Here is a 142,027-nt window from a genome sequence, read left to right as displayed (position 1 = left end):
ATTAGTTGTTTGGGATTGTCTTGAAACATTGTATTGCTAGGAATAACTAAGTCATTCAAAGATCTCCATCATAAAATATTGCTGTTATTGTGTATAATGTTTTGGTTCTGCTGACTTCCCTCAGCATCAGTTCAAGTAAGTCTTTCTAGTTTTTTTCTGAAATCATTCTGCTCAGCATTTCTTATAGGATGATAGTATTCCATTGCAATCATATTCCTCAATTGATGGTCATCCTTTTGATTTTCAATTCTTAGCCATGACAAAATGAGCTGCTATAACTATTTTTGTACAAGTAAATCCTTTTCCTATTAAAAAAATATCTTTGGGATACAGATTCAGCTGCAAAAGGGGTACAATTGCTACGTATGCAGTATTACTGATTCCCTCTTTGTGGTCTGTCTCTTACAGTGGTTGGCCCATATCTCCCCTGCCTGGGGGAATCTTGGGCTATGTATCTATCATTATTTCAAATTCAACTTTTCCCATCTCAAATTCAACTAATCTTCCACAATACAAACCCTGATTCTTTTCCTGGCTTTTCTAGTTCCATTCATGGTATTATCATTCTTCTAATCACAAAGGATCAAAACCTCAGTTGCATCCTTGACATCTCTTTCTTTTCCCCACATTTGTTTCTAAATCAATGATTTCTTCAAATTCTTTTGTATCTATTGCATTATGGGTATTCCATAGCAAAATAATTTTCTACAATTGGACATGAGTAACTTGATATCTCTATCCACTCCCACTTATGTTCTATATTACCCCTTTAATCTTCATACAATACTATTTCAAAATACCTCTATCTGAATAATTTCTCCTATTATTACATATCCTTTCTATGGAAGGATTTCATATCCTTGGAAATTTATTGTTATATATTTTGAATCCTCCCTGATATTCTGCTGGACATATGAAAATGTTTTGTTTTGTTTTCCTTTTCTTTCCTTTTTCTATTCTTTTTTTAAAAAAATAAACAAAATTTATTTATTTATTTAAAAATACTACTACTCTTCAAAACTTTCAAAAACTGCTATTGTTCAGTGATATCCAACATGTTGTGACTCCATTTAGAATTTTCTTGGCAAAGGTACTGGAGTTGCTTGCCATTTCCTTCTCCAGTTCATTTTACAGGGGAGGACATTGAAACAAACAGTGTTAAGTGACTTGCCCAGGTATATAAGTGTTTGAGGCTAGATTTGAACTCAGGCCTGCACTGTATACACTATGCTACCTAGCTTTGACTATTATCTATAGATTAAAAATGCTACCTCCTCAGCCCTCCACAAAGCTACTTTATCTCCATTCCTACTTACTTGATTCCTCAACTCAGGATGTATTGGTCTCTTCACTGTCCAATGACTCTTGGACTCTTGGAAGGTTAGAGCTAAAAGGGACCTTAGGGATCACTTAGCCATTCCCAAGAAACTTAGGCCCAGAGAGGTAAATGCTCAAGGTCATGTAGCCAATCAGGGATTAAACAGGGACCAAAGGCCAAGTGCCTGACTGAAGATAGAGCACATGTGCTGCAATATTACATTGCTGACTGTTTTCTCCATGAGCCAGTTGCCAAACATCCAGTCACGCCCAGACCTAGATTCTGGCCTTACCTTTAGCCCTTGAGTGGTAGTTTGAGCAAATCCCTCAAATAGTATTCACTCTTCTTCAAACACAGCAACTTTATGATTGGGATCAGCAAGAATCATCTCCAAGTGTATTTGAGTTTCAATGGGGACATCGTAACACGAGGCACAACTCGTAGGACAAAACTACCAGAGAAAACCTAGCAAGGTATGATAGTGGGAGCAGGCTGAAGCACTCTGGCACATTCCCATGAGAAATTTATCACTCACATTGACTTTTCCCCATTTTGAAAAGTTCTGATCCTGTTTTTGAGATAATGTTCACTATAGCTCTTTTCTGCCTAAGTCTCAAGATTAAGGAATAAAAATGGAGGGATCTTGGATATGTCTCTTTACATATTTGTAATATTTTCCGTGGGTTCTAGTTACCTTCTTCTAGCAATGATTTCTCTGTCATTGTATCCTGGAGAACCTCTTGACATGGATCTAAAGTCTTTCTGCTCTCTTGGGAAAGACCAGGCTTGGCTACCTCCCCTTTCTCTTCCTGAGATGATCCTGCTTTCTTCTGCTTTAGAGGCTATGTTCAGGTCTGGGTCTCCTCCGTGGCCTGAGGGAGAAGTTGTATAATCAGTATTTCACTTATTTGGAGATGGCTTCTCTTGTGCATCTGGATTCCTTCTTTTTCCTGTCTTACAGGTAACTCATTCTGATATTGTCCTTTGAATAAGAAGTGGCCCAATGCTGGCCCTAGAACTCAACCCAAGCCTACTCTGACATTAATAGCAGATCTGGAAATATCCTCCCCATAGATCTCTGAGCCTCCTTTACTCTGGCTAAGAGGTGCCCACCATGGCTCCCCAGGAAGGCTGAGGATACCTTAGAAGTGTTGTGAGATGTGTACCATAGCTTCCTAAGCAAGCTGAGGAACTACACTCAGAAAGGCTAAGGGATCCCCCCATCTTATCTCTTGAAGAAAGCTGAGGGGGTCTGCCAGGAGGGGCTCTCCTGGCAGTCTGAGGGGCACCCACTATAGCTCTTTTGGAGGACTGAGAAGGGCTTCTCAGCCCATGTCGACTGTAGTAGACTTCTGTATTAATATGCTCAATCAAAAATATACAATAAAAGGCTGAAGGAGTATAGGAGAATTTAGTCTGGAAAAAAGAACAATCTTCATGGACAGAATCACTCTCTTCAAATTTAGGAAACATTGGCCAATATAGAAGGAAAATGTACTTTCTTTAGTTGGCCCTATATAAAAGAGCTGGAGAGGTTTGGAGTAATGACACTGCTGGGTCAAAGGGTACGCACAGTTTTATTTCCAGATTGTTCTCCAGAATGGTTGGATCATTTCACAACAACACCAACAATGAATTAGCATCTCAGTTTTCCCACCCCTCCAACATTTATCATTATCTTTTCCTGTCATTGTAGTCAATCTGAGAAGTGTAAGGTGGTACCTCAAAGTTGTTTTAATTTGCATTTCTCTAATCACTAGTGATCATTTTTTCATATGACTATAGATGGTGAGAAACTGTTTTTACAGCAAGTATCTTGGATAAAGACCTCATTTCTCAAATATATAGAGAACTGAGTCAAATTTATAAGAATATAATTTATTCCCCAATTGATAAACGGTTAAAGGTTATGAAAAAAATCAAAGCCATCTATAGGCAAACAAACTTTGCCCTGGCAATGTCACTACTAGGTTTGTATCCTAAAGAGGTTGTTTAAAAAAAAAAAGGATCCACATGTGCAAAAATATTAATAAGCAGCGCTTTTCATGGTAGCAAAGAATTGGAAAATGAGTAGATGCCCATCAATTGGGAAATTGCTGAACAAGTTGTAGTATATGAAGGTAATGGAATATTATTGTTCAATTAAAAATGATGAATAAGTTGATTTTAGAAAGACCTGGAAAGATTTACATAAACTGATGCTAAGCAAAACAAGCAGAACCAGAAATAACAATGTATTGTATGTATGTATACAATGTAATGTATACAGCATTACAGCAAGAATGTTTGATGATCAACTATGAAAGATTTGGTTCTTCTCAGTGGTTCAGTGATCCAAGACAATCCCAATAGACTTTGGACAGGAAATGCCATCTGCATCCAGAAAAAAGAACTGACAGAATGTAAATCAACACATGCTATGTTCACTTTTTTCTGTTTTTTCTTTTATCTCCCACGGGTTTTGTTTTGTTTTTTTTTTTTTGCTCCGATTTTTCTCTCCCAACATGATTCATAAAGCAATATGTTTTTTAAAAGTATATTAAAAATTAAAACAAAAAAAAGGAAATTGAGAGGATGCTCATCAATTGGGGAAGGGCTGAACAAGCTGTGGTACGTGAAATACTATAGTACAACGAGAAATGAACAGGCAGGTTTCAGAAAAACTGGAAAGATTTGGATGAATTGATGCAAAGTAAGCAGAACCAGGAAAACATTGTATATAGTATCAGCAACATTGTATGATGATTAGCTATGAATAACTCCTAAATTTTTCTCTTCCTTTTATCTAGAAGTAGAATCTGCATTAATTATTGGACTTGAAAATTCTCCTTCAAATTTCTTCCATTTCTCCCCAATTTAGACCATATTCTCCTCCCTAAAGTCAATTTCTCACCTACTTTACTCATGCACATTTACAATATCCCCTCCTGACTTAAGTCTTCTCTCCCACAGAAACTTGACTTAGAAAGTTTATTAGATTTGGACTCAGAAAATCTTGGATTTGAAAACTGCTCATACCTCCTATTAGTCTATGCTGTTGGATAAGTCACTTTACCTCTCAAAATCTGTATTTCCTCATCTGTCAAATTGCCAATAACGTTCAGTTCTATTCTACTATAACAACCCAAGGGTTATTGAGAAACTTACTTGAGGTGCTAAATCACTGTCAACTATATTATTATTACTTCAAAGATCCATGGTTTCAGCTCTTTGGAAACTCTCTCCACTGAAACCAAATGAAACTACTCCATGTTTGAGGAAACAATTTATTTCTTTGCTTTGACCAAACTCATTCACTGGTTTGGTCCAGTCCCCATCCAACTGGGTGAGGAGAGGAGAGAAGGGGATTAGGCAAAGCAAAGGAAGGGAAAGAGGTGGGTAGGGAAGGGAAGAAAAGGGAAGGAGCAGGGTAGGGAAAGCAAGGGAAGAGAAGGAGAAAGATAGGGAAGGGAAGAGAAGTGAAGATAGAATAGATAGTATGGCAAGCAATTATTTAGTTATTGTAAAAAAAAAAATCTTATTTGATCCTTACAAAAACCCTGACGGGTAGGTGCTATTACTACCACTTTAGAATTGAAGAAACTAAGAAAGACAGTAGACATTCATTTATTAAGTCTCAGAGATCATGTTTTACCCCCGTCTTCCTAAGAGCCCAGCCTTCTCTTCTCTATTGTGCCATCTAGCTGCCTTTAAAAAGGCTAAGTAGCTCTTATCAGATAAGAGAGCACAACTCTACTAAAGATTCGTTGATGGAGCTGTCATATGAGCAGGTCGATCTGGAAGAAAGATTACTCCTGCAGAGACTGTGAGACTTTACGAGGCGCTCAAGATCGTCAAGTGAGTGAATCTCCCTCTATCCTTTCCGTGTGACAACTAGCATCCTGAGGTGTGGGCAGACAGTTCTGCCTATCACTGTGCCAGACACAAGTACAGGTTTCCATTCAATTGTGTACATGACCATTTTGACGGCATCTGCTGTATTTTTTCAAGGAGCAGTTCAGTAATGACAGAAGGCCTGGCAGAATTTCCCACAAGCAAGTTTGGAGCCTGGGAAGAATAAATTTGGACTTCTCTCAAATCAGTTAATTGTAGAGCTGGGTTAGGATTGTCAAGGAGCTAAATACAGTCTTCTTCTCCCCTTCAGTAACTCAGAATATAAGGATTCAGTTCATTTTTTTTAAAAAGTGATTTTAATTAATTTTAAGGATCAAAAATGTTTATTGAAATATTAAAGTAATCAAAGTTAGCAAATTACATAAAATATCATAAACCACAGTAATACTGGGGGAGGACCCTTCATTTCCAATTGCCTTTTACTTGGACCCTGGTTAGGGATTAGCATAGATCAGAATCAGTGGAGAAAACAGGAAGCGGAAGGGAGATGAGAGGGGGGGAAAAAAGAGATGGAACTGAGCATAACAAATGCAACATTGTGTGGAGAATGGAAGGCTTGATAGAATAACCCCCAAAGTAGCAAAAAACTGAACATAAGGCATGAAGCCCAAGCAGGTTAAAACAGAGGGCCCAAATCTCCATTCCCCTCTAATTCCCTTACTTTCCAAGTCAGTAGACCAAGTGAACTGGATCTTCAATACATTTGTAAAATATAATGAAGTAGGGATAGGTAAGCTCTTTTCGGAACACAGTAAAAAGGGTAGGCATGTTCATATCATCCACACAAGCATCATATTCATAGCCATCTTCCTTACAGGGTGCAGAATTAAATAAATAATTACCAAGGGTTTTTTCTCCAATTAGCACTTTGGCCAACACTGTCATATATCCAGAATTAACAGTTTTTTGGGAACTTAAAACGCTAGCATTCAGGGAGAAATAGAGTCCACGGCCTAAGATGCCTTCCGTACCCCTTGTTTTAGGGCACAGGCCATACTTTGCCAGCTCCTCCAAGCTAATGGGAGTTTGACAAAAAAGATGGTATTCTAGAGGACTAGGAATTTGGAGTCTTTTTAGCCTCCTCTTCTCTCTGTGGGGGATAAAGGAATGGAAGATTTTGTTTAAATGTATTCTTTTCATTTCAGCTCAATTCTCTACAAACTATTTCCACCATGACTTTTTCTCAGCCTATCATTTACTCTCCTTGGCAATATATCCCACTACAACAAGTACAGTTATCTCTTCTATATTGTGATTTTCCTCATACCAGTTTTGATACATCAGCAGTTGACATAAGAAATTAAATGGGAATTTTTGGGGAGTTTTGCAGAATGTTGTCTATTCAAAGGCCACCAGATGACACAGAAAAAATTTAGAAATTCAAAAATGCAAAAAATATATGTATAGTATCGTGTAATATATCCTATGACCAAATACTTCACCCAAATTTTACAATAAGATCTGTAAACACCCAACAAAAGAAAAAAATTCAGATTTCTTCTCTAGTATGAAAGGAGGGCCAAAAAACGTTATGTGGACTTTCCAGACTGAAGTATCTAAATCTAACCCTAAATGCTCTATTCCCCTAACCCCCATGATGTGGAAGGAATAACTTCATTTATATGTGTCTTTATATTCATATTATATGTATACACACACACACACACACACACACACACACCTGTATCTGTATGTGTATATTCATGCATACATATATATGAATACACACAGATATACATACACACACACACACACACACACAACTTCCAACATCACTTGTGTCTTTCCCAAAAGCTAACAATACCTATTCATTCCTTCAGTGCATACCATCTAACTATGGGAAAGCACCCAAAATAGCAATCCAACCTCTACATAAAAGGAGTCCTTATTCCCTATACCTTCATCCATCATGGCCTGGTACTTGCTCTGCCCCATTCATTACCTTCCACTTTGAACACACCTTTGGTATAGCATCCAGAAGTAAGGGTTGTAGAGTCGGTAGATTCTTAACACCACAGCCTGCTCAGGGGGTATGGAGTCATGGAAGAGCTGACAACAGTATTGATATGCAGGCTCTGAAGGTGCCATTTCCACCACTGTGAAAAAATCTCTCCTTGACATTTTCACTTGATTTTTGTATGGATGCTCCCCTATATAGATGTCTGTTGCTTCTTCTCCCCACAATGACAGGGTTTTTGATATTTCAGAATGCCATATCCTGGGAAGCAAAAGAAATAGCTAAGAAAGACGGGAAATGTTCAATGACATGGGAGAGGGAGACACAGAGTCCTATATGATTGTGAAAAGACCACAGGAAAGAAAGGCATTACATGAGTCATTCTTCTGCCTTTCACTGAAGATGGGAGACTCTTTACCCTTCTCCCAGCAATATATGTCTAAATGCAAAAACAAATGCATGACGAATAAGAATAAACATTAGAACTTTTCTAGTTTTTTCAGGTTTGAAAGGTCTATACCTCACTCATTTGAACATTATTGCAACTGTGAAAAGTAACTGCCATTATTGTGATCCCCCTTTCATAAGTTAGAAAAATGAAGTGAGGGTCAGGGATTTGGGGGAGCTGAAATGTTTTTAGTCATATAGTTAGTGAGTTTTAGGGGCAGGATACATAACCAGGTCTGTCTAGTTCCAAGTCTCACTACAATACTCTAATATTTCCCTTCCTATCTGACAGACACATAAGCATATATACATATGTGAAAGTAGAAACCCTTCAAAAAAAAAAACAAAAACAAAAACAAAATCCAAAACAAACACCAGGAACTGTGTGGTTTTTTTTTCTTAGACACTTATTTGATTTCTAGTTTTGCTTTTAACTTACCCATATGATCTTCATATTCATTTCACAGCACCTCAGTTTCCTTATCTATGAAACTGGGAGACTGGGAATAGGACTAGGAGCTTTCCAAGCACATTTTCTGTTCTAAAATATTTGATCCTGGAGTAGCTGAGATTGAAATCTATAGGATACTACTTTGAGCTAGGATTTGAATTCTAGCCTGTCATCAGCTTCAGTTCACTATGCACTACAATACCTAGCTGCCTACTCATAGATATTCATTTGGCCAAGAGGGAATTGAGTTAAAGTAATTGGGTAATTGGGGAAAGGAGTGGTAGATATGTGGACAAATAATGTTAATATATCCAGAGGGAGAGAAAGTAAGCCTAGATCCTCTGAGAACTGCAGCAGGTAAGAAGATTAGTAGAAATCTAGGAGGATTTTAAAATAAAATCAGAGCAAGAGCTTACAAGAAAATATAGAGTAGGGAAAGGGGTTGGAAGAAAGGGAGGGAGAAAAGCTTGGAACACAGGATGAATGTTGAAAACTACCTTTTCATGTATTTTGAAAATTAAAAAAACTATCATAAAAAAAGAAAAAGAAAATAGACTGAGAAAGTATGTTCAATATTAGAGTAGAAGATATTGGAAGGACAGAATCAATGGTCAGTGATTAGAAAATCTTCCTAGGGTCCCCACCACCACCACTACCTAACACATCGCTAAGATTATAAGGCAGATCATGTCACTCTCCTCAAAAAGACTTGAGTCTCTTTTGCCCTAAGGAAAGATATAAACTCTACAATCTAGCTTTTAACCTATTGCCCACTGGCAGCATAACTCCCCACCTCCTTTCCTAGTAAGGACTTTATAAGTTTGTCTCCTTTCTCCTTTCCAGAGTTATTTCTATTTTTCCATTTTATACATTCTACATTGGTACCAAATTGATCCACCAGCTGTTTCAGAAGTCAATATGCCAGTGTCTGTACCTCATGCCTAAGTTATACATCCTCCTGATCTTCACTTCTTAGAATGATTATGATGGTGATGTTAATGATATTTGCAAACTTTACTGTGATATATAACTAAGTTCTTTATATAAATTAATTTTTGATCATTTGCTCTCTATAACAGTCCTGTCAAGTAGGTGTGATCATAATCCCCATTTCACATATGAAGAAACAGACAGACTGAGGTTCAGTGATTTGCTTACAGACATACAATGAGTAAGTATCTGAGATAGAGTTTGACCTTGGATTTTCCTGACTCCCAATTTCAGCTCTATCCACTGATCTACCCAGCTGCCCCAAGCTAGACTTTCTAGGTTTTTAAAACCCAATTCAGATTCTATCTTGTTCCAGAAGTCTTATTTGATCCCTAATCCAAATGTTAATACTCTCTCCCTTCTTAAATAATCTAATTGTACAAAAGTAAAATTTACTTCATGAAGAAAGCCAATAATCTTCAGATAAATGCATTCTTTTGTGTGCTCATGTCTACATGTGTGTATATGTAACATGTTTTAGATATGGAAACCATACACTAATATTACACTATGTATCATATGCATATACATATGTGTTGTATACATATGATATGTACTGAACAGACACCAAAATGAACGATGGGTTGGGATCAGAACTGAGTAGGATTTAACTTGGATAGTCTTAGGAATATTACAAATTTTAAAAAAGATTTCCAAGCTTTTCCAAGAAATGAAAGCCTATTTCCACTGGATGGTTGACAAATATTTAACACTACTTTCTCTGTCAATAATCTCTGAAGTGATTTCTGAATTGATAATGATGGCAACGAAGAAACATTTATGGTGTGAGTAGCTCAATTATGAAGAAGTAGAGTGAAAGGTATCAATTCAAAAAAATTGACAAGTGACAAAGATGGCCTAGTTATATATCTAGAACTAGGCAGGGATAGTCAAAGGAAAGCCTATTCTCTTCACAGTTAGCCTCCGTATATCAAGAGACAAGGAAAGGGATGTTCCTCTAGAGGTGAGCTTGTATAAAGATGTGAACAAAAGTCAAAATATATTTAGAGCTGGAAGAAATCGTGTAAGTTGAGTCCAATTCCCTTAATTTGTTGTTATTTGGTCCTTTCATGTCCAATTCTTTACAACTTCATTTGGGGTTTTCTTGGCAAAGACATTAGAATAGTTTGTCCTTTCCTCTCCGGCCCATTTTGTAGATGAGGAAACTGAAGTAGGCAGAAATTAAGTGATTTGCCCAGGGTTACTCAGCCAATTAGTAAATATTTGAAGCCAGGTTTTAACTAGAAAGACGAGTATTCCTGATTCCAGGCCCTGCACTGAATCTACTGCACCACCTAGATGACCCTCCTCTCAGTTTACAGAAAGGGAATAGAGGCCCAGAGAGTGCCAGGAGATGTCTAATAGCACAGCTTATGATTATTTGCCTACATCTTACATAAATCCCCTCTTCCAATACTGTCCTTTATCCTAGTAAAATATAAAGGAGAGCAAGGATTGTTTGCTTTTTGTCTCTGAACTTCAGTGCCCAGTGTATCAATGTTTATGGAACTGAATAGAAAAGCCGCACAAAGTCTTTTCCCCCCTCTCAATGAGCAGGGCCCTAGAGGCTGGAGACTAGTTATTCTGGAGGCTAAAAACCAAGTGGAACTGAAAGGACAATTTACATTTCTTTAAAATTGGACAGTCAACTCACATATATACATATATGTATACGTATGTGTGTGTGTATATATAGCTAGATGTGTGTGTGTGTGTGTGTGTATGTGTGTGTAGTAATGCCAGAGAAACTGAGGCAGGACAGATTGGTTTTTAATCTTAATTGTGGAGAATTTTACATATAACATGGGTATGGAGATGTGCGTACATGTAGGTACATGTATATATATAAATATATGAATAATATATAGGCAATTAGATTTTGTGGTCTCTAAGGTCCCTTCAACCTCTCATCAGTAAGTCTTAGCTAAAGTAGAACAATCCCAATACCATTCCAAAATAAAATGTCCAAATCCAGGACTCCTTACCTAAGCTTATTCACATTTTGGTAAAGAGGAACGTATTTAGGCCGACTAGTTTTTATTAGATACATTTCCTCTAGCTGGGTTTTTGTTCCATCTGGGTTCTGCAGATTGCTAGATTGATTCCCACTTTCCTGAAAAAGAAATGGAGAAATATTGGGTTAACACTGAACTTTCAAGGAACACCTTCTAAGTTGGCACCCAAAAAAGCCCCAAAGTCCAATCTGAGTAGTCCTGTTCTCTAACTCCCCAATTTCCCCTTTAGAAAACATTCTGACTTCTCTCTGCCCGACATGAATAAGAACTGTGAAAAAGAAGTCACTGCATGTCAGTGCTGGATCCCACCTTTCCTGATTCCTGCCTGCTTGTTTTCTTAGTTCCATTCCCTCTTTGTGAATTCCTCATTACTTGCTTTACATGTTCTCCCTCCATCATATACCTCAGTTTCTCCCTGTGTTAGTACTATCTCCATCCATTCAATGCCATCCAGTATTAGAATTGTAACTTAGAGTTAATCCTCACCTTTTATAAAGAAAGAAACAGAGGCTTCAAAAAAATTAAAGGAACTAGATCAGGTCACACACAGTAATCAGACAGAGCTGGGTCTTACAGTCCTTAGACTCAATTTAGTACTCTGAATTCTGCATTCTCTCTTCTGCCCTAGCAACCCAGAAATTTTATCCATACCTTCAGTGGAATCCCATGGTCAATAGGACAAAAGCCAAATTCTTTAGTCTGACATTTAAAGCTCTCTGTGGTCTGGTCCTTTGCAATTTTGCTTAAAGAGGTTCTTGTAGGAAAACAACCATAGATGATTTTCTGTCCATATTTCCGAGTCTGAGTTAACTTCTTCATCTAATCTCCATCTCCCATTAAAAATCTATCCTTCCTTTGGGATCTAGTTCCTTCATTATCTCTTTCACTGCCCATCCTAACCAACAGTGACTTGTCCTATCTCCAAGTTCGTGTAGCACCTAATTTAGAGACCCTTAGTCACATATTGCATTGATATTTTTTGTCTTGTTTAAGGGGCAGCTAAATGGGCTAACAGGTAGAATGCTAGGGATGGAGTTAGAAAGTCTTCCTGAGTTCAAATCTGGCCTCAGACACTGGTGCAGAACTCTGGGCAAATCATTTAACCATATTTGTTTCAGTTTCCTCATCTGTAATGAGAAAGAAATGGCAAACCCTTCCAGTATCATTGCCAAGAAAACCCCCAAAAGGGTCATGACTGTTCAGGGTCAGACTGGACAACTATCACAAAACTTCTAAACAATGACTGAACTTGAATGATGGAAAAGGATGAGATTTCCGAAGGGTAGGGTGGTGAAAGAAGGTTCCATTTTGGGGAACTATTTACATGTAGATTTCATTTTCTTTCCCAGGCATTTTGATAAAACTTGAGGACCTAGGACCCATGCTCTTCTGCATCTTGTATAGCTGTTAACAGCGCTAGTTATGCCATAATGCTTCAGTGGTTGATCCTCCTGTTTCACTTTTTAGTTTGCTCAATTTTTCCTCCCCTTTTTTCTTAAAAAATTTTTGGGGGACAACTAGATGGCACAGTGCATAGAGCACCGTCCCTGAAGTTGGGAGGACCCAAGTTCAAATCTAGCCTCAGACACTTAATACTTCCTAGCTATATGACCCTGGGCAAGTCACTTGACCCCAATTACCTCAGCAAAAACAAATAAATAAATAAAAAAAAATTAAGATATGGTTCGGGAGGGAGGGGAAAATCAGAACAGAAGTGAGTGCAAGGGATAATGCTGTAAAAAATTACCCTGGCATGGGTTCTGTCAATAAAAAGTTATTAAAAAAAAAAAGATATGGCTCACTGGGCTTTGAGTAGAGAGTTAGATGTCTTTAGAAATGAGGATAGAGATAAAAATAGATATTTTAAAAAATTAATTTTAAGAGTCTTAGGTTCAGGGGTAGCGAGCTGGTGCAGTAATTGGAACACCAACCCTGGAGCCTGCTTCAGGTTCAAACATTCTAATAATGATGAAACATTAATAGAAGACATACAGTAGAAGTGCTAAATATCCATTAACTGAATTTCTTATTTTGATATTCTGCCTAGTCTACGAGTTTAGCCTAACCTCTCCTTTAATGCTTTGCATATGAATATTTCAGCGATATTCTCTCAGACCCAGGAGAAAACATTTCACCAATTATGCCTGGATAAGTCACCCGATATTTCTAGTGATTTAAGGCAAGTCTACCCTTTTTATTTACTCAGTACATCAAATCCATAATGCAAACAAAGAAATACTTAATTATCCTATGCAGCAGTATAATTTTACTGAGAATTCCTATTTTTCCCAGGATGCATTCCTCTGCCCCAATTCAGAATTTTGATTTCCTTTACCTGGTCGTAGGGAACCCACTTGTAGCCATTATGCCAATAAACTTCAGAGGATGGGGTAAATGGGCTGTCACTTTTACAGCAGATCCTCCGAGCATAATCAAAGCCGGAAGGAGAGGATGACTGGAATATCTTTGAATTCATGTCCAAATAGAGGGTTTTACCAACATACCTGGGAAAGAAAATGAATTCTACATGTAAACAGTTCTCCAAAATGGAACCTTCTCTCACCACCCTACCCCTTGGAAATCATCCCTTCCCATCATTCAACCTCAATCATTATTTATAATCTTTGTGATCATTATTCAGTTGTTATCTGGCTCTCTGTGACCCCATTTGGGGATTTTCTTGATAAAGATCTTGGAGTGGTTTGCCATTTCCTTCTCTAGTTTATTTTACAGATGAGGAAACTGAGACAAAAGATTAAATGACTTGCCCAGGGTCGCACAACTAGGAAGTATCTGAACTAAGATTTTAATTCAGGGAGAGAAGTCTTCCCAATTCCAGGCTCCACTGTGCCACCTGGATACCCTGTTTAGAATCTACAAAATAAGAAATGGAAGAGTATGGTATTCTAAGAAATAAATATGGATTAGACAATTCTTGGGGAGACTTTGGATAGGCTCTCCTTATTGCTGGTATAGGATTCTCTGACAACATGAAAAAAGATCTTGTTAAACATGTATCAAATAAGAAGGAATACTGTCTACTAAATTTCAGGAAGCATGTTTTCTAAGTCCCAACCCTATCATCAATTGGCTTTGTGTCTGAGCAAATTCTTTTGGCTTTTCTTCAATTCTTCAGTTATCTTATCTATGAAATAAAAGGTTTTTTTTTTTTGGTTTTTTTTTTTTTTTTTTTTTTACTAGATCTTACTGTGGTAGTCATTCTACTCTAAATCTTGAGTCTTTTGATTCTTATTCTTATTCCTAAGTGTTTTTATTTGGAGCTTTCAGGAGATGAGTAGTAGATTCTTTCTATTTTGATTTTAATTTCTGGTTCTAAGAGTTTGGGATAGTTATCTTTTTAAAATTTCTTTTTTTGGGGGGAGGGTCATGATTTTCAGGCAAAACAATAATCCTTAATTTTTTTCTCATTATATTTTCCACATCAAAAAAAATTTTTTTTAAAGTAGGAGATAGGGGGCAGCTAGCTAGGGCAGTGGACAGAACACCAGCCCTGCAGGCAGGAGGACCGGAGTTCAAATACAGCCTCAGACACTTAACACTTCCTAGCTATGTGACCTTGGGCAAGTCACTTAACCCCAATTGCCTCAGCAAAAAAAAAAAAAAAAAAAAAGACGGGGGGGGGGGGAGATAAAATAAAATTTAAAAACATAGAAGACAATTAACAATTCTTATTGCTTCATACAGCCATTGTCTTATTTGGTCCACTCTAATTTTCAAGGAATTTGATGCTTGAACAAAGTTTTATTCCAAGTTTTTAGCTTCCTTTCCAATTCTTTCTTCCACAGCTCTCATTTCTTTTCCATTTTTTCCCCACTAGCACTTTTCACTTATTAAAAGATTTTCTTAAGTCTTTCTTTAAGTCTTATTTATTTGCATCAAAGCTGTGTTTTTCTTTGAGGTCTTGTTTGTAGATGTTTTGAAATAATTTTCTTTTTCTAGGTTTGTTTCTTGAGCATCTTTGTTATTGTAATAGCTTTTAGTGGTAGAATCCTATTTTAACCTATTTTCTTTGTTAGTGCCAGTTTCTGTACATTGCTGGTGGGAAGATTTGGGCTGGTCCTAACTGCTGCTTTCTGAGGTAGTGTATTATTCCAGGATCTCAGAGACAGAGTAGGCTAGGGAATCTGCAAGCTTTCAAGTGTGCCAAAAGTGGTCTATAATAAAGCAAAGTACGAGCGCTGCTCCTATGGTTTGAACCTAAAGCAAATTGCTACTTAACACAGCCACTATTGGCTAGTTAATTTCAAAATGATAAAATCACAGATTTCCTTTTGTTTTGGGATTTTTATCCTATTATTCCTTTTCAGGCTTAAGACTGGGCTAGAAGCTAGAATTGAGACCCCCATCTGTTTCTGGGATCCAATCCACACCATGGCTAGTTACTTCTGGACTTTCTCCTTGCTTGGTACATAGCCCAGGGACCGAGGACCCAGATTTGGTTGTCTTAGTCTACTATGGTTCTGTGACCCAGAACTGAATAATAGGCAACATGCCAGCTGGCACCTGTTCTTGACCCCTGAACTCAGTGCCCTCGTTTGGGTCTGGGTCCCTCTTTTGCCCTGTTTCATAGTGTTTCTTTGGTTTCTGCAATGCTTTAGGTAACCATGAGCTTCTGGGCACTCTGTGCCTAATGTCTGCAGACCTTTCAGTCTAGTTCCTTCTGCCACCTGGCTGGAAAAGTTACTCCTTGTCACTTTTTTTGTGGACTTTACCATCAGAATTTGATGTGATACATTTTTTAGATTTGTTTGGAGTTGGGGAAAAGGGGGACAAAGAATTCGCTATATTACTTCCTGTTACTGCACCATTTTAGCTCCACCTCCAAGAGCAATGTAAATAAAAACAACTCTTAATAAGTTCTTTTTTTTTGGTGGGGGGAGGGGGACAATCAGGTTTATGTGACTTGCTTGGGGTCACATAGCTAAGTTTGAGGCCACATTTGAATTTAGGTCCTCCTGATTCCAGGGCCAGTGCTCTATCCCATCTATTACCTAGCGGCTCCAAATTCTTTTAATTCATTAATTGATGAATTAAAATGCAAACAATCAATTCTACCTCCTCAAAAATGGTCAAATAGAGGATTTGGGTCTTTTTTTTTTTTTAATATTTGAACACTAATACATTTTTTAACGGAATTGTGAATCGATCCCAACATTTAGAATTACTTGAACAAAGTCGCTAGGTTTTATATAGCAAGAGAGGCTGTATTAATATAGTAAAAGATTATTCCCTGGGACCATATTAGATTGATACCACAAATGCAGAGATGCTTTAACTTTAGGAAGATGTATAATAGTAATGACAATTTTAAACTCAGGATTAGAGCAACAGAAGCATAAAAAGCTTTGGATAAAATACAACATTTATTTAAAATATACTATGAAGCATAGAATAAATAGATCCTATCTACAATACAAGAAACTTACTAAAATATCTATCTAAAATAAAGAGATAGCATTTGTAATATAGAAACACAAGATCAAGAGGACAAAGCAAGATTATCCATTGTCACCCCAATTACTTAACATAGATCTAGAAATGTTAGCTCCAACAGTAAGTCATAAAAATGCCTGTACAAAGAGATAAAATTATTTCTATTTTCAAACACATGGTTTATTTAGAGAATACTTCAAGAATTTTGAAGAAAATTATTTGAAATGATTTCAGTAAAATAGTAGGATAGAAAATGAACTCAAATATAATCAACTTTTCTATACATTATTAACAGAAGGAAGAGACAGAAAAAGTATTTCTGAATTACTACCAAATATATTGAATATCTTGTAGTTAATCAAGATATGCTCAGGGTCAATACAAATACAACATGTTTTTTATGGAACTAGACAGGCTGAAATAATTAGGAAGATAATAACTGTTTGTGATTGAGTCATGACAACATAAGACAAAATTATATTATCTAAGCGAATTTACAGAATTAGTGTCATGCAATGAACTTTCCAAGGGTTTGTTTTGTAGAACTAGACAAAATAAGAACAAAATTCAACTAGACAAATAAAAGTTCAAACCTCTCAAGGGAAATGAATAAAAAAAGAAAAGGGAAAAAACTATCAGATCTCAAATTATACAAGGTAATAATCACCAAAATTATATGGCTTTAGTTAAAAAGTAGAAGAGCTGATCAAGAGAACATACCAGATAAACGAGACTCAGCTACAACCAAAATAATCTAGTATTTGACAAACCCAAAGACCCCAAGTACTGGGGTAAAGACTCTCTATTTGACTAAAAACTAATAGAAAAACCTCTAAAGGCAACCTGGTAGAAACCAAATTTTGGCCAATATTTCACATCACATATTACAATAACTCCCTAAAGAATATATTGCCTTAATATAGAAAGTTACATCATAAAGCAAAACAAAAAAGGAAAAACAGTAATAAAGGAAAAGGAGAAAAGGTTTTTTTTTTTTCCTCCCACAGTTATGGTTAAGGGAAGAATTAGTAAGGGACATTAATGATCATAGAAAATTAAAAGAATGATTTTGATTACACAAAATGAAACAGTTTTTGTGTTAAGAAAAATCAAAGGAAGGGGATTCTGGGAACATGGCAGAATAAGTCATAGAATTTCAAGCTCTCCAGATTCCCCCCACCCCAAACAAAACAAAATTGTACCTCAGAGCAAATGTACAGGAGCAGTATGCCTGTTCTTCAAGGAAGGACAATTTCAGTGTATTTTTCAGAGGTTCAGTACTTCAATAAACCATTTTTCCTTTTTTAGGGAACTCTCAAGTACAAATTACAAAAATTTGTATGCCTCCAGATCCAAAAGTTTTTTTCCCCCTTAATTCTCATTTTTTTGATAGTAGGTCATTCTCCTTTCCCCTCATTTGCCCTCTCATCTTTTGGATTTCAGGATAATGTGGTTTCTTTCTTGCTATAGTCAACCACTACGTACTCTTCCTCCTCTTCCCCAAGTTCCCTTGAAGAGCTTCCTCTTCTTCTCCCTCCTAAGATTTAGTCCTGAGCTCATTCTTCTTAACGATCCAAGTTGAGGGATCACAATTATTCCCATGGCTTTGGTTGTAGTGAGACCTACACCTTTCCTTCAGTGGTCTCTCCTAAATGCCAGGCCCAATTGCTTGTGAGATATCTTTACTTGCATGCCCAGCATTACTTCAAACTGTTCTTTGTATGTCTTAGATTCAACTAATCTCCTTCTCTCTCCTTATTCTCCTCTCATAAACCACCATCCCAAAACAAATCCTGCTTCTTCTCTCTATTTCCCTATTTCTGTTCATCATTCTTCTAATCACATGGGCTCAAAACATCATTGGTATCTTTGACATCTCCCTCTCCCCCTCCCCTTTTTGTTATTTGATCTCCTGAAACTTATTTATGGCTATTACCATTCTAGACTGTTGAGGATCTTCTTACATTTGGACCATGGGAATAGCTTGGTCACCCTCTCCCCCCATCTATCTTCTACACTATCCATTTAATCTTGATAAAACACCACCATTATTATTCCACTATTCTTTGGCTCCCTATAACCTAGAAAATAAAATATTATCTCCTTATTTTACCATGCCCAGTTCTTTACTTTAGGTCAGACTGGTTTAGATACTATCAATGGGGAAACACACACACACACACACACACACCACAACAACCCCTTAATTTTAGCTCCATGCCTTTGCTGTGCTCCCTACCCAAGGTTCTCTTCTTTTTTAAATTCCTAGCTAGCCTTTAACTTGACCCAACCCTAAGTCATCCCCCTCTTCCAATCCAACATGGTCTCTCTTTTCCCTGAACTAATAGATTATTAGAGCTAAAAGGTTTATTTCACAACTATGACTAGATCAAAGAAGAATTAACAAAGGACAGAAATGATCACAGAAGATTAAAAGAATGATTTTGATTACATAAAATGGAACCACTTTTGCATTAACAAAATCAATGTAGCTAGAATTAAATGAAAAACAATACTCTGTGCAGAAGAAAGGAATATCTTCAAAAACAATGTAAAAATAAAAGGAGACCATAGTCCAGGTGCCTGACTCTGAAGATAAAGCTTACATGCCACAATATTTCATTGCTGACTCCTCCATAAATTGTTAGTCAAACATCTAAACTATTCCCTGGCCAAGATTCTCACTCTGTCTTCCGTTTCACAATCATTCACCTTATTAGAGAAAGGATCCTTTAAACCATACTTACACAATTTTTGCAGCTGTATAATTGGGATTAGCATAAATCATCTCCAAGTGCATTTGGGTTCCAAGGGGAACACTATACCAACAGTTACTATACTTATGATGAAATTGCCAATGGAAAGGTAACAAGATGTGATAGCCGAGGCAGGATGAGTCATTCTGGCATGTCCCCATTAGGAATTTTTCACACACATATAGCTCTTCCCCTGCCTTAAGAAGTCCTGGTTCTGTTACTGAAAAAATGGTCACTAAAGATCCTTTTCTCATGGGAAATCTGATTTGACAATACAATAGATTCTTAGTCACTGCACTTTGAGGTACCTTTTTCCGGAACCTGCGCTCTTCTTTTCTAAAAAAAACCCCAATGCGCTCTCTGGAACATGTTAAAATATTACACTCTGCCTCAACTAGTCCTTGAGAGGGCCCCGAGGTTGCTGGCCTTATCATAATGGGATCCTGGGAAGCCTTCCAGTCTATTGGATTTACCCAGGTGGATCCCTGGGAAGTCTCATAGTCTGTTGGACTTGTCCAGGTGGACCCCTGGGGAGCCTCACAGTCTGTTGGACTTGTCCAGGTGGACCCCTGGGGAGACTCGCAGGCTGTTGGACTTGTCCAGGTGGACCCGTGGGGAGCCTCGCAGTCTGTTGGACTTGTCCAGGTGGACCCATGGGGAGACTCCCAGGCTGTTGGGTTTGCCCAGGTGGGCTCTTGGGAGGCTTTCCAGGCTGTTGGATTTACCCAGGTGGGCTCTTGGGAGGCTTTCCAGGCTGTTGGATTTACCCAGGTGGGCTCTCGGGAGTCTTCCCAGGCTGTTGGACTTGTCCAGGTGGACCCATGGGGAGTCTCCCAGGCTGTTGGGTTTGCCCAGGTGGGCTCTTGGGAGGCTTTCCAGGCTGTTGGATTTACCCAGGTGGGCTCTCGGGAGTCTTCCCAGGCTATTGGACTTGTCCAGGTGGACCCCTGGGGAGACTCGCAGGCTGTTGGACTTGTCCAGGTGGACCCATGGGGAGTCTCCCAGGCTGTTGGGTTTGCCCAGGTGGGCTCTTGGGAGGCTTTCCAGGCTGTTGGATTTACCCAGGTGGGCTCTCGGGAGTCTTCCCAGGCTATTGGACTTGCCCAAGTGAGCTCCTGGGAAGCCCCCCTAGAGGCAGTAGGTTTTGGGGAAGGCCTTGAGGTTACATGAGTGCTTCTTGTCACAGATCTCCAAACTCCCCGAGTCTGTGGGGTTACTTCTATTTTCTGAACTTTAGAAGATGAGCTAGAACTGTCTGTCTTGTGTATTACTCTAAATTTTACTCTCTTTCCCACATCTGGCTGTTCTAGCCCCTCCACAGATTCACAAGCTGCCTGAGATGGTCTATCCACAGGCAGCAAGCTTGACTGAGTGGTAACAGCCACGACTGTTGAAGATGATCCAGTTGGCCCTGACATGGTTATCAAAGGTTCTTGGATGTTCCCAGGATCACAAGAAATGTCTTCCAATGTCTTATTTTCCAGTAATCTAGTTGGGGGCACCTGTCGTTCTGAAAACAATAGTTCTTGTGACCCTGTAACATCTTCTTCACTGACCCCTGAGTGTTCAGTCACGGCTTCTGTTGAGCTCATAGGTGATGTATCTTCTTCCAGCTTTGATTTCTGGCTCTCAAATCGCCTAGCCATTCCAAGGGGACAAGGAGAATCAATCAAATACACAACTTCTTCACAGTCTCTGATAATTAATAGCAAGACAATGAGAAGAGTAATAAAAAATCTCAGAAGTTGAGTCTTCTCTCACATCTCATCTACGCAATCTGCTGTCAAAAACTCCCCCGTTCTTAAGCCCAATCACTGATGACTAAAGCTTCTCACCTGGGTCCTCAATAGCTAAATCATTTAACTCTTTCCATACACCACACACACACACATACACACACACACATACACATACACATATACACACATGCAGGCACATTGAAGCACATTGAGGGATAAATCTTCTGCTTAAAAGCACAATAGCTTAAATTTCCTCCTAAAGTCCCTGATGCTCATCCAGGATAGAGAAAAATCTACTTGAATGGGTGATGGTGTTGTAGACACAAACGTGTTACAGATGAAAAAACCAAACAACCAATCATTGACAACACAATGAGTGAGATTAGGGAAGGGTAGGAATGTGCCCTTCTCCTGATAGCTGAGATGGAGTTACAACAAAGGGTCATTTAAGCTTCAAGGACCTATTTTAGATCCTTCCATATCTCTGATACCCTCAAAACCCCAAAGTGACTTAACAATTTCTGGCAATTAGGGTGGTAAGTCTGTTTTAATAAGTCTATTGGCCTCTTGGCCACTTTAAGGTTTGACAGGATAATTGTTTCTTGAGATTTTAACTGACCAAACAAAAAACTGGGGACACTTGGGGTTGGATCATCAACCAGTTCTTTGGAGGTTGGAGGTAACTTTCTGTGAGAGTATTGGCAATTCAAACTTGAAAATCTTTCTGAGAGGAAAACTGAAGACAGTGACCAGGCAAAAACCATACTGACAAGAACCAAACTTGGTCCAATTGAAGTTGTGCAACAGGTGTGATAATCTCTTCTTAGAGGATGTAATTAGATCTTTTGAACTAGATACATGCTACCTGCAGCAACTGCCTGGAAACTTGCCACTGACCTAAGGAAGACTAAATCCAACCAAGATCAGCTACTCTCTCCTGAGAGGTAAAGAGGAATGGAGGCCTGGGGTACCAGAAACTGAGTCAAGGAATATGTGCAAGGAAAGATTAAAGGAGCTCAGAGGTTAAAGATCTAAAAAGCAGAATAATTGGGGTGGGATTCAGGAAAGGCTTAGGATTGGTTGCTTCAAAAATGGGAAGCATTGGCATAAGAAGTGGACTTGTTCTATTGGTTCTAGAGAGGAGAGCTGCTGAAATTACAGGGTTCTGCAGAATTTTTTCAGAGGGATATCATTTGTTGTCTTCTCAACATGAAGAGGAGATTTTCTGTATGAAAAGAAACATTCCTGATTGGTAGAACTGACCCAAAATCAAATGGGTCTTGGGGAGACGGTAGATTCCCCTTATCAAAAGTATTTGGAGCTGGATGACACTTCATCAGAAAAGTTATAAGGAGAATCATGTCTTAGGTAGGTGTTGGTTAGATTAAATAATCCCTAGGGAAGGCTCTTCCTACTCTGAGATGCTGAATCTTTTTTTTTTTGGGGGGGGAGGAAGTTTATTTGTTTCTGGACAGATCATTTTGGACTAAATTCTCTTAAATTAAGCTGAAATTAACCTACCTATAACCTCCACCCATTGGTTCTCATTCTATCCTGTAATGCTTTGGCTCTCACCTGACCTCACCTCCAAAAGAAATTTGGAAAGTATTCTTGGGGCCTGTGAATTCTTGGACAAGCTGAAAGACTTTGGTACCTGAAAAGCAGTGGATTAGAAAGAGCTTTGTATTTACATTCAGAAGACTTATCCCCAACACTTCAATATATGCGTGATTTTGGTAAGCCATTTTTCCTGCTCTGTGTCCTCATGGGTGAAATGAAGGGGGGAAGGGCTCTTGTTCCACATGGCTTCTAGAGTCTCTTTCAATTCTTCATTTACAGCCCTCTGTGGTGATTTCAGCTCTTGGTCTGGGGAGGACTGAGACTTTATGTTTCTGTCTTTACTTTCTAACTTGATAAATCCCTTTTTAATATCTCAATCATTTCTGGATTTGTTTCTTGCTTGTAGTCTTGATCTTTCCTTTGTAATACAAGAAAGAAAAATAATTCAATAAAACCAGCCGTATCTGAATTTGGGGCAACATTCTTCACTCAGCATCTCTCCACTCTAAGGAAAATAATGAGATATATTTGCTCATCTCATCTTGGTCAAGAGTGATCATAGGAGTTAAACAGTATTAAAAGCTTCATTCTAGTGTTCTTTTCCTTTATGTTATTGTACTTATTGTCCAACTTAGTTTTCTCACCCTGCTTGTTTCACATTATACTAATTCAAACAAATCTTCCTGAGTTTGTCTGAATTCCTCATATTCATTGTTTTTTATGGTGTAAGAATATCCCATTGCAATCATACATCAGGATTATTTCTGCCACTGCAAGGTTGAGACTTTGGAAGGAAAATGAGATGTGGAGAGTAAAGGCCTTAGCTACTAGATGGTGTCACAGAATAGGACTTGGTTCTTTGAACCATGTGTTTAGGCTCCAAAAACATCTGACATGCTACACAATGTCCTGCATGCATATTCCTTCCCTTTTTGACTCAAAAGCACCTGAAAGAATTGATGTCTTCAAACCAATCTTGGCTTAAAGATACAATTAAGAAACTTTGAAACTGAAAATTCCAGGGGAGGGAAAAGATACCAGAAGTTGCAGCCCATTGTCATTATTTTTCAGATGTCAGAATCTCTTCTATCACAAAATAAGAAATGAGAATAGGACTTGAGTGGAAAAATTCATGAACCCCAGGCAATGAGGATTTGTAAAACAGGGAGCGATAAAAAGATCATCAGTTTAGAACTGGTAAGAATTTAAGGGATACTTGACTTCCTCATTTTACAGCTGAAAAAATTTAGGCCCAGAGAGATCAAGTGATTTATATAAGGTTACATAGTTAGAAAAAAGCAGAATCAGGATGGAAGCTCAAGTCTGGTGCCTACAGGTTTAGTATTTGGCACCAACACAAATTGGCACCTTGGTGTCAGAAAGACCCAAGTTCAAGTAATCACATGTGTTTATGGTTAAACCAATTAATTTCTCAGTTCTCTTTCACCCACTCACCCCCAACAACACTGTAAGATTATCATATACAGGTTGCTAATCTGTTCCACACCATTTCCTCAAAACTATTGTCCCTTCTTCTCTCATAGCCAAACTTCTAGCTATTTACACTCCTTGCCTCCACTTTCTCAAAGCCTTGCAATCTAGCATCTGACCTCACCACATAATAGGAATTTTCTTCAAACACATTTCCCCCCTTCTCTGCAGAGATAAAAGACTCTGGCTATGGAATATTTCATAAAATATCAGACCCATTTGATGTATTTCTTGGTTTGCTGACCTTTTCTTTTTACTTCCTTTCCTTTTCATCCTTCCTTCCCTCCTTTCTTTCTTTCTTCCTTCCTTGCTTTGTTCTGTCCTTCCCTCTTCCTCTCTTTCTCTTTCTCTTAGTTATAAAAAATGACTTGTTAGGAACAGAAAGGGGAAATATATTAAAATGAAAGTGTACAAAATAGAAATTATCAATAAAATTTTCTTTTAAAAGCAAGAAACTCATATTACCAAAGCTCTCTGAATTCCTAAATCCAAGGACTTTCTAAGTACTTTTCCTTTTTTTTAACCTCTTGAAGTATTTGACACTATTGGCTAACCAATTCTCTTGAACCCACTGTCATTTTTGGGTTATACTGACTCTTCTATCTTCTGAAATTCTCCCTATCTGTTCACCTATTTCTTATTAGTCTCCTTTCTGGCTCAAAAAACCTCATCTATACTTTCTGTGGATGCTCTTCAGGCCTCCATCCTGAGCTGTCACATCTCTTTATATTCTTGGAAATCTCCTCTGCTACATTGTTTCAGCTATCACCTCTGTAAAGATGACTTCTTTATCTCCATATCTAGCCTTTGGAACTCTAATATCACATCACCAATAGCCTACTGGACATCTCCATCTACATGTCTCAGAAGACCTCAAAATCCAATATGTCCAAATGTAATTCATTCTCTTCCTGCCTATGTATTCCTTTGACTTTCCTATTTCTATCTAGCGTACCATGATCTGTCTAATCAGTCATTAAACATTTACTAAGCACGCTCTTTATGACTAGAAACCTTGCTAAATGTTGGCAAACATTCTATGAGTCATCCTCAGTTCTTCATTTTCCTTCATCCTCATCCTTAATAAATTGTCAACACCAATCAATTTTATACCTACAACACCTTCCATATCTGTCCCCTTTTCTCCATTTATACCTTTAAATTTATTTTTTGAAATAGGTTTTGTTGATATATTTTGTTTTTACATCAGTGGAGTTTTATCTGGTATAAGTCCCTACTTCACTTCCCAGAGAGTTATCCCACATAACAAATATTTTTAAAGAGAAATAAAGAAAAAGATGAAGAATGGGGGGGAGGTATTAAAACTGATTACTACAAGTACAAAAACTAAAAATATGTATACTACTTCACACCTGTGGGGCTTCTATCTTTGCAAAGAATGAGATGGGGAAATCTTCTCATAACTCTTCTTTGGGATCATACTTGTTCTTTGTAATTTTACAACATTTATTTTTGATTGTTTTTAGTCATTTTTTAAGTCTTAGCTAAAGTTTTACATTCTACAAGAAATCTTTCTTGGTCTTAATGTTAGTACTATCTGAGAGAATGTTCAATTTATCCAATATGTATCTTGTTCAACATCGGTATTTCCATGTTAGCTCCCCTAATTAGATGGAGAGACCTTTGAGGGTCGGGTCTGGTTTTTATTTTCCTTGCATCCTCAGCCCCTAGAAAGCACCCAGTACATATTAGGTACTTAAGAGATGCTTGATGACTTGACTTCATTGGAGGTTGTTTCTTCCATTTACATTACAATAGTCATTGATCAAATTGTTTTCTTGGCTCTACTTCATTCTGAATCAGTTCATGCAAATCTTTCTATGATTTTCTGTACTCCTCATATTCATCATGTATTTTTTTCACAGTACAGAAATATTCAATTACATGGTTGAGCCATTCTCTAATCCATAGACATTTACATTTCTCCTAGTTCTTTGCTACAACAAAAAATGTTGCTATAGATATTTTAGTTTGTATGAGCATTTTCTTTCATCGATAACTTTCTGAAGGCATATACCCAATAATGGAATTTCTAGGTCAAAGAATATATACGTAAAATTATTTGCATAATTCCCCATTCACACTTAAGTCCCAGTTGTGTAAGACCACAGTAGCCAAAGAGTTGATCAGTTACTAGAAGGACAGTCTTGTGTTGCTGTGTAATTGTAGAAAGATGTGACACTGGACTGGCTGAGAAACCTCTGATCCCATGATTCTGGATATAGTGGGAGAAAGAGAGATTACAGGATCAGGGAGAGGTGATAGATGAAAAGTAAGGTGAAAACTTTGGATGGTGAAAGAAAAAGGTCACAGGAGTCTTGGGAAATTGGCCTCCCAAAGATTTCCTTTAATCCCCCAGCACCCAACTATCCCAGAGATTGCTTAGAGAAACCATGTCCATTGATTGAACTGAGATCTGATCTTGATTCTGAGTCAAAGTAATTATTTACTCTTGTGTATTCTATCATTTACCCTAATCTATATCCTGTTTGTATGAAAAATATATTTGCTCATTATTAGTGATTTTCTTTCCCATTACTAGTACTTTGTGGGAAGGAGCTATGTTTATCCTCCTGTTGGGCTTGCAGCTTTCTGGCCCAATGAGACAGAAAATTTTATTCTGAACCCAAAAAAAGAAACTTCTGAAGAAATACTGGTCAATAAAGGATATTTTGGCCAGGGGAGTTAAAGGAATGGTGAGTAGCAATTAATTTACATTCCCTTTTCAACAATAGCAATGTCAATTTGATTACTGCTTCCAAAGTTAGAGGACAAGGAGTATATATGTTTCAGCATAGCATGAGGATAATTGGAAGCCAGCAATGGTAGATCTGGGTGGTTACTATGATGAATGCGCATGAATCAGAAGCCTAGAAGTTTATGCCTACAGTATGTCTAATTTCCTCATGAAATCTTCATCCAATTTAGACTTAAAATGTGATTTTTCTCCTGTAGACACTCTACAATTTATTCATATCTTTAAACCATGGCATCCAAAGCAAAACACAGTATATTAGATGAGTTTTGACAAAGGTAGAATCAGTGGGACTATCCACATCCTTATTCCTCAGAAGCTATTCCTCTCTTAATGCTTCTGCATGAGGTTTCTGGAAGGCCACATTAGATTGCTGGCTCATATTGAGCTTGTGTTAAAACTCTGAGATCTTCTTCAGAACAATGGGTATATGATTTAGACATAAATGGTGATAGCATAAGTAATTAAGGGAGCATGGGGGGGGGGGGGGAGAATTACCTGTCACATTTATGGATAAAGGAAGAGTTTGTGACTAAACAAAAATTAGAAAGTATTGTGGAAAGTAAAATGTGTACTCTCGATTACACTAAATTTAAGTTATTTCACAAACAAAATCAATGCAGCCAAAATGGGAAGGAAAATAAGAAATTAGAGGAAGATGTTATTTCAAGTTTATCTTTAAAAAGGTCTCACCTCTCAAATATATAGGAAACTGAGCGAATTTTTTTTTTAAAAAGTCATTCTCCAATTGATAAATGGTCAGAAGATATGAAAGGCAGTTTTCAGAAGAAATCAAAGCTATATGAAAAAGAATAAGCTGATTTGAAAAACTTTGCTAATAAAGTAATTCTGAGGTTATAATTCATACCTATTAGCCTGGCAAAGATGACAAAAGAGGAAAATCCAAATGCAGAATAGATTATGGTAAAACAGGGATACAAATGCAGTGTTGTAATGAAGTTGTGAATTGGTCCAACCATTGTAGAAAGAAAGGTGTTTCTATGCCCATAAAGTCATCATTCTATGCATAATTTTTGTTTCAACTTTTAACTCAACTATATTACTACTACACTCAACTATATTACTAACTGAGACCCCAGAGAAAGAGGGATAGGCTTTATATATACAAAAATTTTCATAGCAATTCTTTTCATGATAGCCCAAACGTGGCAACTTCAGGAGCTATCTTCCTATTAAGGAATGACCACACAAGTCAAGGCATGTTAACTGTGCTATAAGAAATTATTAAATGAACATTTTCAAAGGAAACTAAATGATAGAGAATGAAGTTCAAAAAAAAAAAAAAGAAAAGAAAAACTGACTTTGAAAAACTTTGGAAATCATGAGCCAAAAGAATGGTGAAGAAACTAGTGTCCAGACAGAGAGATGAATAAAGTTAAAATGCAGAAAGAGATATGTATGCATCTTTGGACAGTTAATGGAGGAAATCGTTTTGCTGAATTGAGTAGCTATGCATTGAAAGACTCTTTTTTTTTTTCAGGGTTTTTTTTTTTTTATAATTTTGGCGTGTGTGTGTGTGTGTGTGTGTGTGCATGCATGTGTGTGCATGATAGGAAGAGAAAGAGAGGCAGACTGACAGTGGGGAGAGAGAGAGACAAATGAAAAGAGAGAAAAGAAAGGAAAAGAGAAAAGAGAGAAAGGAAGAAGAAAAAGAGGAAAAGGAGAGAGAAAAGGGAGAAAGAGGAAATAGGATGAAGAAAAAGAGAGGGAGAGACAGAGAGAGAAGGTAAGGAAAAGGAAAAGAGGGAGGACAAGGGAAAGGAGGGGGAGAGACAGAGACATAGACAGAAAAACAGGGAAAGACAGAGAGGCAGAGACAGAGACAGAGACAAAGGCAGGAAGAGGGAGAGAGACAGAGACAGAGTATTCCCTTCTCTTTTTTCTTGTGTCCTTTCTTACCCTATGAAAAGAAGTAGGGAGATGAGGAGGGGGTGGGGAAGAGAATTATGTGGTTGGGTGATCATCACCTAAAGTAACCAAATAGCAATTTCTAAGAGTATCCTCCCAAATATCAGTTTCCTGCTAGCTACATTTTAACTTGTTATTGTTTTCTTATATTTAAGTGGAAATCTGGTTCCTGCTTTTCTCCTGGTCAATAGTTTAACAGGGAAAAATAAAATTTATGTTCAATTGTTTCCATAGCAACCATCTCTGATCCATCTGTTTTCCTTTACAGACTACCTTTTTTTTTTTTTTAAAGAGACCCTAGCTCTGTCTAGCTACCACTGTTTTTAAAATATTGTATTATACATTATGGACTAATTAAGAATTTTTTTCAACATTAATTTTGACTATATATGATTTTATACAAAATATATCAATTTTTTAAAACTGTCACAAAAGCTAAGGCTTTTGATGAGCAAAGGCTTATGAAAAATCTTAAAGAATACCAAATGAGCTTTTAAAAAGCAATGTTTGAAGAGGGCAGGAGGAAGGGAGAAAGAGGAGGGAGTGAAAGAGACTGAGGCAGAGAAAAAAAAAGAAACACTTTTGTTAAATAAAAAACTAGAAATAAAGTAGTCAACAATTGAAATATTGTTGAATAAATTATGCTATATAAATGGTGTAATTTTGTTACTCTGTAAAGAAGTTTGTGGGGTAGGGACTTAAGGAAAATGGATAAAGTTTATTTAAAAGCTTTCTAGGGAGTCAATAGATGAAGAATTAAAATATTGCTGACCAACAACAGGACCTAGATGATATTACATTATATAATTTATAGTGTAAACAATCACTATGATACTGAGACTTCCTCTATTATTGTTCAGAATTCTTAGAGACATAAAAGGGGGATAATTGCGGTTTCTCCTTGTTGGGGATTGGCAAGGTATATATAACAGTGGATCAAGGGAAATAGATTTCAGGATGCTGGCAAAAGGTGTTGTTGCTGCTGTTGTTGATTGTTCATTTTCCAAGAGGAACAATGACATCATAGAGTGATATCTTGATTTGCTCGTGAACTGGATTTAAATGAGGCAGAATTAGCTTCAGGCTCTCAGTAGCAGGACAAAAATCAAGAGGACTGGTGATATTCTAGGATGCACTGTCGAAATAATTGACCATGATCTTTAAGGTCTTTAACAGTTTTAAAATTCAAGTTCTACGAATCCAACCATTCTGAATTATGCCCCAAAAGTTACCAAATTGTGCATATCCTTTGATCCACCAGTGTTACTGCTGGGTTTATATCCCAAGATCTTAAAGAAGGGAAAGGGACCTGTATGTGCCAAAATGTTTATGGCAGCCCTTTTTGTAGTGGCCAGAAATTGGAAACTGAGTGGATACTCATCAATTGGAGAATGATTGGGTCAATTGTGGTATATGAATGTTATGAAATATTATTGTTCTGTAAGAAATGACCAGCAGGATGAATAGAGAGAGGCTTGGAGAAATTTACATGAACTGATGCTAAGTGAAATGAGCAGAACCAGGAGATTATTATACACTTCAAAAACAATACTGTATGAGGATGTATTCTGATGGAAGTGGATATCTTCAACAAAGAGAAGAGCTAATTCAGTTCCAATTGATCAATGGTGGACAGAATCAACTACACCCAGAGAAGGAACACTGGGAAATGAATGTGAACTACTTGCATTTTTGTTTTTCTTCCCAGATTACTTTTATCTTCTGAATCCAATTCTTCTTGTGCAACAAGAGAACTGTTAAGTTCTGCATGCATATATTGTATTTAGGATATACTATAACATATTTAACATGTATAAGACTGCCTGCCATCTAGGGGAGGGGATGGAGGGAGAGAAGGGAAAAGTCGGAACAGAAGTGAGTACAAGGGATAATGTTGTAAAAAATTACCCATGCATATGTTCTGTCAATAAAAAGTTATTTTAAAAAAACCTCAAAAATAAAAAAAATTAAAATTAGAAAAAAATTCAGGTTCTATATTAACCTTAATTTGAGTTTAAGGACAGGGCCAAGACACCTTTCCCACAATTTGAGGACAGATTCCTAGGGCACAGTATATTGCTGCTTTTCCTCTCCAAAGAAAACATAAGCACAACATAACTTCAATGAAGAAATGTAAGCTAGTGACATCCCCATCAAAATGTTCTTGAATTTCTAGGTGAGGTCTCTCCCAAATACTAGAATCATATCTCCAGTGATCTGTAAGACCTCTTCACCTGAAACAAAACTTATGTCTACCCCTCTCCACCTCAATCCCTCTCTCTAACTTCATTCTTTCTGTTATAAGTAGAGTTATTCCTTCTATATCTCAAAGATTGTATGCCTTCCTCCTAATCCCCCCTCCCTCACAGCAACCTGGAAAAATCTGAGTAAAATTTGCTGGCCCTTCCTTCTTACCAAAGAAGTATGATTTTTCTTTTTCATGTATGGGGTGTTTACAGCACTTTATTGTACAATTTAGGTTAAATATTTTATCATAGACTATATTATACTATATTATATACTTATATATACATATGTTTTACATATGTATATATATTTTATGGATTTGTAAATTTCTAAACTTTTTCTGTGGTCTGCTGGCCTTTGCATGTCATCTGCTGTTTCTGCAAAACTTCCCCAAAATTCCCATTTAAATTTTATGCCAACTGATGATTTTTCAAAATTGGAATGGGGAAAGTTGAGATGTGAAAAGGATAATTGTATCTCTGTTTTCCTAGTTGCTCATACTTGAAACCTTCATGGCATCTTTAATTACTTTCTCTCCAGGTCCTCTACTGACAGTTACAAAATTCTAACAATTATTTTTTTCAGCATTCTAGCGGTATCCTCCCTGAGGCATTTCTCTATTCTACAATAATCAAATGGTCTGAGTTACTGTTCTACACTCTCTTTGCTTCTTCTGTGCTATTCCACACCATACCACATAAAGCAATACATGAAGACTAAATTTTAGAAGAAATTTTTTTCACAGTCTCTTCTCTCTTCATTGATTCTCTGTTAACTTCAGAAAGAAGTTGTAACTACCAGACTTTTCTCCTACTATTTCACTAAGTGAATCTTCTGTTTGAGCCAAGAGGAATACCTCTATATTCCATTTTCTTTGTTTGTTTGGGGATTTTTTGCTGAGGCAATTGGGGTTAGGTGACTTGCCCAGGGTCACATAACTAGGAAGTATTAAGTATCTGAGGTCAGATTTGAACTCAGGTCCTTCTGACTTCAGAGCTGGTACTCTATCCACTGCACCACCTAGCTGCCCCATTCCAGCTTCTTAAAACTGTGGTTTTTGACCTCAAATGAGATCTCGTAACTGAATATGAGGATGGCAAAATTGTGATTTATTATCAGTGAATGTTTGATTTGTATATCTATTTTACATACTGGGTGATGGATTCCTGAGTAACTGGGTGTGATTGACAGAGGAAAAAAAGGAGTCTTACTGGAACTGCTCCCTAGAGCAGGCAGGGAAAGGAAGGGCACTGATAGGGATCAATTTAGCCTCATAGTCCCATCCTCTGTAGAGGTCATGTGCAGGCCCACCTTGCTATGTACAGTCAGATATCCAAGTTATGTCGATTTCTATTATAAAGCTGTCCATGGCTCAGACCATCTTTGCTGAACCCCTTTGGGGTTATGTCTACCACATAACTCTACCTTATAGTCTTTCCCTCCCTCCCTTCTCCATGCAATGTGATGTCTCTCCTCTCATCCCCCACCATCCCGCCTCTATTCTTTCTCTTTCTTATAAATAACTAACTCTTTTAGGATGCTACAATTCTTTATAAATTTAGCCTGACAGCTAAGGGCATACTCTAATTTCATGGGATGTTCCCTTTCTTCTGGTTAATTGTGAGTTCTACTAGGGAATTTGTCTTTTCCATCACTAATTGTTGAAACCCCTTTCCTTGCTAACTATCTGCTCTTCCAACTTTATTTCATATTTACCATATTCATTTCATATTCACATTCTATAATCTTTCTCCTAAATAAACCTACCTTTTGCCAAAGAGAATGGCCAATGTAAATCCGTCAGTAACCAAACTCCAACATTTGGCATCTATGATCTCATTGTTTGGAATCAGCAATTGTCTCATAAATCACATTATTGAGGTCATGTAAAAATATCTCAGGCAAAAAGAAAAAGTTTAAGAAGCCTTGCTCTACAAGATTTGTACATGTTTTTATTCATCTCATTATCCCCACTTGTCAGTCCTGTCCCCGCCTTTGGCCAATTCCTGCCAAGTATCCTCTCCCACCCACAATAATTTACATATTATCTAAATTCACAGTACAGTTTTTTAAAAATCAGGAAATGTTAGAGCTGAAAGGTTAAGAGATCATTTCGCAATTCACTTACAATCTCTCTGGGTCTCAGTTTCCCTAAGGAAGTGATGCAAGTGCCCCATCTTCCACCCTGTACTGTTCAACTTTTTTTTTTTTTTTTTTTTGGACACAGATTGCTTTATCATAATGGCTTATGATATGAGTTGGAAAGAATATTCAGACAAAACTAGGAAACAGATCCTGAAAGACTGGAATGAGTAAAATCAAATAAGTTCATATTTAACATCATTAACTGTAAAACCCTGGGGCTTAAAAATTTTTAATTGATGTCTTTTTTTCACATTACTATGATTTCCCCCGGTATTTTTTCTTTTCCCCCTTTCAGAGAGTCACCCCATATAAGAATATCATAAAAACAAAACAAATAAATAACCAGCCTAAGTGATCAACATGTGGAAAAGACTCAAAATATATGCAACATTCACCATTTGTGGACCTCCCACCTCTGCAAAGGGTGAACTGGAGGAAGGTAGAGGAAAGTTCAAGCCACGTTTTAAATTTAGGTTTCCTTAATTTGTTTGAAATCTACAGCAGACATACAAAATAACTGGAGGATTATGGGAAGACCATCAGAGTCCCCCTCCAATAAAAGGTCCAAGGAACACTTGCCAGGAATCCACTTAAGCGAAGAAGTAGGAAGTGTTAAAACTTTTCAAGTTAACAACCTTCCTCTTCCCCGCCCGCGTTGACTTGAAAGGAAATTGCCTCATGGAAATCACGTGCCTTCACTTCTTCCAATTGAAATTTAGCGGTTGTCGCTTCCCCTGATCCCCATGGAAACAATCACCGCCTCTTTCCAATCGTCCCGCCTCCTTGGTGGTCTATTTCGGCTGTGCTATTGACTTATCAAGATGACAATCAAGAACCCGCGCTTGTTTTGGGAAGACCTGGTTGAAAGCCCTCCCTTCTCTAGGGAAGCTTTGCCTTTTGATTCGTCAGAAGAGCCGGGGACTGGAACCAATCAGCGACTTCGTCGGCTCCGTGGCTCCACGTCGGCACCAACTGCGGGGCAAGATGGAGGCGTTGATCCTGGTAGGAGTTGGGGAGGCACCCGGGACGTTGGGATCCCTTGGGAGGCCTACAGTCCAAGCCAGTTCTAGTCACTGGGGGGATCCAGAGCAGACGGTGGGAAGGGATAGTCAGGAACCATCTCTAGGGGACTGGCTTCGCCGCCTATGCAGCACAGAGTGTGCGGCCTAGTGCCCTGGCCAAAGCCTCGGACTCGAATAGAAGTCCCATCCGGGGAGGGAGCTCACTTGTATTAGGGCCTGGGAGTCGTGATGTTGGAAGGTGAAGCCGGAGGAGCTCTGGTCTACAGGGGACCAGGAATAATCCCCCACTTCGCCCCGCCCACTCCTTCACTCCCTAATAGCAGTTTTGAGCCCTGGGGAGTTGGAAGAGGTGGTCCCTCCATGTGACTAGGGGGAGAAAAGTGTTGTCATTCCCGGATTCCCCTTGCTTTTTATACCCGAGCGAACGGGATCTGGGTCTTTTTTCATTTCAAAGTCTTTTACCATATGGAATTTCTGCATCTTTCCTGCTGAGGCCCCTGTGGCCCTGATTTCAGACCTCTGTTCCCATCTTTTATATGCTCCTTTCTTCTCTCCATCCCATAATGACCTTTATGCTTGTCCTTTTTTTTATATGAAGGACTTGACTCTCTTATAAGAAATTACTTTTCTGCCAAAAGTGCAGATAGTACAGGTGGTCTAGAACTCCAGAGCTTTGTAGGGGCTTTTTCTGCATTCTTCATACTAGTGCTATAGTTTCTAGACAGTTAATAAAGTCAACAGCCTTCTTCTCCTCAAAGATGGACATATGTTGGGAATTTTCCTTTTAGAGTTGAGCCCCCAACCCACATCCCAGAGAAGCATTAATCTTCCGACTCCCAGCAAAGAGCAAAACGAATCTGCCTGATCGTCTTTAGTATCAGAATACCCCATTTCCACTCTTTTCTAACCAAGGTGGTTAGTCCAGAGGATACCTGTTTCTTTTCACGAAGTGGCCATGAAACTTAAAAGTTTGGAGTTGGAAGAGTCCAAGTAGAAAATTTAAAAATGGAACTAGTGTATGTACATATACTAGTTCCATTTTTAAATATATATTTATATATATATATATACACACAAACACACACACACACACACACACACACACACATATATATATATATATATATATATATATACATATATATATATATATATATATATATACATACAAAGCAACAACATTAACTTAAGTGGTGAATGGGATAACTTCTTTTATGGGATCCTTTAAAAATTACATGCTTGTTTTCCTTCCTTTCTAAAAGGTGTCTTTCTTGAAGAACAGGTATATGAATATAGCCCTTTCAGGAGAATATATGGAGTGGTTGAATAAGGTTGAGATTGTTTTTTGGACTCTTGATTTTCCTCAGTGCCTCTCATTTTGTAGTTGTTTTTCTGATACAGCCTTTCTCTTGATTTGTACTTCAGCTATTCTAGTATCATAGTAGCAGTGGGCATCCCTGGACTTCACTCTGGGAATCAGTCATTTTGTTTTTCAGATATATACCTATGTGATAGAAGGTAAAAGGGAAAACTGAGTTTAGCTAGGGAATGCACAAAAAGTAAAATTGTGAATTAGGCTTTTACAGTACACATCCCTTTGCTAGACCCAGATTCTCTCTTTTATTTAAATGTGCTTTCATTTAATTCCCCTGTTGTCCAAATCTTCCTTTCAAAACATTGGTTCTTTTAAAAGTCATTATTAGTATGTAGGTGCTTCTAGACATTGTATATTTGTTGTTCATTTGGTCATTAGTTCTTCAGTTTTACCAAATTTCCCTTTCCTTGGATTACAGATTAACACAGTATTCTGCGTTTGCATTAAGTTTTAATTTGTGAACTCTCTTTGGATTGTTTCCTCTCCTTTGGTCTAATAGCCAAGGTTTTCCTTTCCTGTTAGGCAGTCTTCTCCTTTTTGCCTTTAGTGCTGCCATATACCCAATATAAATTCATTTTTGCTTTTTTTCAATTTCAAAATCCCTTAGATTCTTTTGATTATTCAGTTTAATTCTTAAAATATTTACCAGTAAGAATGAGATACTATTTTTTTCTCACTTTCTCTAATGAGCAGCACCACATGGTCTTGAACTCTCTCCATAATAATTCTGCAGTGCTGAACTAAATAACTGTCTAACCTGGATAGTGTCTGACAGTGTACCCCTACTGGGAAGGGCAGATTGTTTTCCAAACTCCCTCTGTATCTTCTTTCACATTATTTCCTGGTTTAATTGTTGAGAGCCCCAACTCAACATCTAGAGAAACCTTTGGTGCTTAACTAAGTATATCCTTAGATCTGTATATCTTTTAGCAGTTTTTAATGTTGCTGCTCAGTTGTTTCACTCATGAACAACTCTTTGGGACCCTATTTGAGGATTTCTTGAGAAAGTCTTTTGTCTCCAGGCCCAGTGCTCTATCCACTGCACTACCTCACTGCCTCTCCACTATTTTTATAGTGTTTGCTCATTTGGAAGGACTCTGGACCTAGAGTCGGCACAGGATCATGGGGCAAGGTTCTGCCCTGATTGTGGTGATTTCTGAATTCTAATATGCTCCTATGGATTCTATCTATGTTGTCTTTCCTTGTTATAAAGTCAGTTTTTTGAGAGCAAGGACTGTCTTGTATTCCCAGTACCTAGTGCAGTGTTCTGCACATAGTGAGCACTTAGTTAATGCTTTTTCATTTGTTTGTTGTAGAAATCAAAGCTTTGTAAAATTCTTAGATGTCCCACTTCCTCATTCTCTGTAGATATATGTCTAACCTACATTAGATCATCTTAGGAAGGAAAATCCTCCTCCATTTCAAGTTCTTAATAGTCCTATTGGCTATCAGTCTTATGATTAATCTCTCAGCTATTAATGTAATCTTTTCCTTTTCCTTCTGATTGAAAGGAAGAAAGACCTAGTTACTTGCTATCAGAACCTTAAAGATGGTAGTTCAATTTTCTGCTCGTCTCCCTCACCCTTTGCTTCTAAGCAGTGAATCATCTTTCTTGTAGATCTACCCAGAATCATTGGTTTAGATTGGAAGTTATTTTAGAGAACATCTAGTCCAGGCCTTTAAACTTGCAAACAAATTGAGGTTCAGAGAGCCTTGTTCTGATTTACACAGGTAGTAAGTAGCAGAGGTAAGGTTTCAACTAAGGTCTCTGATTGCAAATCCAGCACTTTCTATTGCACCATGCCATCTTTTGTATTCTTGTATTTAATCCTCACTCTTCTCTTTTAGTGTTGGTTGTCTAGATTTCCAGAGCTATTTACTGTTTCTCATCCTATAATAGCGCTATAGTTTCCAAACAGTTAACAAAACCAAGATTCCAGACTTTGTTCAGAAAATTAGGTTATTTAAGGATAGTGAAGATGTGTTTATGTGGGGAGAAGGGAAACTGAAAACAACCCAGTGAACCTAAGGGTTGATGTTAGTCTGTGCCCCTTAGTTCTTGAATCATCTTAATGGGTTTTTTTGTCTGATTCCTTTGGTACTAACAGTAGAGGCATTTGGCCTAGAATGCCCCTTTCCCTGATCTAGCAAAGGTATCAATTACATTAAGCCCCCAAAGCATTCCCATCTAGTTCCTGGCAGTCCCCTGTACCCCTTTCCCAGCTGTGTCCTTGCTGCTGCCTGGCCTTTCCATTTAGTTAGAAGTAATCTCCTCGCTCTCACACCGTGGAGATATATTTCTTGGCTGGGGCGAGAACGGTGCCAGCACTGCCCCCGGTGAGGTCCCTGGCAGCCATAAAAATTTTTATTGTGATTATGCTGGTGTCAGGGTGTCCATCTGGGTTATTGCACACCTAGTTTAATTGATTGAAGTTTAATTTATTGACACTTCAAATTAAATGATCAGAATAAACTGTGCTGTTACTCTGGCCGGCTTGTTTTAATGGTTGATTGCTGGAAGCAGACCTCAGCTTGAACTAAAGCCCCTGAAGAGCAATTGATGCAGCTTCTAACTCTCTTCATGCCTTGCCCTCCGAGAAGACCTCGTTATAGATTTCCGACGTATTTATATATTTTGTTCCCCTCTCCCTCACTGTGGTGGGAAGGAGCCAGTCCCTGGCAAGGTGTAAATTACCTCAAAGGTCCAGGGAAGTAGTCACATGGTCGAGAGAGAGAGAGAGAGACCTCTAGATTAGGGGAAAAACAGACAAGCCTAAGTGGCTTGGTCTACTGATTAGCTAGTAGAGGCAATTATCTGGTTAATTAAGATAGTTAGCTTTGCCTGAGTTATCCAGGGTTAGTGGGAAAGGTATTGGAGGGACAGCTAGTTAAGAGAGAACAAGGAAAGCAGAGAGTGAAAAGGTAATTAAGAAAACCTCAAATTTGGGCTTGAAATTATCCCATGTTAACTACTGCTTTTCATTTTACTCCTCTTTATGTAGATATGATCATTAAAAGTTTTGGTTTTTAACAAGGAAAATACAAGGAGTATTGATGAGTGGTTTAGAAAGATAATGAATGAATCCCTCCTATTTACTCATGTTGGTTTCCTGTCTCAAGTAGGAATGACAGAGGACTTGGCAGAAATTGAAACGTTGTCCCATGGGATAGTTGATGGATTTGGCTCATGGATGCATGTCAGCCATCATATCCGTGGGCACATAGAGCCCTCCAAATCATCTTGTTTTTTCTTACCTGCTTCTCTACTCTAGTATCTCTTATTTCCTTACACTGTTGGATAGACTTTCCTTTAGAAAACCTCTCTAAATCACCAGGTTATGCAGTCTTTTTAGTCACTCCTGTTGCATTTGAAACTAACTTGTCCTACCTCTTCTCACCTTTTTCTATCATCCAATTTTATGATTTTATGCAAATTTATATAGTTGAGATGTTGCAAATGGCCTCACTATATACAGAGTCCATAGCAAACAAGTTTTCAGAGAATGGCTCTCTGTCTCTGTTCTTTCTCTTGCCTTCTGAAGTCAGCGTAGAGCCCTTGTGCCAGTGGGAAGGAGAAGCACGGAGCTCCGAGCTCTGGTATTCTGGTTTGGATCTGGGCTTGGCTTTTACTCCCTCTGCTGGTTGATGCTCCATGTAGGCTTCATTCCTCCTGTTCTTTCTTTCAGCAAACATTGTAGACAAGTCACATTGTAGCCCTTTAAAGTTTACATATATTTTCCTAACAACAATCCTGGCACATGACATTGTAATGCACGTAGTGTTATCCTCTGAGTCACAGAGATGCGACTTACCTTATTTAGGTCTCACAACTAGTCACTTGGGAGCCACAGCTCAGGTTTTCTGAGTACTAGTCATCATGGTGACTCTTCCACCACCTCTGCAATGGTGAATAAAATATATTCTTTATTCCAAAAAAATTTATAATGTGATGGGACCATTGCCTTAGAGCGAGGAGGCACTTCTTGTATTCTAACCCCTCGTTTTATAAACCAGGGCTTCTTAAAGTTTTTTCACTCACAATCTCTTTTCACTTGAGGAATTTTTACACAACCTCAGGTATATGTATATACATGTATAAATCAAATATTTACTGATAATAATCATTATTTTGCGATCTTTACCCCCTATACATATTTAGTTACATGACTCTATATAGGATCATACATGACTACAGTTTTAAGAAACTTTGTTAAAGATGAGAATACTGAGTGACTAACCCTGAATCATATACACAGTAAGTAGCAGCACTGGGATTTAAGTCTTGTTAGCACCTCCTGGCAAATAATACTCATTCAACAAATTTTTGAATAAATGAGCACTGTTTTCATCAGGCTTCTTCCTCCTGACTTTATCTACAGTTCTGATTGCTCTTTGGTCTTCTTTTCAGAATCATGTTGCTCCTCCTGGGCACTCGAATGCTCTCTCTCCCTCTCTTTTTCCCTCTCCCTCTCTGTCTCTATCTCTCTCCCTCATCCCCCTCTGTTAGCGATCTAATCAGCTGGGTTATCATCAGTTATCATCTTTATGTAGATGACATCTAGGTCTGTATAGACACAGCTGCAGTCCTGTATCTCCAGTGAGATATTCCACAAGCATCTCAAACTTAATAGTCCTTCCAACCATTCAGATTTGTAGCCCCCACTGTAACTCTCTTTTCCCCTAAATGGCTTCCCTATTGCTGAGGCTTGTCTTTCCTGCTTCCACATATATCTTGCATGTGGCCCCTTCTCTGCATTCATGCACTCACTACTATAATTCAGATGCTTATCATTTCTTCTCTGGTCTATTGCAATAGCCTTCCAATTGGCCTCTTTGCCTCCACTAAGTTCCCTCCACACAGTGCCAAAATGGAATTTAAAAACACAAATCTAACATTCTTTCTCTCATTCTTTCTCTCTCTCTCTCTCCTGTCTCTCACAAACACACACACCCCGCAAAGATGCTATAGTGGCTCCCTATGGCTCTAAGCCTAGAATACAGTATAGCTCCAGCCTACCTGTCCAAATTACTGCACATTACTCTTCCTAATGCTTTTTTAAAAAATATTTTATTTTTCTAAATATATGCAAAGATAATTTTCAACATTCACCTCAGTAAAATCTTTTGTTCCAAATTTTTCTTCCTCTTCCTTCCCTCCTCAAGACAGTAAGCAATTGGATATAGATTACACATGTGCAATTCTTCTAAACATATTTCCATGTTCATTATGCACAAGAAAAATCAGATCAAAAGTGAAAAAAACATGAAAAACTAAGCAAATAACAACAAAAAATGAAAATACTATCCTTTGATCCACATTCATTCTCCATAATCTTCTCTGTAAATGTGGATGGCAGTTTCCATCCCAAGTCAGTTGGAATTTCCTTAAATCACTTAATTATTCAAAAGAGCCAAATCCATCACAGTTGATCATCACATAATCTTGTTGTTCTGCTCACTTCACTTAGCATCAGTTCTTGTAAGTCTCTTCAGGCCTCTCTGAAGTCACCTTGCTGGTTGGTTGTTTCTTCTAGAACAATAATGTTCCATAACATTCATATACCATAACTTAATCAGCCATTCTCCAATTGATGGGCATCCACTCAGTTTCCAGTTCCTTGCCACTACAAAAAGGGCTGCTACAAGATTTTTGCACATATGGTTCCTTTTCTCTTTGGGATCTAGCCTGGATTAGAGTATGTCTCCCTTATACTTTTGATTATTCACCTACCTGGATTGCTTGCTTGTGAGCAAGAACATAGTTATGTGGGTTTAAATTGTGAATAGGAACAGAGTGAAGCAGGAACAGGAACACACACACATAAAATTACATCTCCCATCTCCCTGCCACTGTATAGGCTGACACAACCCTCCCTTCCTTCTCAACACTTGTCTCTTAGACTCCTTGGCTTCCTGCCAGGTGACACTTTTTTTCAGGAATTTTATCTTTGCCCTTCCCCTGAAAATTACTTTGTATGTATTTTGTATTTACATGTTGTCTTCCACTCCCACTCCAAGAAATTCAGTTTAAGTTCTTAAGGGCAAGGACATTGTTATCCTTATCACTTCACTAACTAGCACAAAGCCTGGCACATGGGTGCTTAACAAATGCTGTATGGTAAAAAGACTCTCTAGTCAGGATCCAACCTGGGTTCAACTCCTACCTTCCCCACTTACTCCCTATATGATCTCAAACAAATGAGATCATATAGAGGTTTTTTTTTACCTCTTTGGTCTTCAGTTTCCTCAGCTTTATGATGGAGGGATTGGACTAGCTAATCGGAGTTCTTTTCCAGTTATAACTCTATCATCTGTGACTTGAATTCAGTTGGGTGAGTGACTGTCAGCTTCCCATCTGGGAAGGTGTTTTCTCATCACAGTTCATTTTCCTCAGGCTTTTCCTTACTTTTCTATTCTTGCCAGTTTGTGGTCTGATGTGAGGAGGTAACATTTGAAGATGTATGAGGACTGCCACTTCTGGGATCCCTGGGTCTGGGCAAGGTCCTTTTGTGTGTGAAATCTGCCCCTGCCTGAGTTTGGGGGAGCTGTGTAGTGGGGAGAAGAAAGCTTTTGTCCTATGACATACAGAACTAGGAGTAGAGTGCAGGACTCCCGCCTCTCTCCCGCTTTGATAGGCTTCCTTTGCAGGAAAAAGGGAAGGGGGGGGGGGGAGGAACCTGCCTTCCTCTGCCCTCCCTCCAGGCCTCAGGTTTTCTCCACTGCTGTTTGGGCGGCATCCCCACATTTCTCAGTCATTGCTTTCTCTCCTGGATTGTAGCCCCGGTTCATTATCTCTGGGCCGTGGCCTCTCGGCTGTCACATGGAGGTCCTTACTCAGCAGTGTTTTCTGAGTACTTACAGCATGAAATGGACTTAAATCAGCCTCCATCATGCCGCCGACCAGCACTAACTTTAGGCCAGCCCCCTCAGCTCTCTGTCTCACCTCCTCTGCCAAATAACGAGGGCCAGCAACATGATTTAAGTACCTCTCCAGACTTCCCTCATTGTCCGACTTCAGGCTTCTCTAGTTATCTCTCAGGGTTTCTGTGGGCTCTTGTGTCTCGGACCTGTCTCCTCTTCTGCTTATTGAGGCTAAAGGGCTGAGAAGTGTGGCTGCAGGTGGGCAGTGCTGCCCACAGGGGGCAGCATTGGGAAAGCCTGACCTCCTGGCCTTCCTGTAGCGCAGAGGCCGCCGAGGAAGGGCTGGTGTTTTCCGCCAGCCCTTCAGGTGAGAGCCAAGCCTTATTTGCTCACTCTTTCAGCCCTGCTGCAGATAGCATTCCAGTTGCTTCCATGAGAGGGACATGCTTGTCTGAAAAGCTCTCTGATTCCTGGGCTCCCCCTCAACTCCCTTCCACCCACCATTTTCCAGACATCATTAGCATTTGAGGTGAAGTTCTGTTATACACTCAGACTGTGGCTCTCTGAAAGTCAGTGCATCACAGAACTTTGTCTCGAAAGCTTTCAAGCGGCTGTCTGTTGGGGGAAGTGGAGTGGAAGGACAGACTTCTGAATCCTGCAAACATCTCCCCAGGCCAGCAGTGCTATCTCAGCAGCCATCCCTTAGCCTCTGTTCAAAGGTCAAGCCTTGGCCATTGTACAGGAAGTACAGTCCTTCCTGATAGCAGTTATTTATAAACCTGCCTTTTTTGCAAAAATTTTATATGAAATGACATTATCAGTAATGACTTCCGGAGGCTTAGCATGATCTGTTTTATGGCAGAAGAGCTGTGGGTCCTACTACTGTTCAAGAAGTAAGGGCCTTTGGTGGAGGCAGAGAGAGGTAGGCTCTGCCCTGAAAGCTCACCAGGAAAGAATCAGGGCAAGAGCTCTTAGGGGAAAACAAAGTCAAGAATTAAAGTGGGGATTCAGTCATTGGAAGACATTTTCCTGGAATTACCTGAAGAATTCAGTTTCTTGCCTTGTTTCACCCTCTGTTTTAGTTTGAGTAAGCGCACTTCTTCATAGTGCCTTGTCTATCGGCAAAGTTTTGGAGAAGAGTTACATTTTTTTCCTCTGCTCTCTTTACCCTTCTCCTATTGTTCATAGTAGAGCACAAAGTATATGTATGATTTCAAATGTTACATTGCTGAAATTTTCCAGTAAGTTTAAGGAAACAGCCAGGAACAGAAACTTGTCACTGTCAGCTGAGCCAGGTGAGCAGCTGGACTGGAAGACCCAGAAGCTGTAATGATTGTGTTTGGCTTTGCCAGGCCCAGCTGGCCCACAGTACTTCTCCTTTCCTTTTAGCCCAGTCTCTTAATTTGCCACAGAGAAATAGCCTCTTTTAAGAGAAGATCCATTTAGAGGCTTTTTTCCCCTTAGTTGAAAACCAAGGGATAGGATTCAAGGGTGATAAAGAGTGGGTCAAAGTGCCGTAAGGTTTTCGGAACCCCCCACTCACAGATTTCCCTTGTTTCCTATATCTAATACCACAGGAATTAGTGATTGAAAAGTAGCTATTGGGGGGTTTCTGCGGAGATAGAGAGCAATTGCCTGTTCCATGTGATTAAAATTGGGATTGGTGTATCTGTCTAAATTTAGAGATGTAGGTGTAAAAAGATTCCTTAGATTCCTCAGAACTCTTTTAGTGTGAATTCTTAAAGACTGGTGCTCCGTACTCTCTCTCAGGTCAGGCATGCTACAGAAGTGACTCAAAGGCCCTTAGAGAGTTCTGTTTTGTCAGTTTACCTTCTCAAAGACATCAGGCTTTTGGCTGTATCTTTCCCCCTCCCTTCCATTAAGTTATTGTTAGCCTTTGACAAGAGCCAGGCTTATTGGGATGATGGGCCTGGCCCCTTCTAGTATTGGATGAAGATTTTCTAGGTAAGGCAATTAACTTTTTTTTTTTAACTTAAAGTTTTATTGAATCCTTTTATTTTTTTTTACCTCATAGTCATTAACAGTTTCTTTATAAACACTGAAGCACCAATGTGAAAAAGTGCTGATTAGAAAGTGAAATAACAGGAATCTGGTAGTCCCTTCCATGGGTGTATGTACTCTCTGCCCTATGCCTGATGAGCCTATTTCCTGAAACCTTCAAGGGAGCAAGTTTCAGGCCTTTATAACTGGGGAGTTGTAAGGTGGGGAAGGAGTTATGTTTGCAGTAAAGGAGTAGTGGTTCCTTGGATGCCTTCATCATGGCTGGTTGGCCTTCACAAAGAAACTTGTACACTCAGAGCTTGGCAGCTTAGAGGGAGAAGAAATTCTCTTCTTACTGGCTCTGTCTTCCTCAGAGAGGTCTTTTCTTGATTTCATAATCCCACAAGTGCAGACCAGTCTTTGTGTTTGCCTTTTGGGTAGTGTGATCACGGTCCCAGTTAAAGATAGGAATGATAGGGGAGCCAAGAAACTGCCCCAGGAATCCCAAGTAGCATTATGGTGCTTTGGGGAGGTGGGGAGAGAGGGAGGAAGCACAGCAGCATGTCTGTGAGAGGAGGGGCAAATGGGGGAGAATGTGGCAGCACTACAGTTGGGGGATTGCTTGAGCCCAGAGCACAAGAACACATGTTTCCCTCAGCTCGGAATGGAAGTGGCTTTGTTAAAGATTTCTTTCCTCCTCCGCATTGCTGCCGCACTATAGGTCTGCATTGCTGCTGAAGCCAGAACATAACTGTGTATGCTCAACCTCATCCCTGAATTGCTCCTCTGCAGCCCTTATTAATCCCACAGCAAAGAACACTCTGATTGACCTTTTGCAATTGTATGTGGGCAGTAGGTTAGAGTGGTAGGACCCTAAGAAAAGGGATTCAGCGTGTGTGTTGACTAGAATAGCCTCTCTGACCTGCCTTGATCATTGCTCAGTGGGGACTAGGGACCTGCCTTGGACTTTTCCCTGAGGAAATGTGATCTTCTAGTGCTTATTGAGAACTTTCTTATAAAATGATCTTCCATAATTTTCAACTCTGTATATATATATCCTTCAGTCATGCTCATTCTTTTATAACCCTGACTCCTTGCCTCTATGATCTGGAGTGTTTTAATGTGGATGAATCTGGGATAGGAGACTTGCAAAGACACTAAAATCTTCCATCAACACACCAGTAGGGGAGAGGGAAGGGATGAGGCTGTCAGCACTGGCAAGAACCCCTCCAACTAAAAGCAATCCCTATCTCTTCAGGAACCTTCTCTGTACACAGTCAAAGCCATCCTGATCCTGGACAATGATGGAGAGCGGCTCTTTGCCAAGGTGAGAACACAAGCAGATATAGATATGTGGAGAGTACTGCCCCTGCCATCTCCTTCCACTCCCTCAGGCACCAGAGCTTTTGAGCATTTTCCTTTCCTTGCCTTGTAGCCCTCCAGATATATCCTTGCAGGTGTTCTTATTCCACTTCATTTTCTCTGCCCTTTAGTCCCCTCCTTTAAACCTGTTTATTTCTCCTTGAGGAGAGAATGCATACTGCTGCATCTTTGTTGTCTTGTTTTGGTTTTTTCCCCAAATAGAGTAAAGTGTCATAATCTGAACAAAAAAATCATCTAAGGGGAAACTCAGTGTGCTCAGAACCTCAGAGTCCTTGTCCCTGCTTTCCACCCTTTTTCTCTAAGCCCAAGATTCCATCCTTGTACCCTTTAACCATCCCAGCATAGTGTTTTCGAGCTGGTGAATGGAAAGGGAAAGGATGCTGTTTCCCCTTCCTTTCTTCCACCCCCAGCCTTTTTCTCCCCCTTCTGGAGAAATTCCTTCTGTCCCTGGTGTATTAACTCTGGGTGAGCACAGCATAAATCAATCAGCAGGTAGAGATTAGTTTAGAATTCACCAGCTGTTCCATCCTGTAATTGGATGTAACTATGCAGGACACCTTTTGAAACAGTTATCCAGTTACTAAATGCCAGATCTGTCATAGGTCTTCAGCTGACTGCGACGGATTGGCCCCTAAAGAGCAGAACGATTTAGCAGTGCGGGTCCCTGCCCTCTTGTCAGGGAGAGCCTGAAGTGGACTCAGTAATGTGTCAAATTGGCTCCTGATTCAATTGCTTTTAGAAGTCAAGATGTGGAGAAATGGGGGGAAAAAAGAGAACGTTTGCTTCTCATTCAGAAGGTTATCGAAGCCTTTCCCTAAGCTTTAGCTCCCTGCAGTGATGAGAGGGGAACTCAGATCTGAGAGGGAGATGCATCACTATCTCCCAGAGTCTTTTGTGCCATTGGTGACAAAGGCACAATGTTTATTGAGCTCCCTGGAAATTAGAAGGGGCCAGGCTGACATTTCTGCAGGCTCTGCGGCAGCTCCCAGGAAAAACTTGACTGGAATGGTCCCAGGAGCATTAGGGTGTGGGAAGGAGCCAAGGCTTTTCAACTGCCTCACGAAGCTATTGCTTCTTGTGGGACCTCTGGGCTGGAGCCTTTGGGGGAGGGCCCTTCTCCCTTTGTCTTTCAGCAAAAGTACACACAATCACTGCTTTTTCTTTTCCTCTCCTTTTTTGGTTATGTGTCTGTTTCTGTTTCCAATGTCCTCTCTTTCCTGTGCTGTGCTCCTCCTAAGCTGAGGGTGGGAGAGTGGAGGCATGAGACAGAGGAGAGGAGTATCAGGTGTTAAACTGGAGAAGTACGGGACCCCCAAAGCAAAGAAGGCAGTCCTCAGGTAGTCTTCTCTAGGCATCCTCCCCCATTTTATCTGATCGCCCCTTCCTCTTCACTCCCACCAGTACTATGACGACACCTATCCCAGTGTCAAGGAGCAGAAGGCTTTTGAGAAGAACATTTTCAACAAGACCCATCGGACTGACAGTAGGTCATTTCCCTTCTTCCCCTGGGCAGCCAAGGTGGGAAGCAGGGGCAGAGAGGCTGGGCTGCCGTATCAGGAGAAGAGGAAGCTGCTCTCAGCCTCCTGGGTTTTTCTTTCTACTCTCCCTCTTCTGGGCCCTCCTCTTCTCCCCCTCCCCCCCCCCCCCATTCCTCCCCAATAATAAACTCTTCAGAAATGGAATGGGGAGGTGAGTGTACCTCACTCGGGAATACTGTACTGGAAGGTTGGCTGTTAGCTACCTGTCTGCTCCCTGGATTTATGAGCCTCACTTGACAAATTTAACTGCAGCTCTGCTTATTGTACCGCATCCATTAGGGCAGGTAAATGGAAGTCTGTAAAGGTGACCGCTCTGCATTTTCACCTCCAAAGGATTGACTGGTTTCCCACCTCATCCACAAGGAAGGAAATATGGGGCGGCAGTGGGAGGATCTGACCAAACTCTCCTCGGCTCCATCCTCCCCACCCCCAATCCTGTTTCCAAAGAGGAGAAAGAATTTGATTTTAGGAGGTCCCCCCCCCTTCCCCCCAGCCGCCTTGGAGACAACTATACACCAAGGCCTTTAAGTTGTTTGGGTCCCTGCCTGGGGCTCCTCTCAGCTCTTCCTTTCATTCATTGTGTTGGGTCTTTGAGTCATCCTTCTGTCTGTTCTCCAGGTGAGATTGCCCTCTTGGAAGGACTGACTGTAGTGTACAAAGGCAGTATTGACCTCTACTTCTACGTGATTGGCAGCTCCTATGAAAATGAGGTAAGGTTCCTCAGTCCCTGGATTGTTAACGCTGAGTCTAACCTGTTGGACCAGCCCAACCCAAGAGACAATCTGTAGTACTTTTGATATCTTGTCTATGTCTAACAGGGCCAATGAAGTCAGTATTCACAGCCAGTCTCACAATTCCTTCAATACTTTGAAATATCATTGATTTCCTAGTGGCAGGTGCTCACCAGTTGAGATGGAAACCCTTACTAGGAAAGACAAGTAGTTCCAGGGAGCTGAGCCAGGCCAGATTTGGAGCCTAGAGACTTAGAAGCTGTCCTTGCTGTGGAATCCTGAGTAGGTCCCTTAACCTCTCTGAATATCAGTTTCCTCATCTGTAAAACAGGCATATTGGCCTTCTCTATCCCATGAGATCGTTGTAAGAAAAACAAATTTGTAAACCTTTAAAGTGTCATAGAAGTGTGAGCTCTTAAATTATAACTGTTGTGTGTTCTTCATTAATTGCCACAGCCAACCTTTTGATAATGAGCCTCTCCAAAGTTAATTAGACAGATTTCATCATTCTGGCCCCAAAATCAAATTTTGTCTGGTAAGATACCTCCTGCCCCAAACTTCCCCCAGGTTGTGCTCTACTATAATAATCTTTGGAAGTTACTTCCTCATCAGAATGAGACATTGGAATGGTCTTTATTAATAACTATGACTATGTTAGCTTTAAGGTTTATAAAGTACTTTTCATTTTCTTATTTGATCCATTGGAAGTATAAGAATACAAGCAGTATTTTTTCCATTTTACAGATGAGGAAACTGAGCTCAAAGATCACAAAGCTAATAAATGGTAGTCAGGATGTGACTCATAAATAAATGGACCCATCAGAAAGCTCTTCTCAAAACAGTCTGTCACTGCCAAGTGAGAGTCATAGCCCATATTTTAACCATTTACTTCTGTGTACAACACACAACTTGTGAGTAGCCATCAGTATGCCTTATCAGATAAGGAAAGGGAAAGTGATGAATGAGTCTGTTTTGAAATTGCCAACCTTGGATCATTTTTGTTGAAATCTGGGTCAGTTTGTCCATTCCTTGGCTCATGCTGGTGTTGAACTCTTCCCATGTTGTTGCAGCATGATATTTCACTTTATATATCTTCTCATGTGTGGAGAAGACAGGAATAAATAATTCATTGTTCCTCACAAGCTAAGGTCAGACCTTTCATCCAATTACCCCTTTTGAGTGCCTCTTTCCCTCACTTCTTCCCTCCTCCTTTACCTCCCCCCCCACCCCCCAAGACAAGGCAAAGGCATGACTGAAAGGTTCTGACTAGATGTTCTAGGTAAGAATAGCTAAGGCCACAGAATCTTTTTCCTTTAATCCTTTTACCTAATCCCTATGCTTTGGGGTGTCTATATAGACCATTTCTTTCTTGGATCAGCATTAGAGGATTTAGTTCTCAGAAAGAGCCGATGGTTTCTGGATCCCTCACCAAACTTCTGCCTTACTCTGTTTGCTCTCACAGCTGATGCTAATGGCTGTTCTGAATTGCCTCTTCGACTCTTTGAGCCAGATGCTGAGGTAAGCCAGGCCATCTCTGGAAGGGTTGGGAGGAAGCATGTGATTGCCCTTTAGGACTCAGTGGGCTCTCCTGGGAATTGTTTCAGCCAAATCCCCAAGGGATGAAGCAGCTCTACCCCATTGATTCAGATTGCAAGAGTGTCCTCTCTTATGAAGAAGTCTTCCATCTAAAGACAAAAACATCAGTTAGCCGAATCTGTGTCATGTTCTGTATATCCCAATTAGAGAGCTCCTAGTAATAATCTGAAGAATAATGACTTACATTTCTGTAATGCTTTATAAAGTATTGTACACACATTCTCATTCCCTCACACTCTTAATGAGGTAATATAAGTAGAATCTTTATTTTACAAACAAGGAAAATAAGGTTCAAATTGTGGGATTTGTTCATTATCTCGGATCTCAGCTCTCTGAATCTACATTTTCTGTTGGATCAATTCAGTTTTCTTTATAGTACCTACTGCCTCATCTTCTCTGGCTGTCGGTCCCTCCCCTGTGAATATCTGCGGAAAAGAAAGATTGTCACAGAAAAGTCGCCAATGGACAAGGGTCTGATGCTTTTGAGCCTTGACCCTAATTTGGCTGTATTATTTCTGTCTTCTGACAACGTCTTCCTGAACTTTCAGTGAAATTAGGGATGCCCTTTGCCCTGTTCTTGTTTAGCTGAATTCATGTGGAGGACATGGATCTAAATAGGAGTATAAGAAGCTTTTTAAAGGAAGATCAGATTTAAGGTAATAATTTGAGGTAGTAAAGGAGAAACTCCAAAACTTATAAGGAGAGAATGGTAATGGCCTGATTAGAACCCAGGACTCTTTGTTCCCCGTTACCAATCTCCCTTCTTAGTAGAGAGCATCCATTTCTTTTCAGTCCCAATTATCAAGTAGTTTCACCTGTAGATGGGTAGAAGTAGACATTGACATTTTCCCCTAAAATTGCAAGGTCCTCAGTTCCTCTTTTTTTTTTTTTTTTTTTTTTTTTTTTTTTTTTTTTTTTTTTGGCTGAGGCAATTGGGGTTAAGTGACTTGCCCAGGGTCACACAGCTAGGGAGTATCAAGTATCTGAAGCCATATTTGAACTTAGGTCTTCCTGACTTCAAAGTTAGTACTCTATCCACTGCATCTCCTAGTTCCATATTTGTCCATTAGACAAAGCAAGGGAATATGTGACTCCCTTTGTTCAGGAAGATGGTGATTCAGCTTCTAGGTGAAAGAGTAGATGAGGAAAGGCCAAAAACAGAATTCATTGGATTGATGTTACTAACCAAATCACTCACTGCCAAATTCAGATCAATGGGGGACCTCCCTCTGGTCTTGGACCTGAAGACTTGGAAATCCTCATTTCTTATTTTGTGCAAACCTAGCCAGGATGCTAAGAGGTTTGAGTTTTAAGATCCTGCTTTTTTAAATGAGGTCTTTGGGGAGCTAGATCAGGGAAGTAGTGTAAATAGATGGTTATTTTATTCCCCATTCAAGTTGGATCTTCTTTTATATACTCTCTATGCCCATTTAAGGTTTAAGGTCACCACTGCAAGCTCACTCTGAATCCACAGTGTGACCTGCCAACTAGAAGGTTCAATATGGTGGAGACATGGACTCATAATTTCAGACCCCTATTACACAATTCAATTTGTCAGTATCCTCAGAATATGGCCCTCTGAACCAAACATAATGTTCCAGACGTGACCTGACTAGGGAAAACGAATAACCTGTAATCGCCTTGTTCTGGATTTGATGTTGATGAAAATATCATCAGAACAATCTGAGATTATGAGTCCCTGAGTCCTCTCTTAGGAAGATGAGTTGATACCTTGGAAGTGTTCAGCATAGAAAAGCAAAGGATTAGGGGCACTATTGTAGCCTTCTGCAGATAGAAACAAAGGGTTCTCTTTGTAGTTGTAGAGGACAGAAGTAAGAGTAGTGAATAGAAGTTGTAGAGAGGCAGATTTGAGGGTAGCACAAGGAACTCAAATAACTGGAGCTGAGATTAGCCTCAGGCTCTAGGAATGTTTGAGCAGATACCAAATGACCATCTTCCCAAAATGTCCTAGAAGAGATCTTGAGTGATGTCAGTATTCCTGGGGCAGGGAGGCTGAATTGCCCAAGAGTCAGTCTTGTCTTCAGAAATACAGACTGGATGAATCCTGAAACAACACAGAAAGGCCAAGGAAAGAAGGGAAAGAAGCGGGCGCTGTAGAGAGGTGTAAGTGGGCATCCGGCCGCCAGCCAGCCTCAAGGAGGAGAGTTCAAATCCCACTCTAGACTTATGGTAACTTTGGACCTTATGGGAATAATGGCAGGACCTGCTTCATAGAGCTGTTGTGAAGAGCCAGTGAGATCCTTGAGCACCTCACCAGTCTTGGAGGGCTATAGAAATGCTGGCTGTTATTAGCTAAGGCATTTTACTTTGGCCTTAGTTTCCTTATCTGTAAAGTAACTTTTAACTTATTAGGATAAGAACCACTACTTAATTCTTAAATGGATAAAGGATATGAGCAAGCAGTTCTTAAGAAATTCAAATTATTCCTCTCGCCACCTGAAAAAAAATGCCCCAAATCACTAATAAGTAGAGAAATGCAAATGAGGCAACTCTCCTCAGAGATTGGCAAAGTTGACAAAAAGGGAAAATAACAAATGTTGGAGGGGCTTCAATAAAATAGGTACATTAATGTACAGTTGGTAGAGCCATGAATTGGTGAAGCCATTCTAGAAAGCTATTTGGAACTTTTCCCCGAGTGAGGGGAATTGATTGTCAAAGTCCTTCTCAGCTCTAAATCCTATGGTCCTGGAGTCTGAGGAAAGGCAGGGAGAACCAGGCACTAGCTTGCTCAGCTGTGAGGATGTGCATTCTGGGGCGAAGGGGGTTTCTCTGCTCATCTTGAAAAGATTGAGCAATGCGCCAGCGTCGTTGGGGGCCTCCTTACAGTTAGTATCCCCAGCTTCTTCCTTTCTACAATCTGGCTTCCTTCTGTTCTTTTGGACCCAGGAAGAATGTTGAGAAGCGAGCGCTGCTGGAGAACATGGAAGGCCTCTTCCTGGCTGTAGATGAAATTGTAGATGGAGGGTGAGTCTTCTGGGCTGGAGAGGAGGGGATTGTACTCAATCTGAAATTGGAGATTCCAAATTCTCTTCTGACATAAAGCATCGTATCAGGGTCGATGTCTCTTTGAGTCGGACTTGTCCTGGTCATGTAGGTAGAAGTTTCCTGTTTATCTCCACAGGGTGATACTAGAGAGTGACCCCCAGCAAGTGGTACACAGAGTAGCATTACGGGTAAGTGCCTTCCTGCCCAGCAGGCTAGACTCATTGCACATCTGAACACTTTCTGATTTACCCTTTGAGGGTCTAGACTTAAAAAAAAAAACTCCCTACATTTCACTTCCCCATTTCTTCTTAGAAGGGAATAGGAAGGAGTTTCTGAAAGAATATTTAAAAGGGTGAGCAAAACTATTCAGAACCTTGGAGCTAAACAGAGCTTGACCAGGTAATCTCAGTCCTCAGAGATGGGACTGATGCCAACCATCTCAGATAGATGGGAACGTTCCCTTTGTTTTCAGATCATCTGAGTTAGAAACTCAGAATCACCTCCTGAATTATCTTTTCCAGTCTTTCTACAAGAAGTCTTTCTCTGCATTTTTCATTTTGCTAGAAATCCTAAACAGGGGATGTTTATGGTATAAAGGGAGTGCTTGTACTTCGCATTGGGGGCAGATGCAAGAGCATCACAATAGCAAGTTATAGTGAAGGAATGGAGGGATTAGGGAAACAAATTTGACTCCCTGTTCTAGGAATGTCCCAGCTCTGACCTCCACAAAGCAGAAGCTGTCAGTGCTGGGTAATGGGAAATGTCTTCTCCCTTAACTGCCACAGGCTCCATTTGCATAGTTTAATCTTCTTCTCTAACATATGTCTGCATGTGGAAAGAGGGAGGGTCTTCCCACACCCCACCCTCCCACTCTTCCCTTCTTGGGCTGCTGTTGCAGCAGTTTATTCAAATTAACATGCTGTCATTATCCATTAGGCCTTGCAGTATCTATTAAACTACCACACACACATACACATACACTCTTCCAGCCCTCCCCTCATCCCTCCCTTCCCATCCCTTGTGAGATTGATATTCATGGAAAAATTTTCTCTAACTGGGGTGTCAGCACCCCCTCATAGGCTGAGAGAAATGGAGATCAGAGTATCCAGGTAGGCTGGGTCTTTTATAAGGTCATCCTGCCCCTAAAGCAAGGAGAAGTTAAAGTTCCTTTAATCAGATCTAGCCCTATGAGAAGTATGCCCTGTTTTATGCCCCTTTATCTGGGATGGGAGTAGGAGGGGATAGAGTCAAAGTTATTTATCTTCCAACTAGACTTCAATTTAAGGATATTCTTTCCTCCCATCCTCTTCCTCTCACCAAAACCTGTGAGGCTCCCTTTCTCTTGGAGGTTTTGTTGTAGTTTTGTACTCTGACCACCTTTCTCTATTATAGGGTGAAGATGTCCCTCTTACAGAGCAGACTGTGTCTCAGGTATGTTCCTGGTTTTCCTTCATCTATCTAGGAGTAGGCACTCTTTATCTCCCATTCACCAGTCCAGAGTAAAGATGGGAGTTGAAGAATCTCTTCCCTAGAGTAAAACTCCTCTCAGCTCCGAGACCTGAGAGATATGTTTTCTGCTGGGATCGTCCAGTCTCCTTCCTCTACAATCTGCACCCCAGTTTTCTTTGACTGATGGCTCTCAACCTTTCCCTGTCTCCTTCAAGCCCTCCCTGCCTGCAGCTTCACTCTGTGATTTACTCCCCAGCAGAGGCTTGCTTTAAGCAGATGGTCTTTGTGCATTCATTCTCTCTCTCTCTCTCTCTCTCTCTCTCTCTCTCTCTCTCCCTCTCCCTCCCTCCCTCCCTCCCTCCTTTCTCTCCTCTCTCTCCTCTCTCTTATTATTCAAATGAGGGCAAAGCTGGGAATGCACATTCCAGAATGTGCAGGTTTGACAGATCCATCCTTCCTGGGTTTCAGCTATCACTTGTCTTACCTGATACAAGGAAGGGACTTTGTTCTCTGCCTGCTGGGAATTCTTTAACAGGAATTGTACTTTAAAGCCCATTTTTCTTGGCTTTTTCTGTGTTCCCTGCTTATGTGTTCTTTTCCCTCAAGTTTTTTTCATTGAAGGGGTTCAGAAAATTAACAGGCGATCTCCAACTGCCCTGCATCTCAGAGCTTTCCCTAACCCCCATAGTATTTTTAATATCCCTTTATTTAAGGGAATTAGACTTTGGAGGGAAGTAAAAAGACTAAGAAACCCAACCCCAAGAAAAATGGGAAGGCCCCCATTTCACCAACCAAGTTTTCACTGTGAGATGCTCCTATGTCTGCAGGTGCTGCAGTCGGCAAAGGAACAGATCAAGTGGTCACTGCTTCGATGAAGACTCCATTATTCTCCTGCTATCCTCGTCGCTCCCCGAGTCATTTGTTTCCTCTGACGCCCCCACCTCCCATCCCCAACTCCTCCTGCTCTGCACTGATGATCTCAGGGCCATTTCAGGAGAATGATGAGGGCATTCTCTTTTCACAACTTTTCTTGCCTTTTGTCCTGTTTTTCTCTTCTTCCCAAAATTATCCTGAAGACCAAAAACTGGGATAGAACAAAAAGAGGGGTTATATCCTTTCCAGCTTTCTCATCTCTCCCATCATTCAAGCAGTAAGGTTCCTGGAAGTGGCCCAGGCCCTAACAGAACTGGGAACAGACCTGGGCCAGAACAGTACACCAGGATCAAAACTTGAGGAAGAATGTGCCGTTTTCCTCTTCTGGTCTCACCCTGCATGTATCCTGGCCTTCAGCCCAATGGAGGAGGAAGAGGAATAATTCTATCCAGAGGTCCCTAGATTTTATCAGTCTCTCAAGTATTTCCTCTTATTACTGCTTACTACCCCCAACTGTAGAAAAAGGAGGAAAGAAGCTAGGGAGGGAGAGGCAAACAACTGCTGACTCTCTAATTGGAATTAGATAGGGGTTGGGAAAGGAGGGTGGCATCGGAAGTGGACATCGCTTTTCCTCGGTTATTCACTATAATTCTCCCCAAACCCAATCCCAGGCCTGATTTATAGGGCCAAACTATTCTGTCGCCTGGGAAAGAGTACATCTTGGGGGTCTCTGTCGCCTAGTTGGTCCCCCATAAATCTCCACTCTTTCCACAAATGGGATTTTGTACACCATGTTTCCCAGTTCTGGGACAGAGCCAGTCTCCTGGATGAGAAAGCTCAGCTTCCAGTCTCTGGAAGAAGAGTTTTCTACTTAGAATTTGGTTGAGGGTTAGATTTATGCCCTATTCTCTGAGTTCCTTCGGTCCCCAATCACAGCCCTGTACATTTAAGATGAATGTTTCAGCCTTGTGTCTATAGACCCTGATCTTAACCTTTTCTCCATCTTGCTGGCCTTTTCTCACTCCTGCTGGGAAGCAGGATATAGGATTCTTTTGGGCATGGGGGTGGGGATAGGGACAGTAAGAAAATTTTAGAATTACCCTTGTGAGACTCGGGTTGGGATAAGGTGAAGATTTATCTTCAAGGACACCAGAGGGGGCTAGTTTGAAGCTTTATTCTATTGTGAAACCTCTGTCAAATACAGTCACCTTTGGTTAAATCAATGAGCCTTGAGGTGCCCTGGGAAGGTAAAAGACCAGCCACTACCCTTTGATGTGACCCTTCTCCTTGACTCCATATACCATTCCTTTAAGAAACAGTCCTCTGTTCCCTTTCGTGCTATTGTCCTGAGTCTGAACCATTTACTTCACAGCTGCCCACTCCTATCTCCCAACCCCAGTTTGTCATATTCCGAGCAGAAAAGACCTGGAAGGAAGAGATGGGGACAAGAACAGGCTTGTGGGAAATGGAGGGCAGCTGCCCATGGACCCTACTCTTCACTAGCCATTGGGAATAAAGCAACTTTCCCCCCACCTCAATTGCCTTTGGTGTATTTTTGTGGGGAAGTGCCCCTCTTAGTAACTACTGTGCTCATTCTTCCAGCTCTCACTCTTTTGACATTTCTTCCACCTCAGGAACTCCCCTTACCCCTTTCTCTAAACATAATTTACAAGGTTTTTTCCTCGGCATCCCTCTATCCCTTCACCTAGAAATGAGCACTAGGGACGTATTCCTCTCTGGAGTGCAAAGAACTGAAACCTCCCTTCCTCCCACCTTCCCGTCTTTACTCTGCCTGGCCCCCTACCCGGCCCTCCTCCCTCCACCCCCAGCTGCCTCCTTCCTGTGCCATCAGTAACCAGGAGACACGCACCTGCATGGGGGCTGCTGGAGCAGACAGGCTCCCCTTCCTGCACCTCCTCCCTTTCCCTCAGCCCACTGCCCCCCCTAAAACGGTGCTGAGCGGGTTATTTATCGGAGCCAGCACTGCTCCAGAGGTCAGGACGGCGGTGTAAATAACCTCTTCTCACAAGCTCCCCTGTGCCTCCTGAGCCCTGCTTCCCCCTCCTCAGCAGCCCCCTCCCCCCACCTTTATTTCGCACAAATGAATGTGGCTTGGGCTGGCGCAGAGCCTGGCTCTGCATGTTAATGGGGCGGTGAGCTCACAAGATAGATTTAGCTGGAGGTTTTATGGTTGCCTCGGTGACAGAGTAAGCTTTGTTTCTCTTCCCACTCCTATTCTCCCTCTAGTGTTTTTTTGGGGACCATCCCCCCTGCTATAGTACTAATTCAGTTGTAGAGTTGGATCTTCCCCATTCAGGAACTCTGAGATGACACAGAGTATGCAAAGCTGGCTGAATTTGGGGGTTTGGGGATCTTTGTGAAAGCGTGTGTAGGGAGCAGCAGTAGGGGATCTTGGGCAAGGTCTGTCTCGGGTGCCCCTGATTATCTGGGCTTACTACTTATCGGGCAGTTGACTCTGCCCCTTCTGGAACCCCGTAGTTAGGCCAGGGGGCAAGCTGAAGAACCTTGGACCAATTCCCATTACCCTCCCTACCTTCCTGCATCTAAAATGTGGGGCTCGAGATGGGATAGCCACGGCTCCACAGGGCTGATGGTTAGCTACCAGTGCCCTCTCCTGTCTGAGCTTAGGAAATGCAACTCTTCCCTCCACCCCCATTCCTGGATTTGCCCTATTTGTTAAGAGCACCCCACACACCCCAAACCCTGCTCGTATGGCTGTAGAAGACCGGGTCTGCAAACCCAGACATCTGATCAGAGCCTCCCGCAGTTTCCTAACCTAGTCAAATCTGTCTGCCTTTCCTGCCTCCCCTCTCTCGCCAGGATTGGAATCCCAGTATTGTGGCACCTATGTCAAATTCTAGCTGGCAGTATTATCCAAATGCTTGTGTCCATAGTGGATCGAGGAAGGAGACTGGAGGACAGAATGTCTGGGTTTCCAGATCACTAAATGATTTTCATCTTGAATTTTTCTTTGATTCTGTTTCTGTCATTTTTCTTCCTCCATCTCACTGCATCTCTGTCTCTTGTGTATGTCTTCTCACCCCTCCTCAATTCAGCTTTATAAACTTAAGCCTCCATCAACCCTGAGGGGACTCTGGCAGGTCCTCTTCCCCACCCCCAGCTTTTTTGGCTGGGAAATCAACTGCAGATTTAATTGTGCCAAACACCTGCCTGCCAGATGTGGCAATTCCCCCATTCATCTCCCCCCTTCCCCCAGTTCTACCCTTTCCCCATCCTACTGAGCACAGACAGGGTGATCCCCCCCACAGGGTGATTTAGTGCTCCCTAAACCCCTTAGATCTCTCTCCTCAAGTTTCCCTGCAGCTCTTATCCTGTCTCCACAGTGTCCCTTAGCCCTAAGTTCCCCTGCCCCGAGTGCTGCTTGCGCCTCTTCCCTTTTATCATCGTCCCCCAAAAGCTCCCCCAAACCCCTGTTCTTCTTCCTAGTGAAGTTCTTCCTTTGCCTGCAGTCCACCCCAGTGATGTGTCATCAACAGAGCTTGTGGGCCACTGGGGGCCATAGCAGCCAAGGCTGATGTCATTGGGGTAGGGAGGGAGGATAGGGCAAGGGGGGAAGTCTGGGAGGGGACAGGCAGCTTTAGTTTCTGTCTGCAGAGGAGACAAGGGTGTCTGGAGTTTAGCCAGACCCAGCCAGAACCTGCCTCTCTTCAGACCTGGCATCTGGCTCCTAGCAGAGTCTGGGTTTGTGTGTCTCTATTTGTGTTTGTCGACTCAGTCTGGCTCAGAGGATCTCTCTCAGCCGCTATCTCCAGGGAACCAGGTCCTCCCTCCTCCTGCCCCACTGGACCCTGCCTCTGTTTCATCTCTCATTTCACTCCTCTTTCTTACCCTCTCTAAGCTTGCTCCTTTTAACATTAGCTTTCAGTCTCCTTCCTCCCTCCTTTCCTACTTTAGTGTCTTCCACTAGAACAGGCATTCCATGGACCCAGAAAGATGGGAGAAAAAATTTTTAATTTTCCTTTTCAATAATTGCTAAATGAAATTTAGCATTTCCTTTAATTGTTTAAAAATACGATTCTGAAAAGGTATTCATTACTTTCACCAGCACACAAAGAAAGGTTAAGAATCTCCCAATCGAGATTCTTCTGGCCTGAACCCTTACATGATTCAAACATGAAAGTTCTCCTATGGTACCTTATTCTCGGAGTCTCCCTGAGGCTGTAGGCTTGGTTCTGGAGTAGGGAAAAGGGGAAGGGAAGTCTGAAAAGGGATAAGGGAGAAAAAGTCTAGTGGGTTGGTTTGAGTAAGGAAGAGACAGACTACCAGATGGAGAAACAGGAAGAAAGGGGGGAGAGGGGAGAGAAAAAATACAAAAGAAATTGAGAAAGAAACAGATTGAGAAGACTGAAACACCAAAGAAAAGGGAAGTCTGAGAAAGGAGACAGAAAAGATACTATTAAAGAGGGACTTGAAGGCCCAGTGGGAAAGCCGGCTCCTGGGGCAGGCTAGTTCTGATGGCCCATAAATCCTGTGTATTTGGGGGGAAGGGGCAGCACATTCCCACAGTATCCCCATTATCTGGTGACCTTCCTTAGCTTTCTTGCCTCAAGTCCAGCCCTCTCCCCCATCTCCCTGGCATTCCTCATGCCGTGGGGGCCATTCCCATGTTTTCCCATCTCTTCCCAGAAATTTTGGGCTGCTCCTTTGGAATGTTGGCAGGCCAAATGCTGCAGCCTGAATCAATGAAGGAGAGAGGCCCCATTTCCCCTGGGAGGGGGTGCACTTCCTTTTCCCCCTCTCCTCCCTAGCCCCTCAGTGCCTGCCCACCAGCTGTTCCTGACCATCTCTCCCTCTTGATCCCCCTTCCTTCTTTTGCTTCTATTTCTCTTACACACACTGACCCCTCCCCCTCCGCACACACACTCACTCCCAACCTCTGACCCCCAGCCTACCGAGGCCGCTGGGAGAGAAAGACAAAGGCAGGATTTATTGTTGGGGGTGGGGAAGTGGACTGCAGGAAAGGTTTGGGGGCAGTGACCCTGACTGGGGCTGGGGAAACTGGTCGAGATACTGGGAGACTCGATGCCTCCTCCTCCCTTCCTGCCTCCTCCCTCCCTTCCTCGCTCCTGAAGTCTGGGGGAGCAGGATGGGGAGAAATGACTCAGTGTGTACAAGAAACCAAGCTAGAAAGCCAAAGGTGACAGTGATTTCAGACTGGAGTGGCAGAAATGGGGGAGAGGGGGAAGTAACAGCATCCCACGGCCTCCAGCTTTCCAAAGTACGGCACCGGTGCAAAGCAAGGAGACGTTCTTCTCTTAGTCTCCACCTCGGGCTGGCCAAAAGAAATGGGGCTAATACAGCAGTGGGGAGAAGGAAGTTGGGGGCGAGGATCCAAGAGCACGCCATAAACAGTGGGGAGCAGGAGTGAATAAAATAGTGACAACTCCCCCAGAGAGCCTAAAAGCTCAGAGACAGTCCTGCCTGGAAACGGACAAAGGGACAGACTTGGCCCTGTGGGACAAACCTTAGTCACCTCGAAGCAGCCCGCAAACACCCCTTTTGATGAGGATTTCCAGTCCCCCCCCAGATCCTAGGCTAGTGGGAAGGAGCCGCTGGAATGTCTGTAGCCTTTACAGTAAATAGACCGTTGGCTTGAATATTCTCTTGTCAGCAGGCTGGGTGGGGGGCGTGGGGGTGGGAGTGGAGTGGGACAGGAGGAGGGAGATGGGCTGGTCTGGGAGTTTCCAAGAAACTGGACTATATATCTCTCTCTGGACGGCTCACGCCTTTTCCCGAGCTGGCTCCCAAATCAAACCAGCCTCTAGAGTCCCTCCCACACCCTCCAGAACTCGAAAATGGAAATGTTTCTCTCTCACACGCACATACATATACACCTTCTCTCCCCCACCTTTTGTGACTGAGCAGATCTGAGACTCCCTGCCCCCTCCATACACTGCCAGCTTCCTGAAGACTCCTCCCCCTTTCCTTGGCCCTTGACCTTGGGGGCCAGGCTCTTTCCCCCAGGTTATAGCCGAGCTATGGAGAGTCTCGGGGTGGAGGTAGGAGGGGAAGGCTGCAGCCAAAATGGCCTAAGAAAGGCAGGGGTAACTGAATTCCCCAGATCTTTATGTTCCTTTTCTCCGAGGAAGAAGTTCTCGTCACCCCGCACCCCGCTTTCTTTCATCTTGCAGCAGATCCCCAGTTGGCTGGTTCTCCCTGCAGTCTACCCTCCCGCCTTTCTGCTGTAAACGCTCCCTCGGCTAGGAGCTTGGGAAGTTCAGTGGAAGTAGGGTTGAGTATGGAGTGGGGTGTGTAATTGTGGAAAGGGCTGGGAAAAGACAAAGGAAGTTGAGGGGAAGAAGGGAGGAGGATAGGAAAGGAGAAGGAGAGAGGGCCACGTGTCTGGTCCCCTCCCCAATCTAAGCAGCAGATTTACAGCCTGGTTTGCAGTGGGCTGGGGGTGAGCATAAGGAAGACAAATCTGCAGTTCTGCCCTTAGAGTGTCTGGGTACTTATCTCTAGCTCCCCCATTAGCATCAATCCCCATCTTGCTGCCCATCTATCTTCTGACATCAGCTCCTTCCCTTCCCTGTAGCCCAGGCTCTCTGACCCTAAGTGGCTCTTAAAGGGCCAGCCCAGATCCCAACTCTTGTCTTCTCTTCCCCTTGTAAACCAGTTTTCTTGTGTGTACTGACCTGCCTCAGGGAATGAGGAGGGTAGGAATAGGGGTGAGGGGTGAGTATGAGTGTTTTCTGGAACAGAGCCTCTCTTTGTAGGACCTGTTTGAACAGACTCCTTTTGTACCTTTTTTTTTTTTTTTTAAACAGATCCTTCCACCTCCCATCACCACCGTTTGCTCTGTATTATCCCAATCCCAGAACAAATCCTAGCTGGGTTAGATTGAGAGAATCAGAGATACCTGGACACAGAAACAGGTTGGGGTTGAATGTATTTTGAGCTAGGACTGGGGAATCATAACTTGGCTTCCTGGTATATTGGGACCAAGTAGGAGATAATGGGGTGTTATCTGGGGTTGGGGAAGGAACTGAAATTTGTAGATGCAAGCCCTTGGCCCTCACATTTTTTTCTCAGGGACCAGACCACAGGAGAGTTAAAGGATAGAGTTTCAAATCTTCCTCTCCTATGGAAAGGAGTGACAGTAGAAAAGACTGTGTTTCTAGGCAGCCTCTTCTCAACTCATCGGCAACCATAGCTCAGAGAGTAGAAGGGAATTGGACAGCTTGGGGTCTCTGAGTCATCAGCCCCCAGACGTGCTGAGGGACCATGAAAGTCTCTGGTTCTACCTTCAAGTTTGCCTGTTCCAAGAGCTCCCGTATCCCTCTGGGTAATTTCTTGGAAAGAAGGGCCCTTGTGCCCTCTTCTTCTAGACTTCCACAATCCCCACAATGAGCCACAGTTTTCACTTCTCTGGCCAGGGAAAGGGAGAGAAGAGGAAGAAGGATCGCGCAGCAGGAGCCCTTATTTGTTTTCCTGTAACGCCGACCACCCCCACCCCCATCCCTCAACACATAGTTATCATCTTCTAGATCTCATTCTCTTTGAAAAAGCAGCCTACCTCAAATACATCCACTTTCTCTCTCTTCTAAACCATCTTGGATCTAGCTTCCTACTTTATCATTCAACTGAAACTGTTGTTTCCAAAATTACCAATGGTCTCTTAATCGTCATCTTTCTGGGCTTCTCTTCCTGGATGGTCCCTCTCGTCTGGATTTGCATGACCCTCCCTTCTGATTCTTCTCCTGTGTCTGCTCCTTCTCTGTCTCCTTTTGTTGGAACATGTCATTCTCAATATGTGCCCCAAGAGTCTGAGGCCCAGAAAGGTTGCTTGTGATAAAGCCAAAATGGTTATTCCTGATATGTGTGAGTATATCCCAAGGTTGTATTCTAGGCCCTTTTTTATTCTCTCTTAACACCTGGTGACATCATCATTATTATCTTCTTTATGCTGACAACTCCCAAATATGTATTTCAGCCCTAATTCCTCTTCACAGTTCTAGTTCTAGTTCCACATTTCCCACTGGATATTTCAAAATGGGTCTCTTGGAGACATCTCCAATTTACCACATTTAAACTGTTTCCCCCCCTCTAAAACCTATTTTCTAAGTTTCCCTTTACTGTTCAAGGATTCAACAGCCTTCTGGTCTCCTACATTCCTACCCTTGAATCGATATTTCCAACAATAGAATTCCCAAATTTTCATTTCAAATTCTACAACATCCCTCCAATCTAGACTTTCTTTTCACCCAGGTGCCACAGATCAGGCCCTCATCATCTCTCACTTGGACTATTTATTACAATAAGGAGGCTTATTTTCCCCTTTGGTCTCCCAATCTCAAATTTTAATCTGACACAGCTGCCAAAGTGATTTTCCTAAAGTGCAGTTCTAACCACATCACCCTGCTCCCCAGCGATCTCCAGTGGCTCCTATTACCTTTAAGATCAGATAGAAAACCCCTATTTGGTCTTTAAAGATGAAGTCCCCTCTCCCACCTCTCTGCCTTTATACTAGCCTGCCCTCACAATTAAGATGATTCCCTCCTCACTTCCATCTCTTGGAAGGCCTTTAAAACTCAAGCATTTCCCAAACTCTCCAGCTATCAAAGACCTCCTTTCTCATTTGGTAACCATTCTGTAAGCTCTCATAGAAGTATGTATTATTTGCCCTATTTCCTGCCAACTCCTTGAGGGTGGACATTGTTCTTTGTAGTCCTAAATTAGGACTGAGGTGAAACAGAAATGCTTGTGATTGCTAGAACACAAATATTCCCAAATCCTGAAGACTCAACATGAAGCCATACTTAACTGAGAAAGGGACCAGAACAGAGGAGTACAATCCCAGAGTCTTTGGAAAGACGGGAAAGAGAGATGGTTTGGAGGTAGGGGAATTCTCCTTTAGGACTTTAACCTTTAGGATGTTACCTCTTCTCAGCAAACTGCCTCCTTCTTTTCTTTCAATTCCATGTGTCTCTTCCTTTTCTGGCTCCCCAGTTTCTTCCTTCTATCTCTGTATTATATATCTCTGACTCTTGTTTCTCAGGGGAGGAATAGCAGATCCAAAAAAGAAAGTGCCAGTCTCCCAGTCTATTTCTAGGGTATGGAGAGGGGTACTTCTTCCTCCCTCTAAATCCCTTTTCTCTCCCTCATCAGTCCCCTGCAATCTCCTCTTCCCCCAAGCTAGCTCCCTTTGGTCTCCTCATTTTTCTTCCTCAGTTCCCTCGTGCCCTCTCTTTTAATCTTCCCATTTTAGAGTCTCTCCCTTTTGTCTCTCCATTTTTCTTCCTCGATTCCCTAGTATCCCTTCTTTAATCTCCCCATTTTAGAATCCCTCCCTTTGGTCTCCCCATTTTTCTTCCTCTGTTCCTCATCTCCCCTCTTTAATTTCCCATTTTAGAATCTCTAGCTTTCCTTTTCAGTTCCCTCATCTCTTTCCTGCAGGTTTCCTTTACTATTCCTATTTCTTCCTTCTAGCTCCCATCTCCCCAGTTCCCCATCTCTCTCCCCCGCCCCCCAATCTTGTTTCCTAAATCCTTCCATCTTTCTCCCTGAGAGAAAGGAGGAGGGAGCTGAGGAGGGGGGGAGAGGAAAAAGGAGCGAGATGAGAGAAAGGAGGGGGAGGGGAAGAAAGGAGGAGCATCCTCTCTCCGGCCCCCCTTCTTTCACCTCCACCTCCCACCCCCCAGCCATAGGACCATAAATCAGAGCCTGGGAAGCTTGGCCAATGGCAGAACAACTCGTAAATCGGCCTGTCAGGCTCAGCCAATGGGGCACGGCGCTAAATCAGGCTCTGTCAGAGCTTAGCCAATGGCGACCCCTGAAATGACCATAAATCTGCCATCGAGAGACAGAGAAAGAGAGAGAGAGAGAAAGCAGCAAGAGAGAGGGGAAGAGGGTAGAAGGGAGGGGAAGAGAGAAGAGAAAGAGGGAGGGGGAGGAAAGGAGGGAGGGGGAGAGATGCAGAGACAGACTAAGAAACATACATACACAGAGAAAAGTGATCCTTGCCCGAGAAGGAGTCTGATGAAAAGACGCAGAACTCCAGCCCAAATAAGAAACAGACAAAGAGGCATTAACGTGCACCTCACCCAAAACCCTACTCCGTGCTCTCACCCAGAAACACCAGCACGCAGAGCCGCACGGAGCTAAGTGAATGCATGCATTTGTCCCTGCATATGCTTACACTTAGGCGTGCACACACACATTCACGGCCATCCATATTTTCCCTCTAGTCACATAGACTCCGGCCATCGGAGGCTCCGAAGGGCTCAGCCGCTTCCTAGACGCCCTCCTTTGGCCTTTCCACGAGACCTTTCAGCCCTTACCCAAGAAGAGGTGGAGGGGCACTTCTATCCCCTTTAATTTACCTTCTTACCCCATCTTGGGATCAGATTCTCCCTGCCAAGTGAGATTTTTTTTTTTTTTTTTTTTTGTCTAACCAAAGCCAATTGCTGTAATGGAAGATCATGTTCTCTAGTTTCAACCGAATAGCCCTTTGGAGACTATATAATTACCCCGTCCACCTTTTTTTCTTCCCTTTTCCCCTTCCTTTTCTCGCACCTTTTCCAAGAGTGGAGATTCTTCTGTGTTTACATGATTGAGCACTTTATTTTGAGAAGGGAGAACCTAAGAAGATAAAGCTTTAGATTGGGAGGTGAGATCCTTGACTTTCCTGGATATGATCCTGTCCATGTGTTTGGGAGGAGGGAGAGGGGGTGAAGAGAAGAAAGGAAGGACTGTGTCTGTCTCCATTCTCTCTGAGCTGGCTTGTCTCTCTGTGAGTTCAAATCTTCCTAAGCCCAGGGAGCCTTGGGGATGTTTAAAGGAAGAGGTATTTCTCTGGGTCTGTTTAACCTTGCTTTGATTATAGGAATCACCCTTGTTCCTCAGCTTCTTTAAATCTCAGAATGGGGAACTTCCCCCACACCCTTCCCAGTATTTGGGAGATAGGGAAAGAATTAAGTGAGGTGGTGGAACTTCTGAGCAGATGCCCACCCCCACCCTAACCCCCGCAGGCGGGAAAACGTGAAACCAGCATCACCTAGTGGCCATGTGTTCCGCAGACACACTACTTTCCCACTTCCCTCTACCCAGAATGGGAGGCCCTAGCCCCTCTGTAGCCCCTAAGGTTCCTTCCCTATTATCCCAGTTGTTCCTCTTTCACAAGGCCGAACAGTGACTGCAGCTGATGGGGGTGGGGCGAGTAGGGATGTGAAGGCCAGAGCAAGGGCTATAAGCTTGGCGCTCATTCTGCCTTCCAACCCTGATATTTCTGCCCCCGATATCGCTACCTAATCATTTCTTGCTCAGTTTCCTAGCCAAAGACATAACTTAGGCTTTCTACACCCAAGAGATATATTACTCTAGAGTCTCTCTGAATAGGTTGTGATTGTAGCCAGTGGCACCGGAGCAGGAGACTGATATTTCCAGGACATGTTCATTTATCCAGAGAAGCTGGGGGACCTTAGGAGAAATGGAGTTAGAACTGTAAGGTAAAACATTCTGGAAATTTGAACAAAAAAACTTGCAAGCGGATGCAAATCAGTATGCAAATTAGCTTTAATTAGCCTTAAAATTTTCCAGCTATGAATCCTGGTTGTCTTTCCCTAGCCTTCCTAAGATTATAGTATTTTAAAACAAAAAGATCTTAGAGATTGTTTAGGCCATTTTATAAATGAAAGAAAGGTAGAGTGATGTCTCAGGCTCAAGTCTAAAAGTCAGACTTTCCAAATTTCAGTCCAGCTTGAGCCCCAGACCTGGTTCCTCTTTGTCAGGAGCCCAATGGAAGAGACAAATCCCAAGCCTGTTATTAATAGTAATGCTGCACAAGGGGAAGCAAGAAAGAAGGACACAGAAGGGGTCCAATATTGCCATGAAGACATCCACATGTCTAGCTGGTGCTCATGGCCATGATAGCCACTTTGTTGTTAATGAAGGTGGAATCATTTCCTGCCGGTGCATAAAGTGTTACCGGAGTCTTCGGAAACTCTGGGGTCCCCGCCTCAGGATGGACCCATATGCCTCTCGGAACTGCCGGTTCATGGCTGCATAAAGCACTGGGTTAATGCAGCCATTGAGCCAGGTAAGATTGGCTGCAAGCATGTGCAGGACTCGTGGAGCCTGAACCCGGGCATCAAATATATTAAGAAGCAGAAAAGGGATATAACTGAGGGAAAAGAAGAGGAACACCACAAAACACATCCGTGTCACCTTCCCAAATTCTGACGAGCCATCTTGGGCCTTCCGAGTCACCTTAGCCCGGGGCATGGGGGCAGTCACCCCTTGGCTGCCCTTTTCTACCTTAGACACTTTGTTTTCCTGGCTTCCCATCTTAGATGAGTCACTCTCCAGAGTCTGGGTGGTGGCAGTACTGCCTGGCTCAGACGATGTCCCCTCACTGGCCACCCCTGATGCCAGACCACTGTCCAGCTCTTCAAAGTGTCCAGGCAGGGATTCTCCAGTCCCAGCCACGTGTCCGGCTCGGATGCTGGCCTGGCGAAGCTTGTACTGGTCCAGGGCCTGGGCTGCCCGCCTCACTTGCCGGTGAATGAGGCAATAGAAGATGCCAACAGAACTGAGCCCGAGCACAAAGTAGATGCCCATCAGGATGGTGGTATAAGGACGGCCCCGGATTCGGTCAAAGCTACACGTGCAGACAACAGGCACCAGGATGTAGATGGGCCAGAGTGGGGCAAAGCTCGCCACACCTATGACCCATGTACCTACCAATGCCAGCGCCACCCCTTTGGATGTGAAGATCCGGGGGAAGAGGGTCGGGTGGGCTATAAGAAGGTATCTGCCAAAGGCAATGAGGCAGAGGGTAAGGATGGACACGGAGTTAGTGGCAAAGAGGAGGAGACCAAAGACCCGGCAAAAAGTTGCCCCCGTACGCCAACGAAGATAGAGGTAGGAGTCCACAGAGAACGGCTGCAGAAGAGCACAGTAGATGAGGTCGGCCAGGGTGAGGTTGGCGATGAGAAGGTTGAAATGGGTGCGGAGCTTGGGCTGGGCACCCAGGATCATCAGGGTAAGCAGGTTGCCAGCAGTGCCCGTTGCTGCCACCACCACACCCCAGCTTACGGCAACATAGCGATAGTCCACTACTGATGGGTGGTAGCAAGAAAAGTTGGAATCCTCAGAAGTGTTCCACATAATTGAGAAGCCAGAGGGTCAGCCTGGGTAGCTACAGAATAGAGAAGAGATCAGGAGCTGTGGGGGCACAAGCTCTCATCCTGGGTATATCCCCTTTTTGCTGCTCAGGGACATTAGTCATCATTTTTTTTCCAAATTTCACAACTCAAAAATTCCTTCACACGTCTTCCTAGTCCTTTTGATCTTTTTTTTTTCACCTTCCTAAATTCTCCCAAGATCCTTAACCCTCTCACCTTTATTCTCAAAGACTTCCCAATTTTTTTTTGCGCTTCCAATGTTTTTTCCCTACTTCCTTCCCTCAATACTGCATCCAATGAAATGGGAGTCAGGAAACCTTCTGCTCTCCCTGAATCAGAACCTCCAGTGCCTCAACAAGCCCAGGTGTGTCCCCCTTTGGGGAATAAAATCTGGGGAAAAAAGGGACATATAGATCTTACCTGACTGGCTCCCATACCCCAGTATACTTTCCCTTTTTACCCCTATATAGATAATTGTAAATCTGACTTACCTGGGTTATAGGCAGTTATAGGTGGTTAAAGACAGTGAATGAGGTCTAGTCTCCAGAATATGACTGATTTTATACTCAGAAAAGCATCTAGAAACTCCAAAGTTGCCAAATTCTCTGGTCATATCCTCCTTCCTCTTTCCCCCATTTCTGGCCTCTTTCCTCTGTTCCGGTAGGGCTGATGAAGTACTGGCTGGCCTTTCTGTTGAAATCTCCCTACCTGCTTTTCTCCAGACCCCTCCAATTTTTGTTTGTTCCCTTCTTAGCATCCAGATTGCCCATTGCCTCAGTCTCTACTTTGGCCCCCTACCTCAACCTCATGTAGCAGGACTCCTAAGTTCAATCACATCTTAAAGTGGCAGGGGTGATATAGTCCAACCTATATCTGTGTGGGAGGCCCCTCTACAGCTCCTCTCCCAGCACACAGTCATCTGGCCTTTGCTTGAAGATCACCAGAAAATCAAGCTCACTGAGTCTCTTTCCAACATGAGATGACCCTATTTCATCTCACTTTATATATGAAGAAACAGAGGTTCAGAGTAGTGAATTATTTGAGATCACATAAGTAATAGGTGGCAGAGGGGCAGCTAGGTGATGCAGTACATAGAGCATCAGCCTTGCAGTCAGGAGGATCTGAGTTCAAATCTGACCTCAGACACTTAACACTTCCTAGCTGTGTGACCCTGGGCAAGTCACTTAACCCCAAATTGCCTCAGCAAAAAAAAAAAAAAAAAAAAAGAGAAAAAAATAATAGGTGGCAGAGTCAAGAGTTAAGCCTTAGATGATGGCAGCTGTATAGCATAGTGTATATAATGCCAGCTCGGAAGTAAGGAAGACTCATCTTCCTGAAATCTGACCTTAGACATTTACTAGTTGTATGACCCCAGACAAATCCTTTAACTTTGTTTCCTTCATCTGTAAAATGAATAGGAGAAGAAAATAGCAAATCACTCCAATATCTTTGCCAAGAAAACCCCAAATAGGTCATAAACAGACAATTAAAAAAATGACTAAACTGATGCCTCCAAATCCAGGTCTTTGTCTATTATTCTGAAATATTATCATAGGTTCCTCTTCTAAGGAAGCTTTGACTTACACTTTTCTGAGATCAGGAGACATTTGTGATATTTTTCCTGATCATCCTTCCTCCTGTCCTTCTACTAAATGAGACCAAGAAAAATGATAAATTAAAGCAAGATTCAAGGGATTTGGGATCTCTTTCCACAATCAACAAGCATTCATTATATATTAGTGTAAGCTCTAAGCCAAGTATACAGAATTGCCTCTACTCCCACTGACCACACTTCAACCTCACTTGGAAGAGTCCAACCATCTTTCCTCAGGATATTTCCAAACTTTTGCCCTCTATCCCACTGGCATTTCTTCAGCCCTGCCTCTCTTCATCGCCACCTCAAAGCTCTACAGCTCTGGTCCTTGATTCTTCCCCCAGCTACTTCCTATCTTTCTCCAGGATCTTAGTTCTTCTTGTGGAGTTGATCTAGATCATAATTGGACTCTATTTCCAGGCACAAAGTCTATTCTACTCTCTTCTCTCACGAGCACAGGGAAGGTGCCCTTTTGCTTTCTCTTTCCCCCATTTGTTCCTTTTTATCTATCTGGCCTTATTCCCATTTCCCCAAGACTAAGGCATGAGTAAACAAACATTTGTACGGTTCTGAGCTAAGGCTTTCTGTTTCTGCTCATCAGTATTTTGAAGATTAGTGATGATCAATGAATAGAGCACCAACTCTGAAGTCAGGAGGGCCTGAGTTCAAATCTGACCTCAGACACTTAACACTTCCTAGCTATGTGACCCTGGGCATGTCACTTAACCCCAATTGCCTCAGCAAAAAGAAAAAAGAAAAAAGAAAAGAAAAGAAAAGAATAGGTGATCAAAACAGGAGCTCTTAATCTATAGTTGAAATATCCAAAGCCAGGCCAAGAAGCTTATCAAAAGGGTCAGGGAATGTTTGGTAACTCACTATTATTGAAATCAATGTTTTCATTTTACTTATGTGCATATGCATAGTAAATTCTGGAATGTATTCTTTCATATTGAAGAGAGAACATGGGGAGATTACTGAAAGCCAAGAAGCAGACAAAAATATTTGGGATTCCTTCGCAGTGGTTCCCGAAGGGTGGTATTTGGACCCTTTAAGGGAGTCCTAGAGGTTAAAACTATTTCCGTAATGATACTAAAGCTCTTACAATATTTATCTCTTTTCCAACTACATATCTGTGTGCTTGTCTTCACATATTTCAATCCAAACAACACATTGCAACAGATTGAATGCAGGAGCAAATATGAGTAGCTAATCCAACTATTTTCTATTAAGCCAGTTATTAAAGAAATTTGAAAAATGTAAAAACAATGACTCTCCTCCCACTAATCTTTAGAAGTTATTCTTCATATAAATGTTATATCAACATATAACAGGGTTTATTACTGTTAATTTTTAATGACAAATCTTTTTGATGATCAGTTTTAATTTCCAGTATTAAAAATATCTATACATTTACCGGGGTCTTCGTTGATTTTTGAGAGAATAAAAGGGATGCTGAGGCCAAAAGGTTTGAGAATTCCTGGTCTAGACAAAGAGAAGGGACCTGTTTAATAAGAGGGCGGTGAGAAGATAGGTCTAAAATCCAGGGTGTTCTCTCACACAAAATCTCAATGCTTGTAAGTGTATCAATGTTTACATGAACAATGTAATGTCTCAAAGTGTGGTCATTGTATCAGATAGAGACGGAGGTAGGTGCCTTTGCATCCGTGTGTAACCGTGTTTCCCACAACAGGTCCAATCACCCCCTATTCACTGTCGGAAGTTGTGAACATCTCCGGAGGGATGCTGCAGCTAGAATGGGGACGTAACGGTTTTGCTTCAGCTCCAAAACCTCGGGAGCTGGAGCTCGTCTCTATTTGTGTGTCTCTGACGCCGCCTTGTGGAACCGCTGTGTCTCTTAACGCAGCCCGGGGAAATTGCTTTTCCTGGATAGCTGAGCTTAAGTACTTGAAATTGTTGGGGGGTGTGGGGAGTAGGGAGAGAGGGGGAGGTGCTTCTCACTCAACTGCTCAGCTGGAGCCATCAACCACCCCCGCCCCTCCCGCCTTCTGGCTCCCAGAAGCTCTCCACCCCCCACTTCCCTGGACTCAGTAGCCCTCTAAGAATGGTACCTCCGGTACTTGGGGGTAAGAGAAGGAAATTTAGAGACTGAGGTTTGGGGAGCGAAGGGCAAAACGAATCTGGACTTTATTGTTGGGAGGCGGAAGATGCTACATCATCAAGCAGAAACAGGTGATGGTGGTGGTGCAGAAGGGGGGCCGCCTCCCCAGGACTGCAGGAATTCGACAACACCGAGGACAGAGAAACACAGAGGCCCCGCCCCCGCCCAAGTTGTGCAGTTGAGGGGGCTGGTGGGGAGGGGAGTGAGGTAACTGGGCTAGGGGTCAGGGAGCAGGGTTACAGGTCTGGGTGCGAGTCCTTCGGCAGGGAGCAGGGGGAAGGGGCTTCTATTGCTTTTTTGCTCGCTCACAGTTTTGCGGAAGGCAGGGCCGGGGTGGATTCGGATTGGACGGACACCCCCTGCCCCCCTCAGTACCCCCATGGACCATGGGTGCTGGTGAGAAGACAGTGGAAACCCGGGCTGGAGGAGAGAGTACAGGCTAGGAACTGGGTGTTTGTGTAAGGGGGGAGGGTGGGGGTGTAACCCCCCCATAAATACTGCCCCCAGTACGGGTTGGAACAGTGTTGGGGTAGGGTGAAGGATGGGCCAGGTGGACACAGTGAGGCTGCAGGCCAAAATGCCAAAGTGCTTATGAAGGACCCCGGATCCCTCCTGCCCCCCTCCATGGGGATGTTCACGGAAGCGCTTCAGTTTGGGGGTATGGGATCCGGAGTCCCAGAGTCCGATTATTGCCAAGAAAATCCGTTCCTGACCCTCACCCCGGACCCGGACCCTGGACATGGCTTGTGAACCCCGTTTTTGTGCTAGGTTTGGGGGTAGGGTCTGGATGGACATGGCTTTTGGGAGAGGGGTAATCTCCAAAAGGGCTAGGGATGAGATGCCCCCCCTTTATGAGGGAGAGGGAGGGGCAGGGGTGGGGTTCCCTGAGATCTGGGGTGCCCCCCCTTCTGAAGCCCCCCTCCCCCGCTTCCCCCTTCCCATTCCTGGAACCCCGTACCTTGGGGTGGTCTGGGGGAGGAAAAGAGAGACTCCTTCCCAGGAAAAGCCAGGAGGGGGGCAGGCTTGGGGGGGCCCAGAGCCTGGGTCCCAATAGGAATGGGGGGAGGCTGGGGGTTCAGGGTTGGGGTCAGTAGGGAGAGAAGAGGATGGGTCCGTGCGCAGTTCGGATGGGCCCGGGGGCTGGGTGGAGCAAGGGGTGAGTGAGGGGGGGGCCCTGGAGGAGCGGGGCAGCAGGGGCTGGGCGCAGGGACAGCGGAGAGCCAGCCGCTGCCGCCATCACTGCAGCCACCGCCAGAGGGCTGGGGAGAAGACCACCGGCCAAGGACTTAGGCAGCTCCTTTGAGAAAGTCAGTGTGCCCTGCATGAAAGAGAGGCAAAGGTTACCCAGAGCCTTGGCACCCTCCCCCCAATCTCCTATCTGTCCCCAGAATTCCCTGTCCTTTCCTTCCTCAGGCTTCTGAATGCCTCTCTGCTCCTCCCCTCAGGGACCTCTAACCCCCACCCCTCCCATCATTCCACATCCTCTGGTTCTGGATGGACACCCAAACTCACCGCCAATTCCCCAACACCCCGTGGCTTCTTGTGGCGGCTCAGCAGGGGGTTAGGTTTGCCAGCCATGCCGTCCCGGTGCCTCCGGCTGGAGATGTGCTAAAGGAAAGATGAAGTGGGTGTTATAGGGCGTGGGTCAGAAATTCAAGAAGAAATAGGGGTGTGTTGGGAATGGAGGAGGAGGCTTTGGCTCACAATGCTGGGATGTGGAGACAATGGGGGCACCCACTCATTACTGTCTAAGGAGAAAAGGTGCTGGCCCTGAGGATGGAACCCGAGGCCAGCCAAACTCTCCTTTGGTAGAGCTTTCGAGATGCAGTCCTTCTTAAGGAGCCCCAGAAAGTAGACACCAGACATGAGGAAGTCTAACTTACCTGTTTTAACTGGATCTCAGAATTGACCTTAACATTGCAGATTTCACAGTGGAAGGTCCGGTCCTGGGAAGGGGCCTCAGGTTCCCCAGGAGTGGGGGGCCCCAGCCTGGGGTACGCTTTGATGGGGCCCAGCCCACTGCGTGCCTCCAGGATTGTCTTGTGCTTGGTACCTGAATTTGAGGTTGAGGATTGAAGAGTGGAGAAAGGATAATGGAGATTACCTGGAGGCCCCCTGATTTCCTCCTATACCCTTAAAGTTCCAAGGAGAACCGGGCATACAGGTTCCTAATCAACACCTCTGCCCCTCCCTCCAGGCTCCAACTCCTTAAATCCCTCAATTTTGAGGCTTGCACTGGGTGGGTGGGGGCACATCTTGGGTGCTTAATAAATTGTTTATTCACTAACTGATCTACTAGAGGAAATTCTGACAGCCAGAGAGATTGTTGAGGGTTAAGCATGAGACCATGAGACATTTCAGGATCATAAGAGAAGTGAGGAGAGGATAATACAGGAAAGCCGTGGATAAGGCTGGACAGATGTGATAACCAAGGTCCTAAGCTCGGAGGAGGGTCCTGGACCAGGGTCAGCCAAGGTCAGGTCAAAGGGTTCATAGGGATTCATTACCTTTGTTATGTGCCTCAAGCTGGGACAGGGAGTTCACAGCCACCTTGCACAGAGCACAATATAATAGCCTTTTGGCCTTTTCTTCCTCCTCCTTGCTGCCCCCTGGAAGTGCGGCTGGGGCTGGAGTCCTCCCGTCGCCCTTGGTTCCAGCCCGTCCAGTTTCTGGGACATTGGATGGGGAGGGGACACCAGGCTGCTTCTCAGGTGATCTGGGGGCCAGGCTCAGCCCGTTTTCCACCACAACTGGAAGGATGGGAAAAGAACACAGGGGTCACAAATGATTTGCCTCTGAACAAAAAGCCTCTGACACCAGGGAAAAGTTGAGTTTACCCAGAATTTCTTCAGGCAAAAGAAGCCAGCCCTCCCACCTCCAGGCTGAAGCTCCCAGCTCTCCGGGGGAAGCACCTAGCCTGCATTTCAAAGTTTCTGGCCTCCTAATTGGTAATGGCCAAGTGGTTCCCCTCTCCCCTCCACTGTTCTCCCCTGCAGGGAATGAGCACATCCCTCCCTGCTTAGCAGAATCCTGGCAGGCTGCCTGGCCAGGCTGGAGAAGCACGGCTGATCCGGGACCCGCCCGGCCTGGCCTCACTCAGCTCCAGGCCTGGTTGATCCCTAGGGCCCTGCCCCACCCCCACAAAGGACAGCTAGGAGGAGGGAAGGGGAGAAGGAGGAGGAGGGGAAGGGGGGAAGGGAAGGGAGATGCACTGAGAAGCACTGAGAAAAGGATCAAGGAGATAGAGATGGGATCAGGGATAGTTAGAGACAGAGACATGATAGACAAAGATAGAGAGAGTGAAGGAACAGGGACCATGGCTGAGCTGCTCTATAATTCATGGCTCCATTAAAGATGCACAGGGTCTAGTCCTGGGTCTGGGCTCCAGCCTCTCAACTCTCAACAGGGGAAACTCCAGCTCCTGCAGATGATCCAGTTTCCGGGTCAGAGGGAGGCCGGGAGTAGGGGTGAGGGCGGCTGAGTGAAGAAGGGAACCAATACTTTAAAGAGCCATCCATGGCAAGAGTCTGTCCATCCATCCTATTGTTTCTTCCCTTCTCTCTGTGTTGTTGTCTCATCTAATAACAATAATTATAGCTGACATTCAGATCAAACTTTACAGTTTTCAAAGCTTATTTCCATGACCTCGTTTGATCTTCCCCCACAGTACTGAGAGAAATACAAAAAAGGCACCGATCTCCCTCTCTATGTCCTCCCATCACACCTTTTTTTTTAAACAGATGGGAGAACTGAGACTGAGAGAGGTAAGGTGAAGTTCAAGGTCATGAGGTTTTAGTGCTGGCCTTCTGTCTGTCCCCCTCCTTTGCTGTCTCTTTGTCTCTAAGCTGCAAGTCTGAATCCCTTCTGCACCCCCAGATTGGGGATGTCGAGTCAAGGAGGGGGAGGAGGTATAGGGATCAGATCATGACTGATATTTGTTGCTGTGATGGCGGGATAATGATGGTGAGGATGCCCAGTCCATGAGCCTCCTTCCCTTGACCTATTCTTCTCTCTCTGATTCCTGGCTCTGAATTGGATTTGGAATGGCAGCTGGTGGGAAGAACTGAGAGAGACCTTCGAGATCGTAGGATCATACAGTTAAAGTCAGAAGGGACCTCTAGTCCAACCTCTTTGTTTTAACAGATGAGGAAGTGAGGTTCACAGACAATGACTTGTCCAAGATCACACAGCTAGTTAAGAGAAGAGCCAGATCCAGAATCCATCTCTCTTGACTTCCAATCTAGTTTCCTTCCCTCCCCCCACTGCTCCTGGAGAGAAGAGTGGGGTACAGAGAAAAGATGGCTCAGAATTCCTGTACTTCCCCTCTCCTGTGAAGGGGCCTCTCTTCTTGGGGAGGGGAGCCAGGTCAAGACATTGCCAATTCTTCCTCCTTTTCCTCTGAGTCATTGGGCTGGGCTTCAGGGAAGACAGAAGGGACTCTGTGCTAGGAAAAGCTAGAATGGGGTGTGGTGGGGCTAGGGGGTGACAGGATGGAAAGTCTAGATCACTGGGGTCTCGGCTTGGCTTATGGACTTACCTAGGTGGGGAGAGCTAGGAATGGAGAGAGAGTGAAACAGAAATGTAGAGAGGATAAATCACTCATTATATATGTGCAATGGTGTGCAAATTACTCAGGACAAGCAATGATTTTGATTTTTCATTCTGTGACAGAACTGATCTCTCTTGTGTTCTTTTACTGGTTCTAGACTGTCTCAAGATACCTAATCCTGACCATGTGAAACCAAACTGGGCTGGTTCCCCTTTAGTTAATTCTGAAAGCTGAATGCTAGATTTCATATTATATATACATGTTTTGTTGCTATCTTTTGTTGTATTTTTAAATCTATGGTTTTTAAGAGTGGCTATCACTCCAAAGAAACATGCAAAAGTGTCACTCTTAATGAGCACACTTCAGTGACTGTTAGAGATATTATAGCAAGCTGTTGGTGTGGGGAAGCCAAGCATTCCAAGGTTTATTCAAGCCCAGAATGAAACAAGATCAGTTGCACTGAAGCACAAAGGGAGGTGAGATCAACAATAAAAAAACAGCACCAAGAAATGGAAAAACCATTGCAGTGAAACAGCCTAATTATTTCTCAAAAAACAAGCAAAGACCTTCAGAGAGACCTGGTAGCTGGATGGGCTGTTATTGATTTCTTCTATAGTGCACTGAAGGCTTCTTGAACTTGGAAAAAAAATGAGAAGACAAGTTAAAAAAAAAAAAAAACACCCACTAACCGTTACTATGAAGAAAAAAATGTTCGTCATGGGCAAGAGAATACAAAGATTAGGATACTGACAATTGGGGAAAAATTTGATTTTTACTGATGAAAATTACTTTTTCATTCATGGATGAATTCACTGAATTCAATTCAAGTGAGCCTGCATGACTAGGCTTCTTCATCAGACTGTAAAATATCCACCAAAAATGTTTTGGCTTGTTATTTTTGTTTGTTTATTTTTAATTTCTAGAGATCCTGAAAGTCTTGTCCCCATTGGGGGAATGACTAACTCTCTGTTAAATATACCAATGTACCTGAGAAGTAGAATTGTTCTAGAATTATGTAAATTTTAAATGTAGATGAATACCTTTGCACAACTTTGTATTATGACACATCCTGAAAGGATAAGAAATTAATCCTAAAGATGGAGATAATGTGCCTCTGTGGCCTAGGAAATCACCTGAAATAGAAATTCCACTGAAAACCCATGGCCTATAATTAAGGTTCAATCTAGGGATATGGATTGTTTCTCTTACGGTAAACTTATTATTCAATATGATTAAAGTGTAATTTTGCAATAAAGAATTAAAGAATATGTGTCAAAATCTTATACACTCATTGCAGAATCATGTAAAATTAGTGATTATGACAAAAGAAGGTTATAATGTATATTAAAAGATTTTTAAAGATGTAAACAGTTGTAAAGTTAAATGTATAAACCAATAAATTTTATTATTCTAATTCATCCCACTTTGCACACCATTGTACATACAAACATATATATAATATACATATATATATATACATACATTTCCTATCTCAAAATGTGTATTATTTGAAGAGAAAGAAAAAGAAGGGAAGAAAGAGGGAGCGAGAGAGGAGAGAAATAGAAAGAAGGGAAAAAGAGAAAAGGAAGGGGAGGGAGAGAAAAAAGTAGGAAATAAAGTCAGAAAGTGGGAAAAAGAAAGATAGAAGGGGCAGAAAACATAGATAAGGGAGCAAAGAGAAAAGGGGAAGAAAAGAAAAGGAGAAAGAAAGAGAAGCAAGAGAGGGAGAGAAAAAACAGACAAGGGGGGAGAGGGTGTGACAGAAAGAGAGAAGGGATGGGGGAAGGTGGGGAATACAAAAGAATGCAAAGAAACAAAGGCAAAAAGAACCAAGCATGTTTTCTTGTAGCTCTCCAATTAGGAGAAAACCATTACATCCCAAGGAAACCCTTTATACTACTAGACAGCTCTATTAGGAAATTCCTTCACTATTACACATAAATTTGCCTCTTTGTAACTTCCAACTATGGCTCCTAGTTCTGTCTTCTAGGGCCAAACAGAACAAGCTTAATCCCTCTCCCTCTTGACATCCTTTCAAGTATTTGAAGACAGTGTTCTCTGGGTTAAATATCACTAGTTCCTTCAAGTGATCCTCAAATGGCTTAAACACAAGGCTCTTCATCATCCTTGTCTTTCTCTGGATGGTCTTGAGCTTATCAGCTTCCATCCTAACCTCCGTTACCACTTGAGCTATGGTCTGATGAGAACAGGGCACTATCACCTCCCCTTTTCCTGGAAGAGACACCTCTCTGAACATAAGGGTTTAGCTTTTTGCCTGCCAAATTACACTGTCTTATATTGAGCTTGGAGTCCACTGAAATACCCAATTTTTTTCCAGATCTAATACATCTCTTCCTTCTTGTACTTGAGATATAGAAGCTAGTAGGAGACAGAAAGATGCAGAGAAACATATCTGTAGAGAAGTGGTATGTATATAAGTGTATTATGTGTATTTGTACGTAATATATATGCATATGTATATCATGGGATTGACAAACACACCTGGTCGGAGGGCCCCTCCATCCTCGCTGGGAGGGCTGTTGCCTGATGGTGCTGACTCTCCAGGCTCCTTGACGACGGGCTCTTTGCCCCGGGTCTTGGCGGCCTCGATGCCTTTGACACGGCGAGCATGCCGATTGCCCTTGTAGTGCGCCTCTGCCTGGCTCTGAAGAAGAGGGGAGTCAGAAAAGGGGCTGACAACCCGTGCTTTCCCTCGGAGCCTCGGTCTCCTCCTCCCCCTGCATCCCTCTCTGCACACACACTCTCCCCCAGAGGTCTCACTGCTGGGGGACTGCGTGGGGCAGAAGAGAGAATCACGGGAAACATTTCAATCACTTGTATTTATAAATAATAACAAATTATTCCAATTATTTCATTGATGGAAAAGAAGCAGAAATATTTCCTGTTCCCAGAGATTCATGTTCTTGGGTTCTAGAACAGGAGTTCTTAACCTTTTTGGTGTGTCCAAGGCTCCTCTGGCAGGCTAGTGAAGTCTTTGGACCCTTTTTTGGAATCACATTTTTAAATGCACAAAGTAAAATACATGGAATTACAAAGAAATCAATTATATTAACTATATATATATACATACTTATGCATATACACATACACATGTGTGCAATCACATGTGTGTGCACATATATACATACACACACTCACACATATATATCCATATATCTATCTACACACACCTCATTGAGGGATCCCTAGTTAAGAAGTCAGTAATACCTTAGTCCCACCTTCTCCTACTCCATCTCCATACCCTGCTCTGTTTTAGACTACTATCCCTCCCGAGCCTTAGGAGAAGGGGGAAGGGGCTACATGCCTCCTCCAGAGCAGAATGCTAATCCATTCTTGGGAAGGGCCTGCATATCCCCCTGGCTGCTACTCTCCCCAACTCCCCAATATCCTCACCTCTCCTGCCTAGCCCTTTTCCAGTGTCCCTGTTTCAGTGTAAGGTTCAAGGATTGGGTTTGGGATATATATATGCCTGGGCCTTGTCCTGACTGTCCTAGGTTTTGTTTCCCCAGAGGTCTCCATGGCAGAGACCCCGGAGGACCCTGGCCACAGGCCCTCTGGATCAGCTTTCTAGCTCCAGCAGAAAAGACAGGGACAGAAGCAGAGACAGCTGTCAAAACAGAACCCACAGTAGGAGGTGGGAGGGTGAGGATGAGGTGGAGAAGGCAATGGGGGGAAAGGGGAGCTGTTTCCCTACCACTTAGATCTCTACAAACCACTGGTGACCAGGGCAAGATGTTCAGGGGAGTTGGATACCTGGGTCCCACACCTGGCTCCAAGTGAGTCAACTCTCATACCTGAACTTTCTCTACTATTCCCTCTGTCTCCCTCCCCTCCCCCAATACAGTAATATTCTGCTGGGTGAACAAGATCCCAGGAGCCACAAGGTCCCTGGGATAGAGGGAGGAATGTAAGGGGTGGGGAGGAGAGGGCAGGCTCAGCAGGCTTGGTCTACAGGGGCAGTAAGAAGTCAGAGCCAAGCAGCATGAAGAAGGAAGAAGAGAAGAAGAAAGACAGAACTAAACATTCTTTCCTAATTTCCACTGTTCAGATGTTCAGCAGAGTGAATTTTGCTGCTTTCCCTCATTAAGATGCCACAAAAATTCTTTTTCCTGTCGCACACAGAAGAAACTTAGAAAGGAGATTGTCAGGAAAGATCATTCACTGGGTTGTGTCTGAGACCCTGAGGCAAGTGGCATATATGTATATTGTGTGTGTTTATGTGTCTATATATTTATGTTAGTAAGTTTGAGAGGGGGTGGGGAGAGGGAATAGATGGAGGAGAGAAAAGGAATTAATATCAGGAAAAGTCCATCATAAGTCACAGATTCTCTATGTTATTAGAAAAGAAGACCCAGACACTTCCTGAAGGGTCATTCTAACCATCCCCCTGCCTTTAAACTGTATGATTCTTCCTTTTTTCAAACCTGATCTCTCCTATTCTGGAAATTCCCCAGGTCAAGAAAGGTCTCTCAGCTTTCCTCGAAGATTTCCTCTGTAGTTAGAGGGAACTGAGGGGTGATCTTTGGAAAACCCAGCTTGCCTGAAGGGGGCCCAAGAGGAAGTTTGCCTCCCAGCTCTCCAGGACCAAGAAATAGTACAAGTTAATTGGCCTAGCCATTTGTGTATCAAGCAATCCCAGTTCTCTCTCTTTAGTGTCCTCCCAGTCCCCTCCAGGGTCCCCCCAGCTCCCGCTTCTCTCATCCCAAGATTCCCCCAATGTTCTTCCAGACCCCTCCTTGCTCCTGTCAACGTCCCCTCAGCTCTTGCCTATCTTTCTCCCTTTAACTGGTTTGGGCCCCTCACCTGGGAATTAAATCGGATCTGACAGACGTTACAGGAAATGATTGGCCGCTTGGTCTTGAGTAGAGGTCCCCCAAAGGTGTGGGACAGCACAGCCTTCTGCACGGGATCCATCTGAGGACAGAGTCAGGGGATGAGTCATGAACCCTAGCATAGTGCGCAGTCTCCAAAGGCCAAAAAGGGCTCTCCTCCTTCGGCATCTACATACTACAATTTCCACATTTGCCTTCTCAGCCCCCCAACTACATCTGACCTGGATTTCAGTGTCCTCTCCTATTTTCAGCCCTATATTCACAACCCCAACATACCCAACCTTGTCATTGCAATCCCTTCTTTCATCCTTTATGCCCTCAGACATGGTGAGTAAACTTCTCGCTGAACCCAAGTTAGGAGAGTCCTGCTGTGGACAAGGATTGTGGGTCTTGGCTACATGTAATGGAGTGGCAAAGTAAGTTCCTAATGAGCTTGTCTGGGACTTGCTAGTTTCTACAATATGCTTGGTGACTAGAGTAACTCCTAAAATGTGGCTGTGGCTGGAATTCAGCAAAAGGACTGGGGTGAGCGGGGACAGCCAGGAGCCCAGCTCCTCCTCAAAGCTCCCTCTGGCTAGAAGAAGAAAGTTAGGGATCTCGGAAGCCATCTCCCTGAGCAGCACAACCCCCGGGGCCAGGACTGTAGTGCTGGTCAGGATCTGAAAAGCATCTCTCCCTAGTCTGGGAGAGATGGGCCAGCAGATGTCTCTTCAGCAGCCTGCCAAGAGGCCACATGGGGAGGGGAGGAGATGGGAGTTCCTGTGAAGACTTCTGCCACAGGGGGCCAGGAGAGGCCAGAGGATGGAGCCAGGGGACCCCTGGCCCTAGACAATAGCTTTTCCTCCCTGCCCCCGTTTCTAGCCCCTCTATTCTTAGGGGGCCTGGGAGTGGCAGGTCTGGAATGCAGCTGGAGATGGAGAGGAATGGGTGGTGACAGGGACCACCCATAGGAATGGGGCCAAGCTGGGGTTGAAGCATAATCATCCAGATGGAGGGGTCAAATGAGGGCGGGTAGTTGGGGGTTCCAAGATCCTCAGCTCCACGGCTGAACTCCCCTTGCTCTGATTTTACTCTCACCAGAGAGACTCTGGCTTTGAAAAGTGAAACTGGGAGATGATCAGAGAAGCTCCCACCCACCCATCTTTAGTAATTGTGCCAGAAGAGGAGGGAAGAAATTTATGGCTAGGGCAGGGGCTTTGAGATCTCTAGAGAGAAAGATCACTGACAGTGACCACTGCCTTTCCCCAAGGTTTGATAATATTGCTAATAATCTTGCCTTCATTCAAAAAAAGTTTGATTGACAGGTGTCAATATCTACCTTCCCTACCCCCCTGAAAGACCAAGCCCACATCCATGGAAAAGCCAACCACTAGAAGGGGGTGTGTGTGAGGATGTATTAAGCATGCTGTGATGAGTCTTTGTGTATGGGTGGGACGTGAATGAGTATCATGTGCTCTTTATACGTCAGCTGCTTATCTACATCTATCTCTGTGTGTACAGGACTGTAGACAAGGGTGAACGGCTGTGTTGTATAATCGACATATGTGTTTATCTGCGTATGTGTATAATGTGTATTTGGCATTCATATAAGTGAATGTGTGTGTGTGTGTGTGTGATTATGTGTGTGTATGTGAGAGAGAAAAGAGGCAGAAGGAAAGAAAGAGAGAGAGAGAGAGAGAGAGAGAGAGAGAGAGAGAGAGAGAGAGAGAGAGAGAGAGAACAGAACTGACACAGACTTCCTTGCTAGACCTAGGCCTCCAGAACCGAAACCCTGGACCCTAAACGCTTCCCTTCTCCTGTTGGGGGGTATCCTGGCCCCGTGGCCCCAAGTCCTCTGCTTCGAGATTCAGCTCAGCCTGAAACTCAATATGGGCCAAGAAACCCAAGTCGGATGAGCTGGGGTAGAGAGAATGGTGTGTGTGCGTGTGTGTGTGTGCGTGTGTGTGTGTGTGTGTGTGTGGCAAAAGGGGAGACAGAGAGGGAGTAAAGGAGACAGGATGAGCCCCCCAGTTCCTACCTTCTTCCCTAGATGCTAAGGCCCCACCATACAGACAATGATTTTGACAGTGTCCTTCCCAATTACCCTCCCCCGACCTTTCTTGACCCATAACTGGCCTCCTCTATTTCTCTTTCTCCCCTTCAGAGTGACAGAACCTTCTTTCCAGAAGCTCTCTTATCCTACATCCAGGTTCTGGGAAAGGTCTAGTTTAACTCTGTAAATACCAGATTGGGGTTGGGGATGGGGGGAGGGAAGGTTGAGTGATACTCAAATCATACAACTCCCTTCTGGGTATTTTCCTTGGAATAAATGTCAGCCTGGGTGTTAGAATGCCTGGGCCCAATTCTATCCATAGAGAAGGAATGGTTCAGGCCAAGGTCAGGGGGACTTAAGTGATCTAGCTCCTAGTTCTAAATATTCCAAAACCCATCCCCACACCTGGGCCCCTTCCTGAAATACAGGCTCCTTCTCCATGGGGGCTCCCAAAATATATTCCCCCAGATGCCCTCAAAGATTAAAAATCAATGTAGATTGTCTTGAGAAGCTAGGGAGGAATAAATCAGGAAAGACGCTATGTGTGTTGGGGGTTGGGGGGAGGGAAGGAGGCAGGGAGAAACCAGAAAGGGAAATTGAGAAGGGGGGCTTTGATTATATTTCCTTCCATTGGTTTTTTTATCTTATAAAGCCAGATGCCCCTCTATTGATTTCTTTACCCTTTTTTCCCAGATCAAAACCCCCACAGAATTCAAAACAAACAGACCAGGAAAGAGGAAGATAGAAAGGGAAGAGAGAAGGCCAGAGATCGGGGGGCCTGGAGGAGAGGGACATCCAGATTTGAGATAGGGGAGGATGGGTGAGGGGTGTCTGAGAGAAGCAGGTGGGAGACTTGGAGGGATAGGAGGGAATCCTGGGAGATGTATCCGGCACAAAGAGGACAGGTTTGGGGTGAGAAGCTGGGATGGGAGAAAAGGAAGATGCAGTGAGCTCTGGAAGGCATGGGATTCTGCAGAAGGGTAGAGAATCTGGTGATGTGGTGGGAGCAGCCTGAAGACCTGGAGTGCTCCAAAAGAGATCTTGGGGGGACTGGTGGGGAATCCAGTGTGGAGGGGGCAGTTTGGGCGGTCTTCTCTGGGATCGGGGGATCTGATGTGGGGGTAGGGAGCGATGCAGGGCTGTGGGGGCCTGTGGGGAACCAGGGGTTCAAAGGATGGGAGAGGCAGCTTGCAGGGGAGGGGCAGGCGGGGGCTGCGGCAGCGGCGGGAGCCGAGGGGAGCGGAGGGGGGCGGGGGTCCGGGGTCGCTTACCCTGCGGGACCCCGGGGGCCGCGACTCCATGGCCCGGGGTGGGAGGACCCGGGCGGAGGGGGGCCGGGCCGGGCCAGGGACTCGGCGCTTGCTGCCCGTGCGGCTTGGGGCTGTGCGGCCGGGCCGGCCGGGGTAGAGGGAGGCGGTACCGGCCGGGGCCTGAGCCCCGCCCCGGAGGAGGGGCTGAGGGCGGGCCCGGGCCGGGGGCGGGAACTAGGACCGCAGACGCCCGGGACAAGGAGATGGGGATGCGGGGTCTCATTCTCCACCCAGATCTCAGCCGAAGAGGGGTCCGCTGCAGGCAGGCGGACCCAGGCCCCTGAGCGCCCCGCGTAAATGACCCTTCTCCGTCTGATCTCTGGCGTCCAGCCTCCTTGCACTGCATTCCTCTCTGACGTCCCTGTTTCTCATGCTCGAACCCTATCTGTCATTCCTCAACACTCTCATATTCCCCATCCATTGCCCTGCCCTGACTCCCCTCTGGGACTGGGACGCAAGCCACGGCTTCTCCTTGGGGGGTCCCTTTGCTCTCCCCGGTTACACTGGAGGCAACTGAGGCACAGTAAAGGAGCGCACCATCCTTCATCTGTAGGCGAGGAAGATGGAAACGGAACTCAGGTATCCAGGTCCCCGGCCCCTCCCCGAGCCCCTCCCCCAGTCGGATAGAACTGGGGGGACCACGCCGCAGAAGACCTTAAGACTGCGAAGAGGCTAGAGCTCCCTTATCCCCAACCAAGCTGGTGGATCTGAGCAGGCGCTGCCCTCTGGCGGCCACATGTGGCAGGGTGCGGGGCGGGGGCGTATTGGGGGGGAGACAGAACCAACACAGGGTAACCTCAGATCACCTAAGACCTCTTTTCCTCCCCCAACGCACATCTCCAGTCCTGCACTCTGCTCATCTTCCCCTCCCCTTCCTATACCTTGATCATAGAGTCTCCCTAACCTGTATTTTTGGATCTCATTTCATCACCTTTTAAATCGAGACAGAGGTTAGGAATTGAAAGAGAGCTTGTCTTTGGGAAGGGCAAGGAGTTAGGCTAGGAGAGTGAGCACACTGTCCTTTGCGGGGTGTATAGTCAGAACTGGGATAAATCAGTCAGGGAAAATGAGCAGATATGGTATAATGGAGCAGTTCTCAAACTTTTGGGTATTAAAATTATGTAAAAAAACGGTTGTGGGCTTTTCAAAAAGGTTTGGTTTTATTTGGATTCTATCTACCTATTAGATTCGAAAGTAAAATGTCTTGGTATTGTTATGAAGATGGCTGTGACCTCACCACATGGACTTCCTAAAAAGGTCTCCGGGCTGCTTTGTAGCTGAAAATGAATTGGATTTGGAGACCAGATTTAAAGTCTAGCTCGGCAATTTCTTAATCTGTGAAGATAAACTCCTTGAAGGCAGGAACTATTGCATTTTTGTCTTTGGATCCCAAACACCAAGCACATAAGATAGATAAGGATAGAGATTGGACCTGTGATTTTATAGGTATAGAGAGCTCCCAGGCCAACCTCTTTGTACAAATTACAGTCTTAAGATTTGCCTGGAGAGCTAGGAGATTTAAGGGCTCTTGCCCAGGATGACATGACTAGTAAGAGTCGAAGGATTTGGATCCTGGTCTCAAAGCCTGTTCTCTGTTCAAGCTGCATCTGGCACATAGTAGGTATTTAATAAATAATAAACTACGTGAACTCGTTATGTGCCAATGACCTGGTAAGTCACTTCCTCTCTGTAGGTCTGTTTCCGGATCTGTAAAATGATAGGACGGGCCAAAGATACCTTCTCGCTCTAACACAATAGTAGTGTATTCTACTCCAGAGTTGACTACTCTCTGAGTAGGAGCTAAAAGGGAAGAATAGAAAATTCCTATTGTTAAGGCTAAAGATCTTTCCTAACCTCCCCCCCTGCCCCACTTCTTTAGGGCATCTGATACTGCTGACAATATCTTCCTTCCAGAAACTCTCTCCTTGTCTTCTTTGACCCTCCTCTCTTCTGGTGTTGCCCCTTCATTCCCCTTCTCCATCTTTCCCTTTTCTGTTTCCTCTCAGCTGGCTCTTTTTCCTATGTCCATCTTCTGTTAAATGGGCTGTTCTGAAAGACTCTTTATGCTTCGGGCATTAACTATTACCTCTATGCAGTTTAAATCAATAATAGTTCATATGTCCATAGGTTTAATAGTATTTGCCACTTATATCGAAGTCAAATAGAAATGAGGGGGCACTAATTATATGATTATACCAATATCTCCATACTGACTTAGTTTTAAAATGCATTATCTATGTTTTATTGTATTTTTATTATATATTTCTAAATTACATTTTAATCTAGTTCAGCCCACTCAGGAATGGCATGGGCTACATGCTTGATGCCTCTGGTTTATATAACTTTTTATTTTCACAACAGCTTTACAGAATAGAAAGTGCTTGTCTCCTTATTTTCATTTTATAGATTTAAAACTGAGGCTCAGAGATGTCCCAGCTCTAAATCTCCATTAGACTATTTGTGACTGGTTTCAGGATAATAGATAGTTTTCCGACTTATAAAATAGTGGGAAAAGTAGAAGATCTGCTGTCTGAAAGACAGCTCCCTTCTTTGCGCAGATTGGGGACTACAAGCATGGAACATTATAGTCACAATACTCTCAACTAATAGACATCTTGGTTAGTTCTGGTGAATTGCTCTTCTTTCTCTTTCATTTTTTTTTCTTGTTATAAGGAAGAGATAGCTTTCTGGGAATGGAAAAAGAGGGACAAGCATTTCAAAATGGAGAAGATTTAAAAACAAAATACAAAAATACATGAATGAGAATTTTTTTTGAAAGTCATCTTAGCTCTGTTGTCACCTTGGACAAACCACTAAACATCTTTGGACCTTAGTTTCTTAATCTGTAAAATGAGGGGTTTGGTCTAAATGATCTCCCATCTAAAAGTCTCATGATCTTATGATTTCAGATTGAGGATATCACATGACCTCCGTAGCACTGTCCTCAGTCCTGAACTTCTCATGGTCTTCTGGGTCTTTTTTATTTCTATATCTTTTCCATGCCCCAAACTCAAAGGTGTCTGAAACTTAGCACATCATTGTACCTCCCTGAAATCAAACCTACTTCTCTATCATCTCTATTATTTCCATCATTCAAGATGGAGACCAATAATCAATCATCTTGGACATCTTCCTCTTTATTACCTCAACAATTTAACTCTTATGAAGTATCAACTCTGTGGAAAACAATATAGTAGGAGATGGTGATATAAAAATAAAATAAAATATAGCAATATCCTCAAGGAGTTGGTGAGTATTAAATGCCTAAGTACTTTACCGGTGTTTTCTCATTTGATTTTCACAGCAACAACACTAAGAGGCTGGTGCTATTATTATCCCCATTTTGCAGCTGAGAAAACTGAGGCAGACAGACATTACATGACCTCTCGAAATCCCACAGCTAATAAGTTGAGTCATAATTTAAATACAGGTCTTCCTGACTTTCAGGCCTGTCAATCTGAGTTGCCTCTAGCTGACACATACAAAGATAAATACATAAATAAAGTCTTTCTACAGTTGCCTTCTTCAACTTTAGTATAAAAATACGCATTATGTGGTTTCAACCACATAGAGAAATTGAAATGTGGGAACTCCTTCCAGAAATACACAAATGCAGATCTTAATAAGATCGAGCGAATTGCCTGAGGAATATAACTGCTAAATGACTTGTCTAGGATCACCCAATGTCAGTGGTCAGGGATTTGAACCTATGTTTCCCTGATTTAAATAAATAGCTCACATACACATACACACATGTATGTATTATATTTGTGTGTATATGTGTTTAATTAAGTGACTTGCCCTAGTCACTCAGCTAATAATTCAGTCCTGAACTCTAGCCACTTGCATAGACATCATATAATTCACATTTCTAATCCTTTAAGGATTACAAAGTGCTTTCCTCACAAATAGCTTTACTTTCATTTTGATGATGAGAAAAAGAGCTCAGAGATAAAAGTTAAGTAATTTCTCATTGGAGACACAGTTAGTAAGTGCTAGAGATTAGAATGCAGGTCTCTTTGCCCACTTACACTACAGGACTATAGAACCTGCTATGTAAAGAGAACATTGTAACCCAAAGATCTTGAATTTTGTGTTACAAAGTACCTTGGGGTATCACTCACTTAAAACATTGACCACTCTGAGGGTGGGAATTTCAGCAGCCATTAGGGACATTTCAACTCTACAGAATCTTGGAGTCTAGAACCAGAACCTTAAGATCATCTAGTTCAGGGGTCCTCAAACTTTTTAAATAGGAGGCCAATTCACTGTTCCTCAGACTGTTGGCAGGCTGGACTATAATAAAAACAAAAACTTTGTTTTGTGGGCCTTTAAATAAAGAAACTTCATAGTCCTGGGTGAGGGGGTTATACATCCTCAGCTGCTGCATCTGGCCTGCGGGCTGTAGTTTGAAGATCCCTGACTAGTTCAACTTTCATTTTACAGAGCAGAAAGTGAAGTCCCAGAGAAACATGAGCTGGGATTATATAAGGGGTCCCCAAAGTGGTTTAGGGTGGTTTCAAGCTAATTAAAACTCGCCCTGTGCAATTCATAACCAGACACCAACTTAAAATTGCAAAAGCTCATCTTGTAATCTGATCACCTGTTTAAATTATAATTCCTATGAAACTGTCCCTGATAATGTGGTTGGCACTAACATTATGCTTAAGAACCTTAATATTGGGAGGGTCCTGAGAGGTACCCAAATAAGAATGTCCTCTACCACCTCCTGGACCAATAGTTATCCATGCTTTGAAAGCCTTCCTCCTCCAGGAAGTCTTCTCTTGACTGCTCATGATTTCCCCTTCCTTTGAACTTTTTCAGGACTTGGAGCCTGTATCACAAAATCTGTAACTTAATTGGATACTATTTGTTCTTAATTACATGCTAGTGTTTCATTTAAGTTAACTGTATCTCTTTAACTAGATTATAAACTCCTTGCGGGCAAAATCTATTCTTACATCTCAAGTGAAAAGGATCAAATGGAATATTTGTGTTTTGGGGGTTTTGTTTTGTTTTTAAGTACTTAGCACAGAATGGGAAATATAGAAAACTTTGTGTAAATGCTTCTTCTTGTCCCTTGTCTTATAATTCTTTATATCTCTTCCAGTGCTCAGCTCTGGGCTGGGCACATCGTAAGCATCAAATAACAGCAATAGTGCTGGATTTTAGATCCAGAGAACTGAATTCAAATCCCAAGTCCTATGGGTATATTAGCTCTGTGCTCATGGGCCAATTGCTTAACGTTCCTTAAATCTGTTTTCCCATGTGTTAAATGGTGACAGTGATACCTTCTCAAGAGTTGTGAGGAAAGCATTCTGTATACCTTACAATGCTAGAGAAATAGGAATGACTATTTTTAATATAGAAAGGCAATCTGAGGACACTGAGGCTTAGAAGGACAGTTAAGGAAGAAAATCTGGGGGGCCGGAAGGAGAGAGTGGAGAATAAGGTCTGAGGAATTAAGTGGGGATATCCCATCTCCTCATTAAATTGTAAATTGCTTCAAGCTAGAAATGCTATCATAATTTTTTTTTGTATCTTTATTAAGTAGGTCTTTAATAAAAGTAGCACTGAGTTGAAATTGAAAGGAAAGTGTGTGAGTCTAAAGGGAGAGTGTGAATGAGGCTTGAGGGGTAGAAACAGGGATTAAAATCTGCTGAAAGGGGGTGGGGTCTGAGGGAGGGATGAGTGGGAGGTGGGAGGTAAAGGGAGAGGAAGTGGTGGAGTTTGAAGAAAGAGAAGGGGTTTAAGAGGTGGAGACTAAGGGAAGAGTGGGGAGGAGGGAGGGTTTGAGTGAGGCAGGGGCTGGGGAGGGTGCAGGGCCATCCTTACCGTGCCAAAGTTGCTGAAGAGGCTCAGGGTGGGAGCTGGCTCCATTGGGAAGGGCAAAATCTGCTTGAGATCGAGGGGGGGCTGCATGATGGGGGGCGGGTGAAGCAGAGGGAGGGGCCCCGCTCGGCTCAGGCTTCCTGTAGCAGGAGAAGGTAGGTTATAGGGGAAGGGGGGAGGTTGAGTGGTGGCAGTCGTGGACTCTGCCCTCCCCAACTGCAGCCACCTTGTCTGTCCTGTTCATCCACCCCTCCACCCCCACCCCTCCAGACTCACTCCATGGGACTTCAGCTATAAGCATGCTAAATATGGTGACAGAAACAGGGAGGGTACAACTCTTTCTTTCCCTCCAGGGCTGGTTTCACTTCTCCCTTCTCCAGATCTCTCCCATCCCCCAAGATCTCTAAGCACTTTTTAGACACAGAAAGAATCCTCTGTATTTGGTTAGCATGGGACCCAGATGTCCCTTATCCTAGCTCTATCCTCCAGGAATCTGGAATTTTTCCTGCTCTCTAAGGATCCTAAAGCCCTTCACACCCCAAAAGAAGAAAAGTCATGGATTCTCACAGTCGGAAGGAACCTCCAAGGTCATCTAGTTCAACTCCGACACAAATCATGAATCCTAGTTACAATATCCTGACAAATGGTCATTCCAAGCCTCTACTGGAGGACCTCCCATCATGAGAAACTCACTGCATCCCAAGGCAACCCCTCCCCTCTGCCCCACTTTTCCAGTAACCTGATTGGCTGATTCTCTTGGCCAGGCTTGGAGAGGGGGGGAGATAGGAGGACAGGAGAGAGAGGGTGTCAGGGGCAAGACCCAGGAAAAGGAAATTTGTCAAGTTTGGGGCGCTAAGATGGGGGGGAGGGACTGAGAATAATATTTCAGGGCAGTGGGCATAAGTTCCAATCAGGTATAAGAAAAAGAAAGAGAAGCCTAGAAGAGGAAAGAAAAGAGAAATGAAAAAAGGTCCTACCCCAAGTGACCCTTTCCTCCAGTGAAAGGGAGGAGGGATGGGATATATGGGGACAGGAAGAGGGAGGTAGAGGTGACTCAGTCCTTCTCACTTTGGGATAGCTCCAATTGTTAGGAAGTATTTCCTTCTACGCAGCAGAAGTCTGATTAGATGCACCTTCTGCTCATTCCTCCACATTTTGCCTTCTGGACCCAGGAAGGACTAGTCTAACACCTTTTCCCTAATGGCCTTATTGTGATATGATTTTGAGCTCCTTAAATAGACTCCAACTTAGCAATATACCCTTATAAGAACACTGCAGAAGTGAATGCAATATTCCATATACGATGGGAAAGGTCACTAGTTTGAAGCCAGCGATGTGATATTTAAATCCTAGCTCCGAAAGTCATTTTACCTCTGGAGGCCTCAGTTTCCTTATTTGAAACATCAAGGCCTTGGACTAGGAAACCTCTAAAGTCCCTTCCAACTCAAAATTCTGTGATCTAGGGATCCTTCCAACTTGAAAAGGAAGAGGAGATCTGACTAGGCAGAAACTGTAGAAATATCCTCTCTCTCTTTTTGTACTTCTATTAAGAGAATTAATTAGGGAGAAAGATGGCTGATTCAGCTTACTGATCCAAAAGAGAGGTGGAGGCTCAGGATTGAAGGGTGGAGGTACAAAATCCCTCAGGAGTCTAGAAGAGCACTTAAGTAATGTCTAACTGGCTCAATGGATGGGGAGATCCCTGGGATCAATCACAGTTAGGAAGACCTGAGTTCAAATTCAGTCTTAAACATTTATTAGTAGTAGGATCTTGGGCAAATCACCTAATCTCTGTCTGCCTCAGTTTGCTCAATTATAAAATAGGATGATAATAACAGCACTCACCTCCTCACCTCTCAGGATTGTTGTGAGGTTCAAATGAGATAATATTCATAAAGCACTTAGCACAGTGTCTGGCTTAATAAAGGCTTGGTCCTTTCCCCATTCCTCATTACAAAGCTTAACTAATAATCAACATCACTCTAAAACCATACAGAATCAGAGAAGGGTGTGTAAGTAGCACATTTGTAAACCTTTCTTCGGCTTCTTTCCTCCCCCCTCCTCCTTCCTCCCCTCCTCCTTCCCCCCACCTCCCCAGTTCCATTGGCGTTCTCTCTCACCCAGGCATCTCCTGCTTCTCTTTTGAAGGAGGAAGCATGTCCAGGGCAATCAGAATGGGGAATGCCTAAGTCTGAACCAAAGGAGGAAATGAAAATCCCAACCCTCCCAGACCTCACCCCTCCACCCCAACCAGCCTAACGGGAGAGCCCAACTGAGGCCAACCAAGGCAGCGACTCTGGGGAGACCTGCAGGGCTTCCAACAGACCTGCTGCCTGGTCTGGGGGAGCTCCAGGGCATTTGCCAGGTCACCGACCACCCCCACCTGCTTTTTCCCAGGAACCAAAGTAGAATCGGAGATTGCGGGCCTGGCTCCTGTCCTTTCTTCCTTTCAAAGGAGGAAAGGGATTGCCTGGGTCCTTTTTAAATTTCTCCTTTCCTCCCTCTTCCAGGATTTTCTTTTTTTCTCATACCTGGTGGAATTGGTGCCCACTGCCCCAAGGTACTGGTCCCAGCCCCCCTAGGGCTCTAGGCCTGACAAATTCCCTTTTCCTGGGTCCTGCCCCTGACACCCTCCCTCTCCTATCCTCCCCTCCTAACCCCCCCCAAGCCTGGCCAAGAGAATCAGCCAATCAGCATCCTGGAAAAGTGGGGCAGAGGGGAGGGCGGGGGAGCAGGGATTAGGGGAAGCAGAGGAGAGAGAGAGGGGGTGGGGGAAGACTCGGGCACAGCTCAGGGTATGGGGGGAGTTTGTCCCTGGGGTCCTGGGGCATCTCTTCCATTAAGAGCTAGGGCTGTTTGGCCAGGAACCTTGAGTCCTGGTGCTCTACCTGGGAGGTTCAGGAGGAACGGGGGCTACTAGAGACTGGGGTCAGGCTTGGGGAGCTAAAAGTGGATGCTTGGGATATAAGAGTTTTCTAGATTAGCAGCTGGGAATCCGAACACTCAGGTTCTATGCCCTCGGCTATCCCAGATCTGGAGAAAAAAAAAAAAAGAAAAGAAAAAGGGATAAGAAGGCTCAGTGGGGGTGTGGGGTTGGGGGGAAGGAGGGGAGAAGTCCCAGGAAGGGAATTTGGAATTCAAAACTTTTCAAAATTTGAAATTCAAATTTTCAAAATTTTCAAATTTCAAAATTTAAAATAAATAATATTTTTGAAAGAAAGAAATGGGAATAGAGAGAGAGATTGACAGACTGAAAAAAATGGTGACAGAAGACAGGGGGAAAATGACAGAGGTTAAGACAAAATAGGAGGACATGGGGGTACTTTGGTCACTTCCTCTCCCTATTTCGTGCTCTAATGCCTTCCTTCTCCCCCTCCCCCTTATCCCTTGGTACATCAGGCCTGGGCAGCATTAACTAGCCTAGAGTGGCAGCAGGGAATGGTGCTAGAAACCTGAGCTCTCCCAGAGCCCCCAGCCACCCTCCCTCCCCACTCTCTGCCCACCACAGATGGCTAGGAGCTATCATTTCTACTCCTCCCTCTCAACCCACACATGGAAACTGGAGGCTGCTTTTTGGCCACCATGCCCATTACCCTGACTCCAGATCTTGACACAGGGGAAATCAGTAATTCCTCCTCCTCCCCCTATCCCTCCTCTCTCCAGCATCCTTAGGATGAGAAGCTCAGGTCAAGCCACAAACATGCACCCACATCCACACCACTCCCTCCCAGCAGGGAACTTGAACCCTGAGCTTTCCAGCTCTCCGGCCAGTCTTGAGTGCCCAATGCTTTTCCAAGAAGGGGAGGAGTGGTATCTATCCAATTCCACCCCCTCCTTTTTTCAACCAGATTGCACCCCCGCTATGTTGTGTTTGTATAGGACTAGAGGGGGACAGTTAGGCATTTAGGGGGTGAATAAAGACAGAGAGAGGTATTGTAGAAGGAGCTTTTGGACTTGAAGTCATGAGACTTGGGCTGTGATACAAACTGGGATTATCTAATAATTGTCATTTAACCTCTGTGAGCCCCAGTTTCTTCATCTGTAAAGAGAGGGAATAATAATGCCTGGGCTCCCTCTGGACAAAGATGTTGTAAGGAAAAGAACTGAGCTCACCATGCTATAGAAACCGGAGTTAGTATAAATAAAGAGGGGGTGGGGCAGATTTGCTTGGCCCCATTCTCTGAAATACCTCCTTTTAGGATAATAGAGTTGGAGGGGGCCTGTGAGATAGTCTCTCAGTTTGCTGAGAAACTGAGTCCCTTTGAGGCTAGGTGCCCAAGGTTACATAGGTCACTAGTGACAAAGCTGAGATTCAGAAGCAGGTCCTATTACTCTAAAATCAGCATTCTTTCTACCACTCCATGACATTCTCTTTTGAGCCTGCTCCATCCAACCAGAGCCTCCAGGTTTGGTTGGGGGAGGGTGAATAAAAGACCCTCTTTCCTGGGGACAGAGGACTGTTTCTCCTTTTCATGAGGTCTCTGGAAGAAGGGAGGAAGCAAATCCAGGATTGATTTTGAGGATGGTCTCCCACCTAAGTAAGAGTTTAAATAGTGTTTGTTGAATTGAATTATATTTATTGGGTTAGAGGCATCTAAGTGAGGAGGCAGGAAATGAGACAGGGAAGGCAGGTGTCCCAGTGATTGAGAGGAAGGGGTTGTGCAGCTAAAGGGAGGGACTGGATCAAGGCTAGGGCAAGAAGAGACGCTCATTAGAGTAATTGCCCTCCGGCAGAGAGAGCCCTACCCTCTTTGAAGAGGCTGCTAGGTGGCAGGAGATGGAGTCAGGACGTCTCATTTTCCTGAGTTCAAATCTGGCCTCAGACACTTACTAGCTGTGAGACTCTGGGCAAGACACTTAACCCTTTTGCCTCAGTTTTCTCATCTGTAAAATGAGTTGGAGAAGAAAATGGTAAATTATTCCATTATCTTTGCCAAGAAAACCCCAAATGGGCCCATGAAGAGTCAGACACAACCTAACAAAGGCATTTAAAAACAATCTTAATGGTCTCAAATATTTTTTGATGCCTCTTTATCCCCAACCTTTTAAAAATTTTTAAAAATCTTTTTTATCTTCATTTTAATTTTACTTTTTATCTTTTTTTTTTAATTTTGTTTTATCTTCATTTTTTCCCTTTGACTTCAAGATATATTTGGCCTTCCTCATCCTATCTTTATCCTGAGTCTGATTTTCTGGGACCTGTTTGTTCTTATTGAAACCTACCCCTCAGCCTCTCTTAGCTAGGAACTCAGGAATCACTAGGTCCCCCGTTATTAAGGCCTTATTCCTTAACATTTTCTATTATCTCCTACTCCTGGGTCAGGTCCATTCATTCCAATTGAGAAAAAGTGGTTTGTGCAAAGTCTTGGATGAGGAGGGGTAGGAAAAAGGAAAAGCTAGCAACCACGTGGGCAACAAATGGAAGTTTAGGAACCAGAGACAATTGGAATAGAGAGTGAATGAGGGTAGGGAACCGCTCAGGTTAGAGCAGGATTCAAGATGAGATAAGGATTAGAAAGAGGAACTGGGAGATTCGTTTTAAGGGTAGGGGTGGAGCCCAAACCAGAAAGAAGCAGATGGAAACACAGAGATCAGGACACTGGAGTTAGGGGCTCAGTAGGAACGGAGGTCCGTCAAGGTAAAGGATGAAGATAGAGATCGAGGTCAAAGGCTTTGGGCAAATATAGTTTTCTTGTCAGTTCAACAAATATTCATAGAGCCTACTCTATTGATAATCAGTCTGCAAGCCCTGAGGATACAAAAACAATTGGTATCAACGTGTTTATATACTGATAGTGAGGAAAGCCACGGACATAAATAACTGTGCACTAAGAGAAAATGTGAAAAGTGTTAAGAGAAATTTGAGGAAGAAGAAATTACTTTGGAGGGAGAGAGGGCCAGGGGAGTACAGTCAGAGAATCAGTTCAAGAAAGATTTCATGAAAGGAATAGTGTCTGAATTGGACTTGGAAGAAAGAAAGAGACTTTAAAAGACAGAGGAGTGAGTTTGATGGGGGTAGCCTCCAGAAGCCCAAAAAGGGAAGACCCCCCCCCAAGGGGACAATTACCTCCTGAGAGACTTGGCAATAGTTGAGGTTAAAGTGTGCAGACCTAGGTCTAGGATGATAATCTAAGGGAATTTGAACTCATTTCCTATCCCCGGTCTCTTTCCCCACGTTTTCTTATTCCTGCCAAAGGAGTGTGTGGGGAGGGGGGAATGGAGGAAGTGGTAAATTCTTGGGTTATTCTTTCTTTGTCTGAGGCCCAGAGCTACTTCTCTTTTTCCTCAGTTTCCCTTTTCCAGGAAGGAGGTAAATTAAGAGCTAGAAAATGCTTTGAAGTCAAAGATGAAAGGGATAGGGGGATGATTATGAGCAACTATTTAAACCATCATCTGTAATAACAGCTCCCTTTCCCCCTCCACACACATACACCCTGGGGGCTGAGAGATGGGAGGGGGGAGGGATGGCCATGAGTTTTTGAATGGTGGGGGAGAGATAGGAGAGTGGGGAGAATCAAGTTAAACAGTGAAGGGCAGAGAGGTTTCTTGACCCATTAGAACAAAAGAGCAGTCAAAGAATAAGAAACAGAACTGGAACCCAAACCTAGAATCCCTAGCTCCCTCCGATCAAAACTCCAATTCAGTCCCAACATAACTAAACCCACCCAGAATGTAGGGCCTAGAATATAGGATTTATAACTCAGACTTTTGGGTATCTCTCTCTCTTTTCTCTGATTCTGTTTCCCTCCAGTCCTTTTCTTCCTGGCAGGTGTGGCAGCCTTACCACACTCTCCCCCACCTTTTTTCCCTCCACTGTTGTTATGTTTGGCACAGAGTAAGGGGTTATTATGGTGTCTTCCTGGGAGATGTGAGGAAAGGGAACTTTAAGGAAATCTGGACCCAACTCCTGCCCCAGCTTTTAATGTTATTCTTGAGCTCAGGACATTTTCCGGGACTCTATCGGGCATAAAAGAATCACCTCCACCAATTTTATCTTACAACATTTTGATTCTGCTGTCACAGAGTCCCTGGGCTCCCAGTGTGGTCAAGGGTGTGTGGGGTCACAGAGGCCTGAGGAATGCTGAGCCTCTGGACAAAGGCCTAAGCTTTGGGGAAAGAGGTACTCCTAAGAGGATGAGGAATTTCAGGACTGCTGACTATAACAGTCCCTCCTTCCTCCACCAATGGAGTCCACACAGAGGAGGAAAGGAGAAAGAAGGTGAGAAACGGAGAGACATAAGGGAAATGAAGAAGGAAAGGCATGCGATGGATCAGGAAGAAGAAATGGAAAAGAAAAATGATAGAGGGGGAGAGACGAGGGAGAGAGATAGGCAGAACAAAAGGAATAGAAGGAAAGAGAAAGAGAACGAGTTAGAGGAAGAGAAAGACCAGACGGGAAGGAGGAGATTAGGAAAAAAGAGCCAGAGGGAAAAAGCAAGAAGTGAGGTTGCAGCTAGAGAGAAGGGCAGCTGTTAGGCCTAGAGCAAAGAGTCCAGGTGTCCTCAAGGTAGGGGGTAGGTTAGGGAGTGAGTTACAGGTGGCTGGGGTGGGGATGGAGGCAGGCTCCCTTAAACCTGGGTGGGGTACATCAGAAACCAGCCCGGTCAGAGCGAGATCAGAGGTCAGAGCAGAGCCTTCGGGAATTTAGAGGAAGGCAACCGAGTGAAACAAAGTCAGAAACAGAGATCAAGAGGAGGACGGAGACTGAGCCGGGCTCCCACCCCACCCCCATCCCCCAGGGCTCCTTTCGATGTAGGTCACCAGGGATGGGGATGTTGTTGGCTATGGGGCTGTCAGAGGCCAGGCAGAATCCCCTCCCCCTTCCCTCTCCCCATTCCCCTTCAAAGCCTGGCTTCCCCCAGCCCTGGGCAGCATTGTAGGAAGAAGAAGAGGAGGAGGAGGAAAGGAAGGGGGGTGGGGAGAGTACAGGTTCCCAGCGCCAGGAACTGGGAGTGAATGGGGCAGGTTTCAGCCTGTAGGACCAGGACGGTTGCTGAGACAGGAGCAGAGACAGGATCTAAACCGCCCAGGCCTTTGGGATAGGCAGCTCCCCACCCCTCCTCCCTTTCTCTACTGCCCTACCCCACAAAACTCTGCAAGTCCTGGTGACCCCCTTCTCAGGCCTCCAAACCTGCTCCTTCCCCTCCCCCCCAGCACCCAGGCCCCAGTCCCATTACTCTTAGCCCCTGTCCCCCCCAACCCAGTCCCTCTTCCTTTACTATACCCATAGTCTTTCCAGACTTGGATTTTCTCCCCAGTTTCCTCCTTTCTCCACTCTGCCCTGTCCCCATTAGGTTCAAACTGTACTCCCCCCCTTTCTAATCTCCCTTAATTTATCCTTGCTCCCTGCTTCCTCTTTCCCCCTTCTACTTTGGCTCAGACCCCTGTGGATGTGGGTTGGAGGTAGTGGCGGTGCAGTTCCCCCATCCAACCCCCAAATCCCCGGCCCCCAAACAATCCCCCTCCTCAATCCCTGACTGTCTTCATAGAATATTCATGAGTCTCATGAATATGCAGCAACTCATTATAGGAGTCTCGTTCTCCCCTACCCCCATCTCCTCCAGTAGTGAACGGTAGGGAAAAAGGGGACTCTGGGGGGGGGGCACAGATGTGGAGCCAGATGTAGGGGGAGGGGGAGCCAGGCTCTGACAGGAGACTGCTGTCATCGCGAAGCCCAGGATTGAGGGGAACGGAGATCCAGAGGGGACACCCAGGGGTCCGGAGACTGGAGCTACGGAGGCCACTCACCGAGGATCATGCTGGGGACCCAAGCGTTCGGGGCTCCGCGCGGCTCCGTCCCGGGGGCCGATCTGGCGGGGTTGGGGGGGGGGAGGAGGAGCCAGGGGCGGAGCTGGTGGCTGGGCCAGGGCGGAGCGGGGGCGGGGCTGGGGCTGAGAGCAGGTGAGGAAGGGAGGGAGGAAAGGGAGGAGGGGGAGGGGACCGGGACGTGGGAGGCCGAGCGAGGAGGAGGTGCTATGTGGGAGGGGGCTCCAGTGCTCCACATCCATCTCTCCAGGCGACTGTCTCTTTCTCAGACTATTTTTCAGTCTCGCTCTGTCTCTCAGGTTTTCTCTCTGTTTCTTTCCTGAGCCCTAAATGTGGGTGGCAGGACATCTGGATGGGAGGAGGGAAGACCTGAGTCTGGGGGATGGGATTCACGGTTCATAAAAAGAGGTCTGGACCTGGGGGATAGAATACCTAGATGCTGGGGAGCTGCGGGATAAGGCCGGGACGGAGTGAGAACTGGGCGCTGGGACGGTGTAAGCTGAAGTTCATGAAAGCTGGTTGTTGTGGAGGCTTTAGGAATGAGTACATATGTATCTGGTCTTGGGGGCTCTGAAGCCCCCAGAAAAGTGTGTAGACCTGGGACTAAGGAAGAAGATATTTGGGTCCTGGAGGGAGGTCCAGGCCTGGGAGATAGAGCACCTAGGCCCTGGGGCTAGGGGGACACAGGCAAGGGCATGGGCAGGGGGAGTGATGAATGAGTTGGAGAGTAAGACCTGAGTCCTGAAGAGGAAAATGGGCTGGAGCATAGGATAATTGAGTCCTAAAGTAAGGGAGGATGATGGGACAGTTGTGGGGTAGAGCACCTGAGGCCTAAGGGGAGATCTGGTTTTGAGCAAAAGAATACCAGAGTCTGAGGGATATAACCTGGATTTTGGGGATGGGATGAGATACACTCAGGCCTTGAGCTGAATGAATGGATTGGGGAATGGGATTCCTGGGTCCTGAGAGGAACAATGGGCTGGGAATAAGGTAATTTTGTCCTGCATGAAAGGATGAGCCTAAAGAAGATACTGAGGGATGTGTGTGTGTGTGTGTGTGTGTGTGTGTGTGTGTGTATGTGATACTACAGTGTATTGGGGTAAATTGGTGACAGGACACCCAAAGGACTGGAGGACAGAGTACTTGGGTTCTGACAGACTGGTCCCAGACCAGATAGGACTTAAGCAAAATATCTGGCTCTCAGTGGAGGTTGGGGTCCAGAAAGGATCTGAAGCTGGGCCCTGTACACCTGAGTTCTGGAGGAAGGGAGGAGGCAGAGGCATAGAACAGATGAGCATGTTTGGTGGGGTTGGGAGGGGAAAGCCCTGCAATATGAGTAGAGATTCAGGGAGGCAGTAGAGAAGATGGGTGAAGCTACTACTGTCTGGGACTTGTTTTTACCTGCCCTTAGTAAAGAGGATACAAAGAGAGACCATCTAGTCCCTAAAGTCCCAGAATGCTAAGACTATTCTCTGGATGACCCGAATCAGTAAACCAGAAGGAGAAAGTTCGACTGGGTTGGGCAGAACTGAGAACTGGGAATGAGTCTGGGGGAGGGTGATAGAAATGGCAACAGATTAGAGTGGGGGGAAAGAGCTGGAGGCCAAGATGGCTGGGTTCTCAAAGAGGGAAGGGCTTGCAGGGGATCTCAATGCTGTAGTAATCACCAAATTAGATCTGGAAAGGGCCCAGAGAGTTGATCGATGGGAGATCAGATGCTCATGTTCCCTTCTTTGGGACACTTTGATCTCCTCCACCATGTCCCCTCTCATTGATCTAATGTGGGAGGGAAGAGATCTATTTCTCCTCCCTGATAGAAGGGCTCCATTTCAAGGACAAGGAACAATGCTGAGAAACTGGAGTCCTGGACATCTGGGTTCTGTCCGGCTTCAAGGAGGATGAAAGAGATTTGGGAACAGAGACTTGGAATTTAGGCTCTTAGATGTTGGAGATTAGGGACCCAGAGAGACCTCGGAAAATCTGAATTCCTTATCCTGTGAGCCTGACAAGGTCATCTTAACCAAGTCTTCACCTCTCCCTAACTTCTGCTCCTGCTGGCCAATCTCCAGGAGGAAATAAATTTTAGTTTCTTATCTTTCATGGATTGAAGAAAAGGGAACTATTAGCCCAGAATCGCTCTTTATTCCTCCTTCCACCTTACTCCTTTCAGAGAAGCCTTCCAAAGGCAGGGTGATATAATGGAAAGGGCACCAGCCTCTGAGTAAGAAGACCAAGAGAACATTTGAATCTTGGTTGTGTCACAACCCTTGAATCTCAGTTTCTTAATCTGTAAAATGGGGATAATATTATGGGTACTGAGAGGGAAATAATTTTCTAAACATTGTGATGTCACTGAAATATGAACTCTTGCTATTCTATAAGGGAAACTGAGGCACAGGATTCTGGGGTGCTTTGCTGGGTAGAGCTAGAGATGAATTTACGAGAGACTGAGACAGACAGACTGGAAGAGGGAGATTAAGATGAAAAGGGGAGGAAGGAAGAGAGGGAGAGAAAAGCAGAGACATATCTTTGATCTTCATAACCCATGCTCACCTCATGCTGCATCAGAATCCCTAAGATAGGGAGACAATGGAAAAGAGCTCTTGTTGGAGTGGAAGAGCATCTTACTCTAGGGAGAAATGATTGCCAGAGGGAGGAAAGGGTGAAAGTGGGAGGGGGTGACTTTGGTGAGTGGCTGGGGTGGGGGGGGTGGATCTATTATTGATGAGTTCTGCGCCCCAGGCTGCTAATGAGCCTGCTTGGCTGCTCTAATTGATGTTGGGAAACCCGAGACCCCCAGATCAGCTTCCTGCCAGCCAGCTGGCTCTCCCTCTGCATCACCCCTCCAACATTTGACTACTCAGCTTTCTGGTCTCTGTTCTCCTTCTGATCTCTGGCATAAAGAGTGTGGGGACTTAAGCATCCCCAACTCCAGCTCCTATCTTCCTCCCTTCTCTTGATTTATTCAAGTATTTAGATGGGAAGCCCCACTCATTCGCTAAGCGTTTGGGGATCTTGGGAAGGTAAGATCTAAATCTCAGATAGGGAGGCACCCTCCATTTAGGGATGGAGTAATTGTACCCGGAACTGAAATAAACTCTGGACTCTATTTCTGATTACTTGATGCAGGATTTAGAACCACAGGATGTGGGTTTCAATCTTGGCTTTCCTATTTCCTACTTGTGTGACCTTGGGCAAATCACATTACCTCAGTTTCCTAATCTGTAAAATGAGGAAACAGGACTAGGCAATCTGTGAGATCTCTCCTAGATCTGAGCTCCAAACCAGTTATGACACGCTGTGTGTCCTCTGTCCCTCATGATACACCATGTCCCTCATAAATAAAATGTGTCCCACTGATTAACACAGGCCACACACAGATGTATACAGGCACCCACTAGCACTTTCATGTCTGCTTCTCTCCAGTCACTTACTTTAGTCTCATACACAAGACAGCTTAGATCAAGAGACATGTGCTAAACAAACACCCATAGGATCTGGGAGATTGGGAGGGGGGTAAGGGACTGGATTACTGGAGAGCCCACATTTTAGGGTGAACATTTCCTTACTCCTCAGGAAGGGAGGTCTCTCCTCTTCCCCTGCCCTTACATACTTTATTTGTTGTTGTTGTTTTTTAATTCTTGTCGAGGCAATTGTCTAGGATCACCCAGGTAGAAAGTATATATTAGTGTCTGAGGCTGAATTTGAACTCAGCCTCCTGTTTCCGGAGCCTAGAGTTCACCATATAACTGGCCTTCCTTACATACTTTGGAAGATTCCCCAAGAGAACAGGGAACAAGGTGGACCGAATAAAAGTAACCTGCCATTTCTTGTTGCTATCTTTCCTTCCCACATCCCCCAGGTAACAATTCTTCTTCATCCCAGGCCTTTTGAGAAGGAACTCCTGAACCTGGGAAGTGTTGGAAAGTGAGAAAGGTGCAGGAAAAGAGCATGATTTGCCCAAAGAGATGTTTGGGAACAAATACTGATGCAGCTGGGAGCTGGGTCACAGATCCCAACAACCTGGTGGTTCACAGTCTCCCTCATGTCATCATCCCGTAGTTTTGGGACTAAGCTGCTCCCCTGTGGCTAGATCCTGCCACTGCAACCTCAGATTATGAAGGACGGTCTCCTAGTGCCCTCCAATTGCCTGAACAGCTCTGGACAGCTGCCTTCACATTCTAGGGTCTTCTACACATCACAGAAAAGCTTTTCTTAAGTTTAATCTCGACTTCATCTTAAAATCATTTCCTCTTTCCCTGCTTCAGGTCCAAAGGAGAGAAAGAGAAAAGAGAGTATCTCTCTTCTTTTAACAATCTGGTGCTTTAGAGGACTGAAAAGTCGTTACCTCCTCAGCCTTCTCTTCCCTGCCTCAAATTCTCCTGATATTTCCCTGGACTTTTAGCATCTTGTTACTACCAACAGATATCCTTCTGATGTTTGGGAAATGATAATGGCTTTTCTTGATCAATCTCAGCACAGACCCCCCCCCCCCAACCTGGGCTTTCAGTCCAGAAGGTTCTCCTTCATTTCTCCTCATGTCAGTTTCTCTCTTGACCCTCTCGGCCCATCAGCTCTTGGACACTAAATCCCATTCCCAGGGAGAAGGCAAAACATGTAGAGATACAGTGAGACCAGGACCCCTGATAGGATGGAAGTTGGGGGAGGTGTTGGGAGGAGCAGAGTGGTGGAGGACAACAGAGTTGGGCCTGTGGTCAGTGGTGGCCCCTAGCCAAGTTTATTGCACTTGCAACAGAGTTTAAATAAGTCCCAGGATGTCCCCAGGGCCAGGAAGAGGGGGCAGGGCAGGGGAGGAGGCAGCATCAATACAGCTGTAAGAACACTCTTGCCTGGCTCGGGGCAGGCAGGCCCTCTTGCTCCCAGGCCCTGGGAAGAGGCCAAAGTGAAGTTTCCGATTGGCAGCTGCCTCTATTGTAGTTCCCATCAAGGCCCTGGGCTTCCTGGGATTCCAACTTCTCCTGAGTCAGGTCCTGGACTTGTCTCCAGGTGAGCTGCTACATCAGTCTAACCTGGAGTCCTAGCCTGATTGGAATCCTCAAGTAGTCCTAGAAAGCCCCGGGTTCTAAGTCAGTGCCAGATCACTTTGGAGATCTGTCTTCATCTGAATTCTGGCTCCATTTCGAGCCGGGTGCCAAGTCCACAGACCGGGACTTCCCGGTTCTATATCAGCCCCTGGGCTCACCCTCCTAGGTCTATGTTTCTTCTTTACCCAGAGCTGGGGCTGGCTTCAGAGGGTCCAGAGCATCCACCCTCCACAGAGTTCCAGGTTCACAGTCCAGAAGATTCTCTGACCCTTGGGTCAGTTACAAGGCTAAGGACAGGACTCCCCCGTTAGGGGACTTGAAGCTGGAGAATTACAGCTGGCCCCCAGGAATCTGGCACTGGATTTCCCAGCTCTGGTTCTGGAGCCATTTCCAAAGAACTCTCTGTCCCAAGTCTCCAAGGGTCTAGGGTTGCAGGGTCCTATGTCTGTTCCCATAATCTGGGTCCTTCACAGTGCATTGGGGAGAGGGTCCCCTGCTCTCCCACTCCCAGCTCTGACTCTTCAAGTATGTCTCTGAGCTGGATGAGGGAAGACCAAATCCCCCCTCCTTGCTAAGCACCTTTAGGAAGCACCTGCTCCCTTCCTCCACCCCAGTCAGCTGAGGAAGGACAGGGCTTTTGGGATAAGGAGTCCGGGGCAGGGAGATCTTAGGCATCCGAGGTGGCGGGGGGCTTGAGTTGAGCCTTCTCCATGGCGGTGCCGTATGGGAGGGAACGTTTGAAGAATCCGAGCTGGGGACATAGGAGGAGAAAGAAGTGAGGATCCAGTCATCTCCCTCTTTGCAATGGACCCTTAGCTTCTCTCACTATTCCCCCAACTGACTGCCTATGGAAATTAGGAAGGGCCCCATCAGCCTGGGTGGGATGGAGGGTATGGGGGAGGAGAGTTGGGAACCTATAATGAAGGTCATGAAGATGAGATGACCGTGGTAATGTACAGGATCACAGGAAACACATCAAAGAGCTATTTGAGGCTGGGGGGACAGGATAGCTGGATTTTGGGGAGAGATCTTGGATTGAGGAATTGAAAGCGATGAATTAAATCCCTCGGGATCTCTCCTCGGCATGGCTCCCCTTCCTCTTGCCTGTATTAGATGGCAGGATTACCGAGGGGAGTCACGTTGGTTTCCTGTAAGCTGGCAGAAATATCTCATGGGCAGAGGGACAGGGGGAGGCAGCCATAACAAAAGTGGAGAGACGAGCACATCCTTCTGTCTTCCTCCTGATTCTCATTTTGTGAGTGTTGTACAAAGTCCCTGTCCCCTACCCTCGGTTTCAAGGGCCCTCCCCCCAGTCCCCAGCACAGGGTCAGTCACCACCTACAGGCTCTGTGGAAGCAGTACCTGTTCCAGGATAAGACACAGCATGTGAGCTAACCCACTGCTGGATGGTTTCACTGTCGACTGCAATCCTAGGATCTTAAATTTAAGTCCAAAAGGGACCTCAGCAGCATCTACCTAGTCTAGCACCCTCATTTTCCAGAGGAGGAACTGAGGCCCCAAGACATTAAGGTAGCAAGTCACTGAGTCAGGATTTGAATCCAAGATTCTACTTCAAAGCCAGTGCCCTTTTGACTGGTTTCTTCCAGACGTTGTGGCTGAAGCTGAAATCCACCCCAGAGGATGAGAGCAGGGTTGGTAGGGGGAGTAATCCCCATGGGTGCTGTTAGACTACTGGGGGTGGGGGGTGGGGGTTCTGCCCGAGAGACACAGGGACTTTGTGTGAGCCTGCCACCGACCTTATAGAGGACGTAGATCAGGAGGCCGAGGAGCAGGAGGCCGAGGAGCACGGCAAGGATGATGATCCAGAGTGGGACCCCCTGGTTGCCTTCCGCCTTGGTCCACTGCACTGCGGTTACCGCCTGGAGGGGAGAAGAAGAATCTCAGGGGGAGGCAGGATTACCCTTATTTTAAATCTGGCCCTCCAAGCCCTCAGCTGGGCCCTCGGCCTGGGATGCAAGCCAACCCAGCTCCTGTTTGTCATGAGCCTTCTCTGCGCTTCCCGACCTGAGCACTGGATCCCTGACTTGCCTGAAGCTCCTTGCGAGGCAACTGTCGAGGTGGGATCCGATACGGCATCTTCAGAGCCTCATATACCGCCTGGCACTGCAGAGTGGCTGGCTGATGTTCCCACTGCAGCAGAAGAAGAGAAAGTCAGGGCTACTGCTCTGCCCCTACCCGGTAAGTTCCGTCTGCCAGGAACTAGGAAGAGAGATCTCTTGTTTTTTCGTTGAGTTTTTTCCCCTGTAGTTTTGTGAATCTCTTAGCATCGTCGTATCACAAGATGACAGGGACAAACCTTATTTTATGGATGAGGAAATTGAATAACTATTTGTCTTTCCAGCCTTCTGTCTCTTCTTCACAATATCCTTGGGTCTCTGTCAATGAATCTCTCCTTCAAAATCCACCTCCAGAGCTATATCATCCATAGTCTTGTTTAATCCCCTCCATAATAGTCTTTCCTCATCTCTGGTTCCCTTCAGAACTTCGCCTCACTCAGTCTCAGGCATTTTAATTTGTATCTTGTACTACAATTGCCTCTCTGTACCTGTATTGCCTTGAACCCAGGTCTCCTCAGGCCAGCTCTCCCTGCACCACCAGTGCTGACCTGTGTCATTGCTTTAAAAGGTTTTCTTGATGCCCTGGCACAATGGCTAGAGAAACAGCCTCAGGGCGGGAAGAACCAGGTCCAAGTCCTGTTTCTGATACAGGTTCATTAGCTGCGTGACTGTGGCCCGATCATTTACACAGACTGGTCCCTAACACAATGAACTACAGACAAGTTGCCGGGATAAAGGAATCTTTTCTCTGTTAGGTATTTTTCCTTGGAGGCGATCAGAGTTAAGTGACTTGCCCAGGACCACCCAGGCCGGATTGGAATCCCGCCTCCTGACTTCAGGGAGGATGCTCTCACCTCCAGCTGTGCCTTCTATTGGATTTTAACCTCAGCGAGAGAAGCTGCATGCGACCTCCCATCTCCCCAGAGCCCCTCGAGTCTTCCCCTGGCACCTCATTATGGCATGGAGGTAAGCGAGGGCTCCTGCCGGTGCAGAGAGAACTGGAAACCTGAAAAGCTTCCAAAGGAGGGACCTGGCTGGCCACCAGGTGATGACATTTTGGGCAAAAAAAAAAAAAAAAAGGCCATCTACTGAGGGCTGCTGCCGGAGGGGCCAAGAAGGGCTCACCCTGACAGACTCTCAGATGCTTCAAGGCTCCCTCCAGGACCTAGCCCAGTGTCCCGTACACACAGTAGGTGTTCAGTAAAAATTGATTTGTATTGAATTGTCTCCCAAAGCACGTCTGCTTCTCTGTTTCTCTCGTGCCTGTGTCTTTTTGTCCAATTGGGGAGGGTCTCCCCCTCCCCCTCCCCCTCTCCTTGCTCTGAATTTCTGTGCTTCCATGTGCCCTCCTAGCTCTTTGTGGTTGAAGAGATGAGGAAAGAGAGGCTGTCATGCCGATTGTACCCACCAGGTGGCAGCATGGGCTTGTAGCTCGGACAATGGGCAGGAGAAGGGGGGAGAGACAGATTGGGTCTGGGAAGTAGAAGAAAGGAGAGATGGGGGTTGGGGGTAGAAGATGTAATGCTGGAGGTTAGGGAGGTGGGGCTAGTTGAAGGGGAAAGGTCAGAGTTGGAATCTTGGACTATATTTCCTTTTATAGAGAGATGGGACCTTGCCACTGTGACTACCTGACCCGTTTGGGGACTACAACAGAAGTTCAGGGCAGGGAGGTGTACCATGGGAAAACACTGTGGCACTAGGAAAAAACAATCAACCTTGGGAGTTTGCCTCGGACCCTTTATTTCATCAGGTTAAGAAATGCCAAAGATTCCTTTATCCTGGCAACTTGTCTGTAGTTCATTGTGTTAGGGACCAGTCTGTGTAAATGATCAGGCCACAGTCACACAGCTAAGGAACCTGTATCAGAAACGGGACTTGGACCTGGTTCTTCCTGCCCTAAGGCTGTTTCTCTAGCCATTGTGCCAGGGCATCAAGAAAACCTGTTAAAGCAATGACAGGTCAGCACTGGTGGCGCAGGGAGAGCTGGCCTGAGGAGACCTGGGTTCAAGACCCTTTCACATCTCTGGGCCCCAGGCAAATCTCTGGTGGCGGAAGTTGTGAGAAGGTATCAGTCTGTAATTGGGAGAGAAAGTTCCTGACTGGGAGCTGGACCTGTGAAACCACAGGAAGAAAAGCAGGGGGAAGGGAAGAGGAAGGAGAAGGGGGGAGGGAAGGAGGGTCAGGGACACAGAGGAGGGAGAAGGGGAGACAGGGATAGAGAGGAAGGAGAAGGGGGGAGGAAGGAAGGAAGGAGGGTCAGGGACACAGAGGGAGGGAGAAGGGGAGACAGGGATAGAGAGGAAGGAGAAGGGGGGAGGGAAGGAAGGAAGGAGGGTCAGGGACACAGAGGGAGGAGAAGGGGAGACAGGGATAGAGAGGAAGGAGAAGGGGGGAGGGAAGGAGGGTCAGGGACACAGAGGGAGGGAGAAGGGGAGACAGGGATAGAGAGGAAGGAGAAGGGGGGAGGGAAGGAAGGAAGGAGGGTCAGGGACACAGAGGGAGGAGAAGGGGAGACAGGGATAGAGAGGAAGGAGAAGGGGGGAGGAAGGAAGGATCAGGGACAGAGAGGGACACAGAGGGAGGAGAAGGGGAGACAGGGATAGAGAGGAAGGAGAAGGGGGGAGGGAAGGAGGGTCAGGGACACAGAAGGACACAGAGGGAGGAGAAGGGGAGATAGGGATAGAGAGGAAGAAGAAGGGGGGAGGGAAGGAGGGTCAGGGACACAGAGGGACACAGAGGGAGGAGAAGGGGAGACAGGGATAGAGAGGAAGGAGAAGGGGGAAGGGAGGAAGGATCAGGGACAGGGAGGAAAGGGCAAGGGAAGAGGAAGAAGCAAGGACAGAGAGGGAGGGAGAAAAAGGTCAAGCATCCGGCTCTTACCTGCTGGAAGGTCTTTGACCATACTCGGAAGTTCAACTGTAAACTTCGGCTTTCCTGCCTGTGTAACTGGTCTAGCTCACAGCGCAGCTCAAAACACTCTACGTCAGGACATTTCTGAGGGAGGTTTAGAAGAGGAAAGTGTCCAGAATTTAGGAGTCTTAACATTTAGCTCTTAATCTAATCCCTGGCTCCATGTTCTCTAGCAGTTCTCAAGTCCCAAGTCTACTTCCCCAGTCACCCCCAAAGCTCCCAAGTCCCAGGGTTCCCAGAATTCCAAACTTACCAGAACTCGGGGCACAGGGGCGGGTCCCCGACTTAAGGCTTCCCACCTCTGCTGCCGGTGTTGGGGCTCCTGGGGATCCAGCTGGAGGGAGATAACCCCAGGTTAGATTCCATTCTCCTCCCCTTATAGAGGTGACCCAATTTTTAGGTCAATACAAATCAATACTATGGATATAGTTTAACCCTGGTTCTTTGTTCTAGAGAAACCTTGTTCAAACATCTTATTGAACACAATTCACTTAACTACTCTTGTTGATTCCTTCTAGGATCCTCAACAATGCCTGCCTTCTTTTGGCTTTTCTTATCAGCCTCCCCATAGTGTCTTTTCCTGGAATATCCTCCCTTCACTTTCTGAATTTACTTTTAAAGTCAACCATTACTTCCTGCAGGAAGCCTGCCTTGATTCTCCTCTCCCACCCTGAGACACTCCCTTAGCCCCATCCCCATAGAATGCACTTTGCTGGTAGTTCTGTTATGTGCTTAACTATGGAACAGAATAAAACATGAAATCCACGTAAGTTTTTATCTATTACTTTTTTGACTGGTTTTGGCAATAATTTCATCCTTCAAAAGATGGGGAAGCTATCAAAAGGAAATCCTAATTTGGATATGAGGTTACTGACAGGGAGAAAATAATAGGGTGGGAAGGTTGGGAAACTTGGGGGCAAGTGACCACTCTACCTTAGAAATGATGATAGATTGAGAGGGGAATTTGGGAAAGGCTGGGAAAGCAGCCTTTTTTGGGTTCAGAGGAAAAACAAGGATGATCTCATAGATTAAAATATTTCACAAGTCAGCCCAGGAGGCCTGAGAGATGCTCAGGAAGGAAATCTTAAAGACATAAGCGGAAATCATTCCAATGAGGAACAGAAATGAAACTTCTCTAGAGAGCAATGTGGATGCACAGGAAACTCACCAATTGACTGAGACTTTGAAAAGAAATGTACAGAAAATGGAATCAAGGCCAGGAAAAAGACAACAAATGTAAGAGTGTAAATGTAAGTAAAAAAATAAATTAAGTAAAATAAGTCCTGTAAAAAGTATTAGAGTGAGCCAAGGCTGTTGAGGGAAGCTGAGGATGATAAAAATAACTTTTAAAGTTATCTGGGGAGAAAAAGGAGGCTCAAAGGAGGGATGAGAGGTGAGGTGATAACTGACACCAGAAGGAAAACAGAGCTGCTCAATTTTTTTTTTTTTTGCTGGGAGGGTAGATGGGATGACAATAGCTGAGGATTGGGAGAAGGCAGAACAGCTCAATTTTTGTTTTGTTTCAGATTTTTCAGCAAAGTAGAACCTTTTCACTGGAAATAACAGAATAAAAATGTCAAATAGGGATTTGATACCCAAGAGAGCACTTTAATGCCTTTTAAGAGCTTTTAATGAATTAAAATCAACTGACTTAGTTGAAATACAATCTCAGGTCCCAAAACAATGGGCAGATGGATTAGGAGCTACTATCAACAATATATGGAAGAGCAAGACAACAGGGAGGAAAACAATGGGCAGATGAATCGGGAGCCACTGTCAACAATATATGGAAGATCATGGACAATAAGGAAGGTCTCACAACTTTGCAGAAGGGCAAACTTTGTTCTAATATTTCTAGGAAGAGAATAGTCTGTAAACTACAGGCCATGGGGAGTCTGAGACTGGGGAAAGTTCTAAGGTCTGAGCTAACCTGCTCTGGCTCAACTGGCCTAGATTGGAAAGTAGGCTAAATCTTCATTATTGAACAACAGTGGGATTGGATCCATGAATAAATGCTGTACTTCCAATTCCAACACAGGGAGACCCAGAATAAAGAAAAAAAAGTCATGGCAGACTCATCTCATATATATATATATATATTTTTAAACAAGATTACTAAACTAGTAAATCAGGGGAATACTATGGATATAGTTTACCTCAATTTTAGCAAATCATTTAATAAAATGTCTTATACTTTTTTTTGGAAAACATGAAAAAGTCTGGATTAGATGATAATACAACTGGATGGACTTAGGGCTAGCTGGATGGTCAGGCTCCAAGAACAGTTGTTGATGGTTTGCGGTCAACATGGCAGAAGGCCTCCAGTGAAGGACCCCAGGGTTTTACACTTGGTCCTTTATTTATTTATTTGTTTTTTATCTTTAGCCTACTTTCCACTCTAGGCCAGTTTAGCTCAGACCCTAGAACTCAAAGAGTTCCACCAGCCTCAGATTTCCTGAATAGCAAAGATTTTAAGCATGTGCTCACAAACCCCTTGGATATGTTTTTGGATATCCCAAATGCCTTGGATAAAGGCATAGATGATATGCCTATCAACTCTGTGGATGACTTGAAGTTGGGAGGAAGAGCTCACATAGATGGCAGAGTTAGGCTCCAAAGGAATCTTGGCAGATTGACTCTAATGAAATGAAATTCTGTGCAGATAAATATAAAGTTTGGCACATGGGCACAAAAGAGTACCTTCCCAAGTAGAAATGAGAGAAGTACAGATAGATAGAACAGAGGTTGCTCTGGAAAGGATCCTAGGGTCTGATCCTTTCCAGAGCAACCTGTCTGAGATCAGGATAGATGACCCTGGACAAATTTAGTCTGAAGGAGTTATATGACAAATGTGCTCAAATATTTGAAGGACTGTCAATGTGACTTATCTTCCTAAATTAACACCTGATTTCAGGCACTTATTAGCTGTGGGACACTGGACAAGTCGCTTAACCCAATTTAGCTCAGTTTTCTCAACTGTCAAATGAAGATAAAAATGGCACCTAATTCACAATGTAAGTAAAAATTAGGATTGTGAAGAGCAAATGAAATAATATTTATAAAACACTTGGTATAGTGTCTGGACTATAAATAGGCACCCTATAAATGCTAGGTATTAGTATTATTTAGTTGTACAAAAGCAAATTTAGATTTGATGATGAGAATGATTTTCTCACAATATCCCAAGACTGGGATAAGTTCCCTCAACAGGTAGTGGTCCCTTTTTCTGAAACAAGATCTGGTATGTTAGAGTGGAAATAGAGTGAGAATTCCTTTGTGTATAACAGATGATCCCTGAGGTCCCGTCCAACCCTCAAATTCTGTGATTCTATGATCTTTATCTACATGATTTCATCTCAAGCCTGCAAGGACTTCATTTTCCCTAAACTTTGCATCTTCCCCAACAGCCATCACTGTGTTTTACATACTGCAGGCAGAATAATAAGTGAACACAAAGTGAACTGAATGGTTTGGTGTCCTCTGCCCTAGATCTCTTCCCCAGAGTCCAGATTCCAGTCCCTCCCCACCACCCATCTCCTTCTGCTCTCACTTCTTATCTCCTTACCTTCAGGTCTTGTGGATTGGGAGAATGACTAGTTGTGCAATTGCTAAGCCCTGAAATACTGGTGACATTGATGAGCTGCTGACCATCCAGGGCCAGTGGGCAGCTAAGCTTCAATATCCCTCTGCTGATGGAGCTGGGACCATGGTTGATAAGCTGAGAAAAGAAGAATGGAGTTATTAGCAGGGGACACCTGACCTCAGATCTTGATCTTGATACCACTGCCCTGTACATATTTCAAAGTCCCTCTTTTCCCTCACCCCATGATTACTTATTATTTCTCAACTTCTTACAGCCTAACTTGTTCACATTGTACTGAAACTGCTTTACCTTAGGTCATCAACAACAACAACAAAATGAGTTTTTCATGACTAAATCCAGTGGCCTTTTCTCAGGACTCATCCACCTTGAGTACGGTGTTTCCACCAAATCTGACACCAAAAATGGTGACCCTTGGGAGAGTTGGGGACATCAACATGGCTAAGGAAGGATAAACCAACCCAGGACAGAAGTAAAAAAATAGAAAAATGGAGCAGGTCAATGCTTCTATGCCAAAGTCTAGTGACGGGAACAGCTCCATTAGGGGTCTATGTAAATCCAACTTTGGTGGAATAAACAGAAGACTCGATCTCAGTTCCCATTTTTGCAACCTCAGTGATTACAGGATCATAGAATTAGAGCTAGAAGGGAGCGTAGAGATAATTTAACTTAATCTCCAAACTTTACAGCTGAGGAAATTAAGAAAGGTCCAGAGAAATGAGATACTTGTCCAAGGCCATACAGGCAGTAAGTGGCTAAGCCAGGATTTGTAGCCAGGTCTCTTGAGCCCAAATCCAATGAATTCATTTTCTTGTTACTGGATGAGGCTGTTTTCTTTGTCCTAGGTGATGTTTGTCCTTATTTTCAAAAAGGATCAATGTCATTACCAGGGATATCTTGATTAGCTGCTGAATTGAAGTGAGGAAGAGTTGCATGAAGTCATTAGCCTCACTGTTACTTTTGGAGTCACCACTGTCCAGTGGTAAAACAAAAGTCCCAAATCAGGGTGACCGATGATGGCCTGGGACACACTGAATGACCTCGTCGTGTTCACCTTCAAGCTCTGAGTGCTTCCCAGAGCCTGCTCCAGCTATTGTCATAGACTCTGAAACAAATTGTTCTCATCTGTCCATCTACCGGGGGGATGTCTTCACATGCTTAGGATAGTTAGGATGCTAACTCACCAATGGGTCTGAGGACAGTCAGTTACTCTCAACCTGGTTTAGCCTGTCTGCCAAAAAGGTTTGCCTGGAGGTGGTCACCGTGCATGCTACAGATTCTTGGAACTCCAGGTGAGAGTTGAGTAATGGGTGGACACCAATAGCGGATGAGCATTGATCATCCTCAGCAAGGATGCTCACCTCATTGAAAACACCTCAACACGCCCTTACATCATTGAACATTTACCTCCAAAATCTCTGAGTCTCAATTTCTTCAATCATAAAATAGGGATAAAACACGTGGTATGCTGGTATGTTTCCAGCTCAAATGATACAACATTTCCATTTTTTAAAAACTGTAACTTTAAAGTATCATATAAATAACTCTTATGATCTTTGTTTCCTTTTCTCTCATGCCCCTGCTCCAGTACTTTATCATCAGTGGCACAGTTCTACTGATTCCAAATCCATGACATTCCTGGCACTATCCCTTCCTCTCCACTCCTAGGAGCACTGACCTCCCTTAAACCCCCTTGGGGAGTCCGCAGAATTGAGCTGAATCTCTGTCTTGTCCTCTCTTGTTCCCCCAAGGACAGCAATGTACCTAATCTTTGACCACTGGTGACTAGCCCTTTGCTGTTCTTCATTTGTCATCCACATGGCCCCTAGGTCGCCCCCACTCTCCTGTGTGCCATTCGCAAGACTATGGAGTTTAGAGCTATCAGAGTCCATAGAGATCATCTCAAGTTCCAAACTTTCATTTTAAAGACTAACTATGAGTGCAGATGACTTTCTGTCACCTGGACAGAAAGGGGGTAGGTTCAATATATACATTTTTGGACTTAGCCAATATGGAATCTTTTATTCCTTGATTATATGTATCTGTTACTAGAACTTTTTATTTTTCCTTTTTTTTTTATAGTAAGGGAGTAGGAAAATAAAATGGAGAGGGAGAGAGATCGTGAAAGAAAAGAGGGTCACAGACATGGCTCTTCTCCGCAACCCAAGACAATTCCAAGAGATTTGGGATGGAAAATGTCACCCACATCCAGGGGGAGAACTATGGAGACTGATGTGTATGAAAGCATATTATTTTCACCTTTTTTTTTTTTTTTGGTTTGTTTTTTCTTTCTCAGGGTTTTTCCTTTTTGTTTCATTTTTTCTTTCACAACAAGACTAATATGGAGATATTTAAAAATGATTGCGCATGTAAAAGAGGGTCATTCTCTCTCTCTCTCTCTCTCTCTTTTTTTTTAATGCAGAGAAGAGAAATAAGGCCAGGAAGAAGCCAGTCAAGCAGAATAGCTCCAAATGCTACAGGTTGAACTTTTATATTTAAAAAGAAGTGTAAGAAGTACTTCACAGACACCTGCAGTTTTATGTATACTCATCTTTTTCAGTTCTACTGCACATATGGAAATATCCATTTGATTTGGTGTTTAAAGTCAAAATGAAAAGAAATTTTTAAAAAGGAAAAAAACATGAAGATACGGACTAAATGATCTCTTTGAACTCTTGATTTCAACTCTTTCCCAGGCTTCTCCTCCTCTCTTCCACCACTCCAGCCCCCCGGATAATTTTCTTTTCTTACTTCATAGACATGTTGGACCTCGGGGCCAATGTTACTCTCTTCTTCGGGTAGATCTTGGGGTTGCCAGCCACTGATTGGGAATAGTACTGTCTCTGGCTTGGACACCCTGAGAAGAGAAAGAAGGGTCAGTATGGATCCCAGATACCTTTGGAAGGTTCAATCCAGTCACCAAGCTGGATCTCTAACCTGTGACTTACCAGTTCAGGGAGACCTGGGCCTGAGCCTCCACAGAAAGCAGGAAGGAAACCATTTCACTCTGAGAGTTATTGAGATTCTTACTGCAAGAGGGCAGAACAAAGAACAAAGAAGGGAGGGGAAAGAAAACACAAGATTGTGAGCTGGAGAGAGAGAGGCCTTTGGTACAACAGAAGCCCTCTTTCCCTGCTCAGTCCATTCCTCTCCTCATACCCACAGGCCTGACCCCATCCTACCTGTGAATCTGGAAATCAAACTGGATATTTTTCTTGTTGTCCCGTAGATGAGGGACAGTGAATCGAAGGCCCCCCCATAACTGTAACCATAGAGAAAGAAGGAGGGGTCAGATTGGTCAGGCTCAAATGAGAGAATGTACGTAAAACCTTTTGCAAAATTCAAAGTACTGCATAAATGTCAATGCATAGAAAATAAAGATGTCCAGCCCAATCCCTTTTTTTCATCACCCCACTCTCATTCCTGTCCCTTTTCTTCCTCCTTTCCCTCCTCCACTGTTCAGGTCTGTCACCCCCATTTCTAATCCCCTCCCTCTCTCAGGTCCTGTCCCCCTTCCAACTAATCAATCAACAAACATTTATTAAAGGAGGCCCGTCTGAAGAACACTGTGCTGGAGCCTCTTTCCTTGAGCTCTTTCATTCCCGTCTACCTCTCCTTGGTCCTGGCTCTCGTCACCTTTGACCTTGCCCCTGCCCCTTCCCACTTACACTGGCTCCGGCCTTCATGGGGTTCCCCAGATCACAAACAAGATGACGGCTCTGATTCACAGCAAAGTAGTCACAACTTAGGCTGGAGAAATTCTAAGGGAGGAAGAGTTATAGCACTGGTACAGTCTCCGGTTACGCTGGAGGTCCCCATCCTATCCCTCCAGCCTCAGTTACCCCAGCCCCGTCCCAGCTCTGGCTTTCCAATTTGGTCATCACACAGATCCCTTGCCTTGAGCCCTGCTCACCCCGGGGTGTCGGACCAGTCCTGAGTACTCAGCCTCTGGGGGGGCAATGACACGAAGCTCAGCCTCATAGGCCCCTCCTTCTCCCAGGTTCTGGGCATGGAAGGTCAAGTTCAAGGCGTTCTTGTCCCCCAGGAATACTTGATTCTGCTCTCTGGAAAAAGGGAAGATGGCAGTGCAACATATTAGGGTTTGGGTGTCAAGTGGAAATCCCCCAAATTTTGGCAAGAGACCCAGGCCCTGACTCATAGTCCTTCCTGGTGGCATGAAATCAACTCCAGAGAAGAATCAAATTACGCCGGCCCCCTCTTTACACAAATAAGGAAAATTGGGTTCCATGGTGGGAAAATGGCCTGTCCAATCTATCATTAACAGAAGATCTGGGACTCAGACATACCTAGGGCAGATCTGCTTTCTCTTCCAATGTCACCCTCAAGGGTCCCACCTCTATCTCTGTCCCTTCCTCCAATGACATCTCCCCTCTACTCCCTTACTCCCCTCAAAAGCCAGGAGGAAGTCAGGGATTATGGGCAGTGCCTCTGGAGTATAAAACAACAGTTCTCATATTTTCCACCCTCAGGACCCCTTTATATTCTTAAAAATCAATGAGGATTCCAAAGAGCTCTCGGTAATATTATAAAAATAGTTTTGACCTTGTGGACTCCAGACTTGCACACTTTAGGAACTGCTGTTCTAAGGGGACATTTTCCTTTCCTTTCTCTTCTCCCAGCACTACTGAACTGAAGCGACACAGACTTCCTTCTGAGTAAGGAGCACCACCCCACTTCCCACACCCAATTCTGGCCCTGGGGGCCAGAACTTCTGCTTATGGCTCTGCTGGACTAGGATCATACAAGGTACCAAGCATTTAGAGCTGGAAGGGACCTTGGATGTCATTTTACAGACAAGGAAACTGAGGTCACAAGAGCCTACCCTGTCTCACAAATGACGGGCCAAACTTCTAAGCCCCAGAACAGCACCCACACCATCCTCTCCTCCCAAACCCTGGACTCCAAGGACCCAAGCAGCCTGCCTCCAAGGCCTTCTAAGCCTGTCAACATTACTTTCTCCAGTCCCAGCCCCAAGTTGTTAGAGTTGCACTATCCTCTGACTTTCACCTTCCAAGCCCCAATGAGCACAGAGAGCCTCGGACGTTGGGACATTCCCTTACCCAAACACTTCTAGTTGTAGGTCAGGCACACAGATGTTGTCTTCTCCACAGTCCAGAAGAATCTGGGCCTAAGGAGGACAAGGAAGAGGAGGAAGGAGGGAGAGTTTAGGATAGGCCCTTCTAATTTAATCTCTCTCCTGAAAAACCCAGCCCCATCTTCCCACAGGCTACCCACCAGCACCATCATCATTAAAGTTCTTCATATAATTTATAATAATCATATATTATATATCACATTGTACAATATATTATATGACATAATACCATAATAATTATAATTGTTATGCATTATAATGCTGCTATTACATAGTTATAAAACTTACCATGTTAACATTATTTATTATAGTAATATTATATATCATACACTAGATATATAATATATATAACATTATATAACAATTATATATGTAAAAATACATAAATTATATGTAATTTATAAGTTATAAATATATATAATTATATACACTATAGAGTAGTGTAATTATAAAATGTTTTATATATACAGGGCATCCCATAATGCATAGTACTTAAAACTTTAACAACTTACAATTGCACTAATGTATGAGATCATTTGAGTCTCACAACAACCCTATGAGTTAGGTGCTATTTGTACCTAGACTTGTGACTGAGTTCCTCCATTTTCTGCCCTCTTCTTCCCACTTGCTCTCTGTGAAGGCCTCTAAACCCCTAATCCCCTCATACCTTGTCTTCAATTCGGCTCTTGCTTTGGTAGTGCAGCACCGGACGGAGGCCATGGGTGTCAGGAGGTGCTTTGGAGTCCAGCGAAAAATTGAGTGCAATGTGGATTGGGGAAAGTTTGTCTCGAAATTCTGATTCGTTCTAGGGACCAGAGTGTAGGGGATTGAATAAGGATATGTGAATTCTGGCCTCAGCTCCTAGTTATGAAGAATAGCACCATCCTTCCCTTTCCCTCCCCATGCAGCCTGCTGTGGGCAGGGAGACTGGAGGCCTGAGTCAGTACAGGAACAGTTCCAGTTTTAGTCACTAGACCCTTAGGGCATTTTCCTTAAGCATAACCAGCCTATCTAGCCTACTGTAACATTAGCCAGAGGTCTATTCCAATTGAAGGATATTTCTTTTCCAGAATCCAGACACCAATTTCATTTCCCTAATTCCTTCCCACTGTAGTAGTCACTTCCCATCCCCACCAACGGACCAAGTGCTTTCTGGCCATTTTCCTTCCTCCTTCATGCACAGGATTATTTATTTATTTTTTTGCATCCACTCTGCCAATTTTTGTAACTGTAAAATTTTTGTCCTGCCCTCCTCAGAAGGAGAGCTCTAGGACATCCTTCTTCTCTAACTACCCCCTTGTGAATTGGATTCTGGATGGTGACCATACCCGAAGGTAGATTTTCATTTCCTGACAATCCTCATGAGCCCCATTTTGGATGAGGAGGGTCTTGGTATAGGACGCCTGTTGTGAGGCCAAAAACAGTGCCCTACGAATGCCCCCTTTCTGCTTCTGCCAGTCCAGCTGGAGCTCTACGGTGAAACCTAAAGAAAATACAAGAAGGAGGTCAATATCTCCTCCTCATCTTTGTTAGCTGATTTCCTTTTTCTTTTTGTTTGTTATATTGTTGGGGGTTTTGAGGGGGGAGTCAATTGAGGTTAAGTGATTTGCCCAGAGTCACACAGTATCTGAATAATAAGTGTCTGAAGCCCTTTTGTATTCAGGTCCTCCTGACTATCTATTAACTTTCCTAGCTGATTATCTTTTTTTTTTTTAATGATAATTTTCTTTTTAATAGCTTTTTATTTTTCAAAATACATGTAAAGAGAATTTTCAACATTCATCCTTGCAAAACCTTGTGTTTCATATTTTTCTTCTTCCCCTCCTCCCCTTGACTGCAAGTAATCCAATATAGGCTAAACATGTGCAATTCTTCCAAACCTATTTCCACATTTATCATGCTGCACAAGAAAAATCAAAAAGGAAAAAAAAATGAGAAAGGAAAAAAAACCCAAGCAAATGACAACAACAAAAAACATAAAAATACTATATTGTGATCCATAATCGGTCTCCATAGTCTCTTTCTGGATGAGGATGGCTCTCTCCATCACAAATCTATTGGAATTGGCCTGAATCGCCTCATTTTTTAAAAGAGCCACGTCCATCATGTAGCTGCTTTTCTTCAAGAGGGAGGTGGTATCTATCCTGTTGGCTTAGCAGGGGTAGCTAGTGTATGACTCTGGGCAAGTTACTTAACTATTATCTGCCTTAGTTTCCTCAACTGTAAGATGGATATTCTCTCCTCCCTTCTTCCCTTGGTTTTTGTGACACTGCTCTCCTAGTTCTTTCCTGTCTCTGGCTCTTCCTTCTCCATCTTTTTCTCTGGATTTTACTCTGAGTCACACCTCCTTACAGAGAGTGTTCCTTCAAAGCATAATTTGGGGTCCTGTATCCAATGTCACTTAGTGATTTCATCAACTCCCATAGATTCAATGATCATCAAGACTTATTCTCAGATATTTAACTAGTCCCAAATCTCTCTTGACGACCAGTCTTACATTACCAACTGCCTATTGTACATCCTAAACTGAATGTTCCGTGGCCACCTTCAACTCACACGTCCAAATCAGAATTCCTCTTTCTTCCAAAGCATTTTATGCTCCCTGGTGCCCCTGTTACTCCTGAAGCCACGCCATCCTCGCAGTCATTCCGCCTCACAACCTTTGCATCATCACCTGTTCTCCCATGCACTCATCCTACATACCCAAATTGTCACTGAGTCTCATCATTTCTACTTCACAATATTCTCATCTAAGCCCCGCCCCCCTTTTCCTTAATTAGCACAATTCCTATCACCTCACACCTGGACTAGTACAATAGCCTGAAGGTTGTTTTCCCTGTCTCAAGCCGCTCTCCACTGCAGTCCATTCTCTATTCAGTGGCCAAAGTGATCTTAAAATTCAGGTCTAATGATCCCATCACTCTTTCACTCATTAAACTCTAACAGTTCCCCATTACCTTCAGAATCAACTATAAAATCCTTTGTTTATCTTCTAAAGCCTTTCACAACTTCCCCACCTTTTAATGTTTTACTTCTTTCTAGATATTCTGGATCATAATCCAGTAAAACAATGGCCTTTTCAACCAATCATTAAACACTTATTAATTATCTACTATGTGTTATGCATTGTGCTAAATGTTGGGGATACAAAAAAGAGGCAAAAGTCAGTCATTGCCCTAAAGGAGCTTCTATTCCTCTCCTCTCTTTATTCCATTTCTTTGCCCTGGCAGTCCCCCAGGCCTGGAATGTTCTTCCTCCTCAAGTCTGTTTCCTGGCTTCCTTCTAGGATCACCTCAAATCTACCTTCTAGAGGAGGTCTTTCCTGATCCCCTCACTGCCATCACCTTCCTTCTAGTTTTATTTCCAATTTACATTGCATCCATCTTGTAGATTAATAGTTATTTACATGTTGTCTTCCCCATTTAAATGTGAGCTTTTCAAGAGCAGGAACTGTGTTTTATCTTTCTTTGTATCCCAGAACTTATCACAATATCTGTCATACAGTCAGTGTTAATAAATGCCTATTGACTGACCAGCCTTCTAGGGCCCTAAGGGATTCTCACCAATGGAGTCTGGAACGTGTTTTCCAGAAGCGTTGAGGCAGAAACTCAGGTTGATGCTGTAGAGAGATAGAAGAAGATTGATGGACTCAGCCCTACAGGTCCACAGTCCTCCCCATTACTTCACAATTCCCTCCCCTCAAGCCAGCTTGTCTCCTCAGTCCCCAATGGCACAACACTGATCACGAATTCTATCCAACCTCACCCCAAAGCACAGACCCAAGGATCTGCTCCCCAGAACTGCTTCTCCTCTCAACTAGGCCCAAGTGGGATCCGCTCCCCCAGTACCATACCAGGACATGGGGTTTCCTTCCAAGTTGCAGCTTCGTTCTTCAGGGTTGAACATGGCAGGGAAGATGGAGAGGGAAGCACTGGCAGAGATGATCGGACGACCTCTGATTGGAATTTCAGGATGAGGGAGAAAAAAAGGATGTTCAGACCTCTACCCTGCTCTCCAGTCCCCTGAAAACAGGGGTTCAGAATCCTGGACTTTAGGCTCTTTGTACTCCAGCCAGTCACCTGGACTCCCATCACCCCCAATTTTCTGATGTTCCCCATCTCCCTGCCATACCTGTACACAACCGCTTTGTCCACACCAAAGGCCCCCACAATCAAGTCTGCAAAAAAGCAAAAAAGTCACAAAGTGAAGACTGAGCTAAAATCTCTCCTGAATACAACTGACTATTTACAAAATAATATAATGGAAAATAACAAAGAAGGAATAGAATATGGCTCAACACATGGACCAATCATGAATTCAGAAGCTGGGACACATGCCTTCCACTTTTCAGCAGAGGGGTAGCACAATTTGGGTGGGAAACACATTTTCATTCATGAGCAATGCTCTGATTTGTCTTGCTTGGGACAGAGACAGGGAACAGGAACCTCCCTCTGACCAATGGAGAATTCCATCTTCTCTGAATCTTACTAAGGGGCCTTCAGGTTAAGCAACACAGCCAGCACCATCAGAGTTAGGGTCTGAATGCGTGACCCCAAAGTGTCGATCTTATTTTGTTTTTCTTTGCTTGCTTGTTAGGGGAGATGAGGATTATGCAGGAGGATCAGTGAGATGTGAAAGTAACCAAAAAAAAAAAAGAACCGTGTACCAATAAGCTTTTTATAAAGAGATCCTCATTGAGGGGATTTAGTGTTCCCCCTAATCTGAAATTGTGTCCTAAACATAATGGAGCTCTGGCTGGGGGATGTGGCCGCCTGGTGGCCATAGTTGAAAATTGCACTTGAGAGGTGGATTTCCCCAAGGGGGAGAGGTGATGTGGGAGATGAGGATGGAATATTGGCTCCTTGACAAAGAATTTAAGCACTCTCCATTAGGTGTTTGGACTCAGATGGGGGTGGGGGGGAATCCAGGTGTGCAGAAAAAGGGTATATTTGCATTTACCTGGATATCCATTGTTATCCAGGTCTCGAGCCCCTCTGAGAGCAAAGCCGAAAAAATCAGGGCTATGCCCCGGTTGCCAGAGGGGTAACAGCACCTGGGAGGGTTTTGAGCCCAGCCCTTTGGGACCTCCTGGATACACGAACACCACTCCTTGCTGGGTCTGTCCCCCAAATGGGGCTCCGATGGCCACATCTGAAATACATACACAACATGCCCTATTACCACTGACCATTGCTGCCCACGCTGGCCCTCAGCAGTATCCTTTAGCTCTAAATCCCTTCTCTTCTGTTCCCTTAAGACCTGAGCATCTGGCCCCCAGCTCCATCCAGATCCTCAGATTCACAGGCGCAAGCTTTCAAATCTCTTTCTCCACTTCCTTTGAATTCAGACACTATAACTTCTCAAGTAAAAGTGCCCATATTCCATCCTTCTTCCTTCTTCTTCACTGCCCTTAGAATAGGTCTATATTCATCTATCCACATCTGTTTGCCACTCAATAAACAGAATTCCACCCTCCAAATGCCAGGATCCTCGGGCCCCTTGATTCCTACTTTTCCACCAGCTCTTAGTCTCTCCTACTAAGTTCCCTCATCTTCCTCAAATCCAAGTGTGTGGGCTCTCTTTGCCCCAAGGCTCTCACCATTGTAGCCATCCTGGTCCAAGTCTCCCAGGGGGGACAAGGAGCTACCAAACCGTCCAAACTCATCAAGTCCTGTGAGGGTCATATCCGGCGTGGGCTCCATGCCTGATGGGTGCTGGAGGTAGATATATACTCTGCCCACTTCCTGAGCTTGTCCATCAGCTGTCCTCTCCATTAGTAGCGGGGCTCCTACTAGAAGGTCGTCCAACCTGGCCAGGGAGAAAAAATCCAGACTCCGTGATACTCCAGATCCCTAGTCCTCCCCTTCTGTCAGAGTCAGAAGAAGCTATGGCTGAACCAGATGAACCCAGAGGTTTGTCCTCAAATCCTTACCCACCCTTTCTAAATCCCAAGACAGGAAGAAAGCAGCAATCTCTACTCCCTCTCAACTCCCAACCTCATGCCCCAGCCACAACTAAGTCAGGATAACTGGGCTGATGCTCCAGGGTACTGAAATTTAGTGGCAGAGTAATTATCATCCTTTTTATCTGATCAGAAGCTATTACAGAATGGCCCCCTTTACCCCCAACCTTAAGCTGATCTGTAAATGTGCTCCCTTCTGCACCCCAATTCGCCATGCTGCTAGACCAGTATTTACGCCAGTCATAGACACTAAGGGCCAGTGTTCCATGGTTTCTATTTCCCACCCACTTTTATGGCGCTTACCCAGACCCAGAAATAGTCAGACACACTGTAACTCAACTCTAACACAGTAATGTCATTTTGGTCCTTTTCAAAAACAAAGAACGACAACCAGAAATATTAATGAAGGTTCTTCCCCTTCAGTTACTTACCCATCCCCATTGATGTCTGTGGCAGCAACAGCATAGCCAAAATAGGAGGCCATCTGGGGAAGGGGATAAAACTGGGTAATTAATGCACTTTTTCTAGAACACCAGAGGGAGAGCTAGGGGGAGGAGGGCAGAAGGCAGGTTGGGGATGCAAGCAAATGATTAGAAAGTTGCCCTCACCTGTTCCCCTGAGAAATTGTAGAGGGACTGGACATCCGAACCATCGAGGATGGTGACCTGGGTGATGGGGTGAAATATTTGCATTGGTCTCAATATATACATATTGGGACTTCCAACACATCCAAAATTCCCTGGAAAGACTGAAGAAGACTCATGGGACAGGCACCCAAATGTTGGCGGGAGTGACTGACAAAAATAGATCTAAGCCTGGCATCTTTCCCAGGCTGAGATCAGTATTTCCAACTGTCTGCTGGACAATTCCACTAAGGGGTCCCACTAGACCATTAATTTCAATGCATCCAAAGCAGGGATCATTCCCTTCTTGAAACCTATTTCTCGTTCTAATGTCTATTTCTGCTAATAGCATCACCATTCTTTTTAGTAAACAGCCTTGAAACCTAGGTCATATTTTAGCCTTGCAACAACCTAATCACTAAGTTCTATTAATTCTGCCTCTATGGCAATTATTAGATCACCAAATGTCAGAGATCATGTGGTCTAATCTCATCATTTTACAGATGAGGAAATAGAGACTTTTTCTTCTGGCAACTACCACATCAGTTCAAATCCTTGTGACTGCTCACCTGTATTATTTTAATAATTGATCTCACCCCCTTGTTGCCAGATTATAGCATCATAAATCACAGGACTGTAGACTTTAGAGCCAGAAGGTCTTAGAGCTCATTCATCTCCTTTTTCAATTAAGGAAATCAAAAACCTGAGATATCAAGTGATGCACTCTGGATTCTATAGCTTAGCAAGTATCTAAGGCAGGACTTGAACTCAGGTTTCTGTCTCCAAGTTTAGATTCAATCAACTTGATCATGTTGCCTTTAAGATTAATCTTCTTTCCTCCCCACTCCCACTTAATAGTATTTTATCTTTTCTGATTACATGTAAAGACAGTTTTCAACGTTTACTTTTATAAGATTCTGATTTCCATTTTTTTCCTCCTTCTCTTTTTCCCTCCATCCCCAAGATGGTGAGTAATCTGACATTAGTTAAACATGTCCATAACATTAATCTTCTTAAAACATAAGTAATCATTTCACTCCCTTATCCCCATTTCTTCAAGAGGTCCCCACTACCTACAGAAAAAAAAACTCAGGCTCCTCATTTATCTCTGCAATTTTATTTCGTATTACTCTTGTTCTCACACTCTATATTCTGGTTAAATTGGACTATTGACTTGCTTTTCTCTGTCTCTTTTTAAAAACTTTTATTACAAAGAACATTGAACATTAATGAAAGTAACCTGCTTAGTAACTATTTACAGAAAATAACAAGACATCCAGACCCTTGTTCATCTTTGCTCATACCTTCTGAACTCCAGAGACCCCTCATGAACATGGCTAAGCTTCCCCCACAGAGAAATGATTTCTCCCCGTGCTGCCTTTTTTTTTTTAATAAACATGGCACTAATCATACCCTGATTATTTTGATATCTATTTATATGCATTATCAATTTTCCCCTTGCTGTACTGTTTGCTCTTTGAGTGTGGAGAATATGTCTTTATATTCTCTTTAGCCCATAGCATGGTATCTTGCACACAGGAGGCACTCAATAAATGTTAAGGAAATGAATGAATGAATGAATAAAGAAAATGGACAGTATGGGGTGAAGACCAGTAGTAGGGGTCTTACATAGCCATAGGTGAGGTTCCCTTTAGGTACTCCAGCCACGAAATCTGCAAGCAAGCAAGAAAGAAATATTTGAGATAAGCAAAGGTAGCTACCTTTGAAGAAGAGATGGGTACATCTCTTCTAGGTATGAGGTCTCTAACCCCCATCCCATTCACCTCCCTCAGTCCTGGGTCCGGTGACATGCTTACCCTCTGTGCCATCTCCATTGAATTCGCCCACAGCCACTGCATATCCTGGGGAATACAATGGTCAGGGTGGTTATAGAGTTTTTATTCTGAGGAGTCTCCTCTAGCTCCCCATTGCTCCTTAATTCCCACCTGGGTATTGATTCCCCATTAGAGTATTGATTTTTAAGTTTTGAATAATACTTTCCTAACAGGCTTGTGCAAAGGTAGTGAAAATACTATGCCCATTTTAAAGGGGAGAACTAAGGCCCAGAAAGGTATTTGTTCATAGTAAATTTTGGAGTTAGGTTATGATCCCAGGTCACTCCTGAATCCAGCATTTTTTATACTATACCAAGGTGTTTCTCTAGCTACTGGGTAAGAATAATAGCTGGCATTTATAAATCACTGAGATTTGTGAAGTGTTTAATATGTTTTATTTCACATATCTTTAATATGTGATCCTCACAACAACTCTAGAGTAGTAGATGTTATTATCATTCCTGTTGTACAGATGAAAATGGACTTGCCCAGAGTTATATAGTGTCTGAGATGGTCTTTCTAATTTCTAATTTAACTGTTTATTCACTTAGATATCTAACTGTCTCAAGAGTTGGCTCTCCACAGTCAGCCACTCCAGGGAATGGAAGAGATAGAAGGGGAGAACCAGAGCCCCAGGGTTGGAGAAGATGCGGTTTTTTGAGTGTCTCCCCTCTTTCCCTTCCCCTATGTCCAAGCCCAAGCCACCTTCTGCACTCACCTAGGTAGCTGTCATCATAGGTAGAGCTGGCTTGTCGGGTCTGTAACTGCCCCCGAACTTCAGTAATCAGATACTCTGGGTAGTAGGACTCTGCAATTTGCTCCTGAGTAGCCGACAGGATCTGCCCTGGATGGTAAGGGGAAGGTGGGCAGGGGCAGGATGGATCAGAGAGGGGAGAGGGGGGAAAAAGCTAGAGGGAGTTCAGTACCAGGGACAGGACACAGTTAGACAAAAGGGCCAAAAAGGGCAAAGCTCTGAGTTAGGCACTGGGGCTCACCTTGCCAGTAGTAGCTCCCAGGTCCTCCCAGCAACACACGTCCTGTCTGTGTGGGCAGAGAGATGGGGGACAGAGGTTGTGAAATGAACCCAACACCTGCTCCCACTCTAGTTGTGCCCTCTCTTCTTGCATCTTCCTTACCTTGGTAAATTCTGCACTGAAACCCCCTTGGCAGTAACCCTGTCCTGTGGCGGAGCTAAAATCTTCAGGGAGAAAAGAGACAGTGTAGATAGATTAGGCAACAAGGGAAGGGGCAGAAAGAAGCAGGTGTGGCAAGCAGAGAAGGTACAAGTGAAGAGGGTGAGAAGGCAGGGAGTGGGCATGGGGGGGCCAGAGATGGCACAATCAGACCCCACCCTTTCTACTCCATTCCTCCTCAAGTCGTTCTCTGGGTCTCCCTTCTCCCCATACCTGAGCGGCAAGGTGAGTACTCCAGGAATTGGGTGAAGTTGTCAGTAGAGAGGTAGCAGGTGCCTACTGGGTCACTCATGGGTTCCTTCTCTGTGCGCCAGCTATACAAAGGGGCACAGGCCTGCAGACACCAATAGACACTGCTCAGCCAGGATTCAACTCCCTCCTTACCAATCGTGGCTCCCACCCTACCTCCCTGACATGCCCACTGTGCCCCTCACCAGGATGGTGGAGCCATGGGCTCGGACTGTGGCTCCAAACCACTGAAAGGACTTATATTCCACAGGCTCCTCCCCTTCAGGACTGGACAAGGATGACTCCAGAGGCCGAGAGCCTGAGAGGTAAGGGGAAGATGGACATAAAGGTGAAAAGCTTGGGGCCCAGAATTTTAACTCTCCTCTCTTTCCCTACTAGATCCCCTCTGGCTGGAGGTCCCCAAATACTTTCTAGCCTTGACTCTTCCTGAGTCACTGGCAGACAGACTGGAGAACAAGGATCTTTGAGAGACAGTTTCCTACTCTGACTCATCCCTCTTCATTCAGAAAGGGATTTCCAGAGTGGCCCTCCATGCTTCCCTTTTCCTGACCTCTCCACTAATGCAGGGGTCAAGCTGCCTTGATTCAGCCAAGCTGTCTAGGGTTAGGGTTGAGAGAGTGTGAGAATTTATAGACAATTTAAAAGTCCCTCAGGTCAGCGATCTGTGCGATTGGATTTGTTGCCAACTACGTGCCAATTTATCTTTGTTACATTATATATATATCATATATATGTTATATATTCATACATTCTTAAGTCTGTTTATTATTATATAGACCATATTATATGTATTACATATTCATATATATGCTCTGTGGGGGATATGAAGGTAAATAAGGCACTCTCTGCTCTTTAGGCGCTTCCTATTTATTGGGAAGATAATATATTTGCAAATAACTATAAAAATGTAGAGAAGAGATAGCTCAGCTAGGATAACTTGTGAAAGTTTTCAGGTGGTATTTAAGCTAGGCCATAAATGAGAAGAATTTTAATGCTCAGCAAGAAATGGGAACAAGAGTTAAAGGTGAGGAGAAAAAAGAGAAGCAAACATTACATTGAGTAAAAGTAGGGAGGAAGGAAAGTATAGGATGCCTTAGGGAAAGTATCTTCAGGGAGAGAAGGCTGAAACATAAAGGAGATAAAGGCAAGTCACAAGAGATAAACCCGGACAGGTGAGTTTTCTATTTATAGCATAAAGGGAAATGGGAAGCCATTAAAAGTTTCTGAGAAGGAGAATAATATGATCAAAACAATATTTTGCAAATATTTCCAAGATTCCTGAGAAGGGTTAGCATGGGGAGAATCTGAAGGCAGGAAAACCAATTAAAAGACTGAGAAATAATGAAATAAGGGAGTGGATGCAAAAAATATTTTCAGGCAGAATTTGTTAACATGAACTCATTCAACATCCCTACTTTTTCCTCTGCCTCTAGCTTGTGTTTTGTCTTTTATCCTAGGTCAGTCCTCTTTCTGTATCTCTCTCTGCCTTGCCATCTCTCTCCCTTTCTCTCCACTCTCTTCTGCCTCTGATTCCTAACTAGCATCTCCAGCTCTTTCCTTGCTTGTCTCTTTCAGCTCTTTTTGGATTCCTCCTAAATTTGCATCTCTGTATTTGTCCCCTTCCTGTTCTCATTTCCGTTTCTGTCTCACTCTCAGCATCTCTCTTTCCACACATCTTTTCCCTTATCATTAGTTGCTCCTTTAGCATTCCCTAGTGTTCTTGCTGACTCTCTTCCCAGCTAACCCTGCCTCCATGGCTCTCCTTGTTCCGGTCCCTCTCACTGTCTGGGTCTCTGTCTCTCCCCCGGCCTCCCTGAGTTGTGGGTGATTCAGGGGAAATGAGAGCCACATGTTTCTGAATCATGCCCGCCCCGCCTCGCCAAGGCTGGGCTGGGAACATATCGTCAGTGCCACTGGCAGAAGCCACACAGGGAACCAGGGGAAGGATGAGGGGCGGAAAGGAGATGTTTTCTCCCAGTCCGACCCGGGCCATCCAAGCTGGGCATCCTCCTGGGCGCTCCCCTTCCACCCGCACAGCTCCCTAAGCTGGTCTGGCCCCACCCCTTCCCTCAGGCCCTATTCTACAGCCTCAGCCTCCCCTCCCAAACTCCACCCCACGCCCCGCCCCCTTCACCCGGTCCCAGCCCATTACCTTTACTGTCGAACACAATGGGGGTACATTGGGCTGAGTTGGGGCCCCAAGGGCAGAGGTAGACGGCGCCGCCCTGCAGGACTCCTGGCTGGCTTGTGTTGGCTTTGGGAGCACCCACCAGAACACTGACCCTGTGGGAAGGGGCTAATCAGGGGGTGGGTCAGTTCCCCGGCCCTGGCGCCCCTCTGCAATCCCCTTTTCTTCACCCTTATCCCTCCCACTTCCTGTGCCTTTCCCCTTATCATCTCTAGGTCTAAGAACTTTAGTCCTGGAACAGACCTTAGAGATTGTTGAAATAAGGGGGTTACAATCTAACTTCCTTCTTTTAAAAGGATGACTCGTTTCTATAAATGTTTTGTCATTTACAAAATGTTCTTTTTTAATTATCCCCATTTTACAGAAGAGGAAACCAAGTCCCAGAGAAAAGAAATTCTTTGCTAAAGGAAAGAATTAGTTACTGGTAAAACCAGGATCAAACCCAGGCTTTCTGACTCCTAATCCTACCCTGCTTCCTGGTCTCTATCTATTCTTATCCTATCTTCTCCCATCTTATCTCCCTTCCCCCTCCCCACTTCTCCCCATCCAGGCTCTCTGCTCCTTGATCCATCTCCTAGAATTCTAGACTTCATGGTCTTCTAAGGCAAGAACCCAGGAGTTCAGACCCTAGGGCTGGGGAGGGGCAGGTACCCACTGGGTGGGTATTTATATCTTGGGAGATACCACAGATGCCAGAGGCACAAGCTGGATGGAGCCAGGCAGTCCCCATGTGCCGCTGTCACTAACTGCCTCCTCTCCCCCACCAACATACCTTCCTACTCCCCAACCCTGTCAGTCCCTGCGGCACTCACTCCCTCCTCCAGAATTTCCAGAGGAAATCAAAAATTCAATCCTGAAAAGAAGGGAAAGGGCTTTGGTGATCAGGGCAGTGAGGACTCACTGTCCCTTGTGAATTGTTGTCTCTCAACCTACAGGACACCCAGCTCTCTGGCCTCAGCCAGCCATGACTGGTATAAATACACTGACACCTCTGCTCACCCTCCTGAAGCCAAACCCCTCCCAAGCCTGGATTCATCCAGCTTCCCAGCCTAGGGGGAATGGGAGGAAAATGTGAGTCCTGAAAATAGGAAAGGAGGGAATAGAGAGAGAGGAGCTAGGGAAGAGGAGGAAGGGAAGGGGGCAAAGAGCTGCTTCTTCCTTGCCCGATTTTACTCCTCATTGAGCTTCTGGATTTGGGAGCTCAGGGTTCCAAGGCCTTTTCTCATTGGTGAGCTATATTTTCATCTTCACACTTTACTATCATTGAGTCTGTGTCCAGCTCCTGCCCTTTTGTGTTCCCAAGGGGCTGTAAATTATACTGTAGTTTGCTCCCATCTATTAGTGAGGTGGATGACAAGGGACAGTAGTTGTGGTCAGAGCAAAGAGGACTTTTTCTAAATTCTCTTTCTATACAAAGTGGTTTTTCTGTTGCTGTTTTTTTTAAATCCTTTCTGAAGCTGATCCTTCTGCCCTCCTCCTCTTCTTGTCTATCTGTGTCAATTGGTCTGCTTGCCTGCCTCTGTCTGTCCTGCCCGTTTGCCAGTTTCTGTCTTTTCCTACTTTTGTATTTCTTTTTCTATCCTGCCTGCTTTACTGTCTCTTCTGCCTGCCTGTGTCTGTCTGTCCTGCCTACCGGCCGGTCTGTCTTGCCAGCCTTCTTGTCCTTTCTCCTCATGTGCCTTTGTCTCTCCAATCCCTGCCCTGCCTGCCTTTGTTTGTCTGTCCTGCTTGTCCTGCCTGCTTCTCTGTCTTGTCTCCCTGCCTGTCTTTCCTCATGTGTCTCTTTGCTCTCCATGTCCCATCCTGCCTGTCCTTTCTTATCTGTCACCATGTGGCATTTGGCTTTGTAATCCCTCCCATTGCCATTTTTTCCTTTTTTTTCCTTTTCTCTTGGTTTCTGTCAGTGCAACTTTGTCTCCTCTTCTATGCCTGTTGTATCTCCATCCCTCTACCTTTGTTCCTGTTATCACTTGTACCTCTATTTCCTCCCTCTAGCTTCCCAAATTCTCCCTGCCACACCTTTTCCCTTGCGGTCCAGTTGCCCACTCTGGTCTAGGCAATAAGTGACAATTTCTTTAACCAAAGTCCCTCTGAGGGACAAGATCCTAGTGCCAGATCTCTAGTCCTGAGGGGTCCAGGGAGAAAAGCATGAGTTCAAAGGTGTACCCCAACTGGGAATAGACAGAAGGGAATGCCAGGGACAGCCAGCATAGCCCATGGCAGGGTCTAGGAGTTGGGTCACAAGTTTAATGAACAAATAGAAGAGGATGAGATAACTGAAATTACTGTTTAGGGGGACAGAAGAAGGGGTGGAGCAAAGGAGGGTAATGGAGGAAGGGGATGAGACGAGGTTGTTTTGAAGAGAGAAAATATTTACTACTGGTTGTTTCCTGTTTGTTTCCATTTTCTCACTATTCCATTTGTCTCCTAGCCTTCCTCTCTCCTCTGTCTGGATCTCCTGGGCTTTGCTGCTAGGGTGGTTGACTAAAGGGCACTTTAAAGTGTCTTTCAGTAGAACCCTGGAGTCCTGCCCTCTGAGATGAGTGTTGGTCTTGGCATGAGTTCAGGCTCTGATTCCCACAGAACTGGCACCTGACTCTGGCCAAAGAACAGCATGAGCTGGGCTTGGAAGTCAGGCCTGAGCAATACCAGGACATAAGGTCTGGACCCATAGCCCCACTGAAGTTGGAGAGTGAGTAATGAGGTCTCACAATCTCCACCACCAATTTATTCAGCCTCCATACTATGTGAAGCAGCCCCATCAGAGAGAGCTTCACACGTATTGGAGAAGATAATTTGGGACAAGGCAGGAGAGAGGTGGGTGGGCTCCCTAACCAGGGTTTTTCCTAGGGCAAAGTCTGTGACACTCAGGGACGAAAGACCTAGTTTTGGATGGACTCCCAAGGTCATTGGCAGGCAAGCCTGCACATAATGACTCAAGTATGGAGTTGCTGGGTGGTCCTGGGTACTTTTTTGTCTTCCTATCCCTACTCCCCAACTGCTTTCTTAATCTAGATCCTGTTTCTTCAATGCCAGCGCCCTAGAACTCCTAAATCCCCAGGATCATAATCTAGAATCCCACACTTAAGAGAGATCTTAGAAACCTGCTCCTGGTCCCCCAAATTAGTGGTGGAGTTTTCAGGCTAAAACCCGGGGCTTCAGACTTCCAATCCAATTCTCCTTCCACTTTAAACACAAAACCATATCTCTCCTCTCTCCCCAGCCAAGCTATTGATTAACAAGCTTGTTCAATACAAAGTTATTTTTTTGTTTAACTCCATTGGCCTTAACAAGGTCAGGGGATTGGGCAGTGTCCAGAGAATGGGGATGTCCCCCTCCCAGAGCATCCATTAGTTATACTAACCAGCACCTGGTTGCATTTGGGACTTCATTTCTCTAATCCCTGGAGGGAGGGCTTTGGAGCAGAAATCTCCACAACTTAGCCTAAAAATCTTTCTAAAGTAAAGCTAAGCAGGGAGATGATTGAGGCAAAGAATAAAGGTGCCCTAGCTTAGGCCCGATGGTTACCAGAGAGGCTAGGGTAAAAATCTTTATCCCCAAACTCTAGCTCTGGGATCTTCCTTAGGGTCCAATAGGAGAGAAGAGCCTAGAGAATTATGGGAGGGGGGAATATGGCTGAGAAGTACTTTCCCTCTCCTGAGAGAGCAGAAGCCATCTGGCTCTTCATGAGAGTGTATGTACCTGGGCTGGAAGCTTGCAGTGAAGTAGGCTATGTAGCCATGCTTTGAGAAAGGGTTTTAAAGAATGATAGAGAGGTGGAGAAGCAAAAAGTCATTTCCTGGGGTGTCAAGCCATCTGGGTGTGATATCTCCTCCCCTTCCTTTCTCCCCTGACCCCAATAGGAACCAAAAAAATGCTGATTTCTAGCTCAGCCTTTTCTCTTCTCTGCCTTTTAAAAACACACCTGGGAATTATGTAGCCCATCCCCACCCTTTGCCTCCTAGAAGAACCCAGGAAACCATCTCTCTTCCCTTATTTCCTCCCTACAGCTTCAGACACAACTTCCCAGCTCCTCCATTGCCTTCTTCCCTCCCAGCAGAATCCTGGCCACAGAAAAGTGGCTCCCTATCTCCCTGCCCCACTGGAGATGTGGGGGGAGGATGGGGGGCCTGGGGGAAGTCAGGTCTGGCAGAGGTCCCAGGCCAGGGTGATGCAATGGGGTTTGGGCAAGAGGCCAGAGGGGAGGTGGGGTGGGTGTGGACCTCAACTAGCCCAGAGCTAACAGCTGGGGCCTAAGCATCCCTTCTTTCTCCTCCTCCCCTCTCTCCTTTCCCATAGACACCAGAGAAGCCCCCACTTAGGACACCAAATGGGATTAACCCTTTCTTTCCCGGGTGTATGAGTGTGTGCTGGATGGACTCCATACTATACTCAATGGGAAGCAATTCTCCCATAAATTGAGAGTCAGAAGAAGAGTTTACTGAAGGAGGACATGTGTCTTCAAATAACACCCTTTCTCTGAATCTGGATAAGAAATCCCAGACTCCTGTCTCTCTGTCCCGGAGAAACCATGCTCTGATCCACATTTGCAGACAAGATAAGAATGCTGAATTTCTCCACACGCATCTCAGGTGGGAGGCAGGAGGGAACACAATGGAAACGTGTTTGGGGAAAGATAACTTGCTCCTTTGATAGTCAGGGTCTGGGGACTTTATGTCATTTTAGTAGGTTAATAGTTGCGGGTTGTAGCTCTCCCCAAAGCCCTATTTCCCCGATCCCTACCTTCTTGCAGCCCCCCTCCCGTCTAGGTTTCCTGGGAAGACTGTTGTCTGGAATCCTAGTTTTCCAGTAAGAACCCAGGAATCCTAGCCTCAAATCCAGCTCCCACTGTTTGCTTACAGGAAATCAGCTTCTTTCTTCCACCGGAAAGTGAGAGGAAAAGGGAAGCTGCCTCCCCCGCCCCGCCTGCCGACACATACACACTCACATACACACACACCCGCCCGGGACTGAGCCCGCCTCCTGTCCTGGCGCCTCCCAGAGCCCCAAGTCTCCTTCGGACACCCCCACTCTACCCATGTCCTTTAACGGCAGCCCTAAGACTCCAGCGGCCCAGGTTGGAGGAAAGTGGAGGACGCTCTAGGGGACAGGGGAGAGGAGCAGGCGGCACTCGCCCTAGTATCTGCCGGCAGACCGGCGGAGGGGGGGAGAAGGGGAGTTAAGGAGCCCCTCAGCCCGACTGACCCCTCCATCCTAGCCCCATGCTGTAGCCACCACCACCCTTCCCTGTCCAAGCAGCCACTTCCTGACTCCCCCCCTCGGAGTTTTCCCCACTCTGGCTCTGACACTCGCCCCCTCCACCCCTACCCCCAAGCACAATGGCCCCGTCTCACTCCCGGTCCCCTGGCCCCGCCACAACAGTCTTGTCGGTCTCCGGTGGCCCAGCTTGGTCACCACTCTTCCTAGCCGCCCCCAAACACCAGTTCCTCGGCTCCGTTTCTCTCCTCACCCACCATTAGTGGTCCGGCCCCGATCACCTAGCCCAGACCCCGTCAGACGCCTACCCTGCTTCCTCGCCCTTCCCCCCCCCCAAGTTCCAGGCTCTTTGGATACTCTCTGGACATAAGTCTGCTGCTACTTCAGCCCCGTCTCCTGGCATCCCTTCCCCCTCTTCCCATCTCATCGCAGCCCTGGGGGATTCCCAGCTCTAGCCCCACATTTTCAAACTTCTTGGTTCCTCCAAACTTGCTTCCCCCATTCAATTCCAACAGTGGTACCCCCACAAACCCAACTGCTGCCCCTCCCCCCAATACACGCACGCACACACACACATCCTCCAGCCGTAGCTCTCCAAAATCCGCCCCGGTTCTTGCTCATTTGGCTCCCATTTCTTTAACTGGAACCCTGCCCTCCCATTCAGATTCGAGCCTCGCCTCTGATTGCAATCTCCCCAAAGTTCAGCCTCAGATCCTCTTCCCCAGCCCCAGCTCCCCTAGACCCAGATCCCTTTGCTCCCAAATTCCAGCCCTGGTCCTTTCAAACTAAGCGAATCCCTCCATCCTCAGACTCCAGCCTAGTGCCCCTCTGCTCTCCAATTCTGGCCTCTCCAAACTCCTTCCACTCCCTTTTCCAAGTGGACTAAGGCGCCAATTCGCTGCCACACTCACCCTTCAGCCCCGGGCCGATAGAACTCCACCGAAAAGCCGAACAAGGATCCTGCGGGTCCCGTGAGCACGGTCGGGGCCTCCCCGTCCAAGTTGAAGCCCCTGACTCCAGACTGCAGGAGCAGCAGCAACAGCAGCGAGAGTAGCAGCGACCGCGGGCGGAGCAGCAGCAGCTGCAGGAGCCGGTGCCGGGCCCGAGGAGTGGAGCGGAGCAGCCGAGTAAGCAACAGGAACCCAGGAGTCCAGCTCCCCATAGCGCCCAGTCTTCCCTGTCCTGGGGCCACCGACCCGGAGTCGCTTCCTAAACCTCCCAGAGACGAATGACTCAACTCGGGGAGGAGTTTGCCAAACTCCCGGCTGAGCCCTCCCCCCCGCGGCCGGTGGGGCGGGTAGGGGGGCATTCCTGGGTCTTTGGAACGCAGAGCCCACGCCCCGCACCCCGGAGAGGTGGGGTTCTTCTTTGCTCCCCTGTTCTCTAGTCACCCGGTGGAACTGGCCTGGTCTGGACTGGGTTAGACTGGGTACGTTAGAGCTCTTCCCCCTCCCCTTTTTTGCTTTCTCCTTTACTCCCACCTCCTCCTCCTCCTCTTTCTCCTCCTCCCCTCCCCTCCAGAAGTAGAACGTAAACGCACAGGAAAAGGAGTAGGAAAAAAGGAGAGGAGAATTTCCTAATGAGGAAAGGAACCACCTCTGGAGGATAGAGGGAGCCAGGGTGGAGAGGGGTGGGGATGAGGGCCCCCCCTCTAATCTCTTCATCTTGATTTCAGGGGCCTCCCTTCCCATCTCCCTCAGGACAAATCCTTGGGCTGTAGAGAGAAGGGGAACCCCTGGCATCCAGCCAGCTGGGATTCCCTCCTTGCCTTCCGGGGCCACCAGATGCCTGGGTCTATGCCAGCTGGGGTTGGAACCCAGGCATTCTAGGTGCCAAGCTTTCTGCACCAGGTTTGGCAAAGAGATCGAGTTTTTCTAAATCTGAGGCTGCTATAAGGCCAGAGTTCCCTACAAGAGCCGAGGTCCCAGGTAGCATTTGGGAATTTCAGATTTCTCTTTTTCTAGCCGGGGAATGGACTTTTGAGGGAGAGCAGGGACTGTTTCATTTGAACTTATCTGTTTATATGTGTGTACATGTGTACATATACATATATATGTATGTATACACTTAGACCAAGTGAGAATCTATCTATTTATTATACGTTGTCCATCTTAAAAGTGCAGTATAAATGCTAGCCATTGGTATTTCTTTTTTCTTTATAAATCCAATGCCCAGAATCAAGAGTTGAGGATTCAGATATCTGATGACTTTACATCTGGCCATCTGAGATTTCTCCCTTCCTTGTAGGGTAATAAACTGTTGAGGGAGAGCAGATATTGTTTCATTTGAGATTAATTCTATATTAATTAATATATATTAATAATATACATAATATGTATAAATAAAATATAATTAATATATAATATGTGTACATGCATATATATGTTTCCAGAGATATTATATAGTTTGTTTTACCCGTCTTAAAGTGCTATGTAAATGCTAGCTATTATCATAAATTTTCTTTGTGGACTCAGTGCTTAGAACACAATAACTTTATTTAACATACTTACTGAATTGACTTAAATTGAACTGTGAATAGGTTGGGGCAGAGAGTGACCTTTCATTCCTTGTAGCACGATGCCCTTTAAAACTTCCATCCTGGGAAGGGGGTTCTGAAGGCAATTTTTCTAAAGAGCCAAAAGTATCCCTGGGACTCTTTTCCCACCATCCTCTGATTCTTAAACGCTTTGGATAGAGATACAATCCTTTAGCCCCTTGTAGAAACAGAAAGAGAAACACATAGGGTGGAAAGTAGAGGCCCCCTCCTCCTCCTCCTCCTCACCCCCCACAGCTTTTGGCGATGATGTCACCTCCCAGGATTCAGGACTTTATCTCAACCTGGGGGAGGGGGCAGGGACTATACAGGCCAGAGAACAGTCTCACCCCTATTTATCCCTCTCTTCGGGGCCCCTCTGTTTCAGAAACTACCCCCCAGATGGAAGTGGATCCATTTTTTTTCAATAGATTCCCCCTGTTGGGGAGCCAGAACTAATATGCTCAGAGAACTTATCTCTTCCATCACACTCCTCCTCTACTAATGACTGAAATTCCACTTCTTATCCCAAATAGCCCAGCTCTATCAGACAGCCACTGCCTGGATCCCTCCCTGTGCCAGTTACACTCCAAGAGAGGGGCCAGTTTGCCAGGCAAAGGGGGTATTCCCTTCTCAATCCCAAATCTGCAGTCACCAGCACCTCTTGTTAGAAGTATAAACTGAGGTTGCCCACCTGAGCCAGAAATGGCTCTGAAGTAATCCCAGAAAGAACTTTGGAAGTTTCAGTTTTACCTAAGTATTGAGATTTAGGCTGGGGGAGGGAGGGACATTATGGAGACCCTGTATTTCAGCAAGCATATAAATGATATGCAAAAGACATGCAAATGAGTCAGTTCCTTTCTGAATCTCCAGTTTAGGTAGGTTCTTTGGGTTTTCCCAGGATTTGGGAGCTGGGGTGTGTGCAGTGGATGGGGAGAGGGAATGAGAATGTGACTCAACTCTTCCCAGGAGTCTGGGGGGAGTGGACACAATGTTCTGTCCAGGTCCTCCTACCCTCCCCCCCAACCCAAGCCAAGCCAAACAGCCTTCGCTCTCTGCCCTTTCTCTGCTCCTGTTTATACCAGGAGCCCCTTAGTCATCCCCTGGCTGGCCTCTGTTCCTTTTCCCAATATCCCTCCTCCCTTGGCTTTCTCTGCCCTTATAAGTCCTCTCCCTGTGGCCCCAACACCTCGTGCCTCCCCTCCCTTGAGCCCTGCCCTGCTCTCCCTTTCTCTGCTCCTAGAGTTCTCTATCTGCTCTGAGAACTCCTTCTTCAATGGGGTGGCTTATGTGCCTCCTTCACAACTGGGGGCTAGCTCAGAAAGGGAGGCAAGAAAGCTTTCTCTTAAATCAGAAAACATCAAAGCTGGAAGTCATCAAGCCTTAAATGTGCTTTTAGTAGATAAGGAAAATGAGCTAAATCCCAACTTCATGAGAAATCTTCCCTCCATCAAGTCTAGTGCCTTCCCTCTGTTGATTATTTACTATTAATGTGGTCTGAATTTTATTTGTGGACAGCTGTTTGCTGCTTGAGATCAGGAACCCTTTTACCTTTCTTTATATCTCCTGTGATTGGCATGCAGCAGGTACTTAATAAATGCTTGTAGGCTGACTAAAACCCAAGGTTAAGCAGTTAAATTAAGTAATGTCCAGGTCTCCTGACTCCTAATACCCCTTCCCCCATTAGGTTTGCTAGGAAGACTCTGCAGTTGCCCCTGTCTCCATGTCTTTGCTTCCCTTTCTTGTCTGTTCCCGTGTCTTTCTCTCTGAGGTCCCTCTGTTCTGCTTCACAAGCTCTCTCTGTCTTAGCTTCTAAGTGAGAATGATTAGCTATGATGACTGACACTATTATTAATCAGAGTCACCTTGGCCAGGAGGATGGCAGGAGGCTTAAAGGACAAGAACTGGACATTGCCCAGGTTCTTGCAGTCACAAGGTTTCTAGGCTTTTGCCACCTTTGGAGAATAAAGTTCTAGACACAGAAGGGTGAATTTCAGGAGGCGACTTTGGGGAGAAACTTCATTGTGTTCTAGCTTTTCTCAAGCTTCACAGAATTACATTCATAGAAGGGGTCTTTGGAAATCCTTTAGGCTAACTCCATCAAAACTGAGGCCCTGGAAAGTCATAAGATTATAAAATGTGGAGTTAGAAGAGACCTTAAGGACTGCCTCATTTTATCCATCAGGAAATTCAGAGCAGAAAAAAGGCTGGCTGGGAATCACACAGGTACAGACTCAGGATTCTAATCCAGGTATTAAATCTTTAGAATTTTCTGTAGTCACTTTGCTAAGTGATAGTGCCAGGATTCGAACTCATATTCTCACACCTCTCCACTACCACTAAACCAGCATCAGGACCACACTTTCAATTGTTTTTTCTACCAAAAGCTTCTACATTAAGAATATAGAGTAAAATCAGAATGATGAGTTTTTATGCAGAATATTGGCAAGGGCTAAAGATGGGTGTTCTAAACATCTCAGGTCCAGAGCCCTTTGAGGCATAAGGAAGCTGATAGATTGGATGGGATTTTGTTTGGGGTCTTTTGCAAAGAACTTGTCAAACAGAGGGTTTTGGAATTGATACAGATAACAAATTTAAACATCATTTGTTCTCCAAAGAAATTAAATAAATCCTTAATTTGATATTGGAACATCTAGATTCAAATCTTGGACTAGATGACTTTTAAAATTTAAATAGTGGGTTTCCAAGCTTTTGGAGAGTGTGTGTGTGTGTGTGTGGGTGTGTGTGGGTGTGTAAGGAAGAAGGGTGGACTTGAGAGAGATGCACAAAGATTACTAGGGGATTTTGAAACAGAGATGTGAAGGGAGTTTTTTTTTATTATTATTATAGCTTTTTATTGACAAGATATATGCATGGGTAATTTTACAGCATTGACAACTGCAAAACCTTTTGTTCCAACTTTTCCTCTCCTTCCCCCCATTTCCTCCCCCAGATGGCAGGTTTAACAATACATGTTAAATATGTTAAAGTATAAGTTAAATACAATATATGTATACATGTCCAAACAGTTATTTTGCTGTACAAAAAGAATTGGACTTTGAAATATTGTACAATTAACCTGTGAAGGAAATAAAAAATGCAAACGGACAAAAATAGAGGGATTGGGAATTCCATGTAGTGGTTCATAGTTGTCTCCCAGTTTTTTCGCTGGTTGTAGCTGGTTCAGTTCATTACTGTTCCATTGGAACTGATTTGGTTCATCTCATTGCTGGAGAGAGCCACATCCATCAGAACTGATCCTCATATAGTATTGTTGTTGAAGTATATAATGATCTCCTGGTCCTGCTCATTTCATTCAGCATCAGTTCACGTTAAGTCTCTCCAGGCCTTTCTGAAATCCTCCTGCTGGTCATTTCTTACAGAACAATAATATTCCATAACATTCATATGCCACAATTTACCCAGCCATTCTCCAATTGATGGGCATCCACTCAGTTTCCAGTTTCTCGCCACTACAAACAGGGCTGCCACAAACATTTTGGCACATACAGGTCCCTTTCCTTTCTTTAGTATCTCTTTGGGGTATAAGCCCAGTAGAAACACTAAATCAAAGGGTATGCACAGTTTGATAACTTTTTGAGCATAGTTCCAAATTGCTCTCCAGAATGGCTGGATGTGTCCACAATTCCACCAACAATGTATCAGTGTCCCAGTTTTCCCACATCCCCTCCAATATTGCACATTATCTTTCCCTGTCATTCTAGCCAATCTGATAGGTGTGTGGTGGTATCTCAGAGTTGTCTTAATTTGCATTTCTCTGATTAAGAATGACTTGGAGCATCTTTTCAAGTGGCTAGAAATAGTTTCAATTTCTTTGTGAATTGTCTGTTCATATCCTTTGACCATTTATCAATTGGAATATGGCTTGATTTCTTATAAATTAGAGTCAATTCTCTATATATTTTGGAAATGAGGCCTTTATCAGAACCTTTAACTGTAAAAATGTTTTCCCAGTTTATTGCTTCCCTTCTAATCTTGTCTGCATTAGTTTTATTTGTACAAAAACTTTTCAATTTGATATAATCAAAATTTTCTATTTGTGATCAATAATGATCTCTAGTTCTTCTTTGGTCACAAATTCCTTCCTCTTCCACAGGTCTGAGAGGTGAACTATCCTATGTTCTTCTAATTTATTTACACTCTCATTCTTTATGCCTAGATCATGAACTCATTTTGATCTTATCTTGGTGTACAGTGTTAAGTGTGGGTCAATGCCTAGTTTCTGCCACAC

General features: G+C 44.1%; 5 protein-coding genes across 13 annotated transcripts; 1 reads left to right on the top strand and 4 right to left on the bottom strand.

Moving 5' to 3' along the window:
* Window positions 1-5,489: 5,489 nt before the first annotated feature.
* Window positions 5,490-19,908, bottom strand: LOC127564306 (protein mono-ADP-ribosyltransferase TIPARP-like). Its single transcript, XM_052000758.1, has 5 exons — window positions 19,274-19,908; window positions 13,408-13,576; window positions 11,043-11,170; window positions 7,173-7,430; window positions 5,490-6,302 (listed from the first exon to the last, which is right to left on the bottom strand). The coding sequence occupies exons 1-5, from the start codon at window positions 19,714-19,716 to the stop codon at window positions 5,882-5,884; spliced, it is 1,419 nt and encodes a 472-aa protein (XP_051856718.1). The 5' UTR covers window positions 19,717-19,908; the 3' UTR covers window positions 5,490-5,881.
* Window positions 19,909-34,041: 14,133 nt separating this feature from the next.
* COPZ1 (COPI coat complex subunit zeta 1) lies at window positions 34,042-56,536 on the top strand. The gene is made up of 9 exons (XM_052000716.1): window positions 34,042-34,171; window positions 45,687-45,755; window positions 47,213-47,294; window positions 47,968-48,059; window positions 49,543-49,598; window positions 52,584-52,661; window positions 52,819-52,870; window positions 54,075-54,113; window positions 54,959-56,536. The coding sequence occupies exons 1-9, from the start codon at window positions 34,154-34,156 to the stop codon at window positions 55,004-55,006; spliced, it is 534 nt and encodes a 177-aa protein (XP_051856676.1). The 5' UTR covers window positions 34,042-34,153; the 3' UTR covers window positions 55,007-56,536.
* Window positions 56,537-66,542: 10,006 nt separating this feature from the next.
* GPR84 (G protein-coupled receptor 84) lies at window positions 66,543-68,715 on the bottom strand. The gene is made up of 2 exons (XM_052000901.1): window positions 68,662-68,715; window positions 66,543-68,184 (listed from the first exon to the last, which is right to left on the bottom strand). The coding sequence occupies exon 2, from the start codon at window positions 68,151-68,153 to the stop codon at window positions 66,969-66,971; it is 1,185 nt and encodes a 394-aa protein (XP_051856861.1). The 5' UTR covers window positions 68,154-68,184; window positions 68,662-68,715; the 3' UTR covers window positions 66,543-66,968.
* A 3,161-nt stretch (window positions 68,716-71,876) lies between these two features.
* On the bottom strand, window positions 71,877-99,304 carry ZNF385A (zinc finger protein 385A). 9 transcript variants are annotated; one of them, XM_052000891.1, is made up of 9 exons: window positions 99,208-99,304; window positions 92,580-92,650; window positions 90,463-90,599; window positions 81,257-81,367; window positions 78,935-79,097; window positions 74,391-74,633; window positions 73,767-73,936; window positions 73,396-73,491; window positions 71,877-73,201 (listed from the first exon to the last, which is right to left on the bottom strand). In XM_052000891.1, the coding sequence occupies exons 3-9, from the start codon at window positions 90,547-90,549 to the stop codon at window positions 72,971-72,973; spliced, it is 1,101 nt and encodes a 366-aa protein (XP_051856851.1). In that variant the 5' UTR covers window positions 90,550-90,599; window positions 92,580-92,650; window positions 99,208-99,304; the 3' UTR covers window positions 71,877-72,970. The 9 variants fall into 9 exon arrangements, with proteins under 9 accessions (XP_051856851.1, XP_051856852.1, XP_051856850.1 ...); XM_052000892.1 differs by lacking the exon at window positions 99,208-99,304 and adding an exon at window positions 92,991-93,078; XM_052000890.1 differs by lacking the exon at window positions 92,580-92,650 and having other exon boundaries at window positions 99,208-99,299.
* Window positions 99,305-103,940: 4,636 nt separating this feature from the next.
* On the bottom strand, window positions 103,941-136,848 carry ITGA5 (integrin subunit alpha 5). The gene is made up of 30 exons (XM_051963549.1): window positions 136,154-136,848; window positions 129,990-130,120; window positions 128,023-128,135; window positions 127,802-127,922; window positions 127,532-127,593; window positions 127,391-127,436; window positions 127,114-127,239; window positions 126,378-126,422; window positions 126,190-126,233; window positions 124,546-124,602; window positions 124,369-124,421; window positions 123,575-123,783; window positions 122,935-123,126; window positions 122,107-122,152; window positions 121,829-121,930; window positions 121,539-121,594; window positions 119,304-119,458; window positions 118,643-118,780; window positions 117,941-118,008; window positions 116,773-116,923; window positions 116,528-116,620; window positions 116,042-116,121; window positions 115,808-115,888; window positions 115,611-115,716; window positions 112,824-112,976; window positions 109,512-109,592; window positions 109,229-109,342; window positions 106,320-106,421; window positions 106,028-106,150; window positions 103,941-105,021 (listed from the first exon to the last, which is right to left on the bottom strand). Exons 1-30 carry the CDS (start codon window positions 136,549-136,551, stop codon window positions 104,938-104,940), a joined length of 3,330 nt encoding a protein of 1,109 aa, XP_051819509.1. The 5' UTR covers window positions 136,552-136,848; the 3' UTR covers window positions 103,941-104,937.
* Between the last annotated feature and the right edge of the window lie 5,179 nt (window positions 136,849-142,027).

The sequence above is a fragment of the Antechinus flavipes genome, chromosome 5 (genome assembly GCF_016432865.1).
Source record: "Antechinus flavipes isolate AdamAnt ecotype Samford, QLD, Australia chromosome 5, AdamAnt_v2, whole genome shotgun sequence".
NCBI lineage: Eukaryota > Metazoa > Chordata > Mammalia > Dasyuromorphia > Dasyuridae > Antechinus > Antechinus flavipes.
Note: the sequence above shows the minus strand (reverse complement) of the source record. Positions and strands in the feature narration are given on the sequence as shown.

Coding starts and splice junctions, on each gene's coding strand:
- LOC127564306 (XM_052000758.1), bottom strand. CDS start 19,716: ATGATAAGGCCAGCAACCTCGGGGCCCTCTCAAGGACTAGTTGAGGCA. Junction 13,577..19,273: donor TATACAGCTGCAAAAATTGT/GTAAGTATGGTT, acceptor TTTCTTTCCCAG/GTATGTTGGTAAAACCCTCT. Junction 6,303..7,172: donor TTCTGGATGCTATACCAAAG/GTGTGTTCAAAG, acceptor TATCCCCCACAG/AGAGAAGAGGAGGCTAAAAA.
- COPZ1 (XM_052000716.1), top strand. Junction 48,060..49,542: donor GCAGCTCCTATGAAAATGAG/GTAAGGTTCCTC, acceptor TTGCTCTCACAG/CTGATGCTAATGGCTGTTCT. Junction 52,662..52,818: donor GATGAAATTGTAGATGGAGG/GTGAGTCTTCTG, acceptor TTATCTCCACAG/GGTGATACTAGAGAGTGACC.
- GPR84 (XM_052000901.1), bottom strand. CDS start 68,153: ATGTGGAACACTTCTGAGGATTCCAACTTTTCTTGCTACCACCCATCA.
- ZNF385A (XM_052000890.1), bottom strand. Junction 73,937..74,390: donor GCTTGAGGCACATAACAAAG/GTAATGAATCCC, acceptor CCTCAAATTCAG/GTACCAAGCACAAGACAATC. Junction 73,492..73,766: donor CTGAGATCCAGTTAAAACAG/GTAAGTTAGACT, acceptor TCTTTCCTTTAG/CACATCTCCAGCCGGAGGCA.
- ITGA5 (XM_051963549.1), bottom strand. CDS start 136,551: ATGCCCCCCTACCCGCCCCACCGGCCGCGGGGGGGAGGGCTCAGCCGG. Junction 119,459..121,538: donor ACACGTTCCAGACTCCATTG/GTGAGAATCCCT, acceptor TATTTTCTTTAG/GTTTCACCGTAGAGCTCCAG. Junction 118,781..119,303: donor AAATGAAAATCTACCTTCGG/GTATGGTCACCA, acceptor TCTGGTCCCTAG/AACGAATCAGAATTTCGAGA.